The 144,179-nt window shown below is 44.3% G+C and overlaps 1 protein-coding gene, 1 long non-coding RNA gene and 5 other non-coding genes across 8 annotated transcripts; 2 read left to right on the top strand and 5 right to left on the bottom strand.

The window, feature by feature from the left end:
- Positions 1–66,854: 66,854 nt before the first annotated feature.
- Positions 66,855–139,400, bottom strand: LOC142759055 (uncharacterized). 2 transcript variants are annotated; one of them, XR_012883052.1, is made up of 5 exons: positions 138,713–139,400; positions 136,112–136,208; positions 134,975–135,116; positions 134,685–134,794; positions 66,855–67,980 (listed from the first exon to the last, which is right to left on the bottom strand). It is a non-coding gene; the product is annotated as an uncharacterized LOC142759055 (long non-coding RNA). The 2 variants fall into 2 exon arrangements; XR_012883051.1 differs by lacking the exon at positions 66,855–67,980 and adding an exon at positions 130,735–133,962 and having other exon boundaries at positions 138,713–139,397.
- On the bottom strand, positions 90,645–90,730 carry TRNAY-GUA (transfer RNA tyrosine (anticodon GUA)). Its single transcript is given in 2 exon segments — positions 90,645–90,680; positions 90,694–90,730. It is a non-coding gene; the product is annotated as a tRNA-Tyr (tRNA).
- TRNAS-UGA (transfer RNA serine (anticodon UGA)) lies at positions 94,298–94,379 on the bottom strand. The gene has a single exon. It is a non-coding gene; the product is annotated as a tRNA-Ser (tRNA).
- On the top strand, positions 95,298–95,383 carry TRNAY-GUA (transfer RNA tyrosine (anticodon GUA)). The gene is given in 2 exon segments: positions 95,298–95,334; positions 95,348–95,383. It is a non-coding gene; the product is annotated as a tRNA-Tyr (tRNA).
- Positions 108,744–108,825, bottom strand: TRNAS-AGA (transfer RNA serine (anticodon AGA)). Its single transcript has one exon. It is a non-coding gene; the product is annotated as a tRNA-Ser (tRNA).
- Positions 110,035–110,116, bottom strand: TRNAS-UGA (transfer RNA serine (anticodon UGA)). Its single transcript has one exon. It is a non-coding gene; the product is annotated as a tRNA-Ser (tRNA).
- CTSB (cathepsin B) lies at positions 114,934–132,025 on the top strand. Its single transcript, XM_075860886.1, has 10 exons — positions 114,934–115,007; positions 121,122–121,263; positions 123,608–123,693; positions 125,700–125,814; positions 125,898–126,016; positions 126,503–126,588; positions 127,003–127,149; positions 128,755–128,871; positions 129,023–129,151; positions 130,589–132,025. The coding sequence occupies exons 2-10, from the start codon at positions 121,138–121,140 to the stop codon at positions 130,663–130,665; spliced, it is 1,002 nt and encodes a 333-aa protein (XP_075717001.1). The 5' UTR covers positions 114,934–115,007; positions 121,122–121,137; the 3' UTR covers positions 130,666–132,025.
- Positions 139,401–144,179: the final 4,779 nt, after the last annotated feature.

Below are 144,179 nucleotides of genomic sequence, written 5' to 3'. Positions count from 1 at the left end.
GTAGTACTATAGTTGTTGTTTTTTTACTTTGAATATAAAGATTTAAAGTGATTTTCCAATGAAGACAACCCCTGCCCCCCATATACCTTATTAGGGCATATGGAAGTCATAGAGGGGGTCCCTAGCTCGGAACCCCATCTATTAACTAGAACAGAGAGACGCTCTGTAAGAGCTGAATTTTGGGTTGTTTTTTAAATGCAGTCAATAGCAGATCTTTAAACACCTACCACTGCAGACAACTGGAATAGAGAAAAATCACAGTGTCAGTATTTACTGTTATATCTGCTTGTTGTTTAGAATGACTACCACAAGGTGGCGATAAAACTCCATATTTGTACATTATGTCTCACATTCTGGACAATCATAAGGGACCATGAGGAATTTCTATAGACGATTTTTTTTCAACACTCCACCTTCTGAATGTAGCTTATTTGGAAGTTCAGTCCCTTTGCTGTAGGATTTAAATTTAATTAATTACATTTTAATGTAGATCGTATCACACAGTATAGGCTTAGATACATCAGCTCAGAAGAAAAATATTCCTGGTACTGGCTGATCGCAAGGGAAGCAGGCGGCTAGTGTTTATGCGTTGCACGATGCCCAGTGAAATCAATGGGTAACCACATAAAACAAATAGGGTCCTCCAGTGGGACAGCCACTCTTTCAGCACCTCCCTGCTCTGATTCATAGAGTGGGGGGGGTCCAAAGTAGACGACTATTGTAAGTTGCTATTGATCCAACCAGACCCATCACCTTGTCAAAGCAGAAAACCTTTATTTACCCAAAGTACTAAATAGAGACACATTATAAGAAAAAAAGATCCATCAACAGCAGCTTGTGGACAGTTTTCATTTAGCAACTAGTGTAAAAATTAACCAGTGGGTGGACTTTTTGGGTCATTGATGGATTTGACTAAGGTCTAGACAAGGATTGTCTGCTCTTCCCTCTCAAACCACGCAGGGAGGTCCTGGCCTTGCATAAATTGATAAATTGAAAAATGCAGAACGGACAATCCAAATTATATTCAGACAAGAAAGGGATCAAAGCCAGTAGTGTATGCTTGGCAACATGCAAGTCCGCAGGTCAAAGCAGATAGACCACACATGAAGGTCAGTAAACAGCAGACATGATCAGACAGCACACCTTTGGTAAGGAACACAGGAAACATTATTGCTCGGACACCTGAGTGGCGTTATGGGGCAGGATATATAGAAGGAGGCAGTATATTAAGGTTTCCTGTGTGCTGGCCCTTTAAATCTAGCAAAGACATGCATACACACCTATTGCAGAAGGCCTGGAGGGGCAGCACTGAGCAGAACACAACTGCTGGGTTGGGGCTTTAAGGCCCCAATATAAGCCCAAACATAGGTAGAGGGTGCTTACCGCCATGTTGGGCACAGCGGCTGGCTAAAAACGACAGAAAATTGATGACGACGATGCTATATTTTAAATTTGCTGCCTAAATACTCAATGTTAAAGGTGAATATTCCCTTTAGTGCTCAGTGTCAATACTAACTATGTGCAATTGAGTGCTGTCGCTTTACATTTTGTTGAATTACACATTTATAATATAGATTTTCTTTATGTTATTTAGGCCGGGGAGGATTGGAGTGGCCGGGCGGTGATCGGTGGGAGCCGGGGGTCAGCCATGCTGCCTGGCATCACAGAATATTCCACCCTGGAAGAAGCTGTCACTGATAAGTCCAGACAGTGGCTGCATGTTTGATGTTGGGGCTCTGAGCTTCTGCAGCACTCTGTATAAAAGCCAAAATAACCAGCATCTTGCTCTCTCCTCTCCCTCTCCTGCAGGAAGAGCAGGTCATCAGTGACATCATATGTTTTCAATGCTGCTGAGGACAAAGCCCCTGTAGACAGGCGGCCTGACCCATTTTGGCGCCTGCCATCAATGGCTGTATTTTACATGTAGACCGCCCCGGACCTTATCAGTAGAGCAGATGTAGCAGCACGTAGCACAGAGGGATACAGAACAGCACAGGTTAATACTGCGGAGGACCCCACTGAGATACAAAGTATATACAAGCAACATCCATAACATAATCTATATCTATTATTAACATAATCACACTTAATTATTTTATTCTTGCAGTTATATTCTTGTATATAGGGGGCAGTATTATAGTAGTTATATTCTTGTATATAGGAGCAGTATTATAGTAGTTATATTCTTGTATATAGGGGGCAGTATTATAGTAGTTATATTCTTGTATATAGGAGCAGTATTATAATAGTTATATTCTTGTATATAGGGACAGTATTATAGTAGTTATATTCTTGTATATAGGGGGCAGTATTATAGTAGTTATATTCTTGTATATAGGGGCAGTATTATAGTAGTTATATTCTTGTATATAGCAGCAGTATTATAGTAGTTATATTCTTGTATATAGGAGGCAGTATTATAGTAGTTATATTCTTGTATATAGGGGCAGTATTATAGTAGTTATATTCTTGTATATAGGGGGCAGTATTATAGTAGTTATATTCTTGTATATAGGGGCAGTATTATAGTAGTTATATTCTTGTATATAGGAGCAGTATTATAGTAGTTATATTCTTGTATATAGGGGGCAGTATTATAGTAGTTATATTCTTGTATATAGGGGGCAGTATTATAGTAGTTATATTCTTGTATATAGGAGCAGTATTATAGTAGTTATATTCTTGTATATAGGGGGCAGTATTATAGTAGTTATATTCTTGTATATAGGGGGCAGTATTATAGTAGTTATATTCTTGTATATAGGAGCAGTATTATAGTAATTATATTCTTGTATATATAGGGGGCAGTATTATAGTAGTTATATTCTTGTATATAGGAGCAGTATTATAGTAGTTATATTCTTGTATATAGGGGCTGTATTATAGTAGTTATATTCTTGTATATAGGAGCAGTATTATAGTAGTTATATTCTTGTATATAGGGGGCAGTATTATAGTAGTTATATTCTTGTATATAGGGGGCAGTATTATAGTAGTTATATTCTTGTATATAGGAGCAGTATTATAGTAGTTATATTCTTGTATATATAGGGGGCAGTATTATAGTAGTTATATTCTTGTATATAGGAGCAGTATTATAGTAGTTATATTCTTGTACATAGGGGACAGTATTATAGTAGTTATATTCTTGTATATAGGAGCAGTATTATAGTAGTTATATTCTTGTATATAGGAGCAGTATTATAGTAGTTATATTCTTGTATATAGGGGGCAGTATTATAGTAGTTATATCCTTGTATATAGGGAGGAGTATTATAGTAGTTATATTCTTGTATATAGGGGCAGTATTATAGTACTTATATTCTTGTATATAGGGGCAGTATTATAGTAGTTATATTCTTGTATATAGGGGGCATTATTATAGTAGTTATATTCTTGTATATAGGGGCAGTATTATAGTAGTTATATGCTTGTATATAGGGGGCAGTATTATAGTAGTTATATTCTTGTATATAGAGGCAGTATTATAGTATTTATATTCTTGTATATAGGGGGCAGTATTATAGTAGTTATATTCTTGTATATAGGGGCAGTATTATAGTAGTTATATTCTTGTATATAGGGGGCAGTATTATAGTAGTTATATTCTTGTACATAGGGGGCAGTATTATAGTAGTTATATTCTTGTATATAAGGGGCAGTATTATAGTAGTTATATTCTTGTGTATATAGGTGCAGTATTATAGTAGTGATATTCTTGTATATAGGGGACAGTATTATAGTAGTTATATTCTTGTATATAGGGGGCAGTATTATAGTAGTTATATACTTGTATATAGGGGGCAGTATTATAGTAGTTATATTCTTGTATATAGGAGCAGTATTATAGTAGTTATATTCTTGTATATAGGGAGCAGTATTATAGTAGTTATATTCTTGTATATAGGGGGCAGTATTATAGTAGTTATATTCTTGTATATAGGGGCAGTATTATAGTAGTTATATTCTTGTATATAAGGGGCAGTATTATAGTAGTTATATTCTTGTGTATATAGGGGCAGTATTATAGTAGTGATATTCTTGTATATAGGGGACAGTATTATAGTAGTTATATTCTTGTATATAGGGGGCAGTATTATAGTAGTTATATACTTGTATATAGGGGGCAGTATTATAGTAGTTATATTCTTGTATATAGGAGCAGTATTATAGTAGTTATATTCTTGTATATAGGGAGCAGTATTATAGTAGTTATATTCTTGTATATAGGGGCAGTATTATAGTAGTTATATTCTTGTATATAGGAGCAGTATTATAGTAGTTATATTCTTGTATATAGGAGCAGTATTATAGTAGTTATATTCTTGTATATAGAGGCAGTATTATAGTAGTTATATTCTTGTATATAGGGGCAGTATTATAGTAGTTATATTCTTGTATATAGGAGCAGTATTATAGTAGTTATATTCTTGTACATAGGAGCAGTATTATAGTAGTTATATTCTTGTATATAGGGAGCAGTATTATAGTAGTTATATTCTTGTATATAGGGGCAGTATTATAGTAGTTATATTCTTGTACATAGGGGGCAATATTATAGTAGTTATATTCTTGTATATAGGGGCAGTATTATAGTAGTTATATTCTTGTATATAGGAGCAGTATTATAGTAGTTATATTCTTCTATATAGGGGGCAGTATTATAGTAGTTATATTCTTGTATATAGGAGGCAGTATTATAGTAGTTATATTCTTGTATATAGGGGCAGTATTATAGTAGTTATATTCTTGTATATAAGGGGCAGTATTATAGTAGTTATATTCTTGTGTATATAGGGGGCAGTATTATAGTAGTGATATTCTTGTATATAGGGGACAGTATTATAGTAGTTATATTCTTGTATATAGGGGGCAGTATTATATTAGTTATATACTTGTATATAGGGGGCAGTATTATAGTAGTTATATTCTTGTATATAAGGGGCAGTATTATAGTAGTTATATTCTTGTATATAGGGGACAGTATTATAGTAGTTATATTCTTGTATATAGGGGTAGTATTATAGTAGTTATATTCTTGTATATAGGGGGCAGTATTATAGTATTTATATTCTTGTACGTAGGCGCCAGTATTAGGGCGGGTTCACACATGGCGGAATTCCACTTAAATTCCGCTGCGGACACTCCGCAGCGTTAATCCGCAGCGGAGCCGTTTCTCCATTGACTTTCACTTTAAATTAGCAGTGTTCGTTTACACGATGCGTACAATTCCGCTGCGGAGCATAGGCTGCGGAGCGGAATTTGGTGTCCGCAGCATGCTCTGTCTGTTGCGGAGCAGTGGCGGACTCATGGCGGAATTTCTCCATTGACTTCAATGGAGATTCAAAGTTCCGCAATGAAGTCCGCAGCTGTCATGCACATGTCATGTGTGCTGCGGATGCGTCTTGCTTTTTTAACTTGACATTTCTTCATTCTGGCTGGACCTATGTATTTCTAGGTCTACAGCCAGACTGAGGAAGTCAATGGGGCTCCCGTAATGACGGGAGCGTTGCTAGGAGACGTCAGTAAATAGTCACTGTCCAGGGTGCTGAAAGAGTTACGCGATCGGCAGTAACTGTTTCTGCACCCGGGACAGTGACTACCGATCACAATATACAGCAACCTGTAAAAAAATATAAGTTCAAACTTACCGAGAACTCCCTGCTTCTGTCTCCAGTCCGGCCTCCCAGGATGACGTTTCAGTGTAAGTGACGGCTGCAGCCAATCACAGGCAAAGCACAGGCTGCAGCGGTCACATGGACTGGCGCGTCATCCAGGGAGGTCGGGCTGGATGCCGAAAGAGGGACGCGTCATAAAGACAACGGCCGGTAAGTATGAAAATCGTTTCCTTTCACTAGGGAAAGTGCTGTCCCTTCTCTCTATCCTGCACTGATAGGGAGAAGGGAAGCACTTTTCCCGCAGTCTGCAGCAGCCAGTCCGCATCAATGTACTGCACATTTTGTGCAGATCCGCAGCAGAATCTGCAACGCAGATTCTGTGCGGCATCGATGCGGACAGTTGCGGAGGAATTCCGCCATGTGTGGTCATGCCCTTATAGTAGTTATATTCTTGTATATAGGGGGCAGTATTATAGTAGTTATATTCTTGTATATAGGAGCAGTATTATAGTAGTTATATTCTTGTATATAGGAGCAGTATTATAGTAGTTATATTCTTGTATATAGGAGCAGTATTATAGTAGTTATATTCTTGTATATAGAGGGCAGTATTATAGTAGTTATATTCTTGTATATAGGGGGCAGTATTATAGTAGTTATATTCTTGTATATAGGAGGCAGTATACTAATAGTTATATTCTTGTACATAGGAGCAGTATTATAGTAGTTATATTCTTGTATATAGGGAGCAGTATTATAGTAGTTATATTCTTGTATATAGGGGCAGTATTATAGTAGTTATATTCTTGTACATAGGGGGCAATATTATAGTAGTTATATTCTTGTATATAGGGGCAGTATTATAGTAGTTATATTCTTGTATATAGGAGCAGTATTATAGTAGTTATATTCTTCTATATAGGGGGCAGTATTATAGTAGTTATATTCTTGTATATAGGAGGCAGTATTATAGTAGTTATATTCTTGTATATAGGGGCAGTATTATAGTAGTTATATTCTTGTATATAAGGGGCAGTATTATAGTAGTTATATTCTTGTGTATATAGGGGGCAGTAATATAGTAGTGATATTCTTGTATATAGGGGACAGTATTATAGTAGTTATATTCTTGTATATAGGGGGCAGTATTATATTAGTTATATACTTGTATATAGGGGGCAGTATTATAGTATTTATATTCTTGTATATAAGGGGCAGTATTATAGTAGTTATATTCTTGTATATAGGGGACAGTATTATAGTAGTTATATTCTTGTATATAGGGGCAGTATTATAGTAGTTATATTCTTGTATATAGGGGGCAGTATTATAGTATTTATATTCTTGTACGTAGGCGCCAGTATTATAGTAGTTATATTCTTGTATATAGGGGGCAGTATTATAGTAGTTATATTCTTGTATATAGGAGCAGTATTATAGTAGTTATATTCTTGTATATAGGAGCAGTATTATAGTAGTTATATTCTTGTATATAGGAGCAGTATTATAGTAGTTATATTCTTGTATATAGAGGGCAGTATTATAGTAGTTATATTCTTGTATATAGGGGGCAGTATTATAGTAGTTATATTCTTGTATATAGGAGGCAGTATACTAATAGTTATATTCTTGTATATAGGGGGCAGTATTATAGTAGTTATATTCTTGTATATAGGAGCAGTATTAGGGCATGGCCCCACGTGGCGGTTTTCCTCCGCAGCTGTCCGCATCAATGCCGCACAGAATCTGCGTTGCAGATTCTGCGGCGGATCTGCCCAAAATGTGCAGTAAATTGATGCGGACTAGCCGCTGCGTACTGCGGGAAAAGTGCTTCCCTTCTCTCTATCAGTGCAGGATAGACAGAAGGGACAGCACTTTCCCTAGTGAAAGTAAACAAATTTCATACTTACCGGCCGTTGTCTTGGTGACGCGTCCCTCTTTCGGCATCCAGCCCAACCTCCCTGGATGACGCGGCAGTCCATGTGACCGCTGCAGCCTGTGATTGGCTGCAGCCGTCACTTAGACTGAAACGTCATCCTGGGAAGCCGGACTGGAGACAGAAGCAGGGAGTTCTCGGTAAGTATGAACTTCTATTTTTTTGACAGGTTGCTGTATATTGCGATCGGTAGTCACTGTCCAGGGGGCAGAAACAGTTACTGCCGATCGCTTAACTCTTTCAGCACCCTGGACAGTGACTATTTACTGACGTCGCCTAGCAACGCTCCCGTAATTACGGGAGCCCCATTGACTTCCTCAGTCTGGCTGTAGACCTAGAAATACATAGGTCCAGCCAGAATGAAGAAATGTCATGTCCAAAAAGCAAGACGCATCCGCAGCACACATAACATGTGCATGACATCTGCGGACTTCATTGCGGAATTTAGAATCTCCATTGAAGTCAATGGAGAACTTCCGCAATGAGTCCGCCACTGGTCCGCAACATCCATTGTATGCTGCGGACACCAAATTCTGCACCGCAGCCTATGCTCCGCAGCGGAATTTTCAGCCTCGTCTAAACGAAGCCTACTAAAAAGAAGTGGAAGGCAATGGAGAAACGGCTCCGCTGCGGATAAACGCTGCGGAGTGTCCGCAGCGGAATTCAAGAGCAATTCCGCCACGTGGGGCTTTGCACTAATAGTAGTTATATTCCTGTATACAGGGGGCATTATTATAGTAGTTATATTCTTGTATATAGGGGGCAGTATTATAGTAGTTATATTCTTGTATATAGGGGCAGTATTATAGTAGTTATATTCTTGTATATAGCAGCAGTATTATAGTAGTTATATTCTTGTATATAGGGGGCAGTATTATAGTAGTCATATTCTTGTATATAGGGGGCAGTATTATAGTAGTTATATTCTTGTATATAGGGGGCAGTATTATAGTAGTTATATTCTTGTATATAGGGGGCAGTATTATAATAGTTATATTCTTGTATATAGGAGGCAGTATTATAGTAGTTATATTCTTGTATATAGGGGCAGTATTATAGTAGTTATATTCTTGTATATAGGGGGCAGTATTATAGTAGTTATATTCTTGTATATAGGAGGCAGTATTATAGTAGTTATATTCTTGTATATAGGGGGCAGTATTATAGTAGTTATATTCTTGCATATAGGGGGCAGTATTATAGTAGTTATATTCTTGTATATAGGGGGCAGTATTATAGTAGTTATATTCTTGTATATAGGAGCAGTATTATAGTAGTTATATTCTTGTATATAGGGGCAGTATTATAGTAGTTATATTCTTGTATATAGGAGCAGTATTATAGTAGTTATATTCTTGTATATAGGAGCAGTATTATAGTAGTTATATTCTTGTATATAGGGGGCAGTATTATAGTAGTTATATTCTTGTATATAGGAGGCAGTATTATAGTAGTCATATTCTTGTATTTAGGGGCAGTATTATAGTAGTTATATTCTTGTATATAGGGGGCAGTATTATAGTAGTTATATTCTTGTATATAGGGGGCAGTATTATAATAGATATATTCTTGTATATAGGAGGCAGTATTATAGTAGTTATATTCTTGTATATAGGGGCAGTATTATAGTAGTTATATTCTTGTATATAGGGGGCAGTATTATAGTAGTTATATTCTTGTATATAGGAGGCAGTATTATAGTAGTTATATTCTTGTATATAGGGGGCAGTATTATAGTAGTTATATTCTTGCATATAGGGGGCAGTATTATAGTAGTTATATTCTTGTATATAGGGGGCAGTATTATAGTAGTTATATTCTTGTATATAGGAGCAGTATTATAGTAGTTATATTCTTGTATATAGGGGCAGTATTATAGTAGTTATATTCTTGTATATAGGAGCAGTATTATAGTAGTTATATTCCTGTATATAGGGGCAGTATTATAGTAGTTATATTCTTGTATATAGGAGCAGTATTATAGTAGTTATATTCCTGTATATAGGGGCAGTATTATAGTAGTTATATTCTTGTATATAGGAGGCAGTATTATAGTAGTTATATTCTTGTATATAGTAGCAGTATTATAGTAGTTATATTCCTGTATATAGGAGCAGTATTATAGTAGTTATATTCTTGTATATAGGAGGCAGTATTATAGTAGTTATATTCTTGTATATAGTAGCAGTATTATAGTAGTTATATTCCTGTATATAGGGGCAGTATTATAGTAGATATATTCTTGTACATAGGAGCAGTATAGGGGCAGACATCTGCCGCACTCCTTCTACCTGGGCTCGGAGAGAGGCATATGTTACTACCCTGGTCAATCGCGACGGTGCCATAGATGTGGGGGCAGACACCTGGCGTTCAACTGTTCCCGTATTAAGTGCTCACTATGTGGTCAGTTTGGGCATGTGAAGGACGAGTGTACAGGACCTGTCATCTGTAACCTGTGCTTAGGACCTGGACATACATTCCGGGAGTGTCCACATGCAGAACATAATAAAGAGGAGACCTTTAAAGAAGCCATGGAGGAAGAGCAGGAGGATGTCTCCATATGTGTAGATACAACCCCAGAACCTGGAAGCCCCAGCGAGGATGTGAGCCGAAGTACCAGAGACCCTGCTCCAGAGACAAATGTCCCATCTGTGGATGCTGCACAAGTGTCACCAGCCACTGAAAATAGAGGTCATGCTAAAAGTAAAATATCCAGTCACTCTGTCACCAAAACGTCTAAAAATCTGCCCAACACCAGTAAGGAACCAGCTGATCCAGCCGCAGCGACCAGTAAGGAACCAGCTGATCCAGCCGCAGCGACCAGTAAAAAACCAGCTGATCTAGCCGCAGCGACCAGTAAAGAACCAGCTGATCCAGCCGCAGCGACTAGTATGGATGAGGAGGGATTTCAGACGGTTAAAAGGAGAAGTAAAACAGATGATTCTTCTAGGAAAAAAATCACTGCTGCAAATAAATCACCGGAGTCTCCAGTGCTGGCGATAACGGGGGGACGTTACTGTGTGCTGGGAGAAGATGACCAGGAAGAAGAAGCAGAGATGGAGCAAGTCTCCTCACGCAACCCAGACGACGAACCTCAGGATGAAGACTCTGACCCCCCAATGTCCACCAAAAGATGGGGTGTAACGGGACATAGCAGTGGAAGAAGGAAAAAAAGTAGGAAAGATCTGTAACCAGGATGATGCTGAAAATCACCTCCATCAATGTGAACAGTTTGAAGAATAGGAGCAGGCGGCAGGCGATATTCCAGCGTCTGTCTGACGACAAATCTGACATCATCTTTATACAAGAGACTTATCTGAAGAGCAATGCTCAGGTGTATGCAGCCAAGAGAGACTGGAGACACGGACCATCATTCTGGTCCTTTGGACTGGAACGAAATGATGGCGTAGGAATTCTATTTAATAATATGGACGTACAAGTGGAGAAAGTCCTGGAGATCTGCTCCGGCCGCTGCCTGATGCTGGACTTTACCCTGGACACTGTACATTATAGAGTCATTAATATATATGCCCAGCAAACCAGGAAAGAGAGGAGGGAATTATTCCAAAATATTAAGCCCTATTGTTTTACTTCTAAGGTCTTTATTTTGAGTGGTGACTTCAATAGCGTCTCCAGTAATGTGGATCGTTCCAGTAGTCACAAAAGATTGAGATATGATGAAAATTTTCTCAATAATCTAGTCCAGCAGGCTCATTTAGTGGACCCCTATGGTCTACATTGTAGTCGTAAAGCTTACACTTATCATAAGGGAGGTCATGCAAGCAGAATAGACCGTGTGTACATTAAGAAAGAATTGAAGTGTTCTCAGTATAGGATAAGTCCTATAGAGTTCTCCGACCATTGTATGGTGAGTGTAACGCTGGATCTGGACGATGCTGTGGTCTATGGTAAGGGCTACTGGAAGGTAAATAGCTCTGCGCTCCAGGACCCCCAGTTTAAAGAGTCGTTTATCGCATTTTATAACGACCGGAGAACTACCCAGTGTATGTGCGATGACACAGCGGAGTGGTGGGAGGACATGAAAAGAGACATCAAGCAGTTTATTATAAGAGCTGCAAAGAGACGGAGTAATATGGAGTATATGAGGTATTCTGCCCTGAGACTGCTACTGAGCCGTCTATATAGTAAGATGAATAGTGGAGAGCAGGTAGACGGCGACAGCGTCCGCCAGATAATGCAGAAGATGAGACAGCTGCAGTATGATCGCCTCAAGTCCCTGAAGGCAGAAGGCCAGTTTGATAGTTGGGGGGTTCATACCCCAGATCCCTTTATTGCCTGTAAGAACAGGGTTAGTAAGAAACTTCTGGTGAGTCTATTAGATGAGTACGGGATGGAGCAATCAGAACAGAAAAAACTTCATAAAATCATTGGAAATTATTATGGAAAACTGTTCGAAGGGAGTCAGATTAGAGATGACGACATAAAAGCCTATCTGAAGAGTGTGACCCTGCCAAAATTAGATCCAGCGCAGGCAGATGGCATGGCTGAACCTATATCTGAGGAGGAGGTAAAGAGGAGCATCGACTCCTTAAAAACCAAGAAGAGTCATGGTCTGGACGGCCTGACCAGCGAGTTTTATAAGGAGTTCAGGGATTTATTGGCCCCTGACCTGGTGCAGGTATATAATGATTGCCTCTCTGCTGGGAAACTTTTACAATCGCAGTATAAATCTGTTCTAGTTCTCCTAGCAAAGAAGGGAAATCTGAAAGATTTAAAAAATTGGCGTCCATTGTCCCTGCTGAACACAGATTATAAAATCCTGGCCAAGATCTTGTATTACAGGCTGAGTGAGGTGGCGGATGATCTCATCATCCCTAATCAGACGTGTGGTGTGAAAGGCCGGACTATAGAGGACTCCTTGCTGCTGATGAGAGAATCCATGACTTATATTAAGCAGAATGAGGTAGGGACATATATAGTAGGCTTAGACCAGAGTAAGGCCTTTGATAGAGTCCATCATGATTTCCTGTATCAGGTGTTGTTGGAGTACGGCCTTCCTGCGCAGTTTGTACAATGGCTGCAGGTTTTGTATAAGGAGGCAGTTAGCCGGCCTCTGATTAATGGTCACTTGGCAGACGCCTTCAGTATAAAGTCGGGTGTGCGGCAAGGCTGCCCTCTCAGCCCATTATTATATGTGTTTAGTCTGGATCCATTTTTAAGGAAATTGCAGGACAATAAAAAGTTTATGGGGTTGAAATGTCATTTGCAGAATAAAGTAGAGGAGATAAAGTTCTGCGCCTATGCGGATGATGTGACGGTCATGTTGTCTTCTGCTGGTGACTGTGCAGCTCTACAGCAAGAGATAGCCAGGTTTTCCCAGGTGTCTAATTCTGCTGTGAATATGGAGAAGAGCGAGGCCTTGTGGTTGGGAAGTGACAGCGATGTCTTCTCGGTGCCCTTCAGAACAGTTCAGGAGAAGATAAAGATTTTGGGGGTTGTGTTTGGAGCTGTGGATGAAGGGAAGGTGAACTGGGAGGAGAAGTTAGCGCTGTGTGAGCAGAAGGTGCTGAGCTGGAAGCACTGGCGGCTGACGTATCAGGAGAAGGTCCGCCTGTTGAAGAGCTTCCTCCTCCCGCTCTTCCTATATATCAGTGTGGTGTTTCCAGTACCGGATACTTTACTTCCCAGACTGACAAACGTTTTCTTCCGCTTCTTGTGGGGTAACAGGGTCAATGTAGTCAGGAGGAACATTGTCTATCTCCCTCATAAGGAAGGTGGTCTCTCCATGCCCTGCCCGGAGCTCTTCTTTAGTCTTATGTTTCTGATGAAGAATTTTTTATTTTGTAAGAATGCGGAGGTCAAGCTATGGGGCAGTTTGTTTAAAAGTCAGATCCAGCAGTTTGTGTCTGTGTGGTCAATAGGTGACCCCATAAAGAGGATCTCAGGGCGCATTAAGAATAACGTGTCTTGGTATGGAGTCAATATAATTAGGAAGATCATTAAATGGAAGTTATTGTATGACGATGTCAAGTTACTCCATAGGAAGGAGTTGTACAAGAAGCTCCTTAGATGTCAGTTCACTGTCCATATACAATTGAGGGAAGCCCCGAGCCTTGATATAAGACAGGCTGCAAAAATCCTGGATGACTCTAGAGTTCCTCCGCACATGAGGGACGTGGCATGGTTGGGATTCCATGGCAAAATGTATGTTAGAGCCAACCTTAAGTGTAGATTCGTGTTGGACAGATTCAGTCCTAGAGAAGAGTGTCCCCAGATACTAGAGACCATGGAACATCTACTGTTAGAGTGTCCTTTCAGTATACAATTATGGGAAGCTGTGTCCCTGTCCCTGCAGTTACCACATCTAGTGGGACAGCCATACTCTCAGCTACTGTATGGAGACTTCCAGCCTGAACTTAGTGTATATGATAGAAGTTCATTATATGTCATAAATGTGGTGACCCTGTATCATCTGTGGTGTGCGCGATGCAGCCTGGTCACCAATAAAGAAGAACTCTCCTGTAATAGTCAGGCATAATATCTTGGAAAGTCTTAAGACTGTGTATAGGAAAGATATGAAAAATAATTTGAATTTATACTGGAGGAATATTAATATATCATGCTTTGTTTAATATTTGTGATGTTATTAAGAGACAAGGTTTGTTCTATATTTGTCATAACTGTCATGTAAATACATTGTAATATTTTGTTGCAAGTTTTCAAATAAAAAAGATCATTATAGTAGTTATATTCTTGTATATAGGGCCAGTTTTTTTATTAGTTATATTCTTGTATATAGGGAGCAGTATTATAGTAGTTATATTCTTGTACACAGGGGGCAGTATTATAGTAGTTATATTCTTGTGTATAGGAGCAGTATTATAGTAGTTATATTCTTGTATATAGGGAGCAGTATTATAGTAGTTATATTCCTGTACATAGGGGGCAGTATTATAGTAGTTATATTCTTGTATATAGGGGCAGTATTATAGTAGTTATATTCTTGTATATAGGGGGCAGTATTATAGTAGTTATATTCTTGTATATAGGGGGCAGTATTATAGTAGTTATATTCTTGTGTATAGGAGCAGTATTATAGTAGTTATATTCTTGTATATAGGGGGCAGTATTATAGTAGTTATATTCTTGTACATAGAGGGCAGTATTATAGTAGTTATATTCTTGTATATAAGGGGCAGTATTATAGTAGTTATATTCTTGTATATAGGGGCAGTATTATAGTAGTTATATTCTTGTATATAGGGGGTAGTATTACAGTAGTTATATTCTTGTACATAGGGGCAGTATTATAATAGTTCTATTCTTGTATATAGGGGGCAGTATTAGGGCATGACCACACATGGCGGAATTCCTCCGCAACTGTCCGCATCAATGCCGCACCTAATCCGGGTTGCGGATTACGGCTGCGGATCTGCACAAAATGTGCAGAAAATTGATGCGGACTAGCTGCTGCGGACTGCGGGAAAAGTGCTTCCCTTCTCCCTATCAGTGCAGGATAGAGAGAAGGGACAGCACTTTCCCTAGTGAAAGTAAAAGAAATTCATACTTACCGCCCGTTGTCTTTATGACGCGTCCCTCCTTCGGCATCCAGCCCGACCTCCCTGGATGACGCGCCAGTCCATGTGACCGCTGCAGCCTGTGCTTGGCCTGTGATTGGCTGCAGCCGTCACTTACACTGAAACGTCATCCTGGGAGGCCGGACTGGAGACAGAAACAGGGAGTTCTCGGTAAGTACGAACTTCATTTTTTTTTACAGATACATGTATATTGGGATCGGTAGTCACTGTCCCGGGTGCAGAAACAGTTACTGCCGATCGCTTAACTCTTTCAGCACCCTGGACAGTGACTATTTACTGACGTCTCCTAGCAACGCTCCCGTCATTACGGGAGCCCCATTGACTTCCTCAGTCTGGCTGTAGACCTAGAAATACATAGGTCCAGCCAGAATGAAGAAATGTCAAGTAAAAAAAGCAAGACGCATCCGCAGCACACATGACATGTGCATGACAGCTGCGGACTTCATTGCGGAACTTTGAATCTCCATTGAAGTCAATGGAGAAATTCCGCCATGAGTCCGCCACTGCTCCGCAACAGACAGAGCATGCTGCGGACACCAAATTCCGCTCCGCAGCCTATGCTCCGCAGCGGAATTGTACGCATCGTGTAAACGAACACTGCTAAATTAAAGTGAAAGTCAATGTAGAAACGGCTCCGCTGCGGATTAACGCTGCGGAGTGTCCGCAGCGGAATTTAAGTGCAATTCCGCCATGTGTGAACCCGCCCTTTGGGCATGACCACACATGGCGGAATTCCTCCGCAACTGTCCGCATCAATGCCGCACAGAATCTGCGTTGCAGATTCTGCAGCGGATCTGCACAAAATGTGCAGAAAATTGATGCGGACTAGCTGCTGCGGACTGCAGGAAAAGTGCTTCCCTTCTCCCTATCAGTGCAGGATAGAGAGAAGGGACAGCACTTTCCCTAGTGAAAGTAAAAGAAATTCATACTTACCGCCCGTTGTCTTTATGACGCGTCCCTCCTTCGGCATCCAGCCCGACCTCCCTGGATGACGCGCCAGTCCATGTGACCGCTGCAGCCTGTGCTTGGCCTGTGATTGGCTGCAGCCGTCACTTACACTGAAACGTCATCCTGGGAGGCCGGACTGGAGACAGAAACAGGGAGTTCTCGGTAAGTATGAACTTATATGTTTTTTTACAGATACATGTATATTGAGATCGGTAGTCACTGTCCCGGGTGCAGAAACAGTTACTGCCGATCGCTTAACTCTTTCAGCACCCTGGACAGTGACTATTTACTGACGTCTCCTAGCAACGCTCCCGTCATTACGGGAGCCCCATTGACTTCCTCAGTCTGGCTGTAGACCTAGAAATACATAGGTCCAGCCAGAATGAAGAAATGTCAAGTAAAAAAAGCAAGACGCATCCGCAGCACACATGACATGTGCATGACAGCTGCGGACTTCATTGCGGAACTTTGAATCTCCATTGAAGTCAATGGAGAAATTCCGCCATGAGTCCGCCACTGCTCCGCAACAGACAGAGCATGCTGCGGACACCAAATTCCGCTCCGCAGCCTATGCTCCGCAGCGGAATTGTACGCATCGTGTAAACGAACACTGCTAAATTAAAGTGAAAGTCAATGTAGAAACGGCTCCGCTGCGGATTAACGCTGCGGAGTGTCCGCAGCGGAATTTAAGTGCAATTCCGCCATGTGTGAACCCGCCCTTATAGTAGTTATATTCTTGTATATAGGGGGCAGTATTATAGTAGTTATATTCTTGTATATAGGGGGCAGTATTATAGTAGTTATATTCCTCTACATAGGGGGCAGTATTATAGTAGTTATATTCTTGTATATAGGGGCAGTATTATAGTAGTTATATTCTTGTATATAGGGGGCAGTATTATAGTAGTTATATTCTTGTATATAGGGGCAGTATTATAGTAGTTATATTCTTGTATATAGGGGGCAGTATTATAGTAGTTATATTCTTGTATATAGGGGGCAGTATTATAGTAGTTATATTCTTGTACATAGAGGGCAGTATTATAGTAGTTATATTCTTGTATATAAGGGGCAGTATTATAGTAGTTATATTCTTGTATATAGGGGCAGTATTATAGTAGTTATATTCTTGTATATAGGGGGTAGTATTACAGTAGTTATATTCTTGTACATAGGGGGCAGTATTATAATAGTTCTATTCTTGTATATAGGGGGCAGTATTATAGTAGTTATATTCTTGTATATAGGGGCAGTATTATAGTAGTTATATTCTTGTATATAGGGGCAGTATTATAGTAGTTATATTCTTGTGTATAGGAGGCAGTATTATAGTAATTATATTCTTGTATATAGGGGCAGTATTATAGCAGTTATATTCTTGTATATAGGGGCAGTATTATAGTAGTTATACTCTTGTACATAGGGGGCAGTATTATACTAGTTATATTCTTGTATATAGGGGCAGTATTATAGTAGTTATATTCTTGTATATAGGGGGCAGTATTATAGTAGTTATATTCTTGTATATAGAGGCAGTATTATAGTAGTTATATTCTTGTATATAGGGGGCAGTATTATAGTAGTTATATTCTTGTACATAGGGCAGTATTATAGTAGTTATATTCTTGTATATAGGGGTAGTATTATAGTAGTTATATTCTTGTATATAGGGGCAGTATTATAGTAGTTATATTCTTGTATATAGGGGCAGTATTATAGTAGTTATATTCTTGTGTATAGGAGGCAGTATTATAGTAATTATATTCTTGTATATAGGGGCAGTATTATAGCAGTTATATTCTTGTATATAGGGGCAGTATTATAGTAGTTATACTCTTGTACATAGGGGGCAGTATTATACTAGTTATATTCTTGTATATAGGGGCAGTATTAGGGCGGGTTCACACATGGCGGAATTTCACTTAAATTCCGCTGCGGACACTCCGCAGCGTTAATCCGCAGCGGAGCCGTTTCTCCATTGACTTTCACTTTAATTTAGCAGTGTTCGTTTACACGATGCGTACAATTCCGCTGCGGAGCATAGGCTGCGGAGCGGAATTTGGTGTCCGCAGCATGCTCTGTCTGTTGCGGAGCAGTGGCGGACTGGTTGCGGACTCATGGCGGAATTTCTCCATTGACTTCAATGGAGAGTCAAAATTCCGCAATGAAGTCCGCAGATCTTATGTGTGCTGCGGAGCGTATTGTTTTTACTACCATGACATTTCTTCATTCTGGCTGGACCTATGTATTTCTAGGTCTACAGCCAGACTGAGGAAGTCAATGGGGCTCCCGTAATGACGGGAGCGTTGCTAGGAGACGTCTGTAAATAGTCACTGTCCAGGGTGCTGAAAGAGTTACGCGATCGGCAGTAACTGTTTCTGCACCCGGGACAGTGACTACCGATCTCAATATACATGTATCTGTAAAAAAACATATAAGTTCATACTTACCGAGAACTCCCTGTTTCTGTCTCCAGTCCGGCCTCCCAGGATGACGTTTCAGTGTAAGTGACGGCTGCAGCCAATCACAGGCCAAGCACAGGCTGCAGCGGTCACATGGACTGGAGCGTCATCCAGGGAGGTCGGGCTGGATGCCGAAGGAGGGACGCGTCACCAAGACAACGGCCGGTAAGTATGAATTTCTTTGACTTTCACTAGGGAAAGTGCTGTCCCTTCTCTCTATCCTGCACTGATAGGGAGAAGGGAAGCACTTTTCCTGCAGTCCGCAGCGGCCAGTCCGCATCAATTTTCTGCACATTTTGTGCAGATCCGCAGCCGTAATCCGCAACCCGGATTAGGTGCGGCATTGATGCGGACAGTTGCGGAGGAATTCCGCCATGTGTGGTCATGCCCTTATAGTAGTTATATTCTTGTATATAGGGGGCAGTATTATAGTAGTTATATTCTTGTATATAGAGGCAGTATTATAGTAGTTATATTCTTGTATATAGGAGCAGTATTATAGTAATTATCTTCTTGTATATAGGAGAAGTATTATAGTAGTTATATTTTTTTATATAGGGGCAGTATTGTATTAGTTACATTCTTGTTTATAGGGGGCAGTATTATAACAGTTATATTCTTGTATATAGGGGCAGTATTATAGTAGTTATATACTTATATATAGGGGTCAGTATTGTAGTAGTTATATTCTTGTATATAGGGGGCAGTATTATAGTAGTTATATTCCTGTATATAGGGGCAGTATTATAGTAGTTATATTCTTGTATATAGGAGCAGTATTATAGTAGTTATATTCTTGTATATAGGAGCAGTATTATAGTAGTTATATTCTTGTACATAGGGAGCAGTATTATAGTAGTTATATTCTTGTCATAGGGAGCAGTATTATAGTAGTTATATTCTTGTACATAGGGAGCAGTATTTTAGTAGTTATATTCTTGTACATAGGGGGTAGTATTATAGTAGTTATATTCTTGTATATAGGGGCAGTATTATAGTAGTTATATTCTTGTATATAGGAGGCAGTATTATAGTAGTTATATTCTTGTATATAGGGGCAGTATTATAGTAGTTATATTCTTGTATATAGGAGGCAGTATTATAGTAGTTATATTCTTGTATATAGGGGCAGTATTATAGTAGTTATATTCTTGTATATAGGAGCAGTATTATAGTAGTTGTATTCTTGTATATAGGAGCAGTATTATAGTAGTTATATTATTGTATATAGGGGCAGTATTATAGTAGTTATATTCTTGTACATAGGATGCAGTATTATAGTAGTTATATTCTTGTATATAGGGGGAAGTATTATAGTAGTTATATTCTTGTACATAGAGGGCAGTAATATAGTAGTTATATTCTTGTATATAGGGGGCAGTATTATAGTAGTTATATTCTTGTATATAGGGGCAGTATTATAGTAGTTATATTCTTGTATATAGGGGCAGTATTATAGTAGTTATATTCTTGTATATAGGGGCAGTATTATAGTAGATATATATTCTTGTATATAGGGGCAGTATTATAGTAGATATATATTCTTGTATATAGGGGCAGTATTATAGTAGTTAGATTCTTGTATATAGGGGCAGTTTTATAGTAGTTATATTCTTGTATATAGGGAGCAGTATTATAGCAGTTATATTCTTGTATATAGGGAGCAATATTATAGTAGTTATATTCTTGTATATAGGGGCAGTATTATAGTAGTTATATTCTTGTATATAGGGGCAGTATTATAGTAGTTATATTCTTGTATATAGGGGGCAGTATTATAGTAGTTATATTCTTGTATATAGGGGGCAGTATTATAGTAGTTATATTCTTGTATATAGGGGCAGTATTATAGTAGTTATATTCTTGTACATAGGGGCAGTATTATAGTAGTTATATTCTTGTACATAGGGAGCAGTATTTTAGTAGTTATATTCTTGTACATAGGGGGTAGTATTATAGTAGTTATATTCTTGTATATAGGGGCAGTATTATAGTAGTTATATTCTTGTATATAGGAGGCAGTATTATAGTAGTTATATTCTTGTATATAGGGGCAGTATTATAGTAGTTATATTCTTGTATATAGGAGGCAGTATTATAGTAGTTATATTCTTGTATATAGGGGCAGTATTATAGTAGTTATATTCTTGTATATAGGAGCAGTATTATAGTAGTTGTATTCTTGTATATAGGAGCAGTATTATAGTAGTTATATTATTGTATATAGGGGCAGTATTATAGTAGTTATATTCTTGTACATAGGATGCAGTATTATAGTAGTTATATTCTTGTATATAGGGGGAAGTATTATAGTAGTTATATTCTTGTACATAGAGGGCAGTAATATAGTAGTTATATTCTTGTATATAGGGGGCAGTATTATAGTAGTTATATTCTTGTATATAGGGGCAGTAATATAGTAGTTATATTCTTGTATATAGGGGCAGTATTATAGTAGTTATATTCTTGTATATAGGGGCAGTATTATAGTAGATATATATTCTTGTATATAGGGGCAGTATTATAGTAGATATATATTCTTGTATATAGGGGCAGTATTATAGTAGTTAGATTCTTGTATATAGGGGCAGTTTTATAGTAGTTATATTCTTGTATATAGGGAGCAGTATTATAGCAGTTATATTCTTGTATATAGGGAGCAATATTATAGTAGTTATATTCTTGTATATAGGGGCAGTATTATAGTAGTTATATTCTTGTATATAGGGGCAGTATTATAGTAGTTATATTCTTGTATATAGGGGGCAGTATTATAGTAGTTATATTCTTGTATATAGGGGGCAGTATTATAGTAGTTATATTCTTGTATATAGGGGCAGTATTATAGTAGTTATATTCTTGTACATAGGGGCAGTATTATAGTATTTATATTCTTGTATATAGGAGCAGTATTATAGTAGTTATATTCTTGTATATAGGGGGCAGTATTATAGTAGTTATATTCTTGTATATAGGGGGCAGTATTATAGTAGTTATATTCTTGTATATAGGGGCAGTATTATAGTAGTTATATTCTTGTATATAGGGGCAGTATTATAGTAGTTATATTCTTGTATATAGGGGGCAGTATTATAGTAGTTATATTCTTGTATATAGGGGCAGTATTATAGTAGTTATATTCTTGTATATAGGAGCAGTATTATAGTAGTTATATTCTTGTATATAGGGGCAGTATTATAGTAGTTATATTCTTGTATATAGGAGCAGTATTATAGTAGTTATATTCTTGTATATGGGGAGCAGTATTATAGTAGTTATATTCTTGTTTATAGGGGCAGTATTACAGTAGTTATATTCTTGTATATAGGGGCAGTATTATAGTAGTTACATTCTTGTACATAGGGGGCAGTATTATATTAGTTATATTCTAGTACATAGGGAGCAGTATTATAGTAGTTATATTCTTGTATAAAGGGAGCAGTATTATAGTAGTTATATTCTTGTATATAGGAGCAGTATTATAGTAGTTATATTTTTATATATAGAGGCAGTATTATAGTAGTTATATTCTTGTATATATGTAGCAGTATTATAGTAGTTATATTCTTGTATATAGGGGACAGTATTATAGTAGTTATATTCTTGTATATAGGGGGCAGTATTATAGTAGTTATATTCTTGTATATAGGGGCAGTATTATAGTAGTTATATTCTTGTACATAGGGGCAGTATTATAGTATTTATATTCTTGTATATAGGAGCAGTATTATAGTAGTTATATTCTTGTATATAGGGGGCAGTATTATAGTAGTTATATACTTGTATATAGGGGGCAGTATTATAGTAGTTATATTCTTGTATATAGGGGCAGTATTATAGTAGTTATATTCTTGTATATAGGGGCAGTATTATAGTAGTTATATTCTTGTATATAGGGGGCAGTATTATAGTAGTTATATTCTTGTATATAGGGGCAGTATTATAGTAGTTATATTCTTGTATATAGGAGCAGTATTAGGGCGGGTTCACACATAGCGGAATTTCACTTAAATTCCGCTGCGGACACTCCGCAGCGTTAATCCGCAGCGGAGCCGTTTCTCCATTGACTTTCACTTTAATTTAGCAGTGTTCGTTTACACGATGCGTACAATTCCGCTGCGGAGCATAGGCTGCGGAGCGGAATTTGGTGTCCGCAGCATGCTCTGTCTGTTGCGGAGCAGTGGCGGACTGGTTGCGGACTCATGGCGGAATTTCTCCATTGACTTCAATGGAGAGTCAAAATTCCGCAATGAAGTCCGCAGATCTTATGTGTGCTGCGGAGCGTATTGTTTTTACTACCATGACATTTCTTCATTCTGGCTGGACCTATGTATTTCTAGGTCTACAGCCAGACTGAGGAAGTCAATGGGGCTCCCGTAATGACGGGAGCGTTGCTAGGAGACGTCTGTAAATAGTCACTGTCCAGGGTGCTGAAAGAGTTACGCGATCGGCAGTAACTGTTTCTGCACCCGGGACAGTGACTACCGATCTCAATATACATGTATCTGTAAAAAAAAATATAAGTTCATACTTACCGAGAACTCCCTGCGTCTGTCTCCAGTCCGGCCTCCCAGGATGACGTTTCAGTGTAAGTGACGGCTGCAGCCAATCACAGGCCAAGCACAGGCTGCAGCGGTCACATGGACTGGAGCGTCATCCAGGGAGGTCGGGCCGGATGCCGAAAGAGGGACGCGTCACCAAGACAACGGGCGGTAAGTATGAATTTCTTTGACTTTCACTAGGGAAAGTGCTGTCCCTTCTCTCTATCCTGCACTGAATAGGGAGAAGAGAAGCACTTTTCCTGCAGTCCGCAGCGGCCAGTCCGCATCAATTTTCTGCACATTTTGTGCAGATCCGCTGCAGAATCTGCAACGCAGATTCTGTGCGGCATTGATGCGGACAGTTGCGGAGGAATTCCGCCATGTGTGGTCATGCCCTTATAGTAGTTATATTCTTGTATATAGGGGCAGTATTATAGTAGTTATATTCTTGTATATAGGAGCAGTATTATAGTAGTTATATTCTTGTATATGGGGAGCAGTATTATAGTAGTTATATTCTTGTATATGGGGAGCAGTATTATAGTAGTTATATTCTTGTATATAGTGGCAGTATTATAGTAGTTATATTCTTGTATATAGTGGCGGTATTATAGTAGTTATATTCTTGTATATAGGGGCAGTATTATAGTAGTTATATTCTTGTATATAGCACCAGTATTATAGTAGTTATATTCTTGTATATAGGGGGCAGTATTATAGTAGTTATATTCTTGTATATAGGGGGCAGTATTATAGTAGTTATATTCTTGTACATAGGAGCAGTATTATAGTAGTTATATTCTTGTACATAGGGGCAGTTTTATTGTAGTCATATTTTTCTATCACAATTAATATGAAAATGTTTAGCAGGTTCTCTGGTCACGATTTCTGTTAATGCTGGGAGTAGTTGTGCGCTGCATGTACCTTACAGATGATAAACTCTTTCCCTGGCAGATGTGTTATCAGAACGGCCCACATGCGGATATGAGGCAGTTATGAGATAATTTTGCACAGGGTCTGCATTCCCATGGACAGGGGTTAGGAGAAGACATGGCTGAGGGTGGAGGCTGTATTATGTTATCTCTCTTATATAAATAATTCTCCCTAACACAACACTGCGAGATGTAAGTTGTGGATGAGATATGATAACTTCACTATTAACTAATATTGTCTCACTATTTTCCATTTTGAGTTCAGATGTGGAAGGAAAAGGACTTCTCCCTGCAGGCAAAACCGTGGCAGTTTATAGAGGCCACATATTAAAGGAGCAGTACTGGCAAAACTGATTGTTCTGATTACTGTAGGGCCTGAGGGGTGGAGAATGACACAGGGAGTCTCTCTTTATTATTTTTTTATTATTTGTCATGCTCCACCCCCTCAGGCCTGCACCACACATCGCACAGAGTATCAGCTTTGCCCTAAGTTTCCTTTTAATTGGTCATATACACTATGTCCGTCTTCTGATCATCTGTGAGATAAATAGTCTGTACTTCAGGATACATTTGACCTGCACTGATACATTGTAACAAACTGACGAGAGATTTATGCTGTCGATGTGTTTACCTCACAGAAGATTGTCTAACCTGGATCTAATTGTAACAAACCCTCAGCTGTGAGAAGTATTTGATCAGGACACTATTTTTTGCCTCTGGATGTAAAGAAGAATTTTCGAATTTCACTGACAGCAAGCAGAGATAAGGGCTTGTTCACATCACTGTTCGCTTTCCGTTGACCGGTTCCTTCGGAACTTTCCGTCGGAAGAACTTATCAACGGAAACCATAGCTTTCCGTTTGCATTACCATTGGTTTCAATGGTAACGCTTCCGTTGCTAATGGTTTCCGTTCGTCTCCGTTCCGTATGGTTTCCGTTTTTTTGACGGAACCAATAGCAATAATTTGTGCCTATAGTTTCCGTTTGCCTTTCCGTTGATAGGTTCCTCCCACGGAAAGCTCAGACGGAACCCATCAACGGAAAGCGAGCGCTGATGTGAACAGGCTCTAAGTTGCGCCACATGTATCATGCCACGTGCAGCATTTTTACAAATTTGTCGCCATTTGTTCCATTTTCGTTGCACAAATCCATTGACTTGTTTGTGATTTGATTTCAGTGATTCATTCGGAATAATTGAGCAAAACGATTTGACGCTTTTCTGATTTCGAGCCGGCCTGTAAAAAATTACGTATATGGCAAACTAGCAAATGGAGCTGATTGATTGGCTCGTCATCATATAGCGGTGTCTATGTGGAAAATATTCAATTCAGTGTATAATATCGGTTCGACCTCAGTTTAATGTGACGGCGCGGCGGTGGCTGTGTCTGGCGCGGTGATATACGAGGCGCAGCTCGCTCTCTATCTGTTTGAGTTATTATAAGACTCTCTTAAATATTTCTTAAGCCGCAGGGATGAGGCAGGAGGACAGCGAGGGACTCACAGAAACCTGCGGGGGAGGGGGCCGTGTTATCAGCCCTATATCCATCACCTCCCAGCAGGAAGGACTACTGCCGATAACACGGCCTAAGAAAACCTCTAACCTCCAAATAACCGAAATCTACACAGCTGAGTGATAACCAATATGGCCGCCATTACAGCTCCACAGAGGCTGTCACCCAGCTTTTCCAGATTCCTGAATGGTAAACCTGCCTTGTTATGCAGAAATAAGTTCTCCATTTCCGATACTGCGGTATATCTTTTCAGGAGTGCTGTATAACATGCCGGATCCCTATCGGGTTGTTCCCAATTGTTTCTTAAATCTAGATCTCTCCTTGCTGTCAGTGAATGGGAGTAATCCTTTCCGATCCTGTCCAACTGACACATTTGACACATTGTAACATACCCTGCACCTATGTTGGACAGGATCGGAAAAAAAGTTATTTGACTCTGAAGATTGTTAGGAATGTTTCCATTCAATGACAGCAATAAGAGATCTTACAAATATTTAATTGAATATCTTTTCAATATCCAATATTTAAGCTTTATTAAAAGAAATGTAACTTCAAAATATAATATACTTTTAATGGTATCGCGACGATCTCAGGACACCATTCCTAGCCCCTCCCAGTAATGTGATAACATGAAGTGACGTCAGCATCGCCAAAAGGTCACTGCGGTGGCTGCTTCTTTTTCGATTTTTTTAATGTTTTTAGCATATCTATATTTTTACAACCTCTTTTTAAGTGTCAGTCCTCACTGCAGTTCTGGAATTGTATTCATGACCCAGGAAGCTCAGGATGAATAGCGCTGTAGGCTACAGTGCGTGAATGGAATTGTTTATAGTAACGACTGGACTAGCACAGCCATTTTAACTATATAATTACGCCTCTGAGCAGGAAAAAGGCAAAAAAAATTGATTATTGATGACTGGCTGAAGCTTTACTACTAATTATGTAATTATTTTCTGACAAGGCCGTGAATGGAGCGATCTGTGGCAGCGAGCGCCCCTGTGAGTAATTTATAATAATCATGATGATGATGATGATGATGATGAAGAGGACGGTTGTAGTTCCTGGGACAGATGACTCCATTCCAAGTGGTCTTATCGACCTGTCCTGACTGGTGGGCCCGGCCCTCGGGGTCCTCATCAATCAGACGCAGGGATTTAGCAGCGACGTCTCTCATCCGCACTTCATAAGTCACACACCGGCCCCCGTATGATTCCATTATAACGCCATTTGTCAGACAACACGGTGAGGAGATAATGGAGGTCACCGCTGATTACCGTCTGAAGGAATAGCGGAGACTGCGCTCAGAGCTGAGGACAAGATACGAGGCAAAGGATTCGTCTACTATCCCAGAGCACATTATACACGGGGCATTTATAACAATTGGCGCAATTTTTCAAAGTGGATTTAGAGTGTGTCGGGTCGCCATTATTTACATGTTGTTCTCGAGCCTGGCAACTTTAAATTGGTGGTGTGGCTTAATGCGGGCGCCATATACGTGGGTAGCAAAATGACGGGGCACGTTCATAATCAGTTTTGTCTGCAGTTACCTATTGGCGATAGCGGCGCAGTTTTTTGCCGGCAGGCGCCAATTTCACATAGGGTCATATGGGAATTTGACGCAATTGTTACACATTGGCGTACAGCAAGCAAAACCAGTGTTGTTGTCAATTTTGTGAGCATCACATTGACAAAAATAGGGCACATAATGTAGGTAAGTGAATTTGGCGCAAGTAGAAAACACCAAAGAAAATCTGCCATTGACTGAGCAATAGTTTTTTATGAATTTTATAATTAGGTCACACCCCCTTCACTGACAACTGGCGGCCATTAAAAGAATGTACTAAAGATGGTGGACGGTTCCGGAACAATGGGGCAGATTTATCAAAGAAAAACTGGCCTTGCTGCCCATAGCAACCAATCACAGCGCTGCTTTCATTATTCCACCCCAGTTGAAAAAATGAAAGCTGAGCTCTGATTGGTTGCTATTGGCAACAAGACATGCAAAGCGTATCACCACAAACACACCATACCAACTGTTTTGCATGGTGGGGAGGGCCGGAGGGTTGATAATTTAGGCTTTTTTTTTTTTGCACCCACGGGACCTGGGACACTTGAAGTCATTGGAGGCTCACAGGCGTATTAGCCGCTGAGTCCAGGACTGTTGCTGGTTGAGGGGTTAATTTTGGTTGAGGTAGTGTAGAAGGGGTCTTCCCTCCCTCCTTCCTTTGCTAATGGTGAGTCAGCTATTCTAGGAGGGGGAGGGTGTATGGGTAGTGCAAGGGGGATGGTTTATGGTAATGGAGGGGGAGTATATAGTGTCCCCCCTCCCTCATCAGCCTCTTTTGGCCAAACTTTTTCCCTCCCACCTCCCTGATATCGTGATGGTCGTGGTGATGGTGTTTTTGTAGTTTATGTCTCTATTTGTTTTCCTGTTTGGTTTATTTTTGCATTTGCTGTCTCTTCAAAATAAATAGAGATCGCAGCATGTGAGAAGTTTTTAGCCACCGGCACCCCAGCTACGTGATCGCTGGGTTGCCGGTGGCTGCAATGGCAACCGGAGGCCTAATACTGTCCTCCCGGTCCGCCAGCAACGGAAGCCTCCTATGCCCCGCTCGGAGGTGGGGCCTAAAAGGCTTCCGGTACCATCGGCAAGATGGCGCCGGCTCAGCTTCCGGTTCAGAAGCTGAGCCGGCGTCATCAGCAGTGGGTGTCCACTGTATGTTACAGCGGACACCCTGCTGTGATGGCAGGAACCGGCACTAGCTCCGATTCCTGCCATTAATCCCTTAGATGCAGCGATCGCTGCATCTTAGTGGTTTGTAGCAAATCGGCAGCCCTGCCATGTGATGGCAAGGCTGTTGACTGCTACTATGGCAACAGGAGGCCTAACAATGGCCTCCTGTTTGCCATCACGGAAGCCGATTAGGCCCCGACAGGCTTGCTGTCAGTAAACAACTGACAGTCCTAATACATTGTACTACATAGGTAGTGCAATGTATTAGATCAATCAAACAGTTGGACCTTCATGTCCCCTAGTGGGACTAACAAAAAGTGGAAAAAAAAAGTAAAAATAAAAAGTTGTAAAATATAAAAAAGTTCTATAAATTAGATATCGCCGGAATCGGACTGACCAGCAGAATAAAGGTAACATGTAATTTATAACGCGTGGTGGACGCTGTATAAAAAACCAAAAAAAAAACGATGCCACAATTGCAGTTTTTTGGTCACCTGGCCTCCCAAAAAAAAAAAGGATAAAAAGTGATCAAAAAGTCGCAAGTACCCCAAAATGGTACCAATAATAACTACAGCTCGTCCCGCAACAAAACAGCCCTCATACCGCTACGTCTATGAAAAATAAAATTAGTTAAGGCTCCAATAAGTCAGGAAATAAAAATATGCAGTTGTGTAGCCCGAGGGGAACATTTCTTCTGTTTTGAGAGGCGATTTATTAAGGCCCAAAAATTAGGGAACCAGGAAGGAGAGGGCCCAAACATATCTGCTGGAAGCGAGGGCGCCCGTATTATACCAGGACAACAATTCCCAGCAAAATTCCCCAAACTGCAAAGGTGCAGAGTGTGGACCAAAAGGGGGATAAGAAAGGACATTTATCAGTGCGACACCGGCCGGTGCAGAAAAGATTGTGTCACAATTTAACAAATATCTATGGATTATTTTACGTTTTTACCCCATTATTATACCCTCTTATTATGCCCCTGATGTACTCTGCCCGGCTTACATGTACCCCCACATTATAAACTGAAATACCAGTAAGACTCCAAACAAAACTACTACCAAGCAAAATCCACGCTCCAAAAGCCATATGGCGCTCCCTCCGCTCTGAACCCTACAGTGTGCCCAAACAGCAGTTTACTTCCACATATATGGCACCGCCATACCCGGGAGAACCCTTTTAAAAAATTTTGGGGTGTGTGTCTCCAGTGGCATAAGCTGGGCACTACATATTTGCCACTGAAATGGCATATCTAGGGAAAAATTTAAATTTTTACTTTGCACCATCCGCAGCGCAATCATTTATGGAAAAGACCTGTGGGGTGAAAATGCTTACTGCACCCCTTAATAAATGCTAAATGACTTGAGGGTGCAGTTTCCAAAATGGGGTCACTTCTGGGCGGTTTCTTTTATTATTTCACATCAGAGCCTCTGCAATTGTGAACCAATACTGTGTAAGTCGCCAAATTAGGCCTCAATTTCGCATGGTACTCTATCACTCCTGAGGCTGGTCGAATGTCCAGTCAAAAGATTAGGTATGAAGAAGGTACAATGCACACCAATGGGAGTGATTTTCAAAATTGGTATTTATTATTTTTGCCAGTATCAGTGCAACGTTTCGGTCATATCCTTGACCTTCCTCAGGCACTGTAATATGCTGGTTCCTGCGAGATGGCACTTAGGCAGACGTTGCTGGCCGCAATGAGAATCACTCCCATTGGTGTGCATTGTACCTTCTTCATATGTTACTGGTTTGGGCCCCTACGTATGAACCCACCTGAGGACCTGGTTCCAAATAAACCTCGATTAAAAAAGGCAAAAGATTAGGGCCACATGTAGGGTGTTTCTAAAACCGGGAAACACTGCATAATAATTAGAGAGCTGTCTTGTTATGGTGGTACAAGCTGGGCACCACATATTGGCATATCTATGGAAAAAAAGCGGGGTTAACATGCTCACTACACCCCTAGGTGAATACCTTGAGGGGTGGAGTTTCCAAAATGGGGTCACTTCTGGGGAGTTTCTACTGTTTTGGTCCCACGGGGGCTTTGAAAATGCGACATAGCGACCAGAAACGAATCCAGCAAAATCTGCACTCCAAAAGCAAAATGGCGCTCCTTCCCTTCTGAGCCCTACTGGGTGCCCAAACAGCAGTTTATGACCACATATGGGGTATTGCCGTACTTCAGAGAAGTTGCTTTACAAAAGTTGGGTTCTTTTTTTCCTTTATTTGTTGAGACATTGCAAAATTTTGAGCTAAAACTACGTCTTATTGAAGAAAAAGGATTGTTTTTATTTTCACTGCCAAATTCTAATAAAATCTATGAAACCCGTGTGGGGTCAAAATGATCACTACACCCGTAGATGAAGTCCTCAAGGGGTGTAGTTTTCTAAATGAAGTCACTTTTTGGGCGTTCTCTGTTTTGGTCCTTCAGGGGCTTTGCAAATGTGACGTGGCCTCCGCAAACCTTCCTGCTAAATTTGACCTCCAAAAGTCAAATGGCGCTCTTTCCCTTCTAAGCCCTGCCGTTTGTCCAATAATTTCTGCATAAAACCTGTGGGGTCAAAATGCTCAATATACCCCTAGATAATTTCCTCAAGGGGTGTCGTTTCCAAAATGGGGTCACTTGTGGGGGGTTTCCACAGTTTTGTCCCTTCAGGGGCTTTGTAAATGTGACATGGCCTCCGAAAACCATTCCTGCTAAATTTGAGCTCCAAAAGCCAAATGGCGCTCCTTCCTTTCTAAGCCCTGCCCTGTGTCCAACCAGCCGTTTATGACAACATGTGGGGTATTGTTTTACTCGGGAGAAATCGCTTTATAAATGTTGTGGTGCGTTTTCTCATTTAGTTCTTGTGGAAATGAGAAAAAACTTGCTAAACCTACATTTTCTTTGAAAGAATGTAGATTTTAATTTTCACGGCCTAATTCCAATAATTTCTGCAATAAACCTATGGAGTCAAAATGCTCACTATACCCCTAGATAATTTCCTTGAGGGGTCTAGTTTCCCAAATGGGGTCACTTTTGTGGGATTTCTACTGTTTTGGCACCGCAAGAGCCCTTCAAACCTGACATGGTGGCTAAAATATTTTCTAATAAAAAGGAGGCCTCAAAATCCACTAAGTGCTCCTTTGCTTCTGTAGCGCACTAGGACCACATGTGGGATATTTCCTAAATCTGCAGAATCTGGGCAATAAATATTGAGTTGCATTTCTCTGGTAAAACTTTCTATGTTACAAAAAAATTGATTAAAATTTAATTTCTGCAAAAAAAATATGAGATTTGTAAATTTCACCTCTACTTTGCTTTAATTCCTGTGAAACGTCTAAAGGTCAAGAAACTTTCTAAATGCTGTTTTGAGTACTTTGAGGGGTGAAGTTTTTAAAATGGGGTGACTTATCGGGGGTTTCTAATATATAAGGCCCTCAAAGCCACTTCACAACTGAACTGGCCCCTGTAAAAATAGCCTTTTGAAATTTTCTTGAAAATGTGAGAAATTGCTGCTAAAGCTCTCAGCCTTGTAACGTCATAGAAAAATAAAAGGATGTTCAAAAAAACCGATGCAAATATAAAGTAGACATATGGGGGATGTTAATTAGCGACTATTTTGTATGATATAACTGCCTGTCTTACAAGCAGATACATTTAAATTGAGAAAAATTTTAATTTTTGATTTTTTTTTGCTATATTTTGGTGTTTTTCACAATTAAATACTAAATATAAATCGAGCAAATTTTGCCAGTAACATAAAGTCCAATGTGTCACGAGAAAACAATCTCAGAATCGCTTGGATAGGTAAAAGCATTCCGGAGTTATTACCACATAAAGTGAAACATGTCAGATTTGAAAAATGAGGCTCGGCCAGGAAGGTCAAAAGTGGCCAAAGCCCAAAAAAAAAAAAAAATGCACATTCCCCAAAAAACACGAAAAATGGGCAGAAGAGATGTTCTTTTCACAACTTTTAGTCTGGCACGGTGGTGTCTTGACTGGTGTAATTTTGTTGTATGATGTTTTGTTTTCTGTCACGACTGGCGGTATTAGAAGGGTTTTTACCTACATGTCCTTGGATCAGGCAAGCATACGGCTTTTTCATTGACCTTTGGTTAAGGTCATTTGGAGTTTTGATAAGGTTAACAAAATGTTATTTAATTATTTTGTCAAATTAATAAAGCTGTGACCGACCCGCGGGTCAACTCCACATTCAAAGAAGTTAAGTGTTGGTGGTTGATTTATGAAGGGGTTTATTTAATTACCTAGACTACCAGTTGGTTATATGTCGTCATATGCATACAGTCTTTGGGGTAATTTATCAACCTTTTTTACGCCAGTTTACGAACTTAGAAAAGTCACAAAAGGGTCCAAAATTCTTTTGACTTTTGGCCCTTTTACGTCACACTCGCCACTTTTGTGGAAAGAGGCGTGGCTTCTCAAAAGGGGCGGGACCACAACAGCCCGACAAGTTTATTCGAATTTACGCCAGAAAACTAGTTTGAATTCTATTGGAAATCTATGCCAGCGATTTCATTGTTTGGGCGTAGCAAGGTAGGGGCCTTTGCTGTGCCTTGTACCTTGGCCACCCTTGATCAGACTAATTCTGATTGCAGGGATCCATCAGCTCCCTGCTTCAGAATTAGTTCAGAGGGGAGGCGCAGAGGGAGCTCCTCCGCTCGTCGAGGACTTCTTGGGCACAGAGCTACTTTAAGCGCTGTGCTCGTGGAAGCCCTTGACGTTACTGACCATATATGGACAGTGATGTCAGTGGCTACTCCTTAAGCGGAATCCCCGTTGCCGATGATCTAGCTGGGGATTCCGCTCCTAGAGAAAACCCCTGAGGTCACTGTCCATATATGGACATTGACATCAGGGGCTCCCCAGCCAGAGTCGGTAATGGGAATTCCGCTCAAGGAGTAGCCACTGATGTCACTGTCCATATATGTGTGGCACAATCTACATGGACACTGTGGCACTATATAGGGGCACTATCTACAGGGTACACTGTTGTGCCATGTACCTGGGCACTATCTACATGGGCACTGTGTCACTATCTACAAAGGGCACTGGCACTAGGGGCAGGTAAGGGGGCATTATACTGTATGGGGGCAGCTATGGGGGCATTATGCTGTATGGGAGAATTTGTTTGGGCATTATACTGCATGGGAGCATCTGTATAGGCATTATACTGCATGAGAGGATCTGTGTAGGCATTATACTGTATGGGGACATCTGTGTGGGCATTATACTGCATGAGAGAATCTGTGTTGGCTTTATACTGTATGGGGACATCTGTGTGGGCATTATACTGTATTGGGGCATCTGTGTTGGCTTTATACTGTATGGGTAGATCTATGGGGCAGTATACTGTATGGTGGTAGCTATGGGGGCATTATACTGTATGGTGGCAGCTAGCGGGCATTATATGGTGTGGGGGCAGCTATTTGATATTATACTGTGTGGGAGGCACTATGGGAGCATGATACTGTGTGCTGAACTGGTTGTATATGGGTGGGAATTGGGTGGGATTAGAGGTGTGACTTAAAAGAAAAAAATTCCCGCGACGCATCGGTTGTCCCTCTTTGTGGTACTTGAAAGTTGGGAGGTATGGCTGGAGTGATGAGGGAGCCGGAGGAGAGATGAGTAGCTCTGAGATGAGTACATGGTTTCTTTATTTATTGGCCGAGGGGAATGGAAGGCGCATGGTCGTGGTTGTTGCACCAGAATTGTGGCGCACAGCCCGGCCAACAATGCGACACGTTTATAAAAAGCCGTTCGCCTCCTAATAAATGTGTCGCATGTTGCTCCAAAATTCTTTCTATCAATGACCCCCATTGAGGCAACAATGAACCCCACTTCATGCCAGAATATTCTTAAAACAAATATGAGGTGATGTGTCTAGCGCTCGGCAGCCCCGTAGTAATGAATGGAGCCGTGGTTGAGCATGCACAGTACTGGTCCATTCCTATGGGGCTCACAGGGACTGAAAGGTAAGCCCTTTCTCGGGATCAATAGGGGTCCCAGTGGTCGGGCCCCCACCAATCAGATATTTATCACCTATCCAGCGGATAGGTGAGAAATATTGATTATGGGAAATCCCCTTTAAGCTGGAGCGAAATTGGGTCATGCAACAAGATGAAAATCCAAAACCCACCAGCAAATGAATCTATGAACGGGTGAAGAAGAAAAGGTTAGGGTATGTTCACACGATGTGTTTTCAGACGTAATTCGGGCCATTTACGCCTGAAAAAACGGCACCATTACGCCTCCAAACATCTGCCCACTGTTTGCAATGGGATTTACGGTGTTCTGTTCCCACGAGGCGTAATTTTACGCGTCATTTTCAAAATACGGCGCGTAAAAAGACGCAGCATAAAAAGAAGTGCAGGTCATTTCTTGGAACGTTTTTGGAGCCGTATTTCATTGACTCCATTGTAAAACAGCTCCAAAAACGGCCGTAAAAAATACGCCGCGAAAAACGCGAGTTGTTACAAAAACGTCTGAAAATCAGGAGCTGTGTTCGCCTGAAAACAAGACGTATTTTGCTAAGCCGTGTGAACATACCCTTAAACTCCGTTACTATTACTTTTGAGCCCTGCGTCGGCGTTTGGGCGGATTTCCCGACGTATATCTCTGATGGAAGGCTGTGATGTACGCCACGGTGTAGGCTTACGTTCCATAGGCTTCCATGTTAAAAAAACACTGCACAGAATACTTTTTTTGCGGGATGCCTTTGTATAAAGTGGCATAGTTGACTACACTTTTATATACAGTTGATTAAAAACGTTACCGATATGTGCCAAAATGACACTTTTTTGGCATTCTTTGGGTGAATGGTGCCCTATAGATATGTTTGGCGTAAGCGGTGAGAGATTTAAGAACGTAAGTGAAGAATTGGATCTGTATATATATTACAGTGTAAGGAGAAATTGAAATGTTGATTCCTTTAAGTACCATATTCCACCAGCTGGTGGCGCTAGATGCTTCTTAATAGAAGTAAAAAAAAAATAAAAAAAATGAATCAGAAAAACACTCTAAATACGACAGGAGTGATTGTTCACACTCCACGACGAACGTCTAATAACCCACTAAAGTACCATTATACGCCAAAGTGATATTAACATCAAGTGGGGAAACTTGGACGTGATAAATGTGACGTTTTTCACGTCCGAGGTGCCCCCGTACAGGTTCCGTTTTCACGGATCCCCATAAACTTGTGTATGGAGGGATCCGTGAAAACTGAACATTATAGGACATGTTCTATATTTCAATGGACCCTTCACACAGTCCGTTGAAAAAATGGCCGTGTGAACGGCGCCATTGAATTACATGCACCCGTGTGACGTGACTAACGTTGTTTTAGCGGCCGTCACACAGATGTATTCAACGCTCGTGCGAATCAGGCCTAATGATGCCGTGATCATTTCCATCGCCCTAATGGGTAAATTAAGGACTAGGTTTAGAAAATATAGTTTGTAATTGGATTGAGAATTGGCTCAAGGACCGTATCCAGAGGGTTGTGGTCAATGATTCCTTCTCTGAATGGTCCCCGGTAATAAGTGGTGTACCCCAGGGTTCAGTGCTGGGACCACTATTATTCAACTTATTTATTAATGATATAGAGGAAGGGATTAATAGCACTATTTCTATTTTTGCAGATGACACCAAGCTATGTAATATAGTTCAGTCTATGGAAGATGTTCATGAATTACAGGCAGATTTAAACAAACTAAGTGTTTGGGCGTCCACTTGGCAAATGAAGTTTAATGTAGATAAATGTAAAGTTATGCATCTTGGTACCAACAACCTGCATGCATCATATGTCCTAGGGGGCGCTACACTGGCGGATTCACTTGTTGAGAAGGATCTGGGTGTACTTGTAAATCATAAACTAAATAACAGCACAATGTCAATCAGCTGCTTCAAAGGCCAGCAGGATATTGTCGTGTATTAAAAGAGGCATGGACTCGCGGGACAGGGATGTAATAATGCCACTTTACAAAGCATTAGTGAGGCCTCATCTAGAATATGCAGTTCAGTTCTGGGCTCCAGTTCATAGAAAGGATGCCCTGGAGTTGGAAAAAATACAAAGAAGAGCAACGAAGCTAATAAGGGGCATGGAGAATTTAAGTTATGAGGAAAGATTGAAAGAATTAAACCTATTTAGCCTTGAAAAAAGACGACTAAGGGGGACATGATTAACTTATATAAATATATTAATGGCACATACAAAAAATATGGTGAAATCCTGTTCCTTGTAAAACCCCCTCAAAAAACAAGGGGGCACTCCCTCCGTCTGGAGAAAAAAAGGTTCAAGCTGCAGAGGCGACAAGGCTTCTTTACAGTGAGAACTGTGAATTTATGGAATAGCCTACCGCAGGAGCTGGTCACAGCAGGGACAGTAGATGGCTTTAAAAAAGGGTTAGATAATTTCCTAGAACAAAAAAATATTAACTCCTATGTGTAGAAATTTTTCCTTCCCTTTTCCCTTCCCTTGGTTGAACTTGATGGACATGTGTCTTTTTTCAGCCGTACTAACTATGTAACTATGTAACTATGTAGGTAAAGAGCTTCCTCCTCTGCTCATTGCCGCCCCCTGCTGAGTAAGGCTGGGTTCACACTGAGTTTTTTGCAGGAGGAAAATCTGCCTCAAAATTCAGATTGGAATTTTGAGACAGATTTTCCTCTGCCTGCACGCCGATTTTCGCTGCGTTTTTCGCCCGCGGCCATTGAGTGCCGACAGGCATACACCACCACTAAATACGCTTTCTCTGCCTCCCATTGATGTCAATGGGAGGTCAAAACCGTAAACGCCCGAAGATAGGGCATTGAAATCAATGGGATGTATTTTTGGCCGTTTTTTGTCGCTTTCTGCGGCACGGTTTCCGCGTAAAAAAACTCGTCTAAAAACTCAGTGTGAACCCAGCCTAAGGTAGGTAGTATGAGCTGCCAAGAGGAAAGTGACAGCTCCTGTGAGCACATTTCTGACTGACAAGGCCATATGGACATTGTCCTGACGAGATCACCTCAACGGCTATAACTGCTAATAATAATATTAATTACCTGCTATTATTCATCTAAATATTGATTATGTATGGTGATGATAAAAATCATAATGAGTGAACTCGGTAATTATGATAATAAATGCAACAATAATTATAATATTAATAATTAATATCAATGCAGTAATGCTGACAATGAAAAACAATTGATAATCATAATAATAATAATAATTGTGTAATGTGTCGTTATGATACTAATTGAAGTATTCATAAATGCAGAAACAATAAAAATAAATATAATAGTAATAATAATAATAGATCTAATAATAATAATAATAATGGTAATAATAATAATAATAATAATAATATAATAATAATAATAATGGTAATAATAATAATAATAATAATAATAATATAATAATAATAATGGTAATAATAATAATAATAATATAATAATAATAATAATAATAATGGTAATAATAATAATAATAATAATAATAATAATAATATAATAATAATAATGGTAATAATAATAATAATGGTAATAATAATAATAGTAATAATAATAGTAATAATAATAATAATAATGGTAATAATAATAATAATAATATAATAATAATAATAATAATAATGGTAATAATAATAATAATAATAATAATAATAATAATATAATAATAATAATGGTAATAATAATAATAATGGTAATAATAATAATAGTAATAATAATAATCGTCTGTCGCTCTTTCTTCCGTTATGTAACATTTTCTGGGGTTTCTCTGGTTATGGACGTGCGGCTGTGACTGATGTGACTGGGTGACCAGGGTGTGACCCCCGGGGTCAGCTCCGTCTCCAGCGTAGTCTGGGTTATCTCAGGACCAGGAGACCCCAGAACAATCTCAGGGACGATGACGACAAGAACCTCCATCCTCTGCTGTCTGGCTGAGCTGGGGAAGGCTCCACTCACTGACAGGAATAGCCCCGCAGATAAGGCGGCGGGCGGTGATGTATCGGACTGGACAGTGTCCCGCACCCTGCTGGAAAGAATTCCTGAAGATCCAGACGGTTGTAGGGTCAGGGGATGTTCACACGGCTTATCTTCAGCGGTTTGTCAGGCCGTAAATGCCCCGAAAAACGGCTGAAAATACGGGGGGCTGAACGCCTCCAAACATCTGCCCATTGATTTCAATGGGATAAACGGCATTTCGTTACCACGGTGCGTTTTTTGCACGCCGTTTGTAAAAAAAAAAAACACCCCTGTAAAAAAGAACTGCATGTCATTTCTTGAGCCGTTTTTGGAGCAGTTTTTCATTGACTCAATAGGAAAACAGCTCCGAAAACAGCCGTAAAAAATGTCGCAAAAAACGCAAGTTGCTTAAAAAACATATAAAAATCAGGGGCAGTTTTTGCTTGAAAACAGCTCCATATTTTACGTCCGTTTTTGGTTTGCCGTGTGAACATAGCCTAATAGCGCAAAAATCCGCCATTGTAATGACTTTTTACGTGTAGAATGACCATTGCGCATTTTTTGGCGCTTTCACTGGGATTTGCGTTGCGGATCTCACTGCGGAATTTGAAATAGCATTGAGGTCTATGAAGAAATTCTGAATCCAAAATCCGCAACATAAACGGTCGGCAGCGGACAGATTTCCTGCAGAAGACAAAAGTCGTAAATTACAACATGTAAGAATTGCGGATTTTTTCTCTGTACGATAACATGGAGTAACTTTCCGCAGATGTAAATTTACACGACAAAAATACGCAGTGCTTACGCCACGTGTGAATTCCCCCTTATACCCGACGAGAAGGACAAACATTTTCCCAAAAAAATCACCCAGCTTTTCCAGCGTCCTGAATGTCATCCGAGCCATGTCTCTGTATCTATGTTTGTTTGCCATTCAGCAGTCATAAAAAGCAGGGTAGCTCGGTTTCATACTAACCACAGTTCTGTAAAATCTGTGGATTTGCTGCAAATGTCTCTGTCACCCAGCTTTTTCAGACTCCTGAATGTGACATTTCCCTTTCCTGCCCGATTCTCAGTATCTATGCATATTTGCCATTCAGAAGTCAGGAAAAGCTGGGTACATAGGTTTCAGACTAACCACCGTAGTGTAAAAACTGGATTTGCTGCAATAGAATCTGTCACCCAGCTTTTCCAGACTTCTGAATGTGACATGTGTCTTGTATCCTGCCCATGTCTCTGGATCTATTGTTGTTTGCCATTCAGGAGTCAGGCAAAGATGGGTGCTAGTTTCAGACTAACCACAGTTGTGTAAAATCTGTGGACTGTCATCCAGCTTTTCCATGGTCCTGAAAGTGACATGTGTATTGTAACCTGCCCATGTCTCTGTGTCTATGTTTATTTGCCATTCAGAAGTCAGGGAAAGCTGGGTAGCTAAGTTTCATGTAAACACTTGAGTTTTATTGCTCCCACAGCATTCGTCACCCAGCTTTTCCAATACTTTTTGCCCTATGTTTATGAGAGCCATACAGCCATGTAGACACCGTTGAGCTGATCCCATAATGTTTGTTACCCAACTTTTCCAGGGTTCTGAATGTAAAATGTGACTGGTTATCTTGCCCATGTCTTTTTTTTCTGTGCTTATGTGCTCTTCAGGAGTCAGGGAAAGCTCGTTAGCTGGTTTTCAGACTTACCACAGTCATGTATTCACTGTGCATTTGCTCTCATGGGGTCTGTCACTCAGCTTTTCCAGAGTCCTGAATGTGAAATGTGCCTACTTATCTTGTCTAAGTCTCTGTGTCTATACTTATTTACCGTTCAGGAGTCAGGGGAAGCTGGATAGTTAGACTAACCAGTCATGAAAAGACTGTGGATTTGCTCTGAAAGGGTCTGTCACCCAACTTTTCAATAGTTTTGAATGTAAAACTTGCTTTATTATGTCTCTGTGTCAATACTTATTTGCCATTCAGGAGTCTGGGAAAGCTGGATAGATCATTTTGAAACTGTGGACTTGTGATAGACAGGGCAGCTCAGTCATGAAATAACAGAAGACTCTTCTCACTCCTCCGGTGACCCTTGTTTTCTCGGCCCCTCGCGCTCCGCTATCTGAGCCTCACAATCCAGGATTTCCCCCCGCACTTGCTCATTGTTCCTCTCGGCTTCTTCTCTTCCTTATCACCCCAACACTTTCCTGTTTTCTTGCCCCTCTAACCCCCTGCGGTGAGACTGGAGCTTGTCCTGCGGGTCCAGTGCAGACCCCCAGATAGGCACAGACAGTGAGTCTCTGGCCAGACGTGGTGGGACAGGCTGGTGTCGCCTTGTCGGAAGAGGACAAGGACGGAGGACATGGAGGACCAGTAAAACAAGCCGGCACCATCCTATGGAGGATCAGCGTCACTTTTATCTCCTCGGAGGAGACGCTGGCGGAGGATCGGGGGTCACATATTGTCATTGTGTAGATGGGGTTGGAGCAGATTGATGTCTTTGATGAGGAGTCCATTTATAGCCTGATATTCGGAGGATTCATTACACTCAGGCGGTATATACGGTGCACTCAGGCGGTATATACGGTGCACTCAGGCGGTGGTATACGGTGCACTCAGGCGGTGGTATACGGTGCACTCAGGCGGTGGTATACGGTGCACTCAGGCGGTGGTATACGGTGCACTCAGGCGGTGGTATACGGTGCACTCAGGCGGTGGTATACGGTGCACTCAGGCGGTGGTATACGGTGCACTCAGGCGGTATATACGGTGCACTCAGGCGGTATATACGGTGCACTCAGGCGGTATATACGGTGCACTCAGGCGGTATATACGGTGCACTCAGGCGGTATATACGGTGCACTCAGGCGGTATATACGGTGCACTCAGGCGGTATATACGGTGCACTCAGGCGGTATATACGGTGCACTCAGGCGGTATATACGGTGCACTCAGGCGGTATATACGGTGCACTCAGGCGGTATATACGGTGCACTCAGGCGGTGGTATACGGTGCACTCAGGCGGTGGTATACGGTGCACTCAGGCGGTGGTATACGGTGCACTCAGGCGGTGGTATACGGTGCACTCAGGCGGTGGTATACGGTGCACTCAGGCGGTGGTATACGGTGCACTCAGGCGGTGGTATACGGTGCACTCAGGCGGTGGTATACGGTGCACTCAGGCGGTGGTATACGGTGCACTCAGGCGGTGGTATACGGTGCACTCAGGCGGTGGTATACGGTGCACTCAGGCGGTATATACGGTGCACTCAGGCGGTATATACGGTGCACTCAGGCGGTATATACGGTGCACTCAGGCGGTATATACGGTGCACTCAGGCGGTATATACGGTGCACTCAGGCGGTATATACGGTGCACTCAGGCGGTATATACGGTGCACTCAGGCGGTATATACGGTGCACTCAGGCGGTATATACGGTGCACTCAGGCGGTATATACGGTGCACTCAGGCGGTGGTATACGGTGCACTCAGGCGGTGGTATACGGTGCACTCAGGCGGTGGTATACGGTGCACTCAGGCGGTGGTATACGGTGCACTCAGGCGGTGGTATACGGTGCACTCAGGCGGTGGTATACGGTGCACTCAGGCGGTGGTATACGGTGCACTCAGGCGGTGGTATACGGTGCACTCAGGCGGTGGTATACGGTGCACTCAGGCGGTGGTATACGGTGCACTCAGGCGGTATACAGTACGTTGGGGCCCCCAATGTCGATGCCAGGTGTATGTGGGACATTGGGCAACACAATATCGGTGGGCTCCTGTTTACCGCACCTCCACCTTGCCAAGCATGTGACATGTTTACCCCGATCACTATGGACTCCCCTAGCCCATTGAGCCCAGATTTGCCCGGTACTGACACCCGCCCTGTTGGTGGGCCCTTCCCATGGATCAATATTCAGTACAACACATGATCATTACATTTCTAGCTGTTTTGATTGATTTTTTAGCTTGTTTTTACTCTTCGCAGCAGAAAAAAAAAAGAAAACATCAGCAAATTGAAAGATCTTGTATTCTACTACGTGCCTATATTTAGTACCCTTAGGACCGCTGTGAGTGGGATGTGGGTCTGACCGCTGCAGAAACACTTCAAACAACCCTGATTATTAACGAGTGAATACCCAATGAAAGTCAATATTCATCCGAAGGGCGGATTTACAAAAACGTGTAATACGTCCTTGCACGCGCGTCGTACGGACTTATATTACTCTATGGGGCCGTGCAGACAGTCAGTGATTTTTGCGGAGCGCGTGAGTCCGCTGCGTAAAACTCACGACATGTCCTATATTTCTGCGTTTTTCACGCATCACGCACCCATTGAAGTCAATGGTTGCGTGAAAATCACGCATGCCACACGGAGGCACCGCGTGATTCGCCCAACAGCAGTAAAACTATGATTGCAAACAGAAAACCGCCACGTGCTTTTCTGTTTACAAACATACAAACGGAGTGTCATAATGATGGCGGCTGCGCGAAAATCACGCAGACGCGCATCCTATGGTGATGACACACGGAGCTGTTAAGTGCCTTTTGCGCAAAAACGCACATTATCAGAGGTGTAACTTGAAGATCCTGGACCCCCAAAGCAAAATCCGTAACTGGGCCCCCACCTGCCATGTGACATTTTTAATACTGGTGTCTTCTAATGTGGCCGAGGGGCTTTTGGGTCCCCTCAGGCATCAGATGAAACTGCCACCTCTTCACCCCTTATAGCTATGCCCCTGGCCATAATAAATTCATCAGCCTTCAGCCTGCTTGATGGTGGTTTCCAGTTAGCTACAAAAATAAAAAGAGCATTAAATGTAATAAAGATATCCACTAAATATGCCCGACTATATATTGGATGCCAACGTGTAGCCAGTGGTAATGGCGGAGCTTCACTTTAACCAGTCACAACCATTGCTGACTACAGAGAGAATTATTTATTTACAAACTATTACAGTAAAAATTTATTAAGGCCTCATGCACACGACCGTGTTCGGTCCGTGATATACGGTCCGCATGTCGGCCGCTTGTCCCGGACCGTACAAAGTACAGGGAGCCGGGCTCCTAGCATCATACTTATCTATGACGCTAGGTGTCACTGCCTATCCACGTAACTACTGTCACACACTAAAACATGATTACAGTACGGGACAGTAGTTCCGCGGACAGGCAGTGACCCCTATCGTCATAGATAAGTGTGATGCTAGGAGCCCGACTCCCTGCACTGTGTTCGGTCCGGGACATGCAGCCGACATGCGGACCGTATATCACGGACCGAACACGGTCGTGTGCATGAGGCCTAAATCTGTCATTTAAAATGTATAGAAAACGGAAACTCGCACAGGGTTCTCGCCCAACTTTCTAAGGGCACATTCAGACGTGGCGGAATCGCTGTGGAAATCCTTCGCAGACAGTTTGTCCATTGGTTTCCACGCCTTTTTAGTTATCTTCGTGCAGACGTTGCGGAAAACTCCGCTGCGGACCATAGGCTGCGGTGCGGAATTTTCCCTCCGCAGCATGCACTTTCCATTACGGAGAAGAAGCGGAACTTCACTGCGGATTTCAGCCTCTGCAATGCAAAAACTGAAATCTGCGGCAAGTCCTCTGTGATATCTGCAACGTCTGAATTACCTGTCAAATATGCAAATGTTGGTGCAGATTCGTTGCGTAACTGCCCCAAATCTGCACCAACATTTGCAGCGGAAAAATTCCACCACGTCTGAACATGTCCTTAGACTTCTAAAGGGCATATATAACTTGTATCTCTGCATAACTAGGCAGACTTGCCATTCAGGAGTCTGGGTGACAACCTTTATAGGATCTCTAGTTGCAGCCATATTATTTGTCACCCTGCTCCCCCAAATAGATATAACTAAAATCGGCACAAATTTATATAAACGGGTCACCTACTGCCAAGATTCTTAGAATATTGCTGTTCTGACAACATCCACTTGGTGGCAGCATAACCCAGCTCACACCACACCTGACACTAAGGGTATGTGCACACACACTAATTACGTCCGTAATTAGTGTGTGTGTACCGGACCGAACACAGTGCAGGGAGCCGGGCTCCTAGCATCATACTTATGTACGATGCTAGGAGTCCCTGCCTCGCTGCAGGACAACTGTCCCGTACTGAAAACATGATTACAGTACGGGACAGTTGTCCTGCAGCGAGGCAGGGACTCCTAGCATCGTACATAAGTATGATGCTAGGAGCCCCGCTCCCTGCACTGAGTTCGGTCCGGGACTTGCGGCCGAAATACGTCTGTCAATTACGGACGTAATTAGTGTGTGTGCACATACCCTAAGGCTGGATTCACACGAACGTGAATTGCGTCCGTGCGGGCCGCGTGGTTTTCACGCGCCACGCACAGACCAATACAAGTCTATGGGGCAGTACAGACAGTCCATGCTTTTTGCGCAGCGTTTGTCCGCTGCGCAAGAAGCGCGACATGGTCAATATCTCCGCGTATTTCGCGCATCACGCACCCATTGAAGTCAATGGGTGCATGAAAACCACGCAGGTCGCACGGAAGCACTTCCGCGCGAACTGCCTGTTTCGCGCACCAGCTGTCAAAAGGATGAATGTAAACAGAAAAGCACCACGTGCTTTTCTGTTTACAAACATCCGAATGGCGTGTCGTAATGATGGCTGCTGCGCGAAAATCACGCAGCCGCGCATCATATGATGCTGCCTCACGGAGCAAGTAAGTGGCTTTTGCGCAGGCAAAACACTGCGTGTTTTGCGTGCGCAAAAACACCACGTTCGTCTGAATCAGCCCTAATATGTATAAACATGACCATCTCAGATCACTGATTGCTCATTTCCAGGGTAGCATATGATCCTGTACACTCTGCCTAAAATGTGCAGTAAGTTGATGCGGACTAGCCGCTGCGTATTGAGGTGAAAGTACTTCCCTTCTCTATCAGTGCAGGATAGAGAGAAGGGACAGCACTTTCCCTAGTGAAAGTAAAAGAATTTCATACTTACCGGCTGTTGTCTTGGTGACGCGTCCCTCTTTCGGCATCCAGCCTGACCTCCCTGTGATTGGCTTGTGATTGGCTGCAGCCTGTGATTGGCCTGTGATTGGCTGCAGCCTGTGATTGGCCTGTGATTGGCTGCAGCTGTCACTTAGACTGAAACGTCATCCCGGGAGGCCGGACTGGAGACAGAAGCAGGGAGTTCTCGGTAAGTATGAACTTCTATTTTTTTTACAGGTTGATGTATATTGTGATCGGAAGTCACTGTCAGACGTAATTGCTCGTACTCGCGTTTTGCGAAGCGTCAATTACAGCCATAATTTGGAGCTGTTCTTCATTGGAATCAATGAAAAACGGCTCAAATTACGTCTCAAGAAGTGTCCTGCACTTCTTTTGACGAGCCGTCTTTTTTACGTGTCGTCGTTCGACAGCGACGCGTAAATGACAGGTCGTCTGCACAGTACGTCGGCAAACCCATTCAAATGAATGGGCAGATGTTTGCCGACGTATTGGAGCCCTATTTTCAGACGTAAATCGAGGCTTAAAACGCCTCGTTTACGTCTGAAAATAGGTAGTGTGAACTGGGCCTTACTGTTCTCCTAAGGGCTTATTTACACGAACGTGATATACGTCCGTGCAACGCGCGTGATTTTCATGCGCCTCGCACGGACCTATGTTACTCTATGGGGCAGTGCAGACTGTCAGTGATTTTTGCGCAGCGTGTGTCCGCTGCGTAAAACTCACGACCTGTCCGATATTTGCGCGTTTTTCGTGCATCACGCACCCATTGAAGTCAATGTGTGCGTGAAAATCACGCGCACCACACGGAAGCACTTCCGTGGGACGCGCGTGATTCGCGCAACAGCAGTAAAACGATGAATGTAAACAGAAAAGCACCACGTTCTTTTCTGTTTACAAACATCCAAACGGAGTGTCATAATGATGGCGGCTGCACGAAAAGCACGCAGCCGCGCATCATACGAGGCTGACACACGGAGCTGTTAAAGAGGCTCTGTCACCAGATTTTGCAACCCCTATCTGCTATTGCAGCAGATAGGCGCTGCAATGTAGATTACAGTAACGTTTTTATTTTTAAAAAACGAGCATTTTTGGCCAAGTTATGACCATTTTTGTAATTATGCAAATGAGGCTTGCAAAAGTCCAAGTGGGTGTGTTTAAAAGTACAAGTCCAACTGGGTGTGTATTATGTGCGTACTTCGGGGCGTTTTTAATACTTTCAGTAGCTGGGCGTTCTGATGAGAAGTAACATCCTCTTCTCTTCAGAACGCCCAGCTTCTGACAGTGCAGATCTGTGACGTCACTCACAGGTCCTGCATCGTGACGGCCACATCGGCACCAGAGGCTACAGTTGATTCTGCAGCAGCATCAGCGTTTGCAGGTAAGATCGACTTACCTGCAAACGCTGATGCTGCTGCAGAATCAACTGTAGCCTCTGGTGCCGATGTGGCCGTCACGATGCAGGACCTGTGAGTGACGTCACAGATCTGCACTGTCAGAAGCTGGGCGTTCTGAAGAGAAGAGGATGTTACTTCTCATCAGAACGCCCAGCTAGTGAAAGTATTAAAAACGCCCCGATGTACGCACATAATACACACCCACTTGGACTTGTACTTTTAAACACACCCACTTGGACTTTTGCAAGCCTCATTTGCATAACTACAAAAATGGTCATAACTTGGCCAAAAATGCTCGTTTTTTTAAAATAAAAACGTTACTGTAATCTACATTGCAGCGCCGATCTGCTGCAATAGCAGATAGGGGTTGCAAAATCTGGTGACAGAGCCTCTTTAAGTGCCTTTTGAGCACGCAAAATGCTGCGTTTTTTGCGTGCGCAAAATGCACACGCTCGTGTGAATCCGGCCTATCAGTGACAGCCACAGTGCCCTTATATCCGTGACAGCCAAGTAGACCCTGTCACAGTGAGAGCCACAGTGCCTCCATAACATTTATAGCAGCATCAGCCCATATTGCCATCCACAGTGCCCACATAACAGTGACAGCCACAGTTCTCCCAAAAAATGGAAAGCCACTGCGCCTTCATAACAGCGAAAGCTATAGAGCCCTCCATTAGGCTATGTGCACACACAAACTCAAAAACGGCTGAAAATACGGAGCTGTTTACGGGTCTTTTTTTACGCAAGGTTTTTAAAACAGCACGTAAAAAAAGCCCCCCGTGGGAATGAAACGCAGTTTTTCCCATTGAAGTCAATGGGCAGATGTTTGGAGGTGTTCAGCCCCCGTATTTTCAGCCATTTTCGGAGCGTTTACGGCCCGGAAAAGGGCTGAAAATAGGCCGTGAGAACATACCCTAGCGTGGTCAGCCACAATGTCAAGGTTTTCCATAGTAAAACTCAAATGCAGAAGTTTGCTTCTGTATTTGGGTCCTAAAATAAAACCAAGCGTCACGTGTAGAAAAACTTATATGACAGGGAACTCAGTATTTCAGTTCTCCCTCACAGTACAAAGATTGGGCCGACGCAATGACAAGACGCTATATAGACTGCAGTATAGCTGCATGTGATCTACGCTACTTCAAAGTCAATCTGGGGACAGGTAGGGGTTAAAAAAAATGCTAAACCTAATCATTTCATCTATGTCAATGGGGAGTCAGTGAGGTAAGTGCCAGGCTCCTGTCCGTAAAGCTCAATAATACAACAGTAACACAACATTTCAAGAACATAAATTCATGAACTGTAACGCACTGTAAGACGTCACTGCAGACGTCACCACCGAGCAAACTAAGACAACACTGAGCGCTGCTCCGGAAATACACAGCCCTGGACATGACAAAACAAGTACAGAGTATAGCATGTGACTAGCCGATCTGACTGACATTCTCCTCAAATTCATGACCTGCCTAGGTAGAGTCGTGTGTTAACCTTAAACCATACTATCCCCCACCCCCATTTAGTAACGACACATGACACCGAGGTTGGATGTGAAATGGCCACAGCAGCCGTTTATTAATTTCACAGTTTTATAAAAACAATTTAAATCCGAAACATTCGGATAACTAGTTAGGAATCCACCAGAGAATTCCTCCTAATAATTCACATGACCCAACATGGGTCAGAATCATAAATAACAATTAAACGTTAACATTAACCCGAGCAGAGGAAGTCCTTGAAGCCCCTTCAGATGTTCCTTTCAAGAACACACCGAATTAGCCATCTGCAAACCACTAATTACCTCCAGCCGTAAACCAGCTCGGAAGCACCGTTCACCTCTGCAGATGGCTCCAACCACTAGAAGTCCACTTCAAGGGGATAACACCCGATGAAGCCCTCAAGTGATATACCGACCACTAGAAGTCCACTTCAAAGGGATAACACCCGATGAAGCCTTCAAGTGACATACCTTCTACCAGAAGACCACTTCAAAGGGATAACACCCGATGAAGTCTTCAACCATGTACCTTTTTTGGGGGACGCATACCCCCGATGCGACCCCCCCACCATTTTGTACTGACTGGCCTCAAGGACTCCCCCCGCCAGCTGCCATGACAACAGAACCTACTCCGGAAAAAAGAAAAACATGTTAAATAAGCACACAAAATAAAACAAAACGCTCATAGACAGACGTACATAAGACCTAAGGAGTAACAAAACAAGGGTGGGAGGGTGGGAGCTTTGCTTAATGTGTGTTACTCCTCCCGCTGCTTCCGGCTCAATGCCGAGAAACAGCGGGAAGCGCAGTAACGGCCCCCCCGCCCCCCTTAACTCCTCCCCGTCCCTCCTTCAGCTCCTTCAACTTTCCCTGACCTCGTAACATTAACCCTTTCCCTACCAGGACGGTCATGTCGGCTTCCCTTAAGCCTGCAGCTGCGTCCAGCCTCTTCTTGACCTGCCTAGGTAGAGTCGTGTGTTAACCTTAAACCATACTATCCCCCACCCCCATTTAGTAACGACACATGACACCGAGGTTGGATGTGAAATGGCCACAGCAGCCGTTTATTAATTTCACAGTTTTATAAAAACAATTTAAATCCGAAACATTCGGATAACTAGTTAGGAATCCACCAGAGAATTCCTCCTAATAATTCACATGACCCAACATGGGTCAGAATCATAAATAACAATTAAACGTTAACATTAACCCGAGCAGAGGAAGTCCTTGAAGCCCCTTCAGATGTTCCTTTCAAGAACACACCGAATTAGCCATCTGCAAACCACTAATTACCTCCAGCCGTAAACCAGCTCGGAAGCACCGTTCACCTCTGCAGATGGCTCCAACCACTAGAAGTCCACTTCAAGGGGATAACACCCGATGAAGCCCTCAAGTGATATACCGACCACTAGAAGTCCACTTCAAAGGGATAACACCCGATGAAGCCTTCAAGTGACATACCTTCTACCAGAAGACCACTTCAAAGGGATAACACCCGATGAAGTCTTCAACCATGTACCTTTTTTGGGGGACGCATACCCCCGATGCGACCCCCCCACCATTTTGTACTGACTGGCCTCAAGGACTCCCCCCGCCACCGCGAAACAGGCCTTGACCACCTTAAGCCTGTGAGTTCCTCCACACCACCACCGCCCTTTCTATGCCTTCTGCTATAGCCAAGCTCCAAATATCAATGCCAACCTCGGTCAGATGAACCCCGTCACTCCTCCAGAAATTCCCCAATCCTGACTCCAAATCCCTATGCCTCACGCAAATGCCCCCGTTCTTTGCCACAAAACGGGACACCGCCCGGTTAACTTTTATCCGAGCCTTATTGACTCTCTCCACCGATCTAGCTAACCGCCAATGCTTCCTTGGGACTATGTCCGACCACACTACCACCAACTTGGGATAAGATACCCACAAACACAACAAATCATGTTTGATATCCCGCACCAACTCACGAAAAGGGCGGACTCCTAAGTCATTCCCACCCACGTGCAACACTAAAACCTCCGGAACCCTATCAAGCCGCACATATGTCTGGAATTCCGCCAACACCCTGTTCCACGACATACCTCTAAACCCCAGCCAATGCACAACCGCATCCTGTCGCGGAATGCGCAACTGGCGACCATCCGGGCGGACGTCCGCCCTCAAAGCCCCCCAGTGCACGTACGAATGACCCATCAACCACACCAGACAAGGAGGCGAATCTGAAACGGAAAACACAGTTAGGCACCACCATATAACATTTGCAAGCATAAACAACAAAATTACAACATATGGGGGCGGACATAGGACTTAAACCTTTTAGACTCCCAACGACCAATACGCCTCACCCCCTCATCATCCAACCCCCAGCGCCCTGCTTCCGTTGCTGCGCCAATCCGGAAGGAATGAGATGAATATGAGCCTGCTGCAACCCCAACCGCCGTCAAACATTTTTTAAAAACAGCTCCAAACTGAAACCTGGACAAGAACGACCCGTCCACATGACGTAACAAAGGCAAATCTGGAGACCCCCTGTTTTTTGTAAAACCCCGCATGCACTCTACTGGGCACATGACCGACCCCGGGAGAGCGAACAAAACTATCAGTTTTCCCTTCCCTAATTGGTCAGTTTTTGATCTACGCAACCATACCTCCAACCGATCTGCAAAAAGGCTCACCTCCCCAGATCTCAGCCCCCCTGCCTGTTTAGTACTTGGCGACACCAACTCACCTACTCTAAATGCTCCGAAGAACGCCAACGAGAAAGCCAACCGAAACAAATCCATTTCATCTGAAGAACGACATACCGATGCCAATGAACCGCCCAACAAGCCCAGCAAAACAAACGACACCGGCCTTCTACTATCCGCCTCCACCCTACCTCTGCGCAACCCCTTCAAAGCCTGCGATACCAGAAATTCCTTCGATACATCCCGCAAGCCCCGCAACTTAAGCCCAAACGCCACCGCGGATATAAACCGGTTCACCTTCGCTACTGAAAACCCCCCCTCCCAGGCATCCCCTAACCAATACAAAAGTGCCACCAACCTGTCTCTATCCGTATTGACATCACCCAACTCTCTTACCCACTCCTCCCACTGCCTCCAACAAGCAGCATAAGCCCTCCACGTCGTGCGCGCCAAAGACCTTTGTAACAGCTGCTCTACGGGACCGATACCAGATCCCATAGATGATCCGGACACGCCAAACCGAGACGTTCCGCTCCCGGGGCCAATTCCCGAAACCGGTCCCACTGCGAGCGAGAAAGAGCATCAGCAACACAATTCCGTACACCCGGGACATGCACCGCCACCACCCACGCGTTCAGCGACAAACACACCAACACTAAATGTCGCAACAATTGAACTACCGGAGGAGAGGACGCCGTGATGTTATTAATGGCAAGCACCACCCCCATGTTGTCGCAGTAAAAACGGACCTTCTTATCCCTGAGCCTGTCCCCCCAAATGGTAGCCGCCACCACGATGGGAAACAGCTCGAGCAGGGCCAGATTCCGCGTCAATCCACTGGACACCCAGCTAGCCGGCCATTGACCTGCGCACCACGGACCTCCCCCGTAAGCTCCAAAGCCACCCGCCCCAGCCGCATCCGTGAAAATATTCAGATCACTCGTATCCTGCGCTGGGGCCATCCATAGCGAGCGACCATTGTACTGGCCCAAGAAGTCATCCCAAACCTGAAGATCAGCTCGGTGCTCCTCCTTGAGCCTCACAAAATGATGCGGCGCCCGCACTCCCGCCGTTGCCGCCGCCAACCTTCTACCAAACACCCTCCCCATCGGCATAATCCGGCAGGCGAAATTCAACTTCCCCAGCAGCGACTGAAGCTCCCTCAGCGACATTTTCTTCCTTCTACAAGCCCGTCGCACCTCCAGCCTCAAAGCACCCAACTTATCCGCCGGGAGCCGACACTCCATTGCCACCGAGTCAATTTCGATTCCCAAGAAAGAAATCGTCGCTACCGGGCCCTCCGTTTTTCCCGGCGCCAAAGGGATCCCAAAATCCCTCGCCACCTTCTGCAGGGCATGAAGCAAGTTACCGCAAACCGGCGAACCCCCCGGGCCAACGCACAAAAAATCATCTAAGTAATGGATCAACGAATCGACCCCGGATACTCCCCTCGTTACCCACTCCACGAAGCTACTAAACGCCTCGAAGTATGCACAAGAAAGAGAACACCCCATCGGAAGGCACCGATCCACGTAAAAGGCCCCATTCCAAAAACAACCCAACAGCCGTTGGCTTTCTGGATGGACCGGCAACAACCTGAACGCCGCCTCGATGTCGGTTTTTGCTAGCAGCGCCCCCGGACCCGCAGCCCGCACTAACCCCACCGCCTTATCGAATGAGGTATAAACTACGGAACACAACTCGTGATCAATCCCGTCATTTACCGACGAACCTTTGGGATACGATAAATGTTGAATCAAACGAAACTTTCCGGGCTCGCGTTTAGGGACAATACCCAAAGGGGACACAACTAAATCTTTTACCGGCGACTCCACAAATGGCCCCGACATGCGCCCCAACGAAACTTCTTTTAACAACTTTTCCGACACGACTTCCGCATGCAAGTAAGCCGATTTTAAATTTCTCCGCGTAACCGGAACCTCATAAGGAGGCGGAGGAATAACAAAACCAACACTAAACCCTTCATAAAGCAACTTAGCTGCCGCCCTATCCGGATACTCATTTAGATAAGGGGCCATCCTTTCCACCCTCACCGGCGACACCCCCTTGACCAGCCCCGTGCTGGTTCCCGGACCTCTTTTTCCGCAGACATTTTGCCGCCCCGTGTGATGCACCATTACACTCGGAGCACACGTGCTTGAACTTGCACGTGGCCCCAAACTTGCACTGGCCTTCATTGAATTGCCAGCAAAACCCCGCCTTTCCCCCGCCGCTTGGTCCACTCTGACTAGTCTGGCCTCCCTGGCCACCGCTCCCGGGAAAGGGCTGCCTAACCGGAGCCGTAACCCGTAACCAGAGAGCAATATCCTTCTGGTCCCACCGAATCGCCGGCCGAACCGCCTTCCGCTGACGGAATTGCTCATCATATCGCAGCCACGCCTGACCCCCATACGCCCTATGAGCCTCCCCAATAGCATCAAAATAACAAAATAACGCCGAACAATTTTCCGGCGCCTTTTCCCCTATCACACTAGCCAATATGGCGAACGCCTGCGACCAATTAACGAACGTCTGCGGGATAAGCCTATACCGCCGCCGTTCCTCCTCGTCCTTTTTACTCTCATCCCGCTTGCTCTTATCCAAATTGAATTTAGCCAGCGGCAAGAGAGAAAAAATTTCAACGTATTCATCTTTCCAGATCCGATCACGCACCTCCTGCTTTAAATGCGCCCCCAACGGACCCTCAAAACAAACATACACCTCCCCCCGAGCACGATCGTCCATGCGCACTCGATCGCCGTCCTTCTGTGCCTCAGTCTGCACCGACACCGCGACCGCCTCTTTAACCGCCACCACAGGACGCGCCTGCAACGATCCCACGTCCCTGGGGCCTTCCCAAACTACCGCAGGGGACACTTCCGTTACAACCGGCGCCGCGGCCCTATCAAGGCGCCCCACCAGCTCCCGTAAGCAACCCACTAAATCTGCCAAACCCGCTCCGTCGCGTCCGCCCGCGCCACTACCGGCCCCCGATGCTATGCTAGCAGCCCCCCCGCCGACACCCGACATAAAAATCGCTGGATAAGACAATAATGGAGTTATACACTCACCGGGCTGCACAGGCGCTGTGTTCCCGTCAGCCGGACCATCCTGACCTCGACGATAGACGTCCAGTTCACCTTCCTCCAGTTCTTCTCTCGCCGACGACTGTCCCTCCCAACGACATCCTCGGAAAGGGGATGAGGACGCGCTGACCGATGGGCCGGCAACCTGCCGCCCGACCGCCGGGACCCAGACTTCCGACCGGACCTGTTGCCTCGACGTCGCTGCAGATCTAGTCGTCCGTCTAGACGATCCTGACGAAGCCTGCCCCCTGGCCGGAACATCACCATGCGGGGCGGCCGTACCTTGCTCTCGACATCTTCCATCTGATGGGGGAGGGGTGACAGGGAGCCCGGCCTGCGACTCCCTGCTTACCGCCGGACCCCGTCGCGGCCTGGGATTCCTGCCAGGACGCAGGGCCTGGGAAGGGGCGGTCCTCCCAGCTGCCTGGCCTGCAGCGTCCGGGATCGGGCTCCCTCTGCGACGCCGTGTCCGCGGGACTACCTCCGGACTAAGGCGCTCTGGAGGTCGGGACCGCCGAGAGGGACGGGTCGACACAGCCTGCATCGCCGTCACCCCTGCCACCGCTCTCTGCCTGCCCAGCGCAGGAGCGGTTGTTGCCGACTCCCCCCCCGCCGCCATAGCCATGCTCGTAGGGGGGCCGGGGGAGGGGAGCCTGTCCCTTACAACAGACCCCGAACGCCGTGCCCGACGTGGCGAAACGGCGTCCGGGATCCGCGTTAATGCAGCCACGGTCTCCTCCAGCCATCCGGGACCGTGGTGCACAGCAGCGGCGCGCAGCCGCTCTAAAATCAAGGCCTCTGCCATTACTAAAAAACCGGGCAACGGGGAGCTTTGCTTAATGTGTGTTACTCCTCCCGCTGCTTCCGGCTCAATGCCGAGAAACAGCGGGAAGCGCAGTAACGGCCCCCCCGCCCCCCTTAACTCCTCCCCGTCCCTCCTTCAGCTCCTTCAACTTTCCCTGACCTCGTAACATTAACCCTTTCCCTACCAGGACGGTCATGTCGGCTTCCCTTAAGCCTGCAGCTGCGTCCAGCCTCTTCTGGACCTTCCATGTTTACAGGGTATGTGCACATTTGCAACTAACCTTTAAATTGCATCAATGCAATCAGAGAGGCCGGGCACGTTGGATGATATCCTATGCGATACCGTCTGTTGGTGCACCCCCAAATACTGTAATGTGCGGTCATACGGTGTAAAAAAAATCATCCAGTGTTTAATTATCAGTGTCAAATTGGATGGTGCCCAAATAAGACAGCCATATATTGGCCAAAGAACAATGTTGTATGGTATGGCAACTCCTATGCACTGCAAAAATAATATAATGTACAGTGCCTGAGAAGTAGTGCCACACAATGCCTAAGTAAATACCACCATACAGTGCTAGAAAAATACCACCATACACTGTAAAAATAATACACTGTACAGTGCCTAAATAGTGGTGTCACACAATGCCTAAGTAAATACCACCAAACAGTGTTCAAACAATACCGCCATACAGTGCTCATATAATACCATTATATATAGTGACCAAATAATACCGCCATAGAGTTCTCAAACACCACCATACACTGCAAAAGTAATATACTGTACACTGCCTAAGTTGTAGTGTCACACAATGCCTAAGTAAAAACAGCCATATAGTGCTCAAATTCTACCATCATACAGTCTTCAAATAATACCATCATACAGTGCTAAAATAATACCACCATACAGTGCTCAAATAATACTGTCATACAGTGCTCAAATAATATCATTATACAGTGCTCAAATAATACCACCATACACTGAAAAAAATAATACTGTACACTGCCTATATAGTAGTGCCACCCAATGCCTAAGTAAAAACAGCCATACAGTGCTCAAATAATACCATCATACAGTGCTCACATAATACCACCATAAACTGCTCAAATAATACCACCATACAGTGCTCAAATACTACCACTGTACAGTGTCCAAATAATACCACCATACAGTGCTCAAATAATACCACCATACAGTGCTCACATAATACCACCATACAGTGCTCACATAATACCACCATACAGTTCCCAAATACTACCACCATACAGTGTTCAAATAATACCGCCATACAGTGCTCAAATAATACCACCACACACTGCAAAAATAATATACTGTACACTGCCTAAGTACAAAACAGCCATACAGTGCTCAATTACTACCACCATACAGTCCTCAAATAATACTGCCAAACAGTGCTCAAATAATACCACCATACAGTGCTCACATAATACCAATAATACCACCATACAGTGCTCAAATACTACCACCATGCAGTGTTCAAATAATATTGCCATCTTACAGTCCTTAAATAATACCGACATACAGTGCTCACATAATAGCTCCATACAGTGCTCAAATACCCCCATACAGTGCTGAAATAATACCACTATACAGTGCCCAAATAATACCACCATTCACTGCAAAAATAACATATGGTACGCTGCCCAAGTAGTAGTGCAACACCCATTCAGTGCTCAAATAATACCACCATCCAGTGCTCACATAATACCACCATACAGTGTTCAAATAATACCACCATACAGTGTTCAAATAATACCACCATACAGTGCTCAGATAATACCACCATACAGTGCTCAAATAATACCACCATACAGTGCTCAAATACTACCAACACAGTGCTCACATAATACCACCATACAGTGTTCAAATAATACCACCAATTAGTGTTCAAATAATACCACCATACAGTGCTCAAGTAATACCACCATACAGTGCTCAAATAATACCTCCATACAGTGCTCAAATAATACTGACATATAGTGCTCAAATAATACCACCATACAATGCTCAAATAATACCACCATACAGTGCTCAAATAATACCACCATACAATGCTCAATTAATACCTCCATACAGTGCTCAAATAATACCACCATACAGGGCTCAAATAATACCACCATACACTGCAAAAATATTATACTGTATACTACCTAAGTAGTAGTAGTACCACACAATGCCTAAGTAAATATCACCATACAGGCTCAAATAATACGAACATCCAGTGCTCAAATAATTCCACAATACAATGACCATATAACAGCTCCATACATAAAGTAATATAACAGTGCTGTACAATATCTACATACGACCGGATTGAAACGGGCTTTGTGCATCTCGGACGTAAAAAGCGGACACGTCCGAGGTGCATCCGTGCTCTGCGCTGCGGGACGTGTTATCACGCATCCCCCATAGACTAGAGTCTATGGAGGATGCGTGAAACGTGAAAAAATAGGACATGTCCTATTTTCTCGAGCACCCTTCACACGGTCCGTTGAAACAACGGTCCTGTGAACGGCACCATTTAATTACATAGGTCCATGTGACGGCCGCTGTTTTAACGGCCGTCACACGGACGTATAACATGTTTGTGTGAATTAGGCCTTATACTGATATACAATAAATATCCACAGTGGTCAAAAGCCTCAGGTGCCAGGACATATGTAGCGCCCCTTTCAGCAGAGGCAGCTGAGGCGTCTTGAGTGACTGCCCAGGTCGCAAACCTCAATAGCTTGTCCTGTCAATGCAAAATCTGTAACAAGGCCCCCCCAATTATCACATGCCATTTATAGTATTGGTCTGCTCATTTAGGGTAGAGGGACCTTTTGGGCGCCCACAGACTCCAGGGCCCAGATGGGACTGCAATTCTGAACTTCCTATACTTAAAGGGTTATACAGGATTAGAAAAACATGGCTGCTTTCAACTAAAAACAGTGCCACACCTGTAAACAGGTTGTGTGTTGTATTGCAACTCAGTCCCATTCAATTCTAGGAAGCTGAGCTGCAATACCAAACTTGACCTGCGGTCAGGTGTGGCACTATTTTTGGAAGAAAGCAGCCATGTTTTTCTAATCCTGTACACCTTAACTCCCAGAATGCAATCAATGTATTTTTCATGTACAGATTAGCGACCTGGGAATTCCAGAATACCAGAACCGCGTTGCAATAAAATATAAAGATTACATTTTTTTTAATAAAATGTTTTATTAAAAAAAACAATTTGCATGATAAAAATATTATACACATATGTGGTATAACAATAATAACCCAAGCAATACATTTAACAGCTTAAAGGGGTTTTCCAATCCTTTTTTTTTTTTTTTTTTAAATCAATGCAATGTTCCTCTATTAATATATTAGTGCACTCTGACTATCTTTTTCTTGATAATAAATGGTTTTAGTAACATTACTCCCTATTGTTTACCTTGAGAGGTTTGTTTTGCTCAGTAAGTTCATTCCTCTTCTCTTCCTGTGTTTCTCCTCCCTGCATGCACTGCTCTAGTCCCAGCATGCAATGTGCATGCAGCAGTGCACTTGCTCCGCCTACTACACCCAGCTCTACTAACTTCTGCAATCTCAGTCTTCATTTTGGTGCTCTCATTCTATTACTGATAGCACAAGCTGAAATCACTGGATATCTGCGTTTTTAACCTCTTAACGCCGAAGGGCGGATATATCCGTCCTCAGCAGCAGCTAGTTCGCGCAGGAGGACGGATATATCCGTCCTGTAATCGTGCGGGTACTGTCACTGTACCCACGCGATCAGCGTCAGGAGCATGGCTGTTATACACAGCCTAGCTCCTGCTGCAACTGACGGAATTGAAGCGCGCTCCGATTCCGGCAGTTTAACCCATTAAATGCCGCTGTCAATAGTGACAGCGGCATCTAATGTGTTTGACAGAGGGAGGGAGCTCCTTCTGTCACCCCATCGGCGCCCCCGCAAAGAAATCGCGGGTCGCCGTCGGGTTTCCATGGCAGCGGGGGTCTAACAAAGACCCCCAGGTCTGTCTTCAGCATCTGCCTGTTAGGCGATGCCGGAGGCATGACCTAACAGATTGCCTGTCAGTTTTAGGGGGGATTCACACGAGCGTGTATTGGGTCCGTGCGGGCCGCGTGGTTTTCACGCGCCACGCACAGACCAATACAAGTCTATGGGGCAGTACAGACAGTCCATGCTTTTTGCGCAGCGTTTGTCAGCTGCGCAAAAAGCGCGACATGCTCAATATCTCCGCGTATTTCGCGCATCACGCACCCATTGAAGTCAATGGGTGCGTGAAAACCATGCAGGTCGCACGGAAGCACTTCCGTGCGAACCGACTGAAACAGCGCACCAGCTGTCAAAAGGATGAATGTAAACAGAAAAGCACCACGTGCTTTTCTGTTTCCAAACATCCAAACGAAGTGTCTTTGAGATGAGCGAACCCGGACAACCGAACCGAACTTCACCGGGTTCGGCCGAACTCGTTTTGGCCGAACCCGGCAAAAAAAATTCCGGTACGCGATGTCAGGAGATAGTCACTGTCCAGGGTGCTGAAAGAGTTAAACTGTTTCAGCACCATGGACAGCGACTTCCGATCCCAATATACATGAACCTGTAAAAAAAAAACGAAGTTCTGACTTACCGATAACTCCCGGCTTCTTCCTCCAGTCTGACCTCCCGGGATGACAATTCAGTCCAAGTGACAGCTCCAGCCAATCACAGGCCAAGCACAGGCTGCAGCCAATCACAGGCTGCAGCGGTCACATGGACTGCCGCGTCATCCAGGGAGGTGGGGCCCGATGTCAAGAGAGGCGCGTCACCAAGGACGCGTCACCAAGGCAACGGCCGGGAGGGAAGTTCTCGGTAAGTACAAACTTTTTCTTTTTTTTTAACAGGTTTCTCGATGTTGTGTTCGGCATTCACTGTCGAGGGTGCTGAAAGAGTTACTGCCGATCAGTTAGCTCTTTCAGCACCTTGGACAGTGACGGGCGTCGACTAGCCTCATCTCTATGATGGCGGCTGCGCGAAAATCACGCAGCCGCGCATCATACACGGATGACACACGCAGCTGTCAAGTGGTTTTTGCGCGCGCAAAAACGCAACGTTCGTCTGAATCTGCCCTTACACTGACAGGCAATAATGCTTTGATATACTAAGTATACCAAAGCATTATATATGCGATCAGCACATCGCATAGTGAAGTCCCCTGGTGGGACTAAAAAAAAAAATGTCAGGCCTCATGCACACGACCGTATTTTTTCCCACTCGTAAATACTGGCGTAAATACGGGTCCGGTGTCACACGTATTCGACCCGTTTTGCACCAGTATTTACGGGCACGTTTTTGGCGGCAAAATAGCACTGCACTAATCGGCAGCCCCTTCTCTCTATCAGTGCAGGATAGAGAGAAGGGACAGCCCTTTCTGTAATAAAAGTTAAAGAAATTCATACTTACCCGGCCGTTGTCTTGGTGACGCGTCCCTCTCTTCACATCCAGCCCGACATCCCTGGATGACGCGGCAGTCCATGTGACCGCTGCAGCCTGTGACTGACCTGTGATTGGCTGCAGCGGTCACATGGGCTGAAACGTCATCCAGGGACGGCCAGGACGTCGGGCCGGATGTCGAGAGGGACGCGTCACCAAGGCAACGGCCGGGAGACCGGACTGGAGGAAGCAGGAAGTTCTCGGTAAGTATGAACGTCTTTTATTTTTATTTTTTACAGGTTGCTCTTTATTCTGATCGGTAGTCACTGTCCAGGGTGCTGAAAGAGTTACTGCCGATCAGTTAACTCTTTCAGCTCCCTGGACAGTGACTATTTACTGACGTCGCTTAGCAACGCTGCCGTAATGACGGGTGCACACATGTAGCTACCCGTCATTACGGGAGCTCCATAGACTTCTATGGGCTGCCCGAGCCGTTATTACGGCCTGAAATAGGACATGTTCTATCTTTTTTAACGGCACGGGCACCTTCCCGTAAGAAAACGGGAAGGTACCTGTGGCCAATAGAAGTCTATGAGCCCGTTGTTATGGGTCGTAATTACGACCCGTAATAACGGGAGTTTTTACGGTCGTGTGCATGAGGCCTCAATCCGTTAAATAAAGTTGGTGAAAAAAAAAAAAAAATTACAGTGAAAATCAAATAAAACTACTTTTTTTGCCCAAAAAGTGGTTTTATTTAGTAAGTGTCAAAACAAATCACACATACACATATATGGTATCCCCACGATCGTAACAACTTGACCAATAAAATTAACACATTAATTAAACCGCCGAATGAACGGCGTCCAAAAACAAACGCAAAAAAACAACGGCAAAATTCGCTCTTTTCTCCCATTCCCCCCATAAAAAATTAAATAAAAATTAATTTATAAGTCCTATGTACCCCAAAATAGTACTAATGAAAACTACACATTGTCCCGCAAAAATCAAGCCCACATATGACCACATCGACGGAAAAATAAAAACGTTACGCCTCTTGGAACGCGGCGACGCAAAAACAAGTAATTTTTTTCTAAAAGGCTTTTTATTGTGCAAACGTAGGAAAACATATAAAACCCTTACATATTTGGTATCCCCGTAATCGTGCCGACCCATAGAATAAAGTGAACATGTTATTTACGCTGCATAGTAAACGGCGTAAATTTATAACGTGAAAATCAATGCTGGAATAGCTGCTTATTTTCAATACTCTCCGAAAATAAAGTTAATAAAAGTTAATCAATATATTATAAGCATCTAAAAATGGTGCAATTACAAAATACAACTCGTCCCGCAAAAAACAAGCCCTTATACGGCTATGTCGACAGAATAAAAAAAAAGTTACGACTCTTGGAATGCGACCATGAAAAAGCAAAAAATAATCCTTGGTCATTAACGCTCAAAATGGCCTGGTCATTAAGGGGTTAAACGGTTTGAAGAGGTCTTGTGGTACCAAAACAGTGGAAACCCCCAAAAGGTGACCCCATTTTGGAAACTAGACCCCTTGAGGAATCCATTGTAGTTTTCTTGGGGTGCATGCGGCTTTTTGATCAGTTTTTATTCTATTTTTAGGTGGCGTGGTGACTAAAAAAACGCAATTCTACTATTGTGTTTTTATTCTATTATTTTTTTTGTTACAGCGTCACCGTGCGCTATAAATGACACATTCACTTTATTCTGCGGGGCGATACGATTAGGGCTCATTTACACGAGCGTGTTATACATCCGTGCAACGCGCGTCGCAGGGACCTATGTTAGTCTATGGGGCCGTGCAGCCAGGTGCGTGATTTTCACGCAGCGTGAGTCCGCTCCGTGAAACGCACGACGTCCTATATTTGTGCGCTGTTCGCGCATCACGCACCCATTGAAGTCAATGGGTGGGTGAAAACCACGCATGTCGCACAGAAGCACTTCCGTGGGACAAGCGTGATTCGCGCAACAGCACTGTAAAGGATGAATGAAAACAGAAAAGCACCACGTTCTTTTCTGTTTACAAACATCCAAACGGAGTGTCATAATGATGGTGGCTGCGCGAAAACCAGGCAGCCGCGCATCATAAAGGGCTGACACACGGAGCTGTTAATTGCCTTTTGCGCACGCAAAATGCCGCGTTTTTTGCTTGCACAAAATGCACACGCTCGTGTAAACTCGGCCTTACGGCGATACCAGATGTTTATAGGTTTTTTTTATGTCTTATGGCGTTTGCACAATAAAATACGTTTTGTAAACAATCATTCACTTTTGGTGTTACCTTATTCTAAGCGCCAGAACGTTTTTATTTTTCCATCAATAAAGCCGTGCGAGGACTTATTTTTTGCGTAACGAACTGTAGTATCGATCAGGACCATTTTTAGGTACATGCGACTTTTTGATCTCTTTTTAATAAATTTTTTGGGAGGTGAAGTGACCAAACAATTGTGATTGTGGTACGGTTTATTATTATTTTATTTTACGGCGTTCACCGCGCGGGATAAATAATGAAACAATTTTGTAGTTCAGGCCGTTACGGACGCGGCGATACCAATTATGTATATTTTATTTATTTATATATTTTTATTAATAATAAATGACTGATAAGGGAAAAAGGGGGATTTTTTCACTTTTAAAACTTTTATTTTCTTATTTTTACACCTTTTTTTTACTTTATTACTTTGTCCCACTAGGGGACTTGAGGGCAGGAGGCCCTGATCGCTATTCTAATACACTGCACTACATGCGTAGTGCAGTGTATTAGAACTGTCAGCTACTCACTGACAGCAAGCATAGTGGGTCCTGACGTTGTCAGGACCCACTAGGCTTCCGTCTATGGCATAGCCGGACGCCATTGTTTGGTGTCCGGTTGCCATAGTCACCATCGCCGGCCGCTATCGTGTAGCAGGCCGGCGATGGTAACTTAACCCCTAAAAAGCCGCGATCTCTATCGAACGCGGCTTTTAAGGGGTTAAACAGCGGGGACACATCGATCGGTCCCCGCTGTAGGAGCTGCGGCAGCTGCTGTACGAGACAGCAGCGTCACAGCTCCTGTATGTGTCGGGAGGACGGCCGAAACGGCCGTTATTCCCGCAACTTCATATTCCATTGCTAATTTCACAGAGCATGCGCGGTGGAGTGTGTTAACCACGCATGCTCTAATCAGATAAAGAAGCACGTGGTACGGTTACGTAATTTGTGACGTAACCGTACAGTGTGAAAGCCGGAAACCGGAAGTAAGGTAGCAGACCAAATGGACGGGTCTGCACAGGAAGTGCAGATTTTGCTTTACTAAGGAGGCGGTGACGGAAGAGGATATACGACGCTACAACCATCTGATGAAACGTAAGTACATTTTAAAGTTGTATATTTTTCATTGTTTAATTTAAATGAATGTAATTTTTTACTTCCGGAAAACCCCTTTAATTATGGGCATCAGTAAACAGTGAAACCAAAATATTTTTTCCTGTATTTCTCCCATAATATAAATAAACAGCTAAATTATATGCCCACAAATACTAAATCTCTTGTGACAAAAAACGGGCTCGCATGAAAAAATATATATTATGACGGTCGAAATGTTGAGGGAAAAAGCAAAACATACCTCTTGTTCTTAAAGGGAATCTCCTCTTTTAGTAATAAATCCCTTACTGCTGCTTGGATCTCCAGCGATCAGCTGTGATCTGTAGGGTAGACTGGCAGCAAGTGTTTAATTCCCTGCAGTGCCACCACAGGAGAAACTAAGCATTACACCGTTCTGGCTGATAGCCAACATAAAGATGACGGCATGGACTTTTTGGCTCCTCAAAAACGTTTTCCCTTGACAACGTGGAGTCTCCCATAAAGAGAAGCTGGCAGTCACGCGGGAGTAATGCGAGTGCTCTTTTGCACCCATGTGAAAACGGCCTTAGGTCACATTCACATTTTATCCTGCATAGTGTACTATGTTTGATATGGCCATATTGGCCAGCCAACATATAAAGAGATCTTTTGTCAGAAATTTTAAATGGGAGGTATTCCTTAATCTTGTCCACCTAATATGTGTTTATAAACTAGAGAGTTGCTTTTTTGAGGTAGTCCACTTGCGGTGGGTAACTGTCCCGCAAGATATACTTACAAACAAATTATCGTTTTGCGCTTACCTTCCTCTTGCTTGGCAGTCCGGGCGACACGTCCTTGGCTTCTACTGCGCCTGCGCGGTCGGCTTGATGCGCTCGATGATGACCCCTGGCTGTCAGCTGACGGCGGGGGGTCACATGGGCAGGTGTCACGAATCGAGAGGGTGCTGTGATTGGTCAGTTCATGTAGCGCCGCCAAATACGAGGGGTGGAGTTATGGTGCTTATAGTAACCCAGCGCCTGCAATGAAGTATGCCGTTGACATCGATACGAGCATCTTCCCGTGACGCACAGCAGAATACCTGCTGTTGAATACTATTATCGCTGGTGATGAGGCCAGAGTGACCAAGATACGGACCCCTGAGGATGAGTATCTGAAACGCGTAGGGTCGTTTATTGTACATGGAATGTCTGCATAGGGGACAGTAGCATTGTGTTACACCCAGCGCTAGGAGATCCGGTGTTTGTTTACGGACACTGGTGCATTTTGGGGATTGTACTACTGTTGTGCCCAGGACAAATGCTGGTTCCAGTGAAACATTGTTATAAACACTGAGATATATTTATCATAATGACTCAGTGTTTCTTGTTTAATACGTTTTTTAATTTTCACGGTGGGGCTCACTTCACAGTGGTGTGTTACCCCTGTTTTTAAAACGAGTTACTATTAAAAGGTATATTTTACTCAGTTGTCACTTCAGTGAACCGTCACATTCACACTTGCAAATTTAAAAGAAATGCAAATATTTTCATTATACTTTTCCCCTGTGAAGGTTCCTCCCCTGGTTTTAGCTTACAAATACTTTAGCAAAATACTGACCCAAATCCTGCCGTGGCCTAAGGGCTCATTCAGACCAGTGTGAATCTCGTCCGTGTGCTGAGCATTGAAACAACGCACGGCACACGGACCCATTGATTTCAAGGGGGTCCTTCACGCAGCGAGAGTCTGTAGCGTGAAACTCACTGCATGTTTTATATTGGTGTATTTCACGCTCCTAGTCGCCCATTGAAGTCAATGGGTGCGTGAAAACCACGGACAGCACACGGATGCACATCCGTGTTTCACGCATTAATTAAATTGAAGAAAAAAAAAAGAAGTGCTTGCGGGTGCGTGAAAAACACATGCCACACGCAAAGCCCACTGATGCGAAACGCAACGCACACGGACAGATTTAACGCATGTTTTTTACGTGCGCAAATCTGTCATGTTCGTGTGAATGCAGCCTTGGGAATGTTCATAGACAATTATTCTGGCATTTCCTAATATTATAGAACCCTAATATAGGACATAGTGATGTGTGATATCGCAACGTCTGGTTGTCTAATATTACACTTTGTAAGACTACAGTCAATGTGACAATTATGCAATGATCATGAAGGAGACATCTTGGGGAGGGGGGGGGGGGTATATTTTCCCATCACTGCACATGCTGAGAGTTCTTAAAAATCACTCACTGGAATAGGATTGATATTTATTTTTTTCCTTTTTCTAATACATTTTATATTTAATGAACACAATAATAAAAAATATTATTATATATAAAAATGATAACAAAAACAGCAACAAATATAAATAATAATAACAACAAATATTATAAATAATAAAAATAATAACTATAATAATAATAATAAAATAGTCATAATGATAAATATTAATAATAAAATAAATACTAATACTACTAATAATAACATAAAATTAGTAAAAAATATTAATAATGAAAAATATTAATAATTAAACAAATACTACTAATAATAATAATAAAATATATTAATAATTATAATAGTAATAATAAAACAAATAATACTAATAATAATACTGTTAATAGTTCTAATAATGCTAAAAATAATAGTAAAAATAATAATCTAATAATAAATAAAATATTCTTCATTAACTTTTCTATAAATGTAATATGGCCTCATCCCCTTTTCAGTAAACTGCTGATCATGGTATTTATAATGACTCAGTTTGCAGATGTTCTTTAGACACTTCCCCTTGTGAGGTCCAAGCAGGAAACGCTTTGCCCACGTTATGATGGTGAGCTGAGGACTCTGTAGTCAGCAAATGTAAAATAACCATCTGCATAAAAGATCTTCTTAACTTTTTTTTGCTGTTTTTTTAGTTCTTGCTCTCTGCAGTGTAGACAAAAACCTGTTGCTATGTGGAAACCATCAACAAGCAGGAAAGCGGCTGCTGGCGGATCATATAATGACTTGTGTGAATAAAACTCAGGAGGGAAATCCAGTTATTTAGCTCCTGAATATCCAAATAGGCTAAATAACAAATGATAGCCTATTTACAACGAGCAAAGTACTAAACTGAGATGCATAATAAGGATAACAGACCTACCAACAGCAGCTTGTTGATGGTTTCCAGGTACAAACAGGAAATTGATATTATACTGAAGGAAAAAACAGGTAATTAAGTTATAAAGTTTAGTGTATAAAGCTCCTATGCACACCTAAACATTTCCATGGTAACAGACTACAGCCCTACCCCCTTTGTAGTCTGATGCTGCAGCTGTACTCCTTCAATTTATGATATACTACTTTCTAATATATGTATATATAAATATATATATATATATATATATATATATATATATATATATATATATATATATATAGTAGGTTTGCAATTAGACGTGGATAGATGGAAGGGAGTACGTCTGCACAATCAGACTACATAGGCTTTGTTCGTAGTCTGTAACCATGGAGACACATAGCTCTGCATAGGTTCTATAGACACAAGATTATAGATTTGCATATATTTGACCCTGTGTATATGTACCATATATACTATATAGTAAAAGTGATTAGGAACTCATATGATGCTTTTTGTTAGTAAAATTCCATTAATCCAGCCCCAGATGGTTCATAAATCTTTCTAATCCTGCAAGCAACAAAAAATGTCTGATAATCCAGCACTAGTTAGGGGTCTTCTGGGTAGAAGGGTCCTGGGTATAGGCCTTCATACTCTTTTGTCGCAGCACATGGATCTCAAGTCCCAAAAACATTACTACTGAGTCCCATACATCGGGGAGATCACTTTATCCTACAACTTCTTCACTTCAATAAATGAAATGATCCTCTAAAGACTGATTTTGTGTTTCGGCAGGATGTCTATGTGTGATTAATATGCTAAAGAAGAAGAATTCAGGAAGGGGGCAAATACTTTTAATATACATATACATCTATGAGTGTGTATATGGGGGAATATATGTATATACAGTATATGTGTTTCCATACTTACCAAAATCATAATCAAAAATTATGATCGATTTTAAGCCCTGCCCCAGACCAAAAATGCAAATTTTAATGCAAATTAGTAAAAACTCCGCCTTTTCGCAGTTCAGTTTGTGGGACAGTCCCTGGACTGTTGGCAAGCCTAGTACTTGTGTGTATATATATATATGTTTAAGTCTGAAGTTTCATAAATCCGACACCTCGGAAAATTGCACTAGTGTTATAAGAGGAGGGGCTGATATGACTAACATGGCGTAACTTGTGAAAGAAGTAGTGACCATAGGGCAGGAAGTTTTCTGGACTCATAACAATGAACAAGACAGTCAATCCCAAGCCTATAAAAGGCTGATAACAGGCAGCAATAGCTTGTAATGAACTGCAGATAAGATAGACCTTATATTTGGTAATGACTGCGGTTTGGCTGAGAACATCTGACTATGACTGCGCAGGAAGGATCGAAACCGCCGTGTCATCTAGTCCAACCACCTAGAAGCTTCCATGTCCAGCGCTGCTCTCACTTCCTTCAGTCTAGATACAAGAATTACATAATATCAGATGTTATTACAAGATAAAAAATAATTGAGATAAGATGGTATCAATTTAGTGTATTTCTGGGTTCACACACTGCAGTTTTTCAAATAAATCCCATATCCTACAGTATTAATAATCTTTTAATATATCTTTAGAGGTCAGAGCTCGGTTTTCTGATACAAAGCTCCAAATCCCCTGCATATTCGCAAAGTTAAAAGATAAAATTCTTGCTCCTTGAAGCCACCACTAGGGGGAGTTCATTGCACATCAAAGTGTACAGCTTCTGTTGAACTCAATAATAAATCTGTATGCAGCGAGCTCCTAAGCTCCCCCTAGTGGTGACCGCCGGCAGCCAGAATTGTATAATTTAACATACCGTTGTGTCCCAGTGACTTTACATAGCAGACTGGGACACAATGTTTTATTTAAAAGTGACATTTCACAAGAAAATATATTCTTGTATGCTTTATCGCATGATATATTTCAGAGGTATTTTTCCCTAGAAATATTGCACATACATAGCGTGCCTACAAATAATAGGACTCTTAGGGACTCCATGTGCCTTCATACAGGGTCTGAGGGTCTGTGCACACTAAATTCATAAGAGGGTTGGAGTGAAAAACTAACAAAAAAAGGAAAAATTCTAATATATACACACACACACACACACACACACATATATATATATATATATATATATATATATATATATATATATATATATATATATATATATATATATATATATACATACACATATACACACACACATATACCTTAAAAAATATAATATAAATATATAAAATAAAGTAAAAGATACACTGCAAGACTAAAATCCCGCCCCCCCCACACACCTACACACACACACACACACACACACACACACACACACACCAAGAAAAAAAATAATGATACAATCACTTGACCTGTGAGGAACTGAGTACTGTGCAATGAGCGCAACGTGACTGAATGAGAAACATCAATTGAGATTGCTAAATATGCCCTCTCTACCCACTTCTGTACCAGTTTCATGCATTTCCACTTGGGTCACGCTGGAATCACATGTATTCAGTGCAGAGGCTGCTATCTGCATATGTACAGTGTGAAATCAGTGGCCCTAATGTACCCCAACACAACATCAGTTCCTGCTCCAAGTTTGATACCCTTTTTGCAGGCCACCCAACCAGCTGGAGAGACCCAGATTTCAGGCAATTTCCCTCTGTCCCGGGAGGCCTGTGGCCTGTCCTGATTTTAACTGTATCTGTGTCCTCAGGATGCAGATACAGTTGAATACAATGGTGGAGCAAGGAACCGTGAGCTCCCTGCTCTACCATTTACCCTGAGACACCTTCCATTAGTATCTTGGCAGGTGTCGCAATGCAGTGACATCATCGCACCTGCCGGTACCGAGCCACACAGCACAGACCGGAGGAAACCAATAGAGGAATCTCCTTTCGTGATGGGAACGGGGCTGGGTTAGTATTTATTTTGTTATTTTTAGGAGGCACTATGAGACATTAAACTAGGTATGGGGGCACTATAGAGGAATGATACTATGTGGCGGCACTATGGGGGCATAATCCTGTGTTGGGGCACTATGGGGACATTACCCTGTGTTGTAGGCAGTATGGGTACATTATACTGTGTGGGGGCTCTATACTGTGTGTGTGGATAGGCACTATGGGGGCATTATACTGTGTGGGGGGCACTATTGGGGCATTATACTGTGGGGGGAGCAATATGCGGAATAATACTGTGTGGGGAGACACTCAGGGGTCATGCTCCTGTGTGAGACACTACAGGGGGTATAATTATGTGTGGGGGGATGACTATGGGGCATTATATTGTGTGGGGCACTATAGAAGCATTAAACTGTAAGGGGCACTGCTGGGGCATTATACTGTGTGGGGGGATTATGGGGTCATGGTACTGTGTGGGGCATGAGACTGTGTGGGCATTATACTGTGTAGTGGCACTATTGGGTATCACACTGTGCAGGGGCACTACAGGGCATAATGCTGGGGGAACTACTGTGTCATGATGCTGTGTGGGGGCATTATGGGCGCATGATACTGTGTGGGGGGCACTTAGGAGGTATCATCACTGTGTGGGGACACTATGATAGTGGTGGAGCCCAAAGGAGCACGATTAGTGTTTATTAACCAAATGAGAGCACTATTACTGTGTGGGTGAAGAAAAGGGAACTGGGTATTTATGGACAGGGATTGGGCGGGGTTAGAGGCATGGCTCAACGTTGAAAAACTTTGCCGCACAGGTTGTCCCTCTTTACAGTCGTTGAAAGTTGGGAGGTCTGCCCTTTTGTTCCTATGACCAGGTATCCGGTGATAAGGCTCCAGCTACTATATTGCTGCATTATTAGGGTGATTTTGGCATGGCCGCTGTAATCATAGGGATAACGGTCCAACTGCATCGGGCCTCCGGGGAGCATCGCATGACATCTGGTGTGATGCTCCTCAAACTTAGGCCTCATGCACCCGGCCATTACCCTTAATCATGGACCACTGGCGGCCGCGGACAGCGACTTGCATTTTCGGCCTGTGCTCCCATACAAAGTAGAAATCAAAAGAGAGGACATGTGCTATCCTTTGCGGAGGCTTTCTACAGCCCGGACACCTTCCCGCAAATATACGGGAAGGTGTCCGTGGTCAATAGAAATTAATTGGACCGTAATTGCGGACCGACCGCGATCACATGGCCTGCAACGTTATCTTAGGAGGCTGGACTATGCACAGAAGAGAGGGAGGGGGTAAGTATGAATGTCTTTGGTTTTTTTCAGCGCTGCGTTCCGCAGTGGAAATTCCGCCTGAAAAACCGCACCACAATGCATTCCCTGCGGTGTTCAGGGCAGATACGCTGTGCAGCTTGATGCAGTGTATCCGTCCTGAACTCGCTGTGTGTGGTCCTACCCTAAGTATAGCATTTTCCCTGTGTTTGTCAAGACTTGGCGTTATAATAGGATTTTATCAGCCCCATATATGTCTGGACTGGAGATAGGTGACATATAGTAGTGATCATAGGGGGCAGGGAACATTATACATACCGTCCGGTATGACAGTCCCGGTTTCTCACCGCTGTCCCGCCGTCCTGGGCTGTCATCAAAACGTCCCGCTGGGCGCTGCATCAAAACAGCTGATCGCTGCTGACTGCAGCAGTGATCAGAAGAAGGCAGGAGGTCTTGCGGCAGTGTTCTCACTGGGATCGATGCCGGCCCGGGAGTGGTCCAGTCACCTGACCTGTCACCTGACCTGTCATCTGACCTCACCGGTCAGGTGACTGGACTGGTCCACTCCCGGGCTGGCATCGACACTAGTGAGAACGCAGCTGCAAGACTCCTGCCTTCTTCTGACGGTGAGTGACGTCAAAGCAGAGCGGAGTAGGCTACCTCTACCGCTCTCCGATCTGGCCGCAATGTGGAGCTATCTACAGGGGGGCTGTGTCTGGCGCTATCTACAGGGGGGCTGTGTCTGGAGCTATCTACAGGGGGGGCTGTGTGTGGAGCTATCTACAGGGGGGGCTGTGTGTGGCGCTATCTACAGGGGGGGCTGTGTGTGGCGCTATCTACAGGGGGAGCTGTGTGTGGCGCTATCTACAGGGGGGGCTGTGTGTGGCGCTATCTACAGGGGGGGCTGTGTGTGGCGCTATCTACAGGGGGGGCTGTGTGTGGCACTATCTACAGGGGGGCTGTCTGTGGCGCTATCTACAGGGGGGGCTGTATCTGGCGCTATGTACAGGGGGGGCTGTACCTGGCGCTATGTACAGGGGGGCTGTATCTGGAGCTATCTACAGGGGGGCTGTATCTGGAGCTATCTACAGGGGGGCTGTGTGTGGAGCTATCTACAGGGGGGCTGTGTGTTGAGCTATCTACAGGGGGGCTGTGTGTGGAGCAATCTAGTCTCTGGTGGATGATTTTTCCCATGACCGGTAGCAGAGTTACACAACTGGAAAAAAAAATCCTCATCATGTAACTCTGCTACCTGTCAATTGAAAAGTCATCCACCACAGGGTCTCCCTCTTGACTTTCATTGTTCTCAGCCTTGTGGTTTGTCCTGCAGCTGCTGCCGCCGTGATGAGCAAATGTTATACCCAAGATAGGAAAAGTAACACAAAGACGATATAACCGGATCCATAATATCTGTGATATCCAGACAGTCTAGAGATCCGCAGTGAGAATGTGCGCGCGTTATCTGCAGAAGGATCTGGCCGTGATTTGATGTGTTTATGCCGGATACTGGGCGTGGCTTAAAATGTCCCTCTTTCCAAATTCAAAAGTTGGGAGGTATGTATTATAGTCTGCCCCTCTCCAGCATGAAATGGGTGGTAACAGGGAACAATAAATGGGATTTAATTGCATAGCAAATTAAGTCTCTTTACTAATACGTGTAATATCGCTTTAAGAGGATCTGGACCGTATTACCGCAGATTATGTATTACGTGAAGGAAGTGAGAGTCGCCTTCCTTGTTCTGACTCTCGGGTCACATGATGAGTGTCAGCGATTTTCTGGGTAGACAAACAGGTTGCACAATCCTCGGAAAGTTGTGCTGTCAGGTCTTTACTGAGTCACCTGCCCTTGAAGTGCAAAGTACAAGCACAGACCAGGGACAATACCAGCAAATATTATCTACCCCATCCCCCGCCCCACCGCAGGGGGTATTTACATGTCCCGCTTTATTGACTTTTTTTTAAAACCCTGTTCACACAATGCAGCAGCAGACCAAATAGTCTTCAGGCGGCTGCAGTATTTTATACCCTATGATGACCAATATGCTATTCATGGCGGAACATAAGGCGCTTTGTTTTAGGGCATTATATGGGTATGTTCACACGTAGCCCTTTCCCACATTGTTTGCTGGGTTGTTTTTTCATCTTTTTTTATAATAATGAGAACCAGATTTACATTTCTGGAGCCTGCAAAACTCTGTGAATTAAATACATCAGTAGTAGAAATCTCTCTCGTGTCCTGATAGTTTGCCATAATGTATCCGTGCAGGTAAAATGTATCATCCTGAAGTCCAGACTGTTTTGTTCATAAAGGATTGTGTAGACCGGACACAACTTAGGATCAGTACAGGATAAGTAATGTAATGTATGCACACAGCGACTCCACCAGCAGAATAGTGAATGTAGCGCTGGAGTATAATACAGGATGTAACTCAGGATCAGTACAGGATAAGTAATGTAATGTATGTGCAGTGACTCCACCAGCAGAATAGTGAGTGCAGCTCTGGAGTATAATACAGGATATAACTCAGGATCAGTACAGGATAAGTAATGTAATGTATGCACACAGTGACTCCACCAGCAGAATAGTGAATGTAGCGCTGGAGTATAATACAGGATGTAACTCAGGATCAGTACAGGATAAGTAATGTAATGTATGTACACAGTGACTCTACCAGCAGAATAGTGAGTGCAGCTCTGGAGTATAATACAGGATGTAACTCAGGATCAGCACAAGATAAGTAATGTAATGTATGTACACAGTGACTCCACCAGCAGAATACTGAATGCAACGGCTGGAGTATAATACAGGATGTAACTCAGGATAAGTAAAGTAATGTATGTACACAGTGACTCCACCAGCAGAATAGTGAATGCAGCTCTGGAGTATAATATAGGATGTAACTCAGGATCAGTACAGGATAAGTAATGTAATGTATGTACACAGTGACTCCACCTGCAGAATAGTGAGTGCAGCTCTGGAGTATAATACAGGATGTAACTCAGGACCAGTACAGGATAAGTAATGTAATGTATGTACACAGTGACTCCACCAGCAGAATAGTGAGTTCAGCTCTGGAGTATAATACATGATGTAACTCAGGATCAGTATAGGACAAGTAATGAAATGTATGTACACCGTGACTCCACCAGCAGAATAGTGGGTGCAGCTCTGGAGTATAATACAGGATATAACTTAGGATCAGTACAGGATAAGTAATGTATGTACACAGTGACTCCACCAGCAGAATAGTGAGTGCAGCTCTGGAGTATAATACAGGATGTAACTGAGGATCAGTACAGACAAGTAATGAAATGTATGTACACAGTGACTCCACCAGCAGAATAGTGAGTGCAGCTCTGGAGTGGGTGGAGTAGGACGTGTGGAGAGAGCTGCTGAGACTTCCGTGCAGGCCTTGGATCCAGGGACTTTCCTTATCCTATCTGCCCAGGCCTCATACCATCTGCCTGGGCTTGGAAAGTACCCTGAGGGGGGTTCCATCCTAGGATGGAGCCTCAGACCTCTACCTCCCGAAGCATGCCAGCGGGGGGGTAGAGGGTCATCCCAGCTGGCTGGGAATATGCAAACGGTCGCAGGGGTGAGGAGATCATCTCGGGGCAAGGCTATCCTGGCTCCCCCCGTGGCTGGAACCCTGGATAAGGGTATGGAGACGCGGTCCGGCATGGTGATAGAGGTGTTGTCGTCTGGAGAAGGACCTGCACTGTCCGGACATTTGGATGACGGTCGTGTGGAGGAATGGGGACAGCTGAGGACCGGAGAGACGGTGGAGAACTTCAGCTCCCGTATGGCTATGCGGTTGGAGGAGTATCGGGACCTCAGGAAGTCGCTGCAACGGCTCCGTGCGGACTTGGCGGTCGCCAGAGGAAGGGCTGCAAAAGCCTCAGGAGGTAAGAGGTCCCGATACCGTTTTACTGTGAAATCCTTGTTGGAGGAAATAAAAGAAGTGGAAGAAAGACGTGAAGAGATTGTGGCAGGCGGAGGGGTGTTTGGAGAAAAATTAAAAAACGAAGAGAGGTTTGCCGAGATGGCAGCACCTATAAAAATAGAATGTATGGAGGAAGACACAGCAAAGGAAAATGTGGTGGAGGCAATGGAGAGTGAAAATGCAAAGTCCAGAGAAGGCACAGATTCTGAGGCACCCAGGAGCAGTGAGGAGGAGGAGGGTGGACTCACAGCTGTCAATAATCAGGAGTGTTTTGAAACTGACAGTGAGCGGCCTCCAGGATTACTCACTCAGATCCGTAATGTGGAGTCGCCGGTATCCTTCCAGGGATTTTGTTTTGGTGCGGAGTTACCCGCAGAGGAGGAAAAGGAAAAGAAAAAAAAATTTAAGAAGAAAAAAAAGGAAAAGGAAAAAAAATCTGCTAAAGCTTCATTTAAACTGGTGTATACAGCAAGATCCTTCCTGTGCTCTGAGCCAGATGAAAGTCAGGATCAGGGCGCAGGTCCCGCAAGACCCCCAGCTCAAGCCTCTGCAGTGGGGCTGGAGCGGGAATGCGGGGAGAGTGTAACGGGTCCGGCATTAGAACACGTGGTGGTCAAAATGGCGCCGGACGCCAACCCCTGCAAAGGGGGCGGTACTGGTGGCCTGGTGACGCCAGGGGGTGTGTCCCCGTGTCCGGTGAATGGCGAGCCCGGGAAACTGGTCTTTGATGCGAGACAGGGGTCGGGAGAACGGGTAAACCAGAAACCGGATGTGGTGTCTGAAAGCCGGAAGTCTGTCGGTGTCGCAGTAAAGCCGTCAGACGTTCCAGACAAGGGCGGTCACAGAGGGGGCCCCGGCTCTGTTGGCCACTCCTCTGTGGAAGGGGGGAGTGGTCCGGCGCCAGAGGCGGCTCCAGTGACGTCAGTGGCTCCTTCGTCCGCATCGCTGAAAAGTGGTGTAGGCGAGAAGGGGGCTGCTGGCGTCAGGGGCGACGGTGGCCCCTTTCTCAAAAATGTTCCTCGCATAGAACAGATGGAGGTTAATGAGGCGGAGGGCACAGCGGGGACATCGCTTATAACATCTGGTGGCGTCCCTGCAAAGGTGCCTGATGATGCGGAGACTGAAGCAGTGTCTAATCAAGCAAAATGTACAGAAAAAATACATAACATAGAACCAGGCCTGGCCAGAAGGATGACTGCAGGGGGACCTGGTGGGTTAAATAAAAAAGTTGCGGCTGTGGATGTGGAAACTGCTGGGGGTATGCAGGTGTCTGTAAATAAAGTTGCTGGAGTGTCTGCTGGTAATGGGGTGTTGAGTGCTGTGGTGGGTGGTGGGGATGGGGTATCAACCAGGGGCAATGGGCCTGGCGCTCCTCTTTCTGTGACATCCGGCAGGTCTTATGCTGGTGTCGCAGCGGGGGGACAGCGGGCCCACCCATCTTCATCCTCAAGGTCCGGGGACGGTAACTTGCAACAACGTCTCTTGGACGCTTTAAGAGAGGGAAAGCAAACCCTAACCATAGGGGGAGTACAGAAGGACCTGTCTTTCTGGATAGACAGATATGGTCTAAATGCCTTCCGAGAGCAACGAGGAGATCAGTGGTCGCTCCCAACAGCCGGGCAGGCTGTAGCCAGGAGGAATGTGGTCCGTCTCCGGTGGCGTGGCAATGATGCGTGCCCTCCCAGAAAGAGGGTGGTGGAGCTGCTGCTGGGGATGGGCTTCAAGGCGAGTGACATCTTTGCCTTGATACATCCTCATGGCTCGGTCGAGTTTGACATCAGCTTTGTTCACCTAGGGGGCCTTGAGGTCTTCTGGGGGAACTACGAGCTGGTGAAGGACGAGCCTGGCTGGCGAGACTTTGCTGCACAAGCAATTTCTCGCCAAAGTGGTCCCAAGAGAGTGACCGTTCTTACCCGTAACGAGTCACTCTCATGTATTGATATCATGACCTGGTTGGGAAGGTACGGAGAGGTAGTAGAGATGCCACGGAAGAACATGGATGAGTTTGGCATCTGGTCAGGGGCCTGGACGTTCATGGTTAAATTAAAGCGTCTGGGACAGACGGTGTCCCACATACCATCGTCTGCTTTCCTGGGAAGAGATCGGATCCTTGTCTTCTACCAGGGGCAGCCGAAGTTGTGTCACCGGTGTGGCGACCCCTCACATTTGAGTGCAGGCTGCAAGGTGCAGAAGTGTGCTCATTGTGGGGGGATTGGTCATCTAACCGCATCGTGTGACCGTATTCGCTGCAACCTGTGTGGTGACTTAGGTCACCCGTTCAGTCGGTGTCCTCGCTCTGTTGTCAATGCTTGTTCCAAACCTGCGGAGGATGAGAGGAGGGAGGCCTCCGTGGGTGAGGGTGCGGGCAGGGACGATGGGGCACAGGGGCAAGGGAAGAATGCAAAGAAGGGTCCCCCTTCTCGCCAGAGAAGGGCGGAGAAGCGAAGGAAGGAGAGGATTTGGAGGGCGCTCCAGGAAACTGGGACGACCTCTGATTCGGATCTGGATGCCCCCCCTGAAGCTGATGCCCCTGGGGAGGCCGAATTGAACGGGGAGATGAGGAGGATCCAAAGGGAGCAGAGGGCTCCCACTATGAAAGTGTGGGAGAGGAAGAGAGGACTCAGCCTACAGCAAAAGGGACACCGGGCAAAACCCAAGGGCCAAATACATCTGGCCCCGCCCTGGCCCAGGAAGGTAAATCCTGTACCCCCCTGGTGCGCTCTACTGATCGATACCATGCTCTCGTGGACATTCCAGCCTCTCATACTAAGAGGGAGGGCATGGTAGGGCACCCTAGAGTCGTTGAGCCTCCCCTACTGCAGGGGCCGTTGCCCCCAGAGGGGGAGGGTGACCCGGAACTTGGGGATGAAGATGGGAATAGGGTGGTGAGTATGGACTCCTCAGTTTGCAAGAAGCGAGGCAAAGAAGGGGGGTCCTCATCAGATAGAGGGGGGGGGTGGGAAGAAGAAAGCCGTCTAACTCAAACATCCATGATGGCGGCACCCACTCCGTTGACGCTGGCATCAATTAATGTTGCCAGCATTAAGTCAGATAGGGCGAGATTTGCAGCCTTTGATTTTCTTGGCCGAGTTGAAGCCGACATTTTGTTTTTGCAGGAGACCAGGCTGTCACTTTTGGCAGACGTCGTTAAATCTAGGAGGGAGTGGCGACGCGGGCCCTCCTACTGGTCTCTTGCGGCTGAGCCCTATAGCGGAGTGGCGGTCCTTTTCACCGCAATGGTAACATGCCGACGGATGATTGAGTTAGAAATGGGGAGGTGCTTGATCTTAGATGTCCTCATGAGGGGACAGGAATTAAGATTAATCAATATATACGGACCCCAGAGCAAATGGGACCGTAAAAGTCTCTTCATGAGGATTAAGCCTTTCCATTTTTCAGGTCGACAAGTTATCTTTGGAGGGGACTTCAATACTGTCGTGAGGCCCCGAGATAGAGGAGGTTCCGGAGATAAAAAATTGACCTATGATAGTGTAGCATTAAAAAGTATAGTTAGCGATGCTCGCCTGGTGGATATCCACATCAGGCATACCCCAGGCCACTCGGGTTTCACCTATCGTAGAGGTAGTTATAGGTCTAGGATAGACAGGTTTTTTTTGAAGGAGGAAGCCATCTCTTCACCAGTGTCCGTTGTTGAGGTGGAGTTCTCCGATCACTGTATGATTATTTTCTCTTTGAACATTGCAGAGTCCCTCCAGATGGGAAGAGGTATATGGTGGCTGAATTCTACTCTCTTGGAAGAAGCGGAGATAAGACAGGCCTTTGAGGATTTTCTTCAGAGCCAGGTACCTTTGTTGGATCTCAGTGGTACTAAGTCTGAGTGGTGGGAGTTGTTTAAAGTCCGGGTGGCAGGATTTTTCCGCAGGCTCTCGAGCCTCAGGTCCATGAGTAGGTACCGCCTATATCAGGAACTGAGGAGGAAACTCGAACATCTGGTCTCAACCGGGGGTAGTGGGGAGGAGATCTCCATGGTGAAAGCTTTGCTCAGGAGGTGTCAGTATGATAGGCACACATCTTTAGTTCTTGAGAGGGATTTCGGGAGGTACCGCTCGCCCGACCCCTACAGGAACTGTAAGATGTCAGTGAGTCGTAAGGTTGTGACAGGACTGATTGATAGTACAGGATCTCTGAAGAGATCCAAATCAGGGATCTTGGAGGTCGTCAGATCCTTCTACTCGCACCTCTTGGGGAAGCAAGATCCAAACCGAGACGAGATGTCGGCTTTCCTGGCTGAAACCATCCCTGAGCCAGGGGTAGACCCCTCTCTCGGTGTTTTGATAGACTCGATCAAGGAAGAGGAAGTGGGATTGGCGATTGATGGGCTTGCCCTCAAAAAATCGCCAGGGCCGGATGGCTTAACATCCGAGTTTTATAAGACTTTTAAAGGAACCCTAGTTCCCCTCTTGACTGAGGTGTTTAATGAGTGCCTTTCCTCGGGTACTTTGCCAATGTCAATGAGGAGGTCGGCCTTGATCGTTTTATCGAAGGGTAAAGACTCGACCCGTATTGAGAATTGGCGTCCCATAGCGCTGCTCAATACGGACAGAAAGGTTCTCGCAAAGGTGCTGTTTAATCGGCTGGTGAAGTTTGCATCCCGGCTCCTTTCGCCGGTCCAGCATTGCTCTGTTCCAGGCCGCAGCACATTTAGTGCTGTCCTCAGTGTCAGAGAGGCAGTGGAGCAGGGAAATTCTGGTCGGTGGGAGGGGCACATCCTGTCCTTGGACCAGGCCAAGGCTTTTGACCGGGTGGACCACGAGTACCTCTGGTCGGTCCTTCTGAGGTACGGCCTACCGGGGGGGTTTGTCAATTGGCTACAGACCTTATACACTGGGGCTGAGACTTTTGCGCTGGTGAACGGTTGGGTTGGAACCCCCTTTGAGGTTGGGTCTGGTGTCCGCCAGGGTTGTCCCTTGAGCCCTTTGCTATATGCGTTCGCAATTGATCCTTTTCTTAAAAGGATCGATCGTGGGCCATTGGCGGGAGTCGGGGCCGGCCTGGAGGGGCCGGAGGCCACTCAGAGGGTGGTTGCGTACGCAGACGACGTCTCCATTTTTGTCTCCTCGAGAGGAGAGGCAGAGTGGGTGATGTCGGAAGTGGAGCGTTACTCATTGGCATCTGGGTCCAAGATCAACCGGGATAAGTGCAAGAGTCTCTGGCTGGGAGGAGGAGATCCTGGTTTTGATCTCCCGGACACCCTTCCAGAGCCTCAGGGGTCTGCTAAGATCTTAGGAGTCGAATTTGGCCCGGGTGATTACCCCAAGAAGAACTGGGAGGATAGGCTGAATCTAGTTGCCCAGAAGGTCGACCAATGGAAGGGTTGGTCCTTAACCCTGAGGGAAAGGGTTCACTTGGCCAAGGCCTACCTGGTGCCCATGTTGCTTTACCTGGGCAGTGTGTGCATCTTGCCAGAACCTCTCTGGACCCGGGTCTATAGCCTGTTCTTCCAGCTGTTATGGGGGAACAGGCTCAACCTAATCAAGAGGGAGGTTACTTACCTACCAAGGACACTAGGCGGGTTAGGTATGGTTAACCCGGTGGTGTTCCTAGTGAACACCTTTGTTAAGATCAACCTGGCAAACCTCTGGCAAGAGAGGGCTCCTTGGTGGATATCCTCCTGCAGGGGGTGGTTTCGGCCTTTCTTCCAGGAATGGGAGAGAGGAGGGCAAGTGAAAGACCTGCGTACACCTCACGGACATCTCCCGGCTTATGCCACCCTGGCGCTGAAGATTGTTCGCCGGTGGGGTCTGGAGGTGTGGGAGATCAGGACCATGTCGAGAAAATTTCTTGACAGGAGGGTCCTGATGACCCACTTCCAGAAGCCCCTGGCGCTCAAAGACTGCCCAAGTAGTGACCTCGGGGTGGGATTAAAACTTTTAAATTCAGCGAGGATTCCCCAGAAGTTTTGGGATCTGGCTTGGCGTTGCTTCCATGGGAGACTGTATGTGAGGGGCAATCTAAAGTGCAGAAGCTCTGATGATCGGGATTGCCCCCGGGAGGAGTGCGGCGGAGTGCTGGAAAGCATGGAGCATTTCCTGCTTCATTGCCCTTTCAATACAGAGGTATACAAAAGGGTGGGAGCCTCCATTGGTTGGCCAGGCCTAACCAGCCTCTCCGATGCTGGGTGGGCCTATGGAGTGTTCGGAGACCTCGGTGGTAGGGACCATTGCACCTTGTTTCTAGTCAGTATAGTGGAATGCACGATGTCTAGTTTCTACCCAGAAGAAAATCCTCCTAGTGGATGAGGTTGTTAGCAATATCATGGGTGACCTGGTGAAGGTGCATTCTTTGGAGGTCGGCAGATTGGGAGCATCCAAAGCCTCTCGTCTTTGGAGGGGCTTTTCCTTTTGGGTGCCTTAATGTGTCTGCTTTCATGAGGGAGGGGGGGTCGTCACCGATGCTCAACTGGAGGTGGGGGTCTGCGTTCCGCTGAGGCACCAATAAAAAATATAGCGATAGGGCTCGGAAAAAGGGAAAGGTGAGGGTCAGCATAGGGTCAGCTTTCAATAGGGTCAAGAAAAGGGCTAGTAATAGGGTAAGGAGATAGGGCAAGCGATAGGGAGGGTGCAGCGGTGGACGTGGTACCTTGGCCTCTGGGGGGGAGCTGGGGGGGGCTTTCCCTACTCTCTATCTGGTGATGGGCTAGGTAAGCACAGGAAGATTTTTGTTTTGTTTAGGATTGAAATGGCAGGAAAAAGGTTTACAAGCGACCGAACTTGGTGCTTTCGGGTATGGTGTATTTTGTATATGGTTTGGTACTTGGACAAGTTGGTGATGTGTATTGTATTATATTGTAAAAATGTTGTTAGAATAGGGATAGACTTAAGGGGGTTAATAGATAGGTCGGGGATTTGGGGGGTGTGCCTGACCCAGCCCCGGACTATGCGGACATGGGAGGACATGGGGCGGGGGGCTGGGCTGGAGTGTTGGGTGTGGTGGTGGGGGCCAGCATCTGGACTATGCGGACGTGAGAGGACATGAGGCGAGATGCTGGCTGAGGTGGTGGAGATTAGGTAAGAAGGGTAAGGTTAGGGAAAGTCAGGATGTGTATAGTGTGATTTTAAAAAAATACAAAAAAACAAAACAAAAAAAAATAATTGGGATTTGTATTATTATTATATAGGAAAGAAAAAAAAAAAGGTGTGGATTAGTATTATTATAGTTTGGATTGGATTGTTTATTATTATTTTATTTGCTATTATTATGTTGTTTGATTATTATCATCATTATTATGTTGTTTCTTTAGGCCCTTGGTTGACGCGGGTCGGGGGATTTTCTGTTAGTACTTTTTATTACGTTTATATGATGTTTGTATATATTCTAGTTATTGTTTAGTTTCGGACGAAGTGTAGATGTAAGTATATAAGAGTGGGGTGTATGTGGCCGGGTCTGGTATAGTTTTCTCTTCTCATATACAGAGATGTATATAAGAAAATTTGTTTATAAGAATTGGGTTGTGACTTTTTGGTTATATGGAATTAGTTATGTATTTGTTTTTCAGTTTATGTTTTGTAAATTTATATAAAATAAAGAGATACAGGATGTAACTCAGGATCAGTACAGGATAAGTAATGTAATGTATGTACACAGTGACTCCACCAGCAGAATAGTGAGTGCAGCTCTGGAGTATAATACAGGATGTAACTCAGGATCAGTACAGGATAAGTAATGTAATGTATGTACACAGTGACTCCACCAGCAGAATAGTGAGTGCAGCTCTGGAGTATAATACAGGATGTAACTCAGGATCAGTACAGGATAAGTAATGTAATGTATGTACACAGTGACTCCACCAGCAGAATAGTGAGTGCAGCTCCGGAGTATAATATAGGATGTAACTCAGGATCAGTACAGGATAAGTAATGTAATGTATGTACACAGTGACTCCACCAGCAGAATAGTGAGTGCAGCTCTGGAGTATAATACAGGATGTAACTCAGGATCAGTACAGGATAAGTAATGTAATGTATGTACACAGTGACTCCACCAGCAGAATAGTGAGTGCAGCTCCGGAGTATAATATAGGATGTAACTCAGGATCAGTACAGGATAAGTAATGTAATGTATGTACACAGTGACTCCACCAGCAGAATAGTGAGTGCAGCTCTGGAGTATAATACAGGATGTAACTCAGGATCAGTACAGGATAAGTAATGTAATGTATGCACACAGCGACTCCACCCAGCAGAATAGTGAGTGCAGCTCTGGAGTATAATACAGGATGTAACTCAGGATCAGTACAGGATAAGTAATGTACACAGTGACTCCACCAGCAGAATAGTGAGTGCAGCTCTGGAGTATAATACAGGACGTAACTTAGGATCAGTACAGGATAAGTAATGTAATGTATGTACACAGTGACTCCACCAGCAGAATAGTGAATGCAGCTCTGGAGTATAATATAGGATGTAACTCAGGATCAGTACAGGATAAGTAAAGTAATGTATGTACACAGTGACTCCACCAGCAGAATAGTGAATGCAGCTCTGGAGTATAATATAGGATGTAACTCAGGATCAGTACAGGATAAGTAATGTAATGTATGTACACAGTGGCACCACCAGCAGAATAGTGAGTGCAGCTCCGGAGTATAATATAGGATGTAACTCAGGATCAGTACAGGATAAGTAATGTAATGTATGTACACAGTGACTCCACCTGCAGAATAGTGAGTGCAGCTCTGGAGTATAATACAGGATGTAACTGAGGATCAGTACAGGATAAGTAATGTAATGTATGTACACAGTGACTCCACCAGCAGAATAGTGAGTTCAGCTCTGGAGTATAATACATGATGTAACTCAGGATCAGTATAGGACAAGTAATGAAATGTATGTACACCGTGACTCCACCAGCAGAATAGTGGGTGCAGCTCTGGAGTATAATACAGGATATAACTTAGGATCAGTACAGGATAAGTAATGTATGTACACAGTGACTCCACCAGCAGAATAGTGAGTGCAGCTCTGGAGTATAATACAGGATGTAACTGAGGATCAGTACAGACAAGTAATGAAATGTATGTACACAGTGACTCCACCAGCAGAATAGTGAGTGCAGCTCTGGAGTATAATACATGATGTAACTCAGGATCAGTACAGGATAAGTAATGTAATGTATGTACACAGTGACTCCACCAGCAGAATAGTGAGTACAGCTCTGGAGTATAATACATGATGTAACTCAGGATCAGTACAGGATAAGTAATGTAATGTATGTACACAGTGACTCCACCAGCAGAATAGTGAGTGCAGCTCTGGAGTATAATACAGGATGTAACTCCGGATAAGTACAGGATAAGTAATGTAATATATGTACACAGTGACTCCACCAGCAGAATAGTGAGTGCAGCACCGGAGCATAATACATGATGTAACTCAGGATCAGTACAGGACAAGTAATGAAATGTATGTACACAGTGATTCTTATGTAAATTATTTGTATATATAAATGATAAAGGTAAATGTACACTTTACGGTATATTTGATTTTATTGTTATATGCCCGTTGACGGCGTCATTAGGTTTAGGGTTGTCACGATACCAGAATTTGGACTTCGATACCGATACTTCGTGTAGTATTGCGATTTTTTATGCCAAATGTAATAAAAAAAATAATTGGTTCTTCCGTTTTCTGATGTCAGGCGCGTGGTGTGGTGAATTTTGAACCTCCCTGTGTCTCACATTAATAGGAATTGACCCCTATCATGTTTCTCAGTCGTAATGGACAATATTGGGGTAATGTGTGAGGTACATGATGGGGTTAATTACTATTAATGTGAGGCACATGGAGGTTAAATTCATCATCACACCTCATGCCTCACATTAATAAGTAAAAGAAAGAAGTTTTTATTTTATTTTTTTATAGCGTACACATCATAAATGGCGGAAAAAATTAGTTGTGCAGGTTATTACGTCCGCGCTAATACCGAATATGTGTATATTTTATGTATTGAGAATTATTTTAGTGTTTATTGGAAAAAATGTGCGTGTTTTGTTTGTTTTTTTACATTACTTTGTTTTCACTTTTTTCTTTTTATACTTTAATATACTGGCATATATCTATATACTGATAGTACACAGGCGGTTGTTAGGACATACCTAAATATGCCCTAACAGGAAATCTGGTAAGACAGCCCTGGGGTCCTTCAATGGACCCTGGATTGTCTGCCCATATATGGTATGACCTTCGATAGCGTCACAGGGATTTCCTGTGATGCGATCCATGGGCATCCCCCCCTTCTCATTTACCCCTTGAATACTGTAGTCAGCTTTGATCACAGTAGTCAGGGGAATAGCGGCGGAGATGAGAGGTTTCTCTGATCTCTGCCGTTAGAGCGGGGCTGCGGCTGTGTAATACAGGTCTCTCCTGACAAGTGCGCGCGCGGTCAGCTTAAGGGGATGCGGCCGGCGCTGCACTAATGTGCGCAGGTACTGGAGACAGAACATAGGGGTGTTTTGTAGTGCGCCTGCCATGTTCTGTCTTCAGTGCTAGCAATCATTAGTGCAGCGCTGGTCGCATCACCTCATGCTGACTGGGCGCACATGTCAGGACTCTGGAGCGGGGCAATGACTGTATTACACAGCCACAGCCGCAGCCCCACTCTCATACATTCATGTGTTACTATAGTTAGCTGTGCGGCCGCAGTTTCTCATTCAGTGTTTCAGTGAAACAGGAGGTGGAGGAGAGCTGGGGGGATGAACGGGGGGGGGGGGGACTGATTGGCTGAGAAAACGACAGATTCCACTCGACATTTCTAGCTCCACTACATCTAATACACATCTACAGCTGCCCACGTAGGGATCACTTTAAGTTGAGAGAACACGACACTCCATTTTTCCACTGCAACCGTAAAGTTTTTCTCTGTAAACTATAAAATGACGCACGTCTGGTGTTGTAAGAATCGGAGCTCGCTGACATAAAAAGCATTCGAAGAAATCATTTCACACTTTGCTGCCTGTGTTTGGACAGCACGAGTGGAGAAATGTCTGGCAGCGGGAGGTCCTCTGCTCCATGTTCACGCCAAGAGTCCTTCAGTATGACGACATAGGAGGTTGACCAGAAACCCCACTAAAAAGATGTTTGTTCTACTGAGTAACATTCCTCGTATGCAGGATTATTTAAGAGGCTTCTACTTGTCCTTACAGAATACAGCGGCCGCACGCTTCACGATGGCTGCTGGTCAACACTACTGCTCTAAGGACTGCAAATATTATCATTCATGACCAGGGCCGCCATCAGGGGGGTATTAGGGGTAGTGGTGTGAGGGGCCCGGCCAAACCTAATTGAAAGGGGGGCCCGGCAACTGCCTCGACATTCTTTTGGTAGGAAAACACGGGCCCCTGCAATGGGGCCCGTTTTTTTCACCAAAAGAATGTCGTGAGCTGCTGCTGCTGCGGGCCCCCTCCCCTCGTCATGGGGGGCCGTCAAACCGCCCGCGCGCGCGCACCCGATCGCGCGCACAAAGAAACTCCCGCGCGTGCGCACTCGCGAGCGCGCATCCACGAATGCCCGCACTGGAGACCGCCCGCGCGCGCACCCGCGATCGACCGCGCGCGCACCCGCGAACGAAGCGCGCACCCGCGATCGGCCGCGCGCGCACCCGCGAACGAAGCGCGCGCACCCGCGGACACACATGGACAAAACTTACCTGGAGCCTGGCTGGAGGTGAAGGACTGGACGTCTGGACCAAAGACCTCCCCTGGAAGACATCGCCGGAAGAGGACTGGAGTGGGAGCAGCTCTTCTGACACAGTGAGTAAATTATCTCAAAGTGCTGATCATGTATGGCCCTGTTCACACAGTATTTTGCAGGCAAAAAAAAATCTGCCTCAAAATTCCTTAAAGAATTTTGAGGCAGATTTTGACCTGCCCACACTATCTTGCCGCGTTTTTTTGCTGCGTTTTTTGCTCGCGGCGATTGAGGACAGCAGACAAAAAACGCAGCGAAAAATGCATTTTCTGCCTCCCATTGATTTCGATGGGAGGTCAGAGGCGGAACCGCGGCAAGAAAGGACATGCTGCTTTTTCTTTTTTCCGCGACTGGCTCCCATTGATTTCAGATTAAATCAATGGGAGGCGGTTTTGGAAGTTGTTTGGTGCTGATTCTGACACAGTGTCCGAGTCAATATCAAGGCCCAAAAACTCTGTGAACTGGGCCTTATTGTTAGGGCTTATTCAGACGAACGTGTAATACATCCGTGCAACGTGTGTGATTTTCACGCGCCTCGCACGGACCTATGTTACTCTATGGGGCCGAGCAGACTGTCAGTGATTTTCATGCAGCGTGTGTCCGTGTGTCCGCTGCGTAAAACTCACGACATGTCCGATATTTGTGCATTGTTCGCGCATCACACACCCATTGAAGTCAATGGGTGCGTGAAAATCCCGCCCAGCACTTCCGCAGCCGTATAAACTATGAATGAAAACAGAAAAGCACCACGTGCTACAAACATACAAACAGAGTGTCATAATGATGGCGGCTGCGCGAAAATCACGCAGGCGCGCATCATACGCTGCTGACACACGGAGCGGTTATGGACCTTTTGCATGCGCAAAACGCCACGTTTTTTGCGCGTGCAAAAAGCACACGCTCGTGTAAATCCGGCCTTAGGGTAGGAACACACTAGGCATGAACACTGCGGATTTTATGCAACACATTTTATTGTGGAAAATCCGTAGCGTATTACAGTCGCAGCAGAGCCGGATTTACACGAGCGTGTGCTTTTTGCACGCGCAAAAACGTGGCGTTTTGCGCTTGCAAAAGGTCCATAACAGCTCCGTGTGTCAGCAGCGTATGATGCGCGGCTGCATGATTTTCGCGCAGCCGCCATCATTATGACACTCTGTTTGTATGTTTGTAGAACGTGGTGCTTTTCTGTTTTCATTCATAGTTTATACGGCTGCGGAAGTGCTGGGCGTGATTTTCACGCACCCATTGACTTCAATGGGTGCGTGATGCGCGAACAATGCACAAATATCGGACATGTCGTGAGTTTTACGCAGCGGACTCGCGCTGCGTGAAAATCACTGACAGTCTGCACGGCCCCATAGAGTAACATAGGTCCGTGCGAGGCGCGTGAAAATCACGCACGTTGCACGGATGTATTACACGTTCGTCTGAATAAGCCCTAACAATAAGGCCCAGTTCACAGAGTTTTTGGGCCATGATATTGACTCTGACGCTGCGTCAGAATCAGCACCAAAAAACTTCCAAAACCGCCTCCCATTGATTTAATCTGAAATCAATGGGAGCCAGTCGCGGAAAAAAGAAAAAGCAGCACGTCCTTTCTTGCCGCGGTTCCGCCTCTGACCTCCCATCGAAATCAATGGGAGGCAGAAAATGCATTTTTCGCTGCGTTTTCTGTCTGCTGTCCTCAATCGCCGCGGGCAAAAAACGCGGCAAGATAGTGTGGGCAGGTCAAAATCTGCCTCAAAATTCGGTGCGCGGTTCCAGGCGGTCGCCGGTGCACATGCGCGGGAGTTTGCGGGTGCGCGTGATCGGTCGCACGGGCGGCGGTGTTTGACGGCCCCCATGCTACCCAGGGCCGCCATCAGGGGGGGTATTAGAGGTACTGATGTGAGAGGCCCGGCCAAACCTAATTGAAAGGGGGGCCCGCAGCTCATGACATTCTTTTGGTGAAAAAAACGGGCCCCATTGCAGGGGCCTGTTTTTTTTCTACCAAAGGCAAGTCGCGGCAGTTTGCCGGGCCCCCCTTTCAATTAGGTTTGGCCGGGCCTCTCACATCAGTACCCCTAATACCCCCCCTGATGGCGGCCCTGGGTACCATGATATAGTACTGGACGGAGTACCGTTAACAGGCGGTGCCACGGTAGGGGGGCCCAGAAAATGTAGCTGTAGGGGGCCCTGAAATTCTTTATGGCGGCCCTGTTCATTACCATAACCCTCAACATCTACAAGCAGACCTGAAGCTATGGATGAGATCTATAGGGGTTCTTTAAGTGGCCATTCATTCAGTCAGTGGCGTACAAATAGGAGGGGGGCCCATATCAAAGTTCAAAATAGGCCGTCTATTATTGGTGCAAGGTCTTGACCCTTGGGCCAATTCCCTACCCCCATGTTTTCTAACAATGCAGTTCCTCCGGAGAGGCGAGTGTTGAACACGTTCTCGCCACCCAAAGAGGATGGGACCAACAGAGGCTGAGCCCCTTCTCTCCAATAGTAGTCACATGGTCTGTCGCTATAATATGTACGCCCTTGCATACAGGATAGGAATGGCCATCAATGTGTGGTCAATGGGGTAGGACCTCCTGGACCCCCCTGGTCACCATAACAAAGGGGCCACAACACAATAAGTCCCAGAGGCTCCACCAATTACACATCAATTCATAGGAGTACCCGATCTTGCAGCATTTATCAAGTTTTTAAGGAGTGAATCTTTATAATTCTTATATGGGATATACTGTGAAGTGGAAGGAAGATCTCCGGCCCTAGAGGTCCCACATCTTCTATTACCAATCTGATTATTCCCCTAATCCCACTCCAATAAACTGTAAAGGAAAGTGTCATGAATTTCTTGTTTTTTATTAATTTATGTGTTTTTATTGAATAAAATATTACATTTACTTGTTTTATTTCATCTGTGTATGTGTCTCTTCACGACACATATACAGACGAAATACGTACTCTCTAATGATAATGAGATGACTCTGGTGACCTGCCCTCTAATGATAATGAGATGACTCTGCTGACCTGCCCTCTTATGATAATGAGATGACTCTGCTGACCTGCCCTCTAATGATGAGATGACTCTGCTGACCTGCCCTCTAATGGTAATGAGATTACTCTGCTGACCTGGCTCTTTAATGATAATTAGATGACTCTCCTGACTTGCCCTCTAATGATAATGAGATGACTCTGCTGACCCGCCCTCTAGTTCTACTCTACGACAGAGCTTGGGCTCCTCCCTGATGCATGGGACATTCTAATGTTCTTATAATAAAGTCTGTCACTTTCCTGTAGTTACCCCTCTTTCCAGTCAAAACTTCAGGAAGGCCCCAGGCAATTTTTCACCCATCATCTGACGCTGCTTCACTGCAGCGGTCAAATTTGGGGATCCTTCCGACTCCTCCCGGCTGATTCAACTACTTGCGGGAAGGGAAGCTCCTTAACTCAACCCGCTAACCAGAGACTCTATCTTTCTTTAGAGCTCCAAGAACATAACATAACATGTACATGAACGTTCATTATCTCTGAAGATCAGTTATCATTCACAAGCCATCAAAACATGACACCGTGAAGACATCACAAGTTTTCACTCATAGCAAAACCTGGCTAATGGACAAAATTCATGAAAGCCAATCACAGAACATCATCCTGTCACATGACCCAGACACCTGCTCCATGAGGACTAGGAATGGATTTTGGATTGGAGTTTATGGTGAAAATCCAGACATGTGATAGAACCAGAAAACTTCATGGAATACTGAGGGTAATATTAAGGGGTCAGTCCGGGTCGTGCGGTGCTGGAGGACATGCTGGGCCGGGCAGAGCTGTTTTATAGCAGTTGTGGGGCTTATAAGAGACTTTTACCTTGACCCTTCAGATATTGTATAGAAAGTGCCCCCAATAACAGGAGAGGTAAGTCTGTCCTATTGTAGCAGCTGGACACAGCAGCCCCACCAGACACAAAAAAAAACTCATACCCCTCCCCCATGTACATCTCTGACCTGTTAACTCTTTAACTGTCTGCTGCTGGTGACTGGGATCAGATACAAAGAAAGTGACTACAGAATAAGAACTTACATCTCGATAATTCACCCTTTATCCTGCTGTGAGTCCTATGGTGAGAAACCGTAATTACTCTAATAGAAGCTCCACATCAGGAATCGGGTTTGAGGGAGGAGTTATTCTTTCTCTTTAAAGGGATTTGTTACATTTTAAATTATAACAGAAATGATGGAGGTAATTGTATAGCGTTAATGAAAAAAAAAAAAAAATTCCTTCGAGCCGGAATTGAACCAGCGACCTAAGGATGTCTGCATTCCCTCTACAGTCCTCCGCTCTACCAGCTGAGCTATCGAAGGCTTGCATTTTCTCAATAAATCGTTATTCTCACCACTGATATATCTTTATTTCCATGTAGATCAGACATAGAACTTCAGGTAACTAATAGCAATAAAAATGCAAAAAATGTTACCCATTTACATCTCTGACCTGTTAACTCTTTAACTGCCTGCTGCTGGTGACTGGGATCAGATACAAAGAAAGTGTCTACGGGACTTGTGGCCGAAATACGTTCCGTCCATTACGGACGTAATGTGCTCGTGTGAATCCAGCCTTACTGTTCCAAAAATATCTACAATAGAAAACAAAGCCCCTGCCTATACCGGGAGACAAACCCTGGATGAAAAACAGGAATCTCAACCGATAGACCACGTGGAAGGGCTGAAGTACCAACATCTCACATCTCAACATCGCCAGGGCCAGCCGTACATTGGATGGTGCCATGTGCAGTACCTTCTGTGGACAATGCTCCTGCTATATGGTGTACACATAACCAGGTAGCCCGCTCTATGAATTATCAAGGCGTCACAAATAGGCTTCTACCTGGCTATACACGTTGTGCCTCATGACGTACACACTATCCCTCCATGTTTCACACACTTGCACCCCATTATCCATTTATTTCTATTGAGGCACTTCACTCATTACTGCCCCCTATATTTCACTCATAGTATTACACTTGCACACACACTATTCATTTATTAGTTCTTACTACACATCCCATGCACCACACACCACTCCCCTCAAGACTAGTGGGAGTGGCTATTATTATTTAAAGCACCTGCTCACTCCTTCATCAGCGTTTCTGACCTGGCTGTGTCCATTTGTAAGTATGGCCTTTTTCGGTGGTTTTGTATATGTCCCCTTGTTTTTATCGGTTCTGTTTGTACATCAGGAACATTCTGTTCCATTTAGGAGTTAGGGACTCGCAAGTCTGGGGATCCTTGTCGTGGATTGCGAGCTTGCGTCCTTTTGGCCAAAATGATCACTAATACCCCAGGTATTTTTCATTACTACATATATTCGCTTCTCTTGGACACAGCCGGGTCTTTGATGCTGGGAGAGCATGGTGTGTTGTTGTTTGGCATAGCAAGCAGGGTAGCCCGCTCTATGAATTATCAAGGCGTCACAAATAGGCTTCTACCTGGCTATACACGTTGCGCCTCATGACGTACACACTATCCCTCCATGTTTCACACACTTGCACCCCATTATCCATTTATTTCTATTGAGGCACTTCACTCATTACTGCCCCCTATATTTCACTCATAGTATTACACCTGCACACACACTATTCATTTATTAGTTCTTACTACACATCCCATGCCCCACACACACCACTCCCCTCAAGACTAGTGGGAGTGGCTATTATTATTTAAAGCACCTGCTCACTCCTTCATCAGCGTTTCTGACCTGGCTGTGTCCATTTGTAAGTATGGCCTTTTTCGGTGTTTACATAACCATACTGTACAGCGCCATATAGTGTGCTGCCCAGATAAAAGGGCCATACTAAATACCTCCACCCCCATATAGTGCAAAAATAATATAAGGTACAGTGCCACACAGTCAGGTGATATTCTTGTCTTGTTTGGACAACCGATTGCTAGTACCTGGAAATGTCCTAATTGGGGTGGTCAGATAATTCCTTTAAAGGGGTTTTTCCGGAACCAATTAATCCAATCCTGTTAAACTAAACATGTCAAACCAAATCTTTTTGTAATGTACTTGTGTTTGAGAAGATGTTCCTAGCGGCGTATCTCATCTTCTATCACGTGATGCCTCGCTAACCTGAAATCCTAACTTCTGCCTCAGCCCCGTCCATGAGCTCTAACTTCCGTTTTCCGGCAGTCTGAGTGTACGGTCAAGTCATAAATGACGTAACTGTACACTGTGTTAAGGGGTTGTACCATGTTCTCTTACTCCTATTCAGAGCATGCGTGGTTGTTACATACTGTGTCCAACACGCTTGCTCTATTACAGGGTTCAGCAACCTCCCGCACCTGTGCCACAGCTGGCACGCAGGGCCTTGATCTCTGGCATGCTCTCCCTTTGTTCAATGCCGTTGTATGCTGTGGCGCTGAAGACAGGGAGAGACTCAGGGGCAGAGCGGATAGACAAAGGGGCAGAGCGACACAGTGGCAGAGCGGGTAGACACGCTGGCATGCTCTCCCCGCGTTCAGCGCCGTTGTATGCTGCGGTGCTGAACACAGGGAGAGACTTAGGGACAGAGCGGATAGACACAGAGCCAGAGCGGGGGGGACAGTGGCATGCTATCTCCGTGTTCAGCGCCGTTTTGTGCAGAGGCGCTGAACACAGGGAGATACTAAGTGGCGGAGCGGGAGAGACAGGCACAGAGTGGAGAGACAGTGGCAGAGCAGGAGAGACAGGTGCAGAGCGGAGAGACACATTGGCATGCTATCTCCTTGTTCAGCACTGTTGTATGCTGCGGCGCTGAACACAGGGAGAGACTCAGGGGCAGAGCGGATACACAAAGCACCAGAGCGGGGAGACACAATGGCAAAGCAGGGGAGACACAGTGGCAGAGCGGGGAGAGACAGTGGCAGAGCGGGGAGAGACAGGGGCAGAGCGGGAAGAGACAGGGGCAGAGCGTGGAGAGACAGGGGCAGAGCGGAGAGACAGTGGCAGAGCGGAGAGACAGTGGCATGCTCTCCCCATGTTCAGGGCGGTTGTATGCTGCAGCGCTGAAAACAGGGAGAGACAGGGCAGAGTGGAGAGACACAGGGGGAGACCGGGGAGACCCAGGGGCACAGCGGGCGGAGACACAGGGGCACAGCGGGCGGAGACACAGGATCTGCGTGGGGAGAAGCTACTAGGGTAGGAAACATCTGTGCTTTGATTCATGGGATTTGTAGTCTTTATTCACAACAGGAAGCGACCGGTCACAGCAAAATAGCGATGTAAACAAACTGGAAAATAACCTCAGGGAGCGTAGAATGAAGAAATTGAGTCATAAAAACAGGTGGGGAACATAGGTTGAACAGAAGTAACAGATATAAATGTTTATTTAATAAAAAAAAAACTATATTGGAAAACCCCTTTAAGGGTAAGTTCACACAGGGCGGACACGCTGCGTAAAGGTGCACACTGTATCAGCCCTGTTTTCCGCAGGAAATTCCGGCCAAAAAACCGCACCAAATTGTGGTGCAGTTTTTTTCCGCCATGTCCGCCATGTCCTGCAATGAAAAAAAAAACGGCCATACTTACCATGGCGACGCGTCTCTCCAACGTCCCCCATAATAAATAGTCCTCTCATTGATAACGGACAACCACACCATGGATTGTGGCAGAAGGAGCAGCCAGCTGTGGGATTCGCCTCTGTGAACCCCCTGAAAGTCCTTCTGTTTTATTATTACACTATATTATTGAGTGACCACTCGGAATCTGCTCTACACCCCAGGTCTGCCAGCCACGTATGAGGAATAAGGGTTGGGAGAAGAAGCAGGTGTCATCCAGCACAGTCACCTCCAGACGCGGGCCTCCGCAACCTTGAAGAAGCTCCTCCCTCAGATTACCCATTTCCCAAATGTTGAGGTTTTTAGTTTGGTCCATTAACAAAAACACTTCCTCGTAGTCGGCAGGATTTGAACCTGCGCGGGGAAACCCCAATGGATTTCAAGTCCATCGCCTTAACCACACGGCCACGACTACTTGATGTACGCAGTTGTGTAACGGTTTCTCCAGGGTGTGGGGTCACCACTTGGGTGTGGATGCTGACTGTAAGCTGAACCCCAGAATGCACCAAAGGGGAGGCCATATTGGAGACACGTCCTTCCTGTAAGGGGTCAGTATAGGTTGTGCGGTGCTGGAGGGCATGCTGGGCCGGGCAGAGCTGTTTTATAGCAGGTGTGGGGCTTATTAGAGACTTTTACCTTGACCCTTCAGATATTGTATAGAAAGTGCCCCCAATAACAGGAGAGGTAAGTCTGTCCTATTGTAGGAGCTGGACACGGCAGCCCCACCAAACACAAAACAATTCATACCCCTCCCCCATGTACATCTCTGACCTGTTAACTCTTTAACTGTCTGTTGCTGGTGACTGGGATCAGATACAAAGAAAGTGACTACAGAATAAGAACTTTTGACTTGATAATTCACCCTTTATCCTGCTGTCAGGCCTGTGGTGAGAAACCGTAATTACCCTAATAGAAGCTCCACATCAGGCATCGGGGACAGGGGAGGAGTTATTGTTTCTCTTACTAAAGATAAAAGGGATTTGTTCAATTTTAATTTCAAATGAATCCAGAAATGATGGAGATAATTATATAGTGTTAATAACGAGATTTCGAGATGTGAGATGTTGCTACTTCAGCCCTCCCACGTGGTCCCTCGGTTGGGATTCCCGTTTTCATTAAGGGTTTGTCTCCCGGTATAGGCAGTGCCTTTGTTTTCTATTGTAGATATTTTTGGAACAGTAACAAGTCAGAATCGTATTAACTAGTAAACTACTGGGAGATTTCATTTCAGTCATTTTTGCATTTTTATTGCTATTAGTTACATGCAGTTCTATGTGTCGGAAGTAAAGACAATATCTGTGGTGAGAACAGCAGGTTAATGAGAAAACACAATCCTTCGATAGCTCAGCTGGTAGAGCGGAGGACTGTAGAGGAAATTCAGACATCCTTAGGTCGCTGGTTCAATTCCGGCTCGAAGGAATTTTTCTTTTTATATTTTTTATTAACACTATATAATTATATCGTCATTTCTGTTACAATTTAAAATTCAACAAATCCCTTTTATCTTTACTAAGAGAAACAATAACTCCTCCCCCAATCCCAATTCCTGATGTAGAGCTTCTATTAGGGTAATTACGGTTTCTCACCAGAGGACAAACAGCAGAATAAAGGGTGAAAAATAAGGTTGTGTGCACGGGGCCTTATTCTGTAGAGAGGTAAAAGTCTATAATAAGCCCCAGAACTGCTATAGTCTCCATAGTCTCATCTAGTCTTTGTCAAGGGGGGGAGGGGGACCTACTTTCGCACTTACTGAGTTACTTCACCCCCTTCCCCACCACCTCATCACTCACACCAATTTCTATACCCATTGGGGCTCACAATCTACTAGGAAGGAAGGATGTTTGTGCCTTCAATGTGGCCTCCCCTTCGATGCATTCTGGGGTTCAGCTCACACTACAACATCCACAGCCCTGTATAGTGAGCGCCGAGTCTACAGATAATGAGGTGGTGACCCCGCACCCTCGAGAAACCGTTCCACAACTACATACATCAAGTAGCCATGGCCGAGTGGTTAATGGGGTTGTCCAGTCCATAAAAATTGATGGCCTATCTCAGGAGCAGATAAGTACGAGCGCTGCGGCCCCTTCAAATCGGCCGGAATCCCGGGAGTCAGGCCTTGGCCGATCAGATATTGATGGCTTATCATGAGTATAATACAAATAGAGAGACGAGACAGCACATCCCAAAAAAAGGAGGAATTTATTCACCCAAATAGGCATAATCCCAAATATTCAAAAGTGGAAAGAAATCAAATAAATCTGTGCAAAGTGATAGGATCAACATTAAATGTCAAGCAATGGAATATCCCAGCACCAGATCTAGGATTATATTACTATACAATAGAGGAATAATATAACATGTTTAAACCGTTTACATAAAGGCAATTTGTAGGCTGAAATGTACTTTGTGCATATTTAGATTTTTTGATTGTTTTTAATTAATTACTTATATAATACCCTTTATTCGTGGGTTTTTTTTACAGCAACTTATCTACTTGGACGCACTCAAACCTACCAAAACCGCTGAAATGGATCCGAAAATGAGACTGGATATATTCACAGTAAAATTGTCTTTAAGGATTTTATGTCCTTGTTACTGTCTGCATAGACCGCACTGACTGTATACATAACATATTCGTTTTCTTATCTATTATTGCGCTGGACCATGGTTAGATTATTTGTGATGTTACTACCATACCATCGTTATGTATTCTTTATTGGTGGAGTGGTGGATGCCTGGTGCGCTGTACCGAGCGGCGGATGTACGCTCGCGCACGCGCACTTGATGTAATTGAACCAGGGAGCAATGAAACCCAGCTCCGTGAGTCTTTAGCGGAATGGATCACTATTGTGCATGCGCGGTTATCTGGCACAGGCGCACTAGGACTGATAGCCTCCATGTTATTGAGGTATTGAAGCCTCTCTGGCTTCTATATTCCGGACAGGAGCAATGGTATTGTTTAGACGCAAAATAGAAAATATGTCATTTTTTCATTTTCATTATCCTTAGCGGCCATGGATCAGTACACTCAGCGGTTGCGGTGAGGTTTGTAGATGCCCAATATTCACAATTGCCCATTATATATGTGATAGAAATGAATAAATATGGAGCTTGGGAGAAGTATACTCCAATGGATGGGATGTTTACACCAGTGGATGGGATGTTTACACCAGTGGATGGGATGTTTACACCAGTGGATGGGATGTTTACAACTGTGGATGGGATGTTTACACCAGTGGATGGGATGTTTACACCAGTGGATGGGATGTTTACACCTGTGGATGGGATGTTTACACCAGTGGATGGGATGTTTACACCAGGATATGGGATGTTTACAACAGTGGATGGGATGTTTACACCAGTGGATGGGATGTTTACACCAATGGATGGGATGTTTACACCAATGGATGGGATGTTTACACCAGTGGATGGGATGTTTACTGGGGATATACAAGGGGAGGCCACCGTGTGGCACTATATACAAGGGGAGGGGACTGTGTGGCACTATATACAAGGGAGGGGGCTGTGTGGCACTATATATAAGGGAGAGGGCTGTGTGGCACTATAAACAAGGGAGGGGGGCTGTGTGGCACTAAATACAAGGGGGGCTGTGTGGTATTATATACAAGAGGGAACTGTGTGGCACTATATACAAAGGAGGGGGGCTGTATGGCACTATCTACTAGGGGGGTCTGTATGGCACTATATACAAGGGGAGGGCTGTGGGTGGTGCTATATACAGGGGACACAATAGGGGGCATTACTACTGTGGGGGCACGGTTACTGATGGGGCACATTTATTGCGTCGAGGACTGAGGGATCATTATTACCAACTGGGACACTGTGATTACGAGTTTGTTTACAGGATGGGGTATAGGTGTGGAGGGTGCTGGAAATGCAAGAAACCAACATGTTTATGTGTCAAATTCTGCAGAGATGAGTCATGGCTGAAATAAGTCGTTACAGCGGTCTGGGCCGGATGGAGAAAAAAAGGGAAAGTGAACGACTCTAATGAGAGAAAACATCACCTGTAGGTCACTGGATATAAATGTGTTGTAATGTATGGTCAACAGAGCTCATGTGTGTAACTGGCATCTACCACTATATGATCACTGTATGGTGGTAATATTGTTTTTTATTCCGTAACTGTAACAGTAACAGTATGGGGATATAATTTAGTCACTATGTGGTTATGGTGTGGAGGTATTATTCAGTAACAGTATGGGGATATTATTCAGTCACTATGGGGTTATGGTGTGGGGGTATTATTCGGTAACAGTATTGGGGTATTATTCAGTCACTATGTGGTTATGATGTGGTGGTATTATTCAGTAACAGTATGGGGGTATTATTCAGTCACTATGTGGTTATGGTGTGGTGGTATTATTCAGTAACAGTATGGAGGTATTAGTCAGTCACTATGTGGTTATGGTGTGGTGGTATTATTCAGTAACAGTATGGGGGTATTATTCAGTCTCTATGTGGTTATGGTGTGGTGGTATTATTCAGTAACAGTATGGGGGTATTATTCACTCACTATGTGGTTATGGTGTGGAGGTATTATTCATCACTATGTGGTTATGGTGTGGTGGTATTATTCAGTAACAGTATGGGGGTATTATTCAGTCACTATGTGGTTATGGTGTGGCGGTATTATTCAGTAACAGTATGGGGGTATTATTCAGTCACTATGTGGTTATGATGTGGCGGTATTATTCAGTAACAGTATGGGGGTATTATTCAGTCACAATGTGATTATGGTGTGGAGGTATTATTCAGTAACAGTATGGGGGTATTATTCAGTCACTATGTGGTTATGGTGTGGAGGTATTATTCAGTAACAGTATTGGGGTATTATTCAGTCACTATGTGATTATGGTGTGGAGGTATTATTCAGTAACAGTATGGAGGTATTATTCAGTCACTATGTTGTTATGGTGTGGTGGTATTATTCAGTAACAGTATGGGGGTATTATTCAGTCACTATGTGGTTATGGTGTGGAGGTATTATTCAGTAACAGTATGGGGATATTATTCAGTCACTATGTGGTTATGGTGTGGTGGTATTATTCAGTAACAGTATGGGGATATTATTCAGTCACTATGTGGTTATGGTGTGGAGGTATTATTCAGTAACAGTATGGGGGTATTATTCAGTCACTATGTGGTTATGGTGTGGGGGTATTATTCAGTATCAGTATAGGTAGTATTATTCAGTCACTAGGTGGTTATGGTGTGGCGGTATTATTCAATAACAGTATGGTGGTATTATTCAGTCACTATGTGGTTATGGTGTGGAGGTATTATTCAGTAACAGTAGGGGGGTATTATTCAGTCACTATGTGGTTATGATGTGGCGGTATTATTCAGTAACAGTATGGGGGTATTATTCAGTCACTGTGTGGTCATGGTGTGGCGGTATTATTCAGTAACAGTATGGGGGTATTATTCAGTCACTATGTGGTTATGGTGTGGAGGTATTATTCAGTAACAGTATGGGGGTATTATTCAGTCACTATGTGGTTATGGTGTGGAGGTATTATTCAGTAACAGTATGGGGGTATTAGTCAGTCACTATGTGGTTATGGTGTGGTGGTATTATTCAGTAACAGTATGGGGATAATATTCAGTCACTATGTGGTTATGGTGTGGAGGTATTATTCAGTAACACTATGGGGGTATTATTCAGTCACTATGTGGTTATGATGTGGTAGTATTATTCAGTAACAGTATGGAGGTATTATTCAGTCACTATGTGGTTATGGTGTGGGGTTATTATTCAGTAACAGTATGGGGGTATTATTCAGTCACTATGTGGTTATGGTGTGGCGGTATTATTCAGTAACTGTATGGTGGTATTATTCAGTCACTGTGGTTATGGTGTGGAGGTATTATTCAGTAATACTATGGGGGTATTATTCAGTCACTATATGGCAGTATTATTTGGACCTTATATTGTGTTATTATTGGTAATATTGGTCTTATAATAGTGAGTTGTGGTCAGTAACATTATGCAGGTAATATAATCTGGTATAGTAGTATGATATAATAACTGTATATGTATATAGATAATAAAGAGGGTTAGGGTTTGCTTTGGGGGCTTCCAACACTCCTGGACGTGATAGAAATCAGTGATGTAGTTCTCTGCACACCGCCTTCCGAATTGACTGCATTATTGATACAGTAATTCAGCATTTGGAGCCCCATTTTTAACTTTGCCCAGGCCACACTTTGTCTAAAACCGGCCCTGTCACCGGCCCTGTCCGACTCCCATTGAAATTAATTTCTGCCGTGTGAACAGGGCCTTATGTTGACTGACCGCTCGGAATCTGCTCTACACCCCAGTTCTGCCAGTCATCTATTTAGTCATCATTTATGAAGAACAGGGTTTGGGATAAGGAGCAGATGTCACTCAGCACAGCCACAGGCCTCCCCGAACCTGGAAGATGCTCATCCCTCAGCTTAACCAGTTTTTAAAGGAACAGTGTCATCACAATTTTTTTTTTAATATGTTAAAGATGTTAGTGCTTTATTAAAAACGTTTATATTTATTTGTGTGTTTGTGTTTTACTTTTTCTTATTTTTACACTTTTTCTTCCCTATGGGGGCTGCAATTTTTTGTTCCATTTCTGTATGTGTCGATTAACGACACATACAGACATGGAATACGGCAGCCACAGTCCCATAGGGACTGCGAACGGGTCCCGTCCCATCCACTTCTGTGTACGCCGTCTGTGTGGGAACTGCGCATGCGCCGCTCCCACACAGTCCAATTTGAAATTGGCGCCGTCCGGCGCCATTTTCCTGTGGACCGGAAGTCGCGGCCGGACAGTAAGATTACTACTTCCGGTCGCGGCTTCCGGACTTGTGCACTTGGACCAGCGGCAGCAGACGGAGCGGACGGGCCGGAGGGAGCCGCGGCGGCAGGAGCAGGTAAGAGATTTCAATGTATGTTCGTGTTTGTGTACGTTTACTACTGTATGTAAACCTACTACACTGTGTGTTAGCTCAAAAAATGGCGACACACAGTGTAGGTGGTTAGACCGTTCAAACCCCTCGTTTATCCCGGCACTAGCCAGGATAAAGGAGGGGGGGATGCTGAGAGCTCACTAGAGCGAGGCCTTTTTACCCAATTTTGCAATGCTGCAATTTTGGGAATAGCTCCATCTAGTGACCAGCAATGGGAAATATTATAAATTAGAATCTAATTTATAATATTTCCTGACTCGTGAAAAAAATAAAAAAAATTTGAACAATGTTTAATCACCTACACACTAAATGTTTAATTAAAAAAAACAAAGATGTTTTTCTGGCAACACATTCCCTTTAAACATGGAGATCACACATGAATGTTGCAGGTTTTAAGTTTTGTCCATAAATAAAAATATCCCCTCGTAGTCGGCAGGATCTGAACCTGCGCGGGGAAACCCCAATGGATTAGACCTTAACCACTCAGCCACGACTACTTGATGTGTGCAATGTTGTAACAACTTCTCCAGGGTGTGGGGTTACCACCTCATTATCTGTAGACACAGCGCTCACTATACTGGGTGTGGATGTTATAGTAATACACAACACAGACAAAAGACCTAGATTCTAGCTCTCTGCCTGGGATTCCAGCTCTGCTCCTGACATCACTGTGCATATATGGACATGGATGTCAGGGGCAACCCCAGAGCTTGAGTCCCGGGCAGAGTGTTAGTAGGCTCTGCCTGGGACTCCAGCTGTGCTCCTGACATCACTGGGACTCCTGCTCTGGGGAAGCCCCTAACATTACTGTCCATGTATGGACAGCGATGTCAGAGGCTTCCCCCAGAGTCCCGGAGCAGAGAGTATACTAGCGCTCTGCCTGGAACGCCACTCTGGGGAAGACCCTGACAACACTGTCCATTTGTGGACAGCGATGTCAGATGATTCCACAGTGTCCCGGAGCAGAGCCTGTACTAGCGCTCTGCCTGGGACTCCGCTATGGGGAAGCCCCAGACATCGTGTGTCCAAACATGGACAACGATGTCATTGAATTTCACAGAGTCCCGGAGCAGAGACTATACTAGCGCTCTGCCCGGGACTCCGTTCTGGGGAAGACCCTGACACACTGTCCATATATCGACAGCGATGTCAGGGAATTCCACAGAGTCTCGGAGCAGAGCCGATACTAGTGCTCTGCACGGGACTCCGGCTCTGGGGAAGCCCCAGACATCGCTGTTCACATGTGGACAGCAATGTCAGGGAATTCCAGAGTCTCGGAGCAGAGTCTGTACTAGCGCTCTGTGTCCCGTGGGCCGTGTGCTTGAGACCCCTGCTCTAGATAGAGAGTAACTGAAATGCTGCAGCATGCGGCACGGTGCGCAAAAACCAGAGAGGCCTCCTTAAAACACTGCTTGGCCAACGTGTGAGAAGGGGTGAGAGCAGGGCATTATGCAGCGAGAATGTGTTGTTCGTCAAGTGTAAGGATAAGAGGGATGTCCTTCTCTTGACCACAATACATGGGAACGGCAGCGCCCCTGTCCCTGTATGAGGTACCACCACAGTGACCCACAAGCCAGATTGCATCGTGGGCTATAACAAGTACATGTTCTCCATAGACAAGGAGAAAAAAACAAAAAACACCCGGCGCACATCGTGCATCATCTCTTGTTTGAAGTGACAAGGGGTCGGCGGTAGGCGGTTGTGCTTACCTTGTGGTGTTCTGCTAGGAGCACAACACCCAGAAGTGCCTGTATGGTCTCAAAGGATTGTAGCTGGTAAATCCGTGCAGGGGCTGTCAGGGCTCCCTCAGCAGATAGAGATAAATGGAGGAAAAAAATGCGGATAAAATTATCCAGCGTTGTCCAAATGTTGTGGAATTGAAGGATTCAATCCAAGCAAGAAGTTTAAATAAGATATATGTTTAATGGATAAGAATGCCACGCGTTACGAGATCGGACCGAACTCTTCATCAAGCAAAGAAACATACCTAGGTATCTCGATAACAAGTAAATCGGGGGGGGGGGGGTTGATCTCTCAGATCAAGTGCTTATAGCCCTATAGTGCCATGAGAAAAACAAGGGTGTGGTACAAAAAGGTGGCCGTGCACATGGTACAGATGGCAATAACGCTTACGTGCTATCCAAATGTGCAGGCCGGACAGGGTCATTCCTTAATTTTCAGGAGGAGATTATCAAGGTGCTTGTGTTTGAAGACCAGGCAGGGGAGGGCCCAAGCACATCTGCTGAAAGCGCTGGCGCCGTATTGTACCCGGGCAACACTTTGCCGGCATCGTTCCCCAAACTGCAAAGAAGGGAAGGACCCAAAAAAGGTGCAGAGTGTGTAGCAAAAGGGGCACAAAATATCAGTGCAACACCTGCCCCGAAAAACCTGGCCTGTGTATAAAGGATTGCTTCAAGGCTTACCACACATCTATGAATTATTAATTTTATTATTTATGTACCCTTTTATTATACTCTGATTTGCTCTTCACAACTTACACATGCCTCCACATTATACATTGAAATACCAGTAAATACGGCCTAATTCAAATAAATTCAGACAAAAAAGGAGTCAAAATGCTCACTATACCCTTAGATAAGTTCCTTGAGGGGTGTCGTTTCCTAAATGGGGTCACTTGTTAAGGGTTTCCCCTGTTTTGTCCCCTCGGGGGCTTTGCACATGCGACATGGCCTCCGCAAAAGATTCCTGCTAAATTTGAGCTCCAAGAGCCAAATGGCGCTCTTTCCATTCTTCCGGTCCACAAGAAAATGGCGCCGGATGTCGCACTGCCGAAGACCTTCCATTTGGACTGTGTGGGAGCGGCGCATGCGCCGTTCCCACACAGACGGCTTACACTATAGTGAATGGAACGGCTCCCGTTCGCATTCTCTATGGGGATGTATGTGCCGTATTCCATGTCTGTATGTGTCGTTAATCGACACATACAGAGATGAAAAAAAAATGGCAGCCCCCATAGTGAAGAAAAAGTCAGAAAAAAGAAAAAAGTAAAACACAAAAACACAAATAAATAAAATTTATTTTAATAACATACTAAAATCAAAAACATATATAAAAAAAAATTTTCGTGACACCTTCCCTTTAAAAACGTACATCTTGATAATTCACCCTTTATTCTGCCTGCAGTCCTGACCGTAATTACCCTAATAGAAGCTCTACATCAGGGATCGGGGACAGGGGAGGAGTTATTGTTTCTCTTAGTAAAGATAAAAGGGTTTGTTGAATTTTAAATTATAACAGAAATGATGATATAATTATATAGTGTTAATAAAAATTAAAAAAATTCCTTCGAGACGGAATTGAACCAGCAACCTAAGGATGTCTGCATTCCCTCTACAGTCCTCCGCTCTCCCAGCTGAGCTATCGAAGGCCTGTGTTTCCTCATTAACCTGTTGTTCTCACCAATGATATAGTCTTTATTTCCATGTAGATCAGACACAACGCTTTTTAACCTGTTGTGTACTCGATGACGGGATGATCTTCACCACTAGGTCCACATTAATCTCGATGCAGAATAAGAATTTACGCCTGAATAATACACCCTTTATCCTGCTGTCTGTCCTATGGTGAGAAACCGTAATTACCCTAATAGATGCTCTGCATCGTGTTGGGCGAGGAGTTTTTTTTTTTTTCTCTTACTAAAGAGAAAAGGGATTTGTCGAATTTTAATTTCAAATTATTTCAGAAATGATGGAGATAATTAAAGATTTATTAAAAAAAAAAAATTCCTTCGAGCCGGAATTGAACCAGCGACCTAAGGATGTCTGCATTCCCTCTACAGTCCTCCGCGCTACCAGCTGAGCTATCGAAGGATTGTGTTTTCTCATTACCCTGCCGTTCTCACCACTGATATAGTCTTTATTTCCATGTAGATCAGACACAACGCTTTTTAACCTGTTGTGTACTCGATGATGGGATGATCTTCACCACTAGGTGCACATTAATCTTGATGATGGGATGTTCTTCACCCCCTATATACACATTATGCTCAGTCATTGGAGGTTCTCCACTACTAGGAGCACATTATTACAGTCTTCAAGAAGTTATGAACAGAGAGGAGAGGGGGAGAGAGGGAGAGAGAGAGAGAGAGAGAGAGAGAGAGCAAATAGTGTTACTGTCCTGCCTTATCTACACCACCAGCAGTACAATAGACTGTCATTATATTACTTGCCCTCTAATCATAATCAGATGACTCTGCTGACCCTGCACTTTAATGGTAATGAGATATCTCTGCTGACACTGCCCTGTAATGAGAAGACTTTGCTGAATCCGCCCTCTAATGATAATTTGATGACTATGCTGACCCTGTCCTCTAATGATAATGAGATGACTATGCTGACCCTGTCCTCTAATGATAATGAGATGACTATGCTGACCCTGTCCTCTAATCATAATGAGATGACTATGCTGACCCTGTCCTCTAATGATAATGAGATGACTATGCTGACCCTGTCCTTTAATGATAATGAGATGACTATGCTGACCCTGTCCTCTAATGATAATGAGATGACTATGCTGACCCTGTCCTCTAATCATAATGAGATGACTATGCTGACCCTGTCCTCTAATCATAATGAGATGACTATGCTGACCCGTCCTCTAGTTCTACTCAAAGACAGAGCTCGGTTTCCTCCCTGACGCAGGGAACAATCTAATAAAAAATTACGTCACTTTCTTGTAGTTGCCCTCTTTCAGGCAATTTTTCACCGATCGTCTAAAGCTGTCTCACTGCAGCAGTTAAAATTTGGGATGCTTCCAAATACTGCCAGCCAATTCAACTACCTGCATGAAGGGAAGCCTTCACTCAACCCGCCAACTTAAGACTCAATCTCTCCTTAGAGCACCAAGAACATGTAAATGAAGGTTTATCCTCTCTAAAGATCAGTTATTATTTATACGGAACCAAGTGATGAACTTGTCAAGACATCAAGAATTTTCACTCATAGGAAAGAAAGGCTGAGAAGCCAATCACAGAAGAATTATTCTGTCACATGACCCAGACAACTTCCCCATGAGGACTAGGAATGTTTTTTGGATTGGAGCTTATGGTGAAGATCCGGAGAACTTCCTCTGATGTTGAGGGTAATATTAAGGGTCAGTACGGGTCGTGCGGTGCTGGAGGACAGGCTGGGCCGGGCAGAGCTGTTTTATAGCAGTTGTGGGGCTTATTACAGACTTTTACCTTGACCCTTCAGATATTGTATAGAATGTGCCCCCAATAACCGGAGAGGTAAGTCTGTCCTATTGTAGCAGCTGGACACGGCAGCCCCACCAGACACAATACAATTCATACCCCTCCCCCATGTACATCTCTGACCTGTTAACTCTTTAACTGCTGCTGGTGATTGGGATCAGATACAAAGAAAGTGGCTACAGAATAAGGACTCTTGACTTGATAATTAACCCTTTATCCTGCTGTCTGGCCTGTGGTGAGAAACCGTAAATCCCCTAATAGAAGTAGGGGTCAGGGGAGGAGTTATTGTTTCTCTCACTAAAGATAAAAGGGATTTGTTGATTTAAAATGTCAAATTATCACAGAAATGATGGAGATAATTATATAATGTTAATAACAAAAAGATTTCCTTCGAACCGGAATTAAAGCAGCGACCTAAGGATGTCTGCGTTCCCTCTACAGTCCTCCGCTCTACCAGCTGGGCTTTCATAGGCATGGGTTACATGGTTAACCTGTTGTCCTCACCACTGATATAGTATTTTCCATGTAGATCGGACACAATGCTGCCTGGATGTAACTAATACCAATGAAAATACAGAAATGACTGAAATGAAATCTCCCAGTAGTTTACTAGTTAATAAGATTCTGACTTGTTACTATTCCAAAAATATCTACAATAGAAAACAAAGCCACTGCCTATACCGGGAGACAAACCCTGGATGAAAACGGGAATCCCAACCGATAGACCACGTGGGGGGGCTGAAGTACCAACATCTCAAATCTCAACATCGCCAGGACCAGCCGTACATTGGATGGTGCCATGTGAAGTACCTTCTGTGGACAACGCTCCTGCTATATGGTGTACACATAACTATACCTTCCAACTTTCCACTATTGCCAAGAGGGACAAATTTTTTCCCTGTTAAGCCACGCCTCTAACCCCGCCCAATCCCCTTCTATGCACACCCGGTTCAGCCCACAAAGTATCATGTTCCCATAGTGCCTCCCCACAGTATAGTGCCCACATAAAACCCCACACCGTATAATGACCCCATAGCTGCCCCCCACCTACTATAATGCCCCCCACACAGTATAATGCCCACATAGAACCTCCACACAGTATAATACACCATAGTGTCTCCCACACAGTATAGTGCCAAATAGCTGCCCCCACATAGTATAATGCACCCATAGCTGTCCGCATGCAGTATAATTCCCACACAGATGCCCCATCCATTATAACACCCTATAGCTGCTCTCATACAGTATAATGCCACCATAGTTGCCCCCATACATTACAGTTCCTTCGTAGATGCCCCCATAAAGTATAATGCCCCCATAGCTTACCTCATATAGTATAATGTCCTCCTAGCTGCCACCTTACAGTATAATGCCCCTTAGCAGGTGCCCCATACAGTATGATGCACCCTTAGCTGCCCCTATAGAGTATTATGCACCCTTAACTGGTGCTCCCACACAGTATAATGTCCCCCTTAGCAGGTGCCCCATACAATATAATGCCCACTTAGCAGATGCCCCCATACAGTATCTTGCCCCATAGAGCCTAATAAAAATGAATAGTAAAATAAATACTTACCTAGCCCCATTCCCACGATGAGTGGAAGAGATCCCTCCGCTCCCCCGCTCTGTTCTATGAGTGTTTGGGCGCAGACACGCGCGATGACGTCACTGTCTGTGACAAACCGATCACAGCTGCTTTACACAGTATATACATTGGATTCCTGAGAACACAGATACAGCTGAAACCGGGACATACCACCGGACACCCAGGACAGCGGGAAACCACCCGGAATCCGGGACTGTCCCGCTGAATCCGGGACAGGTGGGAGGTATGCACATAACCATACCATACAGCGCCATACAGTGTACTGCCCAAATAAAAGGGCCATACTAAGTGCCCCATACACTGCAAAAATAATTTAATGTACAGTGCCACACATTCAGATGAGATTCTTGTCTTGTTTGGACATTCTTCTCCAGATTGCTAGTACCTCAACTACAAGTGAGGGGTCCCGCTGCTGCTATCCCCCACCATAAGCTATTGTCACATATAGCAGAGAATGCAATGCATTATGGAACACAACTCTAAGACATTGTTATTAGAGGGATATGGAAACCGTCTGATAGTACCTCAAAATGCCCTAATAGGGGCGGTCAGAAAACTTTAGCTAGCGCCTAGATCGGCATCTAAATAGATGTAAGAATTTTAAGAGTAGCGAGATCCCGGTCATGGACTCGCCCATAATAAATAGTCCTCCCATTGATATCGGACAATCACTCCATGGAAGATGGAGATCCCCCCAAAAAAAGACTCGACATCCTTTGTGAGTAACGATTACTACACCATTGTGTAGTTATATAATCTTATATTGACTGACTGCTCAGTATCTGCTCTAAACGCCTCCTCTGCCAGTCCTGTATAGATGTCGGGGGTTGGGATAAGGAGCAGGTGTCATCCAGCTCAGCCGCCGCTAGATGCAGATCTCCACCGAACATGGAAAAAGCTCAACCCCCAAATTACCCAGATCCCAGACATGGTGATCAGACATGAATGTTGCAGGTTTTTAGTTTTATCCATAAAAAAAAAAAAATTTCCCTCGTAGTCGGCAGGATTTGAACCTGCGCGGGGAAACCCCAATGGATTTCTAGTCCATCGCCTTAACCACTCGGCCACGACTACTTGATGTGTGCGGTTGTGTAACACTTTCTCCAGGGTGCGGGGTCACCACCATATTATCTGTAGACATGGCGCTCACTATACTGGGGTGTGGATGCTGAATGTAAGCTGAACCCCAGAATGCACCAAAGGGGAAAACATATCGGAGGCGCAAACTTGAGAGAGGACATATTGGAGACACACTTCCTTCCTGCATCGTTTGTAATGGGGAGGATATATTGGAGACACACTTCCTTCCAGTTTTCTCTGTATGGGGGAGGACATATTGGAGACACACTTCCTTCCTGTTTTCTCTGTATGGGGGAGGACATATTGGAGACACACTTCCTTCCTGTTTTCTCTGTATGGGGGAGGACATATTGGAGACACACTTCCTTCCTGTTTTCTCTGTATGGGGGAGGAAATTTTGGAGACACACTTCCTTCCTGTATTGTTTGTATAGGGGGAGGACATATTGTTTGTGACTGGGATCGCCGTTCAGCCTCCTTTTAGTGAATAGCAGACACATGGACAGGAGGGGGCGCTATGTCTGTAGATAAAGTAAAGCCTTTCTTCTAATCTCAGACAACCCCTTTAATCCATAAATCTCTGCCTGGGGTTTGTCGGTTCTCCTCATATTTTTTTCATGTGTTCTTCCCACACTCCAAAAATATACCAATTGTAAATTGGGTGTTCTGTTTGACTGATAAGAAAATTAGATTGTGAGCCCCAATGTGGGCAGAAATTGGTGAGTGAAGAGGTGGTGGGGGAGGGGGTGAAGTAACTCTGTAAGTGCTAAAATAGGTTCCCCTCCCCAGTTGACAAAGACAAGATGAGACTATGGAGCTCCATCTCTTGTAGACTATACTTAGAAGCCAATCATGGCAGCGGTAACTTGTCACATGACCCAGACACCTCCTCCATGAGGACTAGGAATGGTTTTTGGTTTTGGAGTTTATGGTGAAGATCCGGACATGTGATAGAACCAGAGAACTTCCTGGGATATTGAGGGTAATATTAAGGGGTCAGTCCGGGTCGTGCGGTGCTGGAGGACATGCTGGGCCAGGCAGAGCTGTTTTATAGCAGGTGTGGGGCTTATCAGAGATAAGGCCTTCAAATATTGTAAAGAAACCTTGAAGGAGGTCGACCCTTGGTTTACCCAGATCCCAAACATGGGGATCACACGTGACTACTGCAGGTTTATAGTTTTGTTCATAAACCAAAAAGTTCCCTCGTAGTCGGCAGGATTTGAACCTGCGCGGGGAAACCCCAATGGATTTCAAGTCCATCGCCTTAACCACTCGGCCACGACTACTTACTATGTTGAAGGTGGACACAGCAGGTACATAAAACTCATACCCCTCCCCCATGTACATCTCTGATCTTTTAACTCTTTAAAGGGAATGTGTTGTCAGAAAAACATGTTTTTTTTTTAAAATTTAAACATTTAGTGTGTGGGTGATTAAACATTGTTCAAATTTTTTATTTTTTTTTGGCACGAGCCAGGAAATATTATAAATTATTTCTAATTTATAATACTACCCATTTTTGGCCACTAGATGGGGCTGTTCCCAAATTGCAGCATTGCAACATTGGGTTAAAAGCCCTCGCTCTAGTGAGCTCTCAGCATCCACCCCTCCTTTATCCTGGCTAGTGCCGGGATAAACGAGGGGTTTGAAAGGTTTAACCTCCTACACTGTGTGTCGCCATTTTTTGAGGTAACCCACAGTGTAGTAGGTTTACATACAGTAGTAAACACACACAAACACTAACATACATTGAAATCTCTTACCTGCTCCTGCCGCCGCGGCTCCCTCCGGCCCGTCCGCTCCGTTTGCTGCCGCTGTTCCATGTGCACAAGTCCGGAAGCCGCGACCGGAAGTAGTAATATTACTGTCCGGCCGCGACTTCCGGTCCACAGGAAAATGGCGCCGGACGGCGCCAATTTCGAATAGGACTGTGTGGGAGCGGCGCATGCGCAGTTCCCACACAGACGCCGTACACGGCAGTCAATGGGACGGGAGCCGTTCGCAGTCCCTATGGGACTGTGGCTGCCGTATTCCATGTCTGTGTGTGTCGTTAATCGACACACACAGAAATGGAACAAAAAATGGCAGCCCCCATAGGGAAGAAAAAGTGTAAAAATAAGAAACAGTAAAACACAAACACACAAATGAATATAAACGTTTTTATTAAAGCACTAACATCTTTAACATATAAAAAAATTATTTGCGATGACACTGTTCCTTTAACTGTCTGCTGCAGGTGACTGGGATCAGATAGAAAGAAAGTGACTACAGAATAAGAACTTACATCTCGATAAGTCACCCTTTATCCTGCTGTCAGTCCTGTTGTGAGAAACCGTAATTACTCTAATAGAAGCTCCACATCAGGAATTGTGGTTGGGGGAGGAGTTATTCTTTCTCTTAAAAGGGGTTTGTTAAATTTTAAATTATAACAGAAATGATGGAGATAATTGTACAGCGTTAATAAAAATACAAAAATCTCCTTTGAACCAGCAACCTAAGGATGTCTGCATTCCCTCTACAGTCCTCCGCTCTACCAGCTGAGCTACGGAAGGCTTGCATTACCTCATTAACCTGTTGTTCTCACCACTGAATTTGTTTGTATTTCCAAGTAGATCAGACACATAGAACTGCATGTAACTAATAGCAATAAAAATGGCACAAATTTTGCAGCGGAGTCCGCTGAAAAAAATTCCACCAGGCCTTATATTGACCGACCGCTCGAAATCTGCTCTGCACCCCAACTCTGCCAGCCATGTATGAAGAACAAGACTTGGAATAAGGTCACCCAGCACAGCCACCACTAGACGCAAACCCTCCGCAACCCGGAAGAGGCCCGTCCCTCAGTTTACCCAGTTTCTAAACATGGAGATCACACATGAATGTTGCAGCTTTTTAGTTTGGTCCATTAAAAAACGTGCCCCCACATAGTCGGCAGGATTAGAGCCTTCACAGGGAAACCCCATTGGATTCCTAGTCCATCACCTCAACCACTCGACCACGACTACTTGATTTACGCATCAGTTCTATTGAGCCCATACACCACTACATCGGCTTTCTTAGAAAAGCAAATGAAGCGGCTCAGCGCTCACACGAGCGCTTCGTTCTAGCGATTGGTGGGGGTCTCAGTGCTTGGACCCCACCGATCCAAACTTCTGACATGTCATTATGACATGTCAGAAGTTTGTTGAACGTTTAGTTACCCTTTAGCCCCTCGGCCACGACTACTTGATGTATGTGGTTGTGTAACGGTTTCTCCAGGGTGCGGGGTCACCACCTCATTATCTGTAGACACGGCGCTCACTATACTGGGGTGTGGATGTTGTAGTATAAGCTGAACCCCAGAATGCACCAAAGGGGAGGCCACATTACTGACAAAGTTCCCTTCTGTATTGTCTGTATAGGGGAGGACATATTGTAGACACTTCCCTTTTGTATTGTCTGTATAGGGGAGGACATATTGGAGACACTTCCCTCCTGTATTGTCTGTATAGGGGAGGACATATTGGAGACACTTCCCTTTTGTATTGTCTGTATAGGGGAGGACATATTGTAGACACTTCCCTTTTGTATTGTCTGTATAGGGGAGGACATATTGGAGACACTTCCCTCCTGTATTGTCTGTATAGGGGAGGACATATTGGAGACACTTCCCTCCTGTATTGTCTGTATAGGTCGCGTCAGGTTAGTCTCCCCCCTGGCGCTCACTTCTGTCTTTTTGGTCTAATATGTATGGTCACCATTACCTAGACATCCACAGACTGCCACCGGTGCCCTGTTATGTCAGGGCTACACTTAGGGTTCATGCACACGACCATTGTTTTCTTTAGCGTCCTATCCATCTATTTTGATTGTAGTAAGCCCTTATTCACACGACAGGGTTTCCCGACCGGGTAACGGCCGTTCATAAATCGTCCGTCACCCGGCTGCAGTAGGAACAATAGACCCCTAATGGAGCTATTCACACGACCGATTTTTTGACGGCCCGGGAAACCTGGCTGTCAAAACAATGGGTCATGCCCTATTTTCGGCCGTTTACCCGGCCGCCCGGCTCCCATAGAAGTCTATGGGGCCGGGTAATACACGGCCATCACCGAAATGTGTCCCGAGTGATGGCCATATATTCCGTCGCTCGCGCTCTCTCTCCTCCTCCTCCTCACAGTGCAGAGTGCATGTGAGGAGGAGGAGGGTCTTTTTTACTCCCTGTAGGAGTCGGAATCCCCAATCCCCGGCAGGGGATTGGGGATTCCGCTACAGGAGAAGTGCGTGACTACACTGTCCATATATGGATACAGTGACGTCACTCACTTCTGAAGCGGAATCCCCGACTCTATGGCCGGGGATTCCACTACAGAAGAAGTGAGTGACCAAACGTTCCATATATGGACACAGTGACGTCACTCACTTCTGAAGCGGAATTCCCGACCTGTGGCAGGGAATTCCTCTCCAGGAGAAGTCAGTGACTACACTGTCCATATATGGACATTGAAGTCAGTGACTTCTCCTGGAAGGGGGGGATGGGTGCAACCTACAGGGGGCTGTGTGGCATTACCTACAGGGGACTTGGTGGCATTACATACAGGGAGCTGGGTGGCATTAAATACAGGGGGCAGGGTGGCATTACATACAGGGGGCTGGGTGGCATTACCTGCAGAGGGCTAGGTGGCATTACCTGCCGGGGTTTGGGTGGCATTACCTGCAGAGGGCTGGGTAGCATTACCTGCAGAGGGCTGGGTGGCATTACATTTAGGGGGCTGGGTGGCATTACCTGCTGGGGGCTGGGTGGCATTACCTGCAGAGGGCTGGGTGGCATTGCCTGCAGAGGGCTGGGTGGCATTACATATAGGGGGCTGGGTGGCATTACCTGCAGGGGGCTGGGTGGCATTACCTGCAGGGGGCTGGGTGGCATTACCTGCAGGGGGCTGGGTGGCATTACCTGCAGGGGGCTGGGTGGTATTACCTGCAGGGGGCTGGGTGGCATTACCTACCAGGGGGCTGGGTGGCATTACCTACCAGGGGGGCTGTGGCATTATCTACAGAGGGCTGTGTGTGGCAACAAATTTAAATGAAAATACGGATGCAAAACGGGTAAAAATCGGCCGTTAAAAACGGCAACACGGCCCTGAACGGAATCGGAACGGATGCAAAACGGATGCAAACCGGCCGGGAAAAACGGCCGTTTTTATCGGCCGTCACTCGACCCTGTCGTGTGAATGAGGCCTAAATTGAACCATTTATTTCTATGGGGTCACGTACACATCCGTTTTTTTGGGCGGATACATGTATCCGCTCCGAAAATTATACAATAGGTCCTATTCTTGTCCGTATTTGCGGTCCATCTAATCCATTCTTGTATATGAGTCCACAAAAAGAAAACGGACAGCACACGGAGACCACTAGGATCCGCAAAATGGAAACGTGCGCATGAGCCCTTAGGCTGAAATTCCACGGAGCGTTTTCATCGCGTTTTTACTACAGCTTTTCATGCGCTTCTTAAAGGCTCTGAAAAACGCATGGTAAAGACTGCATTCCTTTTTACCGCGAATCGCAGTTTTGTGTTGCGGTTTTTAGCCATGCGATTGTTACAGGTGAAACACATGGCTTCAATGCGCTTCACCTGTACTAACCGCAGGACCAAAAACCGCTTTGTGGTAAAACGCATGCGGTTTTCACAGCAATTAAGGTCTTATTCACACAGTGCAGTTTCGGTGAAACTTTTTATTGCCGTTTTTGAAGCCACAATCATCAGTGGAACGTAAAGGGAGTGGAAGTACATAGGAAAGATACTATTTCTCCTCTTTTTTTTTTTTTTTAATCCACTGCTGGTTGTGGCTTCAAATACTGCAACAAAACTGCACTGTGTGAATATACCCCAAATGGGTAACCTACTCATCATTGAGGGAAGAGGCTGCAGAACAGGGGACAGCCAATGTGGACACCTCTTTTGTAAAATGTATAACCCACACACATGCACTGACATCATTACTATGCCCCCTGGCATCACATGCTGATCTGCACCCCAATCTGCGATGTGTGCCCTGTTGTGGGCGGGCAGTGGGTGATCAGCAGTCATATGAGGAGTCAGGCGGGTATACAGGGCGGTACAGAGCAGCTTATATAATAAGGAGGAGGCTACTCCCTCCCTGCATATCCCCTGCTCCTCTGTGTCTGCTGCGCTGGGTAAGTGATCAGCTCCTGTCGGCTCTGCTACATTGTATCCCCTCATATTCTTGTATATTACTCCAGGCTGTGAGCTCAGTGGATACAATGTAACAAATGTTTCTATATTTATAGTCCTCATAGTGTGGTAGTCACCGCGCATGCGTGCTCCACTGTTTACAGGGTCCCTGGATTACAGTCATTAGAGGGGCTGCAGACTATTCTTTCTGCTCTGTGGAAACCTTTTGTTTCACCTCCTTTAGGGAAAGATTCACAAAGTATCAAGTGTTTGTTTATTGTTTATTATTTATTATTGGATACAATGTAACAACTCCCTTCCGGTCTGTCTCAGGAGTGGATGGGGGAGCAGTGTCATTGTAGCACATGTGCTGGGTGTAGCTCTAGCTGGTGGGACTACAAGTGCTAGGGAGGTGAGCTGGGACTTGTGGTTCCTCTAAGGCAGAGGCTAAGTATCTAATTGTGGAGTGCTAGTGTTGTGCAGTTAGAGGGGACTTCAGTGTAATTTCTGTATCTGAGATCAGGGAGCTAGCCATGTAGGTTTCTGGTTGAGGATTCATTGCATTGTGCTGTTGGAGGGTAATTTGGTGTACACAGTTAGGGCTGTGTGGATTTCCCCGGTTCTCCTGACGTCATTGTTCTTCCTGGCAGTCGCTACGACCTATGGAATAATTCCTGTGATCATATACTGCCTGTATATAGTTCTGTATCCTGATTCCAGTCACATGCTTGTGCCCTGCCCTTGTATACAATATGGCTGCCCCTCTGCGCTGCTTTATCATGGCCGTGTCCTTTTGGACTAATCTGGGCAGTAACTGAGTCCAGGCTTTTGAGTGCTGTAAAGATCGAAACCTATGGGGATTTTCTTACATTCTCAATAATGGTGTCAATATCTGTGGGATTAACCGTTAAGTTGCTGTGATGTTGGGTTTTTATAGGCATCAGCTGGAGGGGACCTGCTCTTGACCAGTATGACGGATAACTGGATTCAGACCAGATTCCCAAACTATCTTGTAATCTTCTCCGTTATTTATACTGGGTAATAATCAGACATTGGAGGGACTCCCAGGACGCTTGTGTAGTGTAATAAGTGAACCATATATGTAACCGACACAACCCATATGTAGCCACTTTACTCTGTGTAGATCTATAGGCTCCCTCTGAGTCCTGCAGCCTGTAATGTGTCACTGGTGAAGCTTCAGGTGTGAGGGGATATTTGTGCTTTCAGTTGTATAGAATACAAGGCGCAGTTTCGCTCTCTAAGGGTCCGTTCACACATTGCACAAATACTGCACATTTTCCGCAACAGAATTAGTTGTGGAAAATCCGCACTATAATTCAATAGCAGCCAAGTGGATGAGAGAACAAATCTCATCCACACACTAAGTAAATATGGAGCAGAATAAACGCCCAAATTGACATGGGTGCAGAACTTTATTCCGCAGCATGTCCATTGTATTTGCGTAAATGCTGCTTATTTTATTGTGGGTTTTCCCAATTGAATTCAATGTGAAGGTAAAACCTGCAACAAATAGCATTTGCGCTTTCTCGCGGCAGAATTCGCAGCGATTCCGCCACCAAAAAAAAAGCAATTTAGAAAAATAAAAATCCTATCCAGAAGTCTTGTGTTCCTCCCTCCAGCGCGGCCTCCCTCTGACGTTTCATCCCATGTGACCGCATTGGTTACAATGGTCTCCTGGGATGAAACGTCACCCTAGGAGGCCGGCGTGCTAGCCAGGTGGCTAAATGCTGCAGTTTTCCGCTGCGGATATTAAGGGTGAAAAACTGCACCATAGTTTGGTGTGTTTTTTTTTTTTTTTTTTTTTTGGCCGGAATTCCCCTGGTGCACAGGGTGGATACGCTGTGTAACTTTACGCAGCGTATCCACCCCGTGTGAACTCGGCTTGAATGGGGAGACAGGCTGCCATAAACAGCACCAGTCTCATGCTGAATGTGCCAGAAGAGCAGCTGCTGGGATTAGGAACCCCCCCGCCAGCCCCGTACTATTGGGTCTATCCAGTTTGTAAATAATGTGGTAATTGGCACTTCTTACAAGCAATATATCCTAAGATCAGATTTAAAGGTACAAAGTAAACACCATTTCATTCTTTTGTTTACACTTAGAGGCTGTCCACCTTCTGACAACTGATGACCTTTCCACTGGATAGGCCACTAGTATGTAATCAGTGCAGGTCTGACACCCGGACCCCGCACGATAAGCTGCTCCGGTGGCCTGCGGGATGTCGTGGCCCATAATGCTATGTACGGAGCCCGGAAGCAGTTGGCTCATTGAATAGCGGCCATGATGCAGAACTGCTCCTATTCACTTAAACAGTACTGCAGCTTGGCCGCTATTCCGTGCCTGGAGATGTCTGCTTCCGCCATGTACGTCTGGTGCACGGAGGCACCGGACCAGCTGATCTGTGCGGGGCCCGGGTGTCGGACTGCCACAGATCATGTACTGATGACCTATCCGGTGGATAGGTCATCTGTTGCCAGAAGGTAGAAAATCCCTAGAAGTCTATATTTCTTTCCAATTAACTTAATATGTATAATAGGGCTCTGAGCTTACTGATAGAGCGCCAAATCCCCTGCATAGACATCCGGTGAATTGAATGGAGGAGATAGTTCAGTAAAGCGCCCCGATATGGGTATGACCTGCCCAACCTTACCTTTTACTGGGTGCACTTTCTAAACTGGGGCCATATAAAAAATAATTCACTGGAATATTCCTTTAAAGGGAACCTGTCAGTAGCTTTTAGCCCTCAAAACTGTGGCGTGCAGCATAACCATAACCTAAAACTGCTGACAGGTTCTTTTTTAAAAGGATGATCAGGCTGCCTGAAGTCACCATTAGAGGGAGCCAAAGAGCCTACTGCATACTAGTTATACATAGAAAAAAAAAAAAACAGTATGCAGTTAGCTCCCTCTAGTGGTGACTGCAGGTAGGGCAGAATTATATCATTTGGCTCTGTCTGTGAAGGGGATTTGGAGCTTTGTATCAGAAAATACAGCTCTGACTGTTATAAAGATATTAAGAAATTGTCACAAAATTTGACCTAAAAAGACACATGGTATTATACAGTGAAGAATTACTTTTTTTTTTTTGTGAAGTTTCTTATGCACTGAAATTCTTATTACACTATAGAAAAACTTTGAGTTTCATAATGCTCAGTAAAAAGTTTCCTTGTAATAAATGCTGTATCTTGATGTGGACGTTTCTCGCTCTGCGCATGGAATACCTTATGATCCGGGGCTTGTCCTGACGTGAAGCTGCCGTTTTTCAGACTGGGTAGTCAGCTGGAATGTGTTGTAGACCCGATGGGACCAGTTCTTAGATTTTAAAGAAACATGGCTGCTTTCTTTCTTTCAAAACAGCGCCACCCTTGGGCTGTGTGTGGTATTGCAGCACAGCTTTGTTCACTTGAATTGGGCTTCTTTGCAATATCAGACGCCACCCAGAGGTAGGAGTCGCGCTGTTTCGGATTCTGTTTCTGTAAATTTTGCTATCACAATAAGTTTTGTTGAAACTGTTCTTGACTGTAGGAAAATTCTTATGTTGTAATTCTATAATCTACTGCTGAGAATCACTTCCCATATGAGCTGGAGAGGTCAGTAATGCATTGTATATACAGTGACCTCCCTACAGCCGATCAGCAGCCATGGGCTTGTTGGATGGCGCTGTGCCCGCTGTGCCTTAGGTTTATTACAGACAGCTGACGTACAGATGCATTTTAGGGTACATACTATGGCAGCAACACCTTTACCTCATTTAGATCCCTATAGAAGTACAGAATCTTTGTAGGGTCTGGGAGTTGAGGCCATAATACAGACCCTAAAATGTAGCCATATTCTGGCCATCTGAAATGAGCCTTAGGTTTCATGTATATGGCCATATCTGCGAGCTAAAAAATTAGATGAAATCCCGTTAGAGGTAACTAGCCAAGGAATCTGATGTGATTCCTAATTAAACTATACAGATTTCACACAGATCGTAAATATGGTAGTGGAAATGCAGATTTATGCAGAATACAAGCTGCCATAAATGGTAATCTGTATTCTGTTCCAATTCCAGGCTGCCATCAGGGCAGTGCAGGTGGCACAGCTGTCAGGGGCTCAGACAAATAGGGGGGGGTGACGTTCAATAGTCTATGTGCAAATCTGATTCCCAACGCAATGCCCTTCATTTCCCTGACATGCCTAGACCTGAATTAGGCCCATATTCTTAGTGGGTCCACAGAGGACTAAGGGTATGTTCACATGCCCTATTTACGGATGTAATTCAGGCATTTTACGCCTGGAATTACGCCCGAAAATACAGCTCCAAAGCGTCGGCACACATCTGCCCATTCATTTGAATGGGTTTTACGATGTACTGTGCAGACTGTCTTTTTTTTTTTTTTTACGCGCCGCTGTCAAAAGAGGGCGCATACAAAAGACGCCCGCGTCAAAGAAGTGCATGTCACTTCTTGGGACGTAATTGGAGCCGGTTTCCATGGACTCCATAGAAAAACAGCTCCAATTACGTCCGTAATGGACGCTGCGAAAAACGCCTGCACTTGCCATTACGGCTGAAATTCAGGAGCTGTTTTCGCCTGAAAACAGCACTGTAATTTCAGGCGTATCGGAGGCTGCCGTGTGAACATACAATTAGGGCCAAATAAGAGTATGATCCCTCTCTGTTTCAAAATAATTAGGTCACCGCTGAAGGAGAATTTTTTAATTTTTTTTAAGCCTTCCTCCACCTTCCCTCCAAATGTATCTAGGGGCACAAGACACAGATTGATGGACATAAAGGACAATGACCGTTTGCCCTTATGGGGTACACATATTTCTGATGTTCCAATTTCAGGACTGTTTTAGGGTCATTTGTGCAGTTTCTCAATATGTAAGTGTCGGTAATCCTTTGCCTCACTGTCGCTGATTTTATGAGATCCCATACCGGCAGGATTTCAGGTGTACGGGATTCTGACCATGTGATACTGGTGACTGGTCAGATGTAATATCTGGTTACTGTTTATACAACAGACGCTCGTCCGGACCACTACACCTGGCCGCGCCTGAGCTGCGGTTTCCTTGAATATAAACTTTTACTTATGAAAGAAACTTAGTCCCGATAGTTGGGATAGTCCCTTCTTAGTCCCCAAAACAACTCCAAAACCTCATCCGGATATGGTAGTCCTGAGTAGTATCAGTAACGCCTGATTTCATGACCTTCCCTTTTATCTGGCGTATGCACCTGTTTAGGGTGTACTTACTTCTTGGCACAGTGTCATTGACCTACGTGTGTGATGTTCTGATCTAGAACTGGCACTGATGGTGAAAAAATACAGAAAAAAACACCTAGAGACATTACAGGAACGTAGAGGATTAGATCTTTCTTTAGTTCCGTCTTGGTCTGTTAATAGACGAGGGCAAATTTAGTGGAAATATTGGGGTCAGTCAAATTCTGTAACAGGAGTTTTAAAAATAAAAATAAAATATATATATATATATATATAATTATTATTATTATTTTTTATTTTTATGATCATGCGTGTCCCCTAAGGCTCATGTACATGGCTGTATTGCTGTCATACAGAACCCATATGTGCCCACGCTACCTCCGGCTTTTCCATAACCTTCATGCGTTATCCAGGGCTACGCCTAGACTTTTTGTAGCACAACTGATTGATTTTTAACTCTTGAGTGGCCTGCAGCTGCCACAAGATTGCATGCAGCTCAATTTCTTTCTTTGGACTGCAGCTGCCACTCAAGAGTTAAAATCAATCAGTAGCGCTACAAAAAGTCTGTGTGGCCTTGGCCTAATGGGGCGTGTGGCAGGAGGTTGTCCTCTAGCGCCATTAATTGCCGTCTCTGCAGTATGGATGCCGTGATGAACATCTTATATGGATGTACGTGTCCTTGGAGATGTGACATAGTGATCGGAGGAGGGGCAGGGAGGATTCTGCGCTCAGTCTCTCGCCCTAGAAGAACACTAAAGTCACTCTCCTCTGCCTGAAATGGCTGATAACGTGGATAATAGGTTGCATTGATCTGTACTGTTCCTTTAAACGTTTTTTTTTCTTTAATTTTTCCAGTTTCTAAACTCATCTGATACATTTTCTCTTTCCACAGGAGAAATTCTGCAACAATGTGGCAGTCGCTGGCTCTCTTCTGTGTTTTGGCCTCTTTTGCCAGCTCCCGAAATGTCCCATATTTCAAGCCTCTATCTAGTGACATGGTCAATTATATTAATAAGTTAAATACTACATGGAAGGTGAGTGAGGGGCTCTGAAGGAGGTGGGTTGTGGGGGTGATATCTATTGGGTCTATATAATCTTAAACCTGCTGACCAGGTTATATAGGGGAGGGGGAGAGCATTTTACAGAGGACCAGTCACCGGCTCATATAAGTTGAACTGATTTGCTGACCTGAATAGCGCGGTCTCCCTGATTGCAGTGCAGATTTTCTTTTTTTCCTGGACCCCCCCTGTTCCAGAGATATGACCCACTGTTGTGTTGGCCCCTTCTATGCTAATTTGCTGTAGTTTGCCAACAGGGTGTGAACTACCCTGATTGGTCCGCATCAGAGGCAGAGAAGCTAGCTCCACCCCATTGGCTAACTACAGCAAATTAGTATAGCGGTCAAAGCACAGGGGCGGGGCTTGCTTCGTGCAGGACTCTTGCATATCAAGTCCCGCCTCAGTGGTATTTGTAATCATCGCCCAGAGGGAATTTAAGGCTATGTTCACACGGAGTATTTTGGGGGAGGAATATCTGCCTCAAAATTCCGTTTGGATCTTTGAGGCAGATATTCCTCTACCTGCACGCCGATTTTTGCGGCGATTATCGTGCCGTTTTTCGCCCGCGGCCATTGAGCGCCGCGGGCATAAAACAGCGAGAAATACCCTTTCTCCTGGCGGAAGCGCCCGAAGATAGGGCATGTCGCTGCTTTTTCCCGCGAGGCAGTTTTACTGCTCGTGGGAAAAAGACGCCGACGACTCCCATTGAAATCAATGGGAGGCGTTCTCGAGCCGTTTTTGCCGAGTTTTGCGACGCGGTTTCCGCGTCAAAAAAACTCTGCAAAATACCCCGTGTGAACATAGCCTAAACCTCCTTTTCTCAGGCATGCAGCTTCCATAACTGAGAAAAAAGATGCTTAAAATGCCCTTTCCCCCTCCCCTATGTCACCCTGTCAGCAGACCTCGAAACGGCTGACGGGTTTCCTTTTAAAAGAGCTATTTATCAGCTGCACATCAAGTGGTTTTCAGTTTCTGGCTGTAAACTAGAACGTTTCCATTTGTTCAGCAATCGGAGATCTTAAATGGTGAGGAATTGAAACAATGTATATAAGAAAGTTGCAACTTTTCGATATTCAATGATTGAGCCTATTTACCAAAAAAAGAAACGGAAAATACTTTAAAGGGGTTTCTCAGTCTGAACAACCCCTTTAAGGACCTACCGGCAATCTGTGGTAGGTACTGCAGGAGGAATGTGCACTTACCTGGTGCCCATTAAAATGAATGCGCAAGCATGCGGTACATGGTCACGCAGAGCCCTCCAGAGCAGGAGCTACACTCTGCCCTGAGGGGTTCTGAGCAGTGGACCCCACTCTATAATGCCCATATAGACTGGTTATCCTAATGGGACATCCTCTTTCATTTGAAGATGGTTTCCTATCTGTATCCTATATCTATTTATGGGAAATCTGGGTGACCCCCTTATATTCCTGCTCCCACAAGGATTGGCAAATGGCTTTTCCAGACTACTCAGCAGCACACATCAGGCTGGTTACCCCTGCCCATCCCCCTCCCATATTGCTGCTTCTAGAAAGACTTGCAGTTTTTAGTCTATGAAGCTTGGTCAGCCCACAATGGGTTCACTAAAGGAACGGTTTTACGTCCTGTCCGAACAGGATTAGGGCCGCTTCACATCCGCCTTTGGTTCGTCGGTGCTGTTCAACCTTTCCATTGGAGGAATCGATGAACGGAAAGCTAATTGGGAACTATAGCTTCTGTTTGCTTTTCCATTCATTTCTATGGTAATGCTTCCATTGCAGCTGGTTTCTGTTCCGTAAAGTTTTTGTAAAAAAAACAGAAACTTTAAGAAACCGAAACAAACTGCAACGGAATCACGACCATTGAAATCAATGGAAATGTGAACGGAAGCTATAGTTTTCGTTCGGCTTGCCGTTCATTGGTTTCTCTGATGGAACAGATGAACGGGAACCATACGCTAATGTGAACAGGCCCTAACTCAAGGACTTTTTGTATTTGCAAGTCACTTTTTAGGGGAATGCTTCCTCGTTTCCACTGTGTAGAAGAACTGGATAAAATGTTAATTGGTCAAACTATTTTATGTACGGTACAAGCCCCCCCGCCCCCTGCTGAATACAGACCCTGACATTATTGTAGTCGGTAATTGGAAACCCATTCGCCTACAGTGAGTTATTTGTAGTCAGTGGGGGATGGGTTCATTGAAAATTTGAAAGCAGCTGGTGGGCGATGACACCCTAGTTCTAAAATGAAATTGTTAGAAAATGTCCATTCGCACCTGCTTAGTAAATGGTACACAGCACTGCTGCAAAGTGGAGTTTTGTCTTCATCCCTCCTTTTCTTTCAGGCCGGACATAATTTTCCAAGTGGTGACATTGGTTATGTAAAGAGACTCTGCGGAACAATACTTGGAGGAAATAAGCTGCCGATCAGGTATGACGTAGATTCTGCAATATAGTCCAGGTTTGTTACATTGTGTCCCCTCCTCAGCTTTCACACTTCGGCTTGTTGCTGTTCTCTAGTCCATTAACTGTTACTCGTGTCTATGAACACAGAACTGAGATTCCATAATGCAGGGGTCTCCACACCGGATCTCCATCTGTTGTAAGACTGACTTCCACCATGCCCTGGCAGCCACAGGCTGTTGGGGCATGCTGGTTGTTGTAGTTTGTAACAGCTGCAAAGCCAGTCGAGAGAGCCCTGCTATTTTACGCATTGCGCTGAATTATTGGAAATGCATTTTTACATTTTGAGAACTGATCAGTGCCTGATGTAAACACCACAGCACACATGATGGACTTCACCTAAGAGTCCTCACAGAGCTAAGTTCACTTATTTCTCTGCACTGGTTTGTAAAATATTCACATTCCCTAGTGAATGGCACAGTGCTAATGGCTTGTTGGAAAGCAAATGTGATGCCCACATCTAAAATGACAATGCTGGGAAAAAAAAGGGCAACAAGAACTAATGAGGCATGGAGAATCTTGTTACATGTTTCTTCCAAGACTAAAATTGGGGGAGAACATGATCACGTAGTTTAAATATTTGACTGGCCCATTAAAAAATAAAGCTCTACACTGTAACGCCTCCTTAATAGATAAAAATGTGCCCTCTCTGGCTAGAGGGGGGGGGGGGGGGTTCAATCTCCAGCAATAAGTAGTGGGGAACTGGTCTTTGGTGACCAGATTTATCTACAAAGAGGCTTTTGTTTTTTCCTTCAACCACCTATTTGTTTAAAAAAAATAAAAATACATCCACAAAAGCTAGTTTTTTTTTTTGTTTTTTTTTTGTTTTTTTTTTTTACTCTTTAAATCATGTATGAATGTTTTTGTTTTTTTTTTTGCAGTTTTCAAAATAGTTGGCTTTAGTACTGGCGTTTTTCACATTGCATATCATGAGGTTCAAAGATTCCTCTTTGGCACGCATGACTCGTTCTGGGAAAATGACAAAAAAATGCTACACACATGCGTTTGTTTTTTGGATCGGGCAAAAACAAAGACTTTCTTCTCCCAAAGACTTCTAACTGGGTGAATAAATACGCCAATCCAACCCTACGCTGCAATTGCAAAAAAAGCCACTGACTCCAAAAAAAAGAGAAAAAAAAATATCACTATTTGTAGTGCATATAATATTTCACAATCAACTTCCAGCTAACCTCTGGCGCAGCATCTTTTTTCTATTTCTATTTTTTTTTTTTTTTTTTTTTTTTGTAGGAAAAGTCCTAAAAAAAATAATTTGCCATTAAAAAAATTTTTCAAGACAATAGAAAAAACATCCCTGTGTTTGGGGCAAATTTTTTGCCTTTCCTTTGACTAATTGAATTTTATCCGGTTCAATCGATAAAATTCAAAACTGTCCAATCCTTCCATTGGGCCACCACCATAGACACACGAGCTTACCAAAATGTGTGTAAATGGCCAACTCACCCGTTCATCTGGCTTTCAGTTTTCCTCTTGCTGGAAATAGATTACCATTTATGCGAGGGTGTATGTATCCTAGACAGCCCATGCAGTTCCTATGATGAAATAAGGGCCATCCTCCCCTAGGGCAAGTGCCCATTTCAGTGGGTTTTGAGAACTTCCCCAGTGATGGCTCCATTGGTGCAATATTGGCAAACAGAAGTGAAAAATCTCAAGTCACGAAATGTGGTGGAGGCGCTGGACTTCCTGTCACTGGCGGTCAGGCTTGTGGTGATGTCAAGCAGCTGCTGAAAGGGGCCTAATTTTTGTCTTTGCTTTGAATGCCACTACATTTATTGACAGTCAATGTTTTATTCCCCCCCCCACACAATTTCATGACATGGCTTTAGTGGCATGGACACAATAGTGGATCACAAGGGACCTTGTATGGTTTACTCAGGGCAGGAGATAAACCTCTTGCCGTAGCTGGGCAAGTTCAGTTACTACACTCCGCCTATAACTATTATCATTAATTTACAGGTATTCCTTTTCTGATCAAATGGTTCTTCCGGACAACTTTGACTCCCGGGAAGCTTGGCCAAACTGTCCTACTATCAAGGAGGTTAGGGACCAAGGGTCCTGTGGATCCTGCTGGGTGAGTAGGAAGTGTTTGTTTGAGAAGTCAAACAAACAAAGATGTTTCCTCTCGCCATTTCTAACCAGCTATGTCTGTCCTAGGCGTTTGGGGCAGTGGAGGCCATTTCTGACCGTGTCTGTGTGCACTCTAATGAAAAGCTGAATGTGGAAGTGTCTGCAGAAGATCTTCTCTCTTGTTGCGGCATTGAGTGTGGGATGGGGTGAGTAGACCTCTACCCTGGGGCATTTATCAGACTGTTTTCGAGTCTGGAAATCAATCCCATCTGCATACTTTCACGTCACACCGATGGCGACATACTCAGGTGCAAAAATGTCCTCAATGACATTTCCCCAATGGGCACTAAATTCTTGGCAAATGCTGTGTTAATCCAGCCTGAAGTCTGTTTCGTATGGCCACTTTTTGTACAGACCTTGCCCTTTGAGTCACATTATAACTCCCAAACTACAAAAACAAATGTATCTGACCTAAGGAAGCAAAATAAGACCGCAGCCTGATGTATTTACTGATCTGTCCTCTCAATGGTCTGAAACGTCTGACCGCACAGCACGCTACCATGTGACTCTACCCCTATGAAGGTTTTCCAGTTCTCACTTGACCAGTTTGTGGGTGGGGGGGGGGGGATAGCTGAGATATCTGGTTGCGTTACTGCATTTTATTTTTGACAACGTTTGTAAACCTTTTCCAGTTGTAATGGAGGATACCCATCGGGCGCATGGAAATACTGGACTGAGAAGGGTCTTGTATCTGGGGGCCTGTATGATTCGCACATTGGTGAGTAGGTCATGTGGCTGTGAATTTTTTTTTTACTATAGAAGATGTAGCAGAGTTAGATTTAAAGCCTAATTCCACTGAAAAAATAGTCAACTCCGCTAGATTTGAGCGTTACGCCTGGGTTCTCACATGCTGTTTTATCAAACTGGCAAATCCGGCATGTGAGAGCCCAGTCTAAGGTCACATTCTTGTGTCTATTACAGCCGTAAACCCATGCCCGACCCCCGGATCTAATAAGCCAAACTAACAGCATCGTAGAACCCTGTGATGCTGTTAGTTCGGGTCATTGGACCCGCCTTCTGGCTGGGGTTTGCAGGCACCGAAATGGACTAGTATTGTGAAGCCAACCTAATGGTGACTGTACAGTTACAGCTCCCTCTTCTGGTATGTAATTGAAATTTTGTTCCTGCGCAGGCTGCAGACCATACTCCATCCCCCCTTGTGAGCACCATGTCAATGGCTCCCGTCCAGCATGTAAGGGGGAGGAAGGTGAGACTCCACGATGTGAGAAGAAGTGTGAGGATGGCTACGGTCCCGACTACAGTAAAGACAAGCACTTTGGTGAGTGGACTCTTTGTAGTCGAAGATTAGAAGTACATAGGGCTTATTGGTATATTAGGAGACTGTTACTGTATTAAGCAGGGCATATACTGGTCATTGTGCTCCCAATCTGACCAATAGGTTTTGGGATATTGCAGTACTTTCCCTTTAACAATCGCCTATATCTGCGCCGATCAAAATGATTTGTCTTGCAAACATGGTACATTGCACCGAGAGTTTCCATTGCACATAGCTGCGGCATGCTGCAACTTTATTCAGCGTCTGAGTTCTAAAAGGGGGCCCTCGGGACCAGGAAAACATGGCTGCTTTCTTCCAGAAACTGCACTACGCCAGTCCATGGACTGTCTGATATTGCTGCTTGGCTTCATTGAAGTGAATGGTGTGGAGTTGCAGTACCACACGCAACCTGTGGACAGTTTGGACGATGTTGGAAAGCAGATATGTTTTTCTAAACCTGGATAATCCCTTTAACTTATTTTCTGGCCTAACTTGCATTGTAACCCTCTTTCCACCTACACCAGATAAATTGACTATGGGACTGGTCCTCTCTAACTTACCTACTGACTTTGTGCAGGAGCGGGCAGTGCCTTCGCCACGGCATTGGCCATACTAACTGCCGGATCCTGTATTTTTTTGGGTGTGAAATTTAACAGATTTCAGTTCCCTGTAATAGTAAACATGGCACTCCTGTTAATCTGTGTTCCCAAATGCTGTTTCGGCATTCGTGTGGTTGTTAGGGCAGCCTGTGATGTCAGAAATGATGTCACAGGGATTCCCTGTGCAGAGGGGCTTTGAAGGATGCAGCGAACACCACCTCGGTCATGCCGGTCTATATAGATCACTGGTAACTGATGTAATGGACTTATCAGTGATCTTTATATGGGGACAGCAGGGAACGCACAGATAATGTCTTCCCTGCTAATCTGCTCTCCGGTACTGTGTCCAAGATGTAAATAAAGATACAGTAGAAAATAAATACAAATTGAGGAAAAAATTTAAAATTCACATTCCCCACCAACCAAAAAATTGCCTTTGATCAAAAATGTCTGTACTTGGACGATTATCCCCCCCCCCCCCCATCTACAGATGCTGTGCATAAAACTAAGAGAGGGAGATATATGTTAAGCTATAATATGGTTGTGGGCGCAGCGATGGACCAGCCCACCAGAGGACTGAAGGGTCCTTCTGTGGGCCCAGGTGCCAAGCTGCATCGGTAAGCATCGCTTACTAATGCGGAGCAGAGCACCATTGGCTCCCTGCCCCATCTCATGGACGCAAGGGATATCTGCGCTGGGTCCAGAAAGACAGGTGACAGGACCTATTAGCTAGTCATGGGAACGGATAAGGCAAATATTTTTTTTTATATTGTGCAAAGGAGGTCTAATGTTTCTCTATAGGGCATTAAGGGGCCTAACTAATACATAGGGGCACAAAGGAGGCCTAACTTCTATATGGGGCATAAAGAGGGCAAGTGAGTTGCACCGCAAAGGGGCCCACGAAGGCTCTGTTGCTCAAGGGCTCCCCCAAACCTGGAGCCTGCCTTGATTGTGACACCCCTTTTCCTAGAAGAGTATTTTTTTTAAAAATTACTTTTACCTTTTTTAGGTTCAGATTCCTACGGGGTCCCAAGCAGCCAAGAAAAGATCATGGCGGAGATCTACAAGAATGGCCCAGTAGAGGGCGCTTTCTTGGTGTATGAGGACTTCCCCACATACAAGTCAGGTGGGTGTTTGAGGCCTCTGGAATATGTTTAATAATGGAATATAAAGAGATTCCAATAAATGTATGTGTTTTATGTTTCCTTTAAAACATGTGACCCCCCCCCCCATGTCCTCGTTACTGTGCCCATTATTGACCCTGTATTCTTCTGTAGGAGTGTACCGCCACGTCACCGGTGAGGAGCTCGGAGGTCACGCTATTAAAATCCTGGGATGGGGTGTTGAGGATGGCACTCCATACTGGCTCTGCGCCAACTCCTGGAATAGTGACTGGGGTGATAAGGGTACGATGATTTGTCTTTGTTTGGTTTTTGCACCTAAATAGCTAGTAATACGCTTCATACAGGTAATACTGAGGTAGGGCCCCAAACTCACCAGTCAGCTGCATCCTACTACTGCATGGGACTCAGTTACTTGTACAAAAAGGAACGAGACTCTATAAAGGGGTATTCCCATAATTGAATGCAATGGCATGAATAGGGATCCAACCTCTGGGACTTCAGTCGATTCAGAGTGAAAGGGCCATAGCGCTAAGCCAGCACTGTTGCCTCTTGTTCTCAGGATCAATAACGGTCCTAGCCGTCAGACCCCCACCAATCAGAATGCTGTTACATATCCCAGTGATATACCATCACTCTCTGCATCGAATGGATTATTAAGTGTTTTCCATCAAACATGGGGCCCATTCATGCCACCGGTCCCAAAACCGCTCTGAAAACGTTTGCAAAAAAGCTGGGCCGTTTCCTCATGAACTTAGCCTTGTAGTTTTCAGTCCAGACGTGTGTGTGTGTGAACATAGCCTAAGGGTTTCCTGTGCCGCCCTGGAGGCTCCATGCACCTGGATCTGCTATATTCCTTGACTCCTCTGTTTTTGCTTTGTGTGCTAATAATGGGTTCTCTTTTAAAATGTTTCCATGGCCCAAGGTGTTTACCCATTATTTCTGTCCAGGGTGAAGGATGCCATTTGTAACTGCTCTCTTCTCTGGCTAATAGATGAGGGTCCTGAAACAGGGGACCCCCTCTAACTGAGAATTATCTCAAAAGTTCATATTGTGTGCTGTGCCCAGACACCTGCCTACTGTAGAGGTCCATGACCATCAGTGATCCAATGGTGGTCTGACTAGAACATAGAACCCCTTGACTTCTGTACTGTTGTACTTTGAAAGGAACTTTGAGGCAGATTTTGACCTGCCGGCAGAACACTTGCTGCATTTTTCAGCCGCAGTTATTGATATCCGCGGGGAAAAAAAGCTGCGAAAACCGCTTTCTCTGCTTCCTATTGATGTTCAAGATGGAAACAGCTGAAGAGGCAAGAAGCTACTTTTTCCTGAAAAAAACAAAACTCCTCCGCCTCACATTGAATTCAATGGGAGGGGTTTTTTTTGGCGCAGTTTGTGTAAAAAAAAAATAGCACCAAAAAATGGACATCCCATTGATTTCATAGGGCAATGAAGCATTTAATGGCACCCCCACTGATGAGAGAGGGCTCCCTAAACCAAACCATCCCTTTTTTAAAGGGTACGAAAAGTATTAAAAAAACAAAACCATTACATTTGTCCATGGGTTGTTTGTTCCGCTCCATTGTACTAAGCTGTAATACCTTAAACGACCTGTAAACGGGTGTGGTGCCGTTTTTGGAAGAAAGCAGTGATTTTATTTTTTTTCTAATTCTAAATAACCCATTTTGCCACTTATCCCTTATTTTATATTTTTCGTTACAGGTTTCTTCAAGATTCTTCGTGGAGAGGACCATTGCGGGATAGAGTCTGAAATTGTTGCAGGAGTTCCAAAAAATTAATGCCCAATCGATATCCTGCATGAACACTAGCTACAGGCTTATGTCAACAAATTTTTAGTGACAAATTGATTTTTATTTTTTTTTTTACTTCTGGTCCATTTTTATTACCTTTTATTTTACTGAATGGATTTTAAACCGAACATGGAAGTGACTGGACTGGTTGTAGTTGGAAGGTATCTGGATCTAACCATCATGTCGGGATTGGTACCATAATCAGACTTCCGTTGTCTGGGAATTGTGTTGTCGTATGAAGCCATGGACAAGAGAATCAAATTAGATATTGGTGTGAGATTTTATAATTGGTGTGATTTGACGACACGTATTTGGGCCTTATTTACCAAAATAATCTGAAACCTAAAGTGAACGTTCACCTGTAAACATTTTGTTTTTAACACTGTTAAATTCTATGAAAGTTTAATATATTTAATCAACCGTCTTTGATACGGAACTTCAAATTTCCTGCATATAGCCACATTTTAAATACCTTCAGCAAACACTAGGGGGAGCTTAGTGCATACTGTTTATACATTGAGCTCTATAGTATGCATTAAGCTCCCCCTAGTGGTGACCATAGGCAGCCAGAATTTTATTATCTAACTGTCTATACTGGGTTTTGGAGCTCTGTATCACAAAATGGAGCTCTGACCTCTAAAGTTAGATAGATCAGCACAGAGTTTTGGACCTCAAAATGACTGTGTTCAAATTGGACATTTACTTCAAGTGAGTTTGTTGCCCATAGCAACCAATTGAAGTTGATTTCATTTTGGAAAATGGACTACCCGCTAGGTTACTCTGGGCCAGAAGGTCAATTTATTTCCTAAGTGTTGAATCATAAAGCCCATACTTAAAAATGTATCTTTAGAAAAATATATCAAATGCTGCTAAATGGGTTTTTAATTTAATTTGCACTTTTATTTGATAAACTTCCAACTTTCTGGGCCTAAAAGTTTAAATAAAAACTGAGGCATTTCTCATAGCAAATAACCAGATTGCAGCAGACCAGAAAGCAAACTGCGCTGCTTTTGATCTGCTCTTCTTTAGCCATGAGGCCCGTCTGTTCATGTCGTTTTTGTTTTTTTTTCCTATTTCAGTTTTACAGTTGCCCAAATGGATCATGGTATTAAAAAATATTTACCCATGGAATTTAAATATCCAAGCGACTGACATATTTTTTTTATATTGTGTCGTTTCCGTTCCTAAGCCTTGTATTATGGCCGCCTGTTGAACGTGGGTTGTTTTTAATTCTGAGCGGGGTTGCACAATATTATAAATCACTATTTCAGCTGGGCTTTTATCCATAAAAAAAAAAAATGTAACTTTGTTTTTGTTTGCCAATAAAATGCCTTGTCTTCCTTTTTAATATGGCTGAAAAGTTTATTCTATTAGCTCCAGTGTGGTATGTGTAAAGAGTTAACCCTAAAAAAAAAAAAGCAGAAAGGGCATCAAAATGGATGATTGCCCTCCTGGTTTACTGTTTCGGTGTTATCAAGGTCTAGTATAGAGTCTGGGTCAAAAACAAAACAAAAAGTCACCCCCCCCCCCCCCTCCAGTGTACTATATATGACGTGAAATGGTCGTATCGTTGATTGAGACACTGATATGGTTCTACACAAATTACGAGCCGAAAGTGCACATGACCTTCTGCGTGAGGCTTGTACTTCCACTTTTCTTGAAAAAGGGAGGGAAAAGCCCAAACCTGCCTGACCCAGCCCTACGTGGCCTTTCTCTGTATATGGTAGGAATCTTGAGTCCCATAAATGTGACTTTATTACGTAGTGTCACTAAGGATTATGTACCTGCCGTTTTTATTCTTGGGCTGTTTCTAGGCGGCTGTGTAAAAGCAGCAAGCCCCCAACCATTGTTGTTCTACTGAACCTGACCTAAGGGCACCATAGCGCTCAATAATGATCCAATTCAGTAGAACCGTGGGAGGTTTGTGTACTGCAGCTGAAATACAGACCCTAAAATCAGCCCCAGGAATCGTGTACTAGACTGTAGTTGGGACCTTGTGACCTAGACCTTTAATATAGCGGTAATGCATTTCAATGGTATTGCCCCAATGTGTAGCACCATAATCAAGCTGATGCAGGGGCCGATTGGCCATGTACTTTAAGGGCCATTTTCCCGGGGGGCAGACCACTCGGGTGGCGCTCTCCAGTACAGTCCTGCATACACCTGTGTATATGGGGACTGAACCGTTATAAAAAAAATCCCCACATACACTGGTGTATGCAGTAGCCTCCGTCCAGTCTGCTTGCATAGTTGCCAACTTTTGAAATTTCTTCCAGGGACACTTGGGGTGTAGCTGCTTTAGTGGGTGTCTCATAAGGGTGTGGCTTATCTGGTGAGAGTGGCCTTCCCAGAATTTCTGCGTACAATAAACGAACAAAAATGTCTGCACTAGTATGGCTGACTACTACGGTGCTTGGTATGTCTCTGGTTATCTGGCTGTTTACAGGCAGATGAGGTCTCACTTTATCACTAGGGCTAGGTAATGTGCTGACCACTACTGGTGGCGTTAAAACCAGCATAGATAGTGCCACACTCAGCACCCGTTGTAGATTGTGCCCCACACTGCCCACAGTAGATTGTGCCCTACACTGCCCACAGTAGATAGTGCCATGCATTGCTTACTGTAGATAGTGCCACACAGGCCCCCCTCCAGGAGTGGAATCCCCAGCCAGAACGTTGCCAGGGATTCCTCTCCTGGAGGATCCCCTGATGTCACTGTCCATATATGCCGACACTTAAAAACTAGGTGTCCAAGCTGAAGCTACGGAAAAGGGTTTTGCCCATTAAATAAGGCAGGCTAAGCCTGGTTACTGACAAATTTGTTCTTCTAAAAAAAAAAAAAAAAAAAAATTGGTTAGTGTGAACCATGCCTTGAGGCAAACCACTTTCAGAAGACCTGTTCTAGGGATACATGAGGACAAAAAAAGGCTAAAAAAAACGTTGCTAAAGACCTGGGTGTATGTCAATCCACGATTAGACAAATTGTCTACAAATGGAAAAAATTCAAGACTATTGCTACTCCCTCTAGGATCGGGCATCCTGTTGAGGTCTGCAAAAGAGCACATCGGTCAATCCTGAAAGATGTAAGAAAGAAGCCAAGGGTAACTGCAAAAGAACTACTGAAGACTCTACAAACTGCAAAAACCTTCATGTGTCCACTATCATAAAAAACCTGGTGGAAGGATACCCTGAAGGAAGTGGCTGCTGTCCAAAATATACATTGCGTCCAGTCTCAAGTTTGCCAGGGACCGCCTGGATGTTCCACAATGCTTGTGGGTAAAGGTTCTATGGACAGATGAGACAAAAGTGGAACTTTTTAGCACAAATGCACAACGCTATGTTTGAAGGAAAAATAACACTAAACACTACACCAAAACCTTGTGCCAACTGTGAGGCATGGCGGATGGAACATCATGGTTTGGGGCTGCCTTGCTGTCTCATGGTCTGGACGTCTAGCAATCGTTGCGAGAATACTGAATTCTAAGGTGTGTGAAAACATTGTACAGGAGAATGTAAGGGCAGCAGCCCATGAGCTCAATCTGAAGAGATGTTGGGTGATGCAACAAGACAATGACCCAAAACGCACAAGGAAATCCACTAAAGAATGGTTGAAAAATAAAATTTGGGTTTTGGAATGGCCAAGTCCGAGTCCTGACATTGACCCTATGGAGATGCTGTGGCATGACCTGAAGAGGATCGTGCACGCAAGTCATCCCAAAAATATTCATGAACTGAAAAACATTTGCACGTAGGAATGGTCCAAAATGTCACCATGTTGTGCAAGGCTTATTTATAGCTACAGGAAATGATTGGTGGAGGTGATTGCATCTAACGGGGGATCTACGGGTTATTAGTTACATTTTATCCCTGCACTGTGGATGTTTACAACGGTTTCTGTGTGATTAGTTTAGTTAGATTGTGTTTAACTATAATTGTGTCTTAGAAAACAATTTGACCACATTAGTAATCAATGCAGAAATCCAGGTAATTCCAAATGGTTCACTTACTTTTTCTTGCAACTGTACATGAGTCGTTATAGAGGTAATAGTTCAACAAACAGTTGTAGAGCAATGATTAAAAAAGGGCGAGTGGGAGGGAAATATTTCTTCCAGTTCTTCTAGGGAGAAAAGATAAGAGATAGGATTTGATTTAACCTAACTCCCAGCCTCCCCACAATAACACCAGGCACACACATTCCTTACTTTTAAAGCAGAACGACCCTTGCCCAAAGGCCTTTTTACACATTATTTACAAGAAATTCTTATAATGGACACAACTGATAAATCCAGTGACTTACAGGAGACCTCTTCTTGGATTGTAGATGTTCTCTTTCATTTTGTTCTCCATCTCACCCAGATCTCCATGACTTCCCCTGACCACTGCAGAGTTTCCTGGCCAGAAATCTTTGGCTCCTCGCATTTTGCAGCCATCCCCAGCATCTGTCAACATAAATAAATTCAGACCCCCAAATCCTTAAATTTATCAGATCTCAGAGCAAACCCCCTAAATTAATTAGACCCCAGAACAGACTCTTAAATTATTTCAGACCCAAGACGAGACCCCTTAAATAATGAAACCCTAGACCACCTACATTTTTCAGACCCCAGACCAGACACCTACATTTACCAGACCTCAGACCAGACCGCCTAAATTTGTCAGACCCCAGACCAAACCCCTTAAATAATCAGACCCCAGACCAGACCCTTTAAATAATGAGGCCCTACACCAGGCTCTTAAAATATTCAGAACCAGACCCCTACATTTATCATACCTCAGACCAGACGTCCTAAATTTCTTAGACTCCAGACCAAACCCCTTAAATAATCAGACCCACACCCCTACATTTATCAGATCCCACACCAGACCCCTGTACCAAAATTCCTGTCTGCGTTAAATGTGTGGCACTTTTGGTGCCATTTTCATGGTGTTTTCGTGTTCAAAGTAGTAATATATTTTGGTGGTGTTTCTAGTTATAATCAAAAGGAAATTAAGAACCTCCTACAGCAAAAGAGTCTGGGACCTCTACCCCCCCCCCCCCATTACTGGTTCCCGTCTTGCAACATATCACACTCTTTGAGTGATACAGTCCTTTTTGCTTTTGTGTTGGCCAAAAGATTTTGAAGCCTGCCACCACGACAAGGTAGACTCTTTTGGCAGGGCCCTACTCTACTCATAGAATTGTATTACCCATATAGAACCTCCACGTGCCAATCATTTTTCATGGAGGGTTTTTCTCATTGTATTTTCACTTAATTTTTTTTGTATAATTTATATAATAAGAATATTATTATAAGAGTCATTTAGTTTAATCTTTTGGTCAAATATGTACATTTAATGCAATTCTAAAGTAAAACCTCATATAAAACAAAAATGGACTGTGGAAAGTTAAAGGGGTTGTACAGGATTTAAAAAAAAAATAGAATTAGTGTCAAACCTGTTTGGTATTGCAGCTCAGTTCTATAGTTGTGAATGGGGCAGTGCTGCAATACCACATGCAACCTGCAGACAATTGTGGCACTGTTGTTCTAATCCTGTACAACAAACAGACAACATAAATAATATCAAGTTGAAATGATAAAGTGCTTCTGTTAAGTTTCCTTAAACCAATCAACATAATACATATAAAACTGACGATTAAATAGTGCAAACAAACTGAAAAGTAACTATTATAACATCAAAAATAACAACAAAGAAAGCAGCAATAGGAGGTATCAAATCTTGTCAAAAAGTTAAAGGGGTCGTCCAGTTTTTTAAAATTTATTTGTAGAATAGGAAATCATACAGTTTTCTAATCTACACTCCTCAACATTGAAATTGCAACACCAAGATTATGGAATCGAGGAAGCAGCAGGTGTCGCTAAGATCTGCGAATGATCAAATCTTCAAGTACCGAGCCCCAAACGGTGGCATGTGGGAGGCATAAAAGTCAGATTGAAAGCAAAGTTTTTTAGCCACATGAAACCTCAGAAATCGGATCGCGTGGTGCGGGATGATTGTGCGATCCCTCCTGTTGATCGACGTGACAGTTATCGCCACTTGTCGCAAACTGAGAGGGACAGACTGCAATGGAGGTCTATCCTCTTCAGCAAAACGTCCAGTTTTAATAGCCGGAGATTGGTCTGGAGACCACGTGGCCAATGCCATGAAAAGGCCTTCACAAGGGAACGTCACACCGGTCCTACTCCCGGGATTATAGTGTGGGGTGGCATAATGTACAGTAGCTGGACCCCTCTAGTCTTCATTTCAGGTATACTAACAGCTCGGCGTTACATTGATTTGGTCGTGGAACCAGTGGTACAGCCATTTCTCCAAAGTGTCCCAGAAGCCGTTATTCAACAGGACAACGCCAGGCCGCATGTTGCTCGTGCTACTGTGAGCAGCCTGCGTGGCCTAAACGTGTCACCATGGCCTGCAGCGTCTCCGGACTTGTCTCCTATCGAGCACATCTGGGACGTCATTGGTCGGCAATTGCAAAGGGAGCTGCCAGCAGCCAATCTCGATGATTTGCGTGCCCAAGTGCATAAAGCGCGGCATAACATTCCTCAGACAACCGTTAATAACCTCATTGATAACAAGGTGTGTAGGTGCGTGGATTTCTGCGCGTGGCGCTCATACTCCATTCTGAATAAATCAAGATGTTTGGAATATTTTGTTTCCATTTTTTAATCATTTGCATATCATTAACATATCATTATCCTGTCAATACATCCTGGGATTTCCACAATTCAAAAATTTTTCTTTCTTGTTGTTGCAATTTTATTATTGAGGAGTGTACGTGTAATACAAATCCTGCTCATATACATTTCTTACAGGACATAAGGCCTGCCACGGTAGAATGGTATAGCCCAGACATTAGTCCTGTGTAATGCTGACAACTAAACATGGAGTCAGCTAAGTGACCACCACACACACTTCCCAACTGTCCCAGATTCAGCGGGACAGTCCCAGATTTCGGACGGTGTCCCGCTGTCCTGGGTGGCCGGTGGTAAGCCCCGGACTCCCAGTGTCAACTGTATCTGTGTCCTCAGGACGCAGATACAGTTGAACCCAATGCAGAAGCAGGGAACCATCAGCTATGGGGGCATTATACTGTATGGGGGCAGCAATGTGGGAATTATACTCTATGGGGGCATCTATTTGGCATTATACTGTGTGGGAGGCACTATGGGAGCATAATACTGTGAGGGCTGAACCGGATATGTGTGGGCGGGATTTGAGGTGTGGCTTAAAAGGAAATAAATGTGCCCCTCTTTGCGATGGACTAGGACTAATACTGTAATAATGATAAACTACTACTCCACTGCCTGTATTCACTTTCTCTAGGTGATTTATAAAATGGCCGCCTGTCTCTATGAGATGTTGTTATGTTGGATCGAGTGAAGTTTATGTCCCCCTGATTGAACAAGTGAAGATTATGTCCCGCTGCTTCTTCGGTGACATTGGGGGAGATTTATGGGCTGTCTTATAGTAAGAATGTCCTTTGTTGTCCATAGCAACCCCACAGCTTTCATATATTAATGACCTGAGGTAAAATGAAACCTGAGCTCTGATTGGTTGTTATGGGCAACAAAGGACATTCTTCCTTCCTATAAGACATATTGATAAATCTCCCCCATTAATTGTGATTGATGATTTGATGATAAAAGTTAAAAACGGCAACTACGGCGCGTTCAGATATTCCGGTCAGGTGCGCAGCTTGTTTTTCAGAGGTTTCCACCAGAGGTTAGTAAGGGCCGGTTCACATCAGCGTTCGCTTATATCAATGGTGATGCAAACGGAAGCTAAGGTTTCCATTTGACTTTCCGTTGAGGGGGTTCACCCGACGGAAACCTCCGACGGAAACCCTGAACGGAAAGCGAACGCTGATGTGAACCAGCCCTAATGTCAGGGGCCCCCCGGGCTATTGCCTGGGGGACACATGGTCGCACGGCCCCCATAAGGTATTAATAAAATGTGTTTTTTGCTTGGTATGTTTTTTCTTTCCCCCCTTTCCCTCTTTTCTCCATTTGTTATTTAATATTAGAATGGTACTTACCATCCTGGTGTCCCCCGGGTAAGTTGTGCTGGTGGTGATTTCCAGATGTTTCTGTCTCTGGGCAGTTTTGAGATGGTCCCAGCTGATTGGACCTAGGTCAGCTGTGCAGTTGCATGAGCAGGTTCTGGCAGATTCTATCTCCAGGCAGATTTGGTGAAGGCCAGCTGATTGGTCGCTGATAAAATCATAAAGGCGGGAAAATTGGACATAAAAGGAGCAGTTCGCCGTGGTCAAGCAGCCAGTTTTGAAGATTGGACCGTCGCCCACCCTCCCTATTGTTTTTAATTCCTTCACGTCACGTTGTTCGTTAGAGGGGTTTGTCACCCAGCTAATGCTGGGCGGACTTGGTTTTTTTGGTCAAAATATTAATATTTTATTATTTATTCGATTATTTATGGTTATTCTCTTCTAATTATTTTATCTTAGGTTACCCTTAATAAACACCGTGGCCATTTTTATCCGAAGAAACTGTTGTCATGTTTTATTTCAGTTAGATGGAGTATTGTGGGGTTTGTGCTACCACGTGTAGCCACTTTTTCAGAGAGATGTGCGACATTTCAAAGAAAGTAAGAGCCCTTTCTGATGGATCCCCATGATGACGCACGGTCCCTGTAAACACACTTCCAAGAATATCCATCAAAACATTGGCGAAGAGCGATCCAACGCAGAGGTTGACGGTAGTTTTCGCAAGTAAATAGCGCTGTTTCGAGAATTCAATGACATCGGATTTAGTTGTACCAGCTATAACAGGCTGAAGTGTCTTCTCAAAATGTCCATCCATTTTAATTTATGAGCAACAAAACATTGCAATTAATGGGGGAGATTTATCAATCTGTCTTAGGCCTAGTTCACACGAAGTATTTTGCAGGCAAAAAAAACGGCCTCAATATACGAGGCACATTTTGACCTGCCTCCGATTTTTTTTTGCCGCGGCTTTCGCTGCATTTTTTTTTTCCGCCCGCGGCCATGCGGGCAAAAATAACGTAGCGAAAAACGCTTTTTCTGCCTCCAATGGATTTCAATGGAAAGATAGAGGTTGAACCACAGCAAGAAAGGACATGCCGCCTTTTTTTCCTGCGAGTGGCTACAAGCCGCCTGGGGGAAAAAACACTCCATTGAAATCAATAGGAGGTAATTTCAGACTTTTTTTGCGCTGAATTCGACGCAATCCCAGCGACAAAAACCAGTGTCATCTGTGCCTTAAAGAATGTCCTTTGTTGCAATAAATAAATTATCACCACAAATATAGACGGGGGACACAGTTTATGTCCTAGGGGGATAATCTTCACTTGATCCATCATGTTGTTAATAAAGTAAAAAAAAAAAAGAAAGAATATAAGAGCCGTTCCTCGCACTGACGGACATGGTGATGAAATGTTGCTGTAATACTTTATAACTTTTGCTTCTCAATCACCTATTATTAACCTGTTATATGACTGCCGCCATCTTTAGTCAAACCAGTTAGGCTACATTCACACGAACGTATCAGATTCACGCGCGTGAATCTGGTCCGTTGTGCTTGCGAGGTTCAGGTGTTATTCACGCACTCGCAAAGCACATCTTTTTTTTCAATTGAATTGATGCGTAAATCACGCACCGCACATGTGCATCCGTGTGCGGTGCGTGATTTTCACGCACCCATTGAGTTCAATGGGCGATAGGTGCGTGAAAAACGAACCAATATAGGACATGCAGGGAGTTTTACGCAACGGACACACGCTGCGTGAAAACTCCTGCATGTGTGAACAGCTCCATTGAAATCAATGGGTCCGTGTGCTGCGCGTGATTTTTCTGCGCAGCACGCGGATGTTATTCACATACGTCTGAATGAGCCCTTAATTCTATATGTGCATTTCTATTGACTCATCTGTGGGCTATACCATTTTTTTTAGCCAGAGGGAACTACACAGATATAAGAAAGACGTGTGAGAATAATTTGAAATACATGTATATAAGGCTATGTTCACACACAAACTCAAAAACTTCTGAAAATACAGAGCTGTTTTCAAGGGAAAACAACTCCTGATTTTCAGACATTTTCTAAGCCACTCGCGTTTTTCGCGGCGTTATTTACGGTCGTTTTTGGAGCTGTTTTTCATATTGAGTCTATGAAAAACGGCTCCAAAAACGGTGGCCGTTTTTTTACGTGGCCGTTTTTCAAAAGCCCATCGGAACAGAACGCCGTTTTTCCCATTGAAATCAATGGGCAGATGTTTGGAGGCGTTCCGCTTCCAGTTTTTCGTCATTTTTCTGGCGTTTACTGCCCGAAAAACGGCTGAAAATAGGCCGTGTGAACATACCCTTAGAAGTCTGTATGATTTCCTATTCTCTAAATAAATGAATAGAAAAAATAAAAAGTGGACAACCCCTTTAGGGTATGTTCACACAACCTATTTTCAGCCGTTTTTTGGGACGTAAACGCAGAAAAACTGCTAAAAATGTGGGGGGGGGGGGCTGAACGCCTACAAACACTTCCCCATTGACTTCAATGGGAAAAACGGAGTTCCGTTCCCACTTCTTGAGACGTTTTTGGAGCCGTTTTTCATTGACTCAATATAAAAACAGCTCCAAAAACGGGCGTAAAAAATGCTGTGAAAATCGCGAGTTGCTTAAAAAACGGCTGCAAATCAGGGGCTGTTTTCCCCTGAAAACAGCTCCGTATTTTCAGCCATTGGCCCACTGGGTATCATGCAGGTTTACCTTTGAAATGTGGATGGCTTCATGCCTGATCCAGCTAAACTCTTCTCCAGCCCATTCGATGACTTGGTATATAGTAGAAAATCACTAAAGGGACTGTATGTGATCCTATAAGCAGCCTGTCTCCTAGTGACCCGGTATAATATATAGTATGCTAATACATTCTAAGAAAAAAAAGTTGGAAACTGGAGGCAGCCGGAACAGCTGATCGGTGTGGGGTCCAGGTGTCGGACCCCCACCGATCATATACTGATGACCTAACCCTTGGATAGGTCATCAGTATTAAAAAAAAAAACTCCTAACCTGTCCTAATGCCTTTTGAGGCTAGGACTTAAATATACGTCCTTGGCTTTATTGGCAGATTGCGCTATGTAATATAAAGAGATCGGTTAATCCTACGGGGCTGAATTGATAAAAAGTAAACAGGTGGACAATAGAGGAGTTTGTGTGTGCACATACCCTCAGGATACGTTCACACGGCTTATTTTCAGCCGTTTTTCCAGGCCGTAAACACCCCGAAGAACGGCAGAAAAAAAAACGGAAGCTGAACGCCTCCAAACATCTGCCCATTGATTTCAATGGGAAAAACTGTGTTTCATTCCCACGGGGCGTTTTTTTACGGGGCCGTTTGTAAAAACAGCGCTTAAAAAAAAAAAGGCCTCATAAATAAGAAGTGCAGGTCGCTTCTTGAGCCGGTTTTGGAGCCGTTTTCAATGGTCAATAGAAAAACCGCTTGATGCTTAAAAAAAAGTCTATTTTCCCTTGAAAACCGCTCCGTATTTTACAGCCGTTTTTAGTTTAGCGTGTGAACATACCCTTAGACGTCCCCTCCATGACCAGAAGTTTTATGTTATCCCACTTGTGGTCCAGGGGCTCTGGTGAAAAATCTACGGAATAAGGAGTTCCAAAATCCTCCGACCTCAAGGCTGAAACTTGGATGTGGTTGGACCGCAAATTAAAAAAACACATTTAATCCACAGAGAAATGGCTGCGGCCACGCAAATTTAAGGTTTTGCAATGGCTTCTCAATCTTCAGATTTGACCCCAAATGTATAGAAGACGGCGGCCCACAAGGGACAATCGGGGAATATGAAGGAACAGGAAATGTTCTGAATGGAGGAGACGTCCACAATCCCTCAATAAGTCTCGTCCAACCTTGTAAAGCATTGCAGAAAGCGGCTCAGTGTAGTTATTCTGGCCAGGGGAGGCGTCTCCAGATATTAATATGGGGGGAGGGGACATTATTTTTGCATTGTTTTTCAGAAAAATTGTGTCAATAAAAAGGAATTCATTTTCTTTTTTACCTGTTCAAAAACACATATAAAAGGGTGATAATTTGCCTCCTAAGCCAGTTTTCTGGCATAGAAAAGTCACAAAAGGGTGGCCTTTTTGTGCCACGCTCGACATGGCCCCGTGGAAAGGGGTGTGGTCACTGCAGCCTGACAAATGTATTGTAAACGACACCACAAAACTGGCAAAAATGATAGTCAAAAGCTGTGCAATTTGTTTTCTGGCATATATTTGACTATGGGGTGGAGCAAGGTTAGGGTCCGCACTTGGCCCTTACCTAGCCGGCACACCCCCCCCCCCCCAACTATCCCTTACATTAAGACAGTTAAAGGGGTTTTGTGGGGTCTAAACATTATTAGCGCTCACTAGTACTCAATCTAATATACATTCCGGTCCCCCGTTGCGCTGATTGAGATTTTCAGAGATTTTTATAGCGCGGCCGGGGGACCGGAAGTCTAGTTGCACAGTCTTCTTTGATGACAATAAGGGAATGTTCACACAACCTATTTTCAGTCATTTTTTGGGCCGTAAACACCCCGAAAAACTGCTAAGAATACAGGGGCTGAACGCCTCCAAACATCTGTTCATTGATTTCAATGGGAAAAACTGCGTTTCGTTCCCACGGGGGCGTTTTTTTTACGCGCCGTATGTATAAACGGCGGGTTAAAAAAAAAACGCACCTTAAAAAAAGAAGTGCATGTCACTTCTTGAGCCTTTTTTGGAGCCGTTTTTCATTGTCTCAATAGAAAAATAGCTCCAAAACCGGCTGCAAAAAACGCTTGATGCTTAAAAACGGCTGAAAATCAGAGGCGGTTTTCCCTTGAAAGGTCATCAAATGTGCGCCATTGTAAGTAGCAGGATATTACGGAAATTCCCTTTTAATTCTTACATTTCATATATGTCGCATTTGCATCTAAGAAGCCCCTTCCTATACATAAAACGTGCTTCACATGGGAACGCAGCGGTGATGCGGCACCGGATGATACAGCCTGGACCGCCTTATCCGCAGGGCAAACCGTGCAGCTGCTTATTACAGGAGTGCAGCGCCAGCAGCGTAGAGCGAAGCCCTGCCCCGCCAGCCACAGAGCAACACGGAGTCCCCTCGCCACAGTACAGTCCCTGTGACCCCCCAAATTCACTGGTCAGCACTAGGATGCAGTGCGTAAGACACTCAGATTGCAGGGCGCCTGCAGCTGGAGCACTGCATGGGTTGTCGTCCATAGTCGTCCTAAGCCAATGTAATAGGAAGGTAATGATGATGCACCAAAAGGAACACATGGGGCATTCGGCACGATTGGCATTATGGCTGGTAATGCTAAAGATCATTTTGAAGAGGTCTGTGCCTCATGATATTCAATCAGGGACTGAAATAAAGCAGCTACTTCCTCAGCAGGCGTGCGTTAGAAGATAGAACCTCTACTATTCACAGGCATCCATTTGGCTTCTCTTGGGTGACCAGACATGCTAAAGTCCAATCCCT

Source organism: Rhinoderma darwinii, chromosome 4 (genome assembly GCF_050947455.1).
Source record: "Rhinoderma darwinii isolate aRhiDar2 chromosome 4, aRhiDar2.hap1, whole genome shotgun sequence".
NCBI classification, from domain to species: Eukaryota; Metazoa; Chordata; class Amphibia; order Anura; family Rhinodermatidae; genus Rhinoderma; species Rhinoderma darwinii.
This window is presented reverse-complemented; position numbering and strand designations above follow the sequence as displayed.

What these genes read in the sequence shown, in the direction of transcription:
- CTSB (XM_075860886.1), top strand. Translation starts at nt 121,138, where the DNA reads ATGTGGCAGTCGCTGGCTCTCTTCTGTGTTTTGGCCTCTTTTGCCAGC. An exon ending in GGAAATAAGCTGCCGATCAG is followed by an intron (nt 123,694 to 125,699) that starts GTATGACGTAGA and finishes ATTAATTTACAG; the next exon opens with GTATTCCTTTTCTGATCAAA. An exon ending in GGTCCTGTGGATCCTGCTGG is followed by an intron (nt 125,815 to 125,897) that starts GTGAGTAGGAAG and finishes TGTCTGTCCTAG; the next exon opens with GCGTTTGGGGCAGTGGAGGC.